The 109106-nt window shown below is 35.3% G+C and overlaps 8 protein-coding genes and 1 long non-coding RNA gene across 15 annotated transcripts; 5 read left to right on the forward strand and 4 right to left on the reverse strand.

Annotated features, from left to right (window-relative positions):
• Positions 1–529: 529 nt before the first annotated feature.
• On the reverse strand, positions 530–7017 carry LOC106642888 (uncharacterized). 3 transcript variants are annotated; one of them, XM_014357808.2, is made up of 7 exons: positions 6470–7017; positions 5257–5410; positions 4383–4655; positions 3623–3631; positions 3322–3405; positions 2295–2871; positions 530–2080 (listed from the first exon to the last, which is right to left on the reverse strand). In XM_014357808.2, the coding sequence occupies exons 1-7, from the start codon at positions 6768–6770 to the stop codon at positions 2003–2005; spliced, it is 1476 nt and encodes a 491-aa protein (XP_014213294.1). In that variant the 5' UTR covers positions 6771–7017; the 3' UTR covers positions 530–2002. The 3 variants fall into 3 exon arrangements, with proteins under 3 accessions (XP_014213294.1, XP_014213297.1, XP_014213295.1); XM_014357811.2 differs by lacking the exon at positions 3623–3631 and having other exon boundaries at positions 3322–3393; XM_014357809.2 differs by lacking the exon at positions 3623–3631.
• A 1317-nt stretch (positions 7018–8334) lies between these two features.
• LOC106642893 (uncharacterized) lies at positions 8335–15878 on the forward strand. The gene is made up of 2 exons (XM_014357818.3): positions 8335–9708; positions 12841–15878. The coding sequence occupies exons 1-2, from the start codon at positions 8715–8717 to the stop codon at positions 14451–14453; spliced, it is 2607 nt and encodes an 868-aa protein (XP_014213304.2). The 5' UTR covers positions 8335–8714; the 3' UTR covers positions 14454–15878.
• Positions 15879–17029: 1151 nt separating this feature from the next.
• Positions 17030–19763, reverse strand: Set (NAP domain-containing protein SET). Of its 2 annotated transcripts, none has more exons than XM_023391465.2 (5): positions 19320–19763; positions 18087–18271; positions 17776–17989; positions 17326–17620; positions 17030–17252 (listed from the first exon to the last, which is right to left on the reverse strand). In XM_023391465.2, the coding sequence occupies exons 1-5, from the start codon at positions 19581–19583 to the stop codon at positions 17233–17235; spliced, it is 978 nt and encodes a 325-aa protein (XP_023247233.1). In that variant the 5' UTR covers positions 19584–19763; the 3' UTR covers positions 17030–17232. The 2 variants fall into 2 exon arrangements, with proteins under 2 accessions (XP_023247233.1, XP_014213305.1); XM_014357819.2 differs by having other exon boundaries at positions 17776–17984; positions 18091–18271; positions 19320–19760.
• Positions 19764–21981: 2218 nt separating this feature from the next.
• On the forward strand, positions 21982–29860 carry LOC106642890 (proteasome activator complex subunit 4-like). 2 transcript variants are annotated; one of them, XM_089589491.1, is made up of 15 exons: positions 21982–22559; positions 22638–22997; positions 23113–23253; positions 23336–23516; positions 23604–23999; positions 24061–24209; positions 24282–24604; positions 24691–25681; positions 25814–26084; positions 26162–26545; positions 26622–27182; positions 27267–28176; positions 28265–28797; positions 29261–29470; positions 29560–29860. In XM_089589491.1, the coding sequence occupies exons 2-15, from the start codon at positions 22711–22713 to the stop codon at positions 29701–29703; spliced, it is 5481 nt and encodes a 1826-aa protein (XP_089445617.1). In that variant the 5' UTR covers positions 21982–22559; positions 22638–22710; the 3' UTR covers positions 29704–29860. The 2 variants fall into 2 exon arrangements, with proteins under 2 accessions (XP_089445617.1, XP_089445618.1); XM_089589492.1 differs by having other exon boundaries at positions 22645–22997.
• Positions 29861–35578: 5718 nt separating this feature from the next.
• LOC106642886 (uncharacterized) lies at positions 35579–47253 on the forward strand. Its single transcript, XM_089589719.1, has 18 exons — positions 35579–35588; positions 36484–36801; positions 37247–37462; positions 37795–38142; positions 38870–39052; positions 39490–39627; positions 40833–41006; positions 41257–41540; positions 41635–41835; positions 42192–42624; positions 44135–44312; positions 44545–44994; positions 45081–45326; positions 45421–45549; positions 45641–45798; positions 45890–46303; positions 46502–46631; positions 46698–47253. The coding sequence occupies exons 1-18, from the start codon at positions 35579–35581 to the stop codon at positions 47113–47115; spliced, it is 4428 nt and encodes a 1475-aa protein (XP_089445845.1). The 3' UTR covers positions 47116–47253.
• A 1182-nt stretch (positions 47254–48435) lies between these two features.
• LOC106642892 (lipase 3-like) lies at positions 48436–52039 on the forward strand. The gene is made up of 8 exons (XM_014357816.2): positions 48436–48679; positions 48772–48906; positions 49779–49959; positions 50745–50859; positions 50933–51176; positions 51262–51420; positions 51498–51725; positions 51812–52039. The coding sequence occupies exons 1-8, from the start codon at positions 48668–48670 to the stop codon at positions 51998–52000; spliced, it is 1263 nt and encodes a 420-aa protein (XP_014213302.2). The 5' UTR covers positions 48436–48667; the 3' UTR covers positions 52001–52039.
• A 66-nt stretch (positions 52040–52105) lies between these two features.
• ND-SGDH (NADH dehydrogenase (ubiquinone) SGDH subunit) lies at positions 52106–53648 on the reverse strand. Its single transcript, XM_014357815.2, has 3 exons — positions 53528–53648; positions 52725–52942; positions 52106–52628 (listed from the first exon to the last, which is right to left on the reverse strand). Exons 1-3 carry the CDS (start codon positions 53613–53615, stop codon positions 52374–52376), a joined length of 561 nt encoding a protein of 186 aa, XP_014213301.1. The 5' UTR covers positions 53616–53648; the 3' UTR covers positions 52106–52373.
• Positions 53649–54558: 910 nt separating this feature from the next.
• LOC106643560 (facilitated trehalose transporter Tret1) lies at positions 54559–76269 on the forward strand. 3 transcript variants are annotated; one of them, XM_089589405.1, is made up of 7 exons: positions 54559–54688; positions 73513–73642; positions 73723–73858; positions 74090–74546; positions 74627–75110; positions 75210–75402; positions 75669–76269. In XM_089589405.1, exons 1-7 carry the CDS (start codon positions 54675–54677, stop codon positions 75914–75916), a joined length of 1662 nt encoding a protein of 553 aa, XP_089445531.1. In that variant the 5' UTR covers positions 54559–54674; the 3' UTR covers positions 75917–76269. The 3 variants fall into 3 exon arrangements, with proteins under 3 accessions (XP_089445531.1, XP_089445530.1, XP_089445532.1); XM_089589404.1 differs by lacking the exon at positions 54559–54688 and adding an exon at positions 68717–68943; XM_089589406.1 differs by lacking the exon at positions 54559–54688 and adding an exon at positions 68717–68943 and having other exon boundaries at positions 74627–75083.
• Positions 76270–102682: 26413 nt separating this feature from the next.
• On the reverse strand, positions 102683–103409 carry LOC149375236 (uncharacterized). Its single transcript, XR_016292877.1, has 3 exons — positions 103289–103409; positions 102809–103139; positions 102683–102730 (listed from the first exon to the last, which is right to left on the reverse strand). It is a non-coding gene; the product is annotated as an uncharacterized LOC149375236 (long non-coding RNA).
• Positions 103410–109106: the final 5697 nt, after the last annotated feature.

A 109106-nucleotide genomic window follows, 5' to 3' on the forward strand; every position in this document is an offset into this window, starting at 1 on the left:
CCTTTTGCTCGTATTTTCGATATTTTCTGATTTCATTTTCTTCTCATTACCTCTTTATTCCAAGGGCACTGTGTAAAAAATAATCGCCATTCCATGCGAAATAACTGCTAATTTCTCTGCTCTCCTTGATATTTATCCGCGCAGAACATTTCTCACCAGCCAGTGTTGTTTGGCAGCCACGAAAGAGTTCATTAAAACACGAGAACGTGCAGTCGTTAATTATTTTTTTTTTTCTCCATTTTTATTAACTTCCTTTTATACACGATTTTTTTTGCTTTCCTCCATTTTCGCTTCCTTCGTCTTATTTATCGATATTTTTCATCAGGTACGCACAGCTACCACTACGCTCTTCCTTTTCTCTTTTCGTAGCACTGCTAGTGCGAGGAGAAAAGGACGAGAAAAATTCGCGACTTGCATATTAAGTACGGCAAATGTAAGAAAAAAGAAACTTTTAAGTCTTAATTCAAGACCATTTATCCCAAAATTTCTAACGTTTTAGAGTACTTTTTTCTTTAATTACAAGTTTCAATTGATTGTAAATATTTTTATTTACACATTTACCTATATTTTAATACAATATAACATCATCTATCTCGATGAAGGAGATTAGGGTTTGCATTGAAAGTGTTTAAACTCATTTTTTAAATGTTTTTTTAGATTTTTTTTTTATCTTTACTCTTTAAAGTAATAATATAACAAACGTCGTGGGTTACTAATATAGAGCTTTTCGAAGTATGTATATGACAAACGGTCGATGTAAGAAGTATAACGTATTGTAAATCGATGACTGTTTTTCAATTTTTTTTTTCTTTATTTTTTTTTTTCTTACCTAAAATGTTTAGTTATCATATGTTCCTTTATTCTGTAAATTACACTTCCATCTTTCATTATTCTCTTAACGGTAGTATAATGTGTTCTTTGTCTTAATTTCGAGATCCAGACCTCGTATCGCACTGACTAAAAACGCACGGGAAGGAATTAGTCCACAAACACGAAATTTTTTCTTTTGTTTTTACTGTCAGAGAAAAAAATACATCGCAAACCTACTCGCAATACGACTCGATCATTGTGAAAAGAAAGAGTACATTTTTGTAGACCTCTAGATTTTTTAAATTACACGTTGAAGGGCAAGAGTCTAAAGTACATCTACGTCTACACGAAACCCCTCTTCCGTTCAACTTTTATCCGCTTTACTTCGGTCGGTTTTTTTTCTTTTCTTTTTTTTTTTTTTTGTTTTTTTTTCATCTTTTCATTCTTTTATCGCACAAGCACGTGAGCGCTAACCGTGCTGTATAAAAATTATAAAACAAAGTTTTAAAAATTTATCACCTAGAGGAAAAAGTATATTAATCATTGAAATCGCACGAAGTATTTCGGTCACAGCTTATGATAAGTCGTCGATGTTAAATTGTGGGCCTCCTCTAGGCCGTCTCGATCATTATTATGAATCGCGTGTTGACAAGGAAAAAAAATTAAAACAAGAGGACGACGCACGGTGTCTCTCTTGAAACTGCTTTTTTGGTTTACATCGCTTATAATTAAACAATAATTATTTAATACAAACAAACAACTCTTTGTTTAAGAAAAAAAAACCAAAAGCAGCCAAGAGTTACATTTGTTTTCGATTTCCTCTCCCTATTCTTAACTTGATACATAAATAACTTTAACTGCGAGTTTATTTGCAAACAGCAAAGAGTGTGTATGTGTGAGTGTGTCTGCAGTTTTTTCCCTAATTTTTTTTTCTTTCAAGTATGTTATACGAATTAGTGTCTTATTGCATAATAAATGTTTCAACAACATGATGTTTTGAAAGACGAAACCGTCGATAGCAGCAACGGGAGTAGCAGTAGCAGCAACTGTAGCAAGGTTAGAGGTGACTGAAGAATTGAGGTGGCGGTCGTGGTTGAAATATTTCTTCTTTTTATTTTTAATTCCATCTCTTTGTTCTATTATTTAGCGGTGGTCGATATTTTAGGTGGTCATGTAATCGCTTGAGACTCGTTTATCCCAGCGAAGGGAAGTCATGCTCATCATCGACCTTAGGAGCGTTTTGGCGTTCACGTGGTGATCTTTGCTCCTGCTGTTAATGAGTGAAAAAAAAAACACAAAACAAAACAGTTTAAAAATTAAGTTACGTAATTGTGATTGATGATAGAACTTTAACTTGATTACAGCATCGAGTAACATATTTCGTTTACGTAACGTTTATATTCACCGAATTATGATCAGTTAAATCAGATCTCACTACGACGGTGTCGACGGTGTAATTAATTGTAAGTTTAGAAGATACTTACGTTGCGGAAGCCGCCTTCGCCGCTATCACGGTTATCGCGGCCTTCGCGAGGTGGCCCACCACCGCGTCCGCCAAAGCCACGTCCGTTCATGCGGTTGCCTCCGCGTCCGCCACGTCCACCACGTCCACCGCCACTGCGTCTCGAATCATTAAAATTAATCTCGATATCAAGCACGTGTTTCTGGCGCCCAACGCGTTGCGGGTACTCAGCAGCATCGTACTCCTCTTCCTCCTCATCCTCGTCATCAGCTCCTTCCTTCTTACGCTCAAGAGCGTACATCTTCTTCCAGCGCGACAGATCCTCGCCCTCACCTGCCTTGCGCAGGTTGTAAGTAGGCTTGACGCGGTTGGTTTGGCGAAGAGCCTTCCATTCATCAAGGGTTAGCTCGCGCGCCTCTTCCTCGGCAGGTTTCTCTTCGGCTACCGGGGCAATGCCATCGCCAGCCGGAGCTTCAATGCCGCTCACATTGGGACTCCCAGAGTTCTCTTTGTTTTCATTGACAATGCTGTTGTCGACAGTAGCATCCACTACTGCGAGCGTGGGGGTGCCCCAGTCGTCGGATTGATTCATGGCATCTCTGAAAATACAATGAATAATAGTCTTTGAGTTGGGGATTCTGAAATGTACGGTGTTGAAATTAACTTTGATTTCAATGACAATGTAAATAGTAACTTGAGCAGCCGTAGCACGAGACGGCTGTACTAATTTTTATTTACTTATAAAACACTAACAAACTTGGATCACACTATCAACTATTGCATTAAATTATCAAAATTTACTCAACATTAATGGATAAAACAACATTTTTAAGAGCATCATGAAGTAATGAAAAATTAATATTCAACGCGTGTGCCAGAATATGAATCAGAGTGGGATTTTACATTAAATTATCATTTACATGAACTGCATTATGAAAAAAGCAAGCCATCTTGATTAGAATATGTGACACAACAGTTAGAAGCTTAGTTACTAGATAAAAAAAAAAAAAAAAAAAAAAAAAAAAAAATTAAAAGGCGTAAAATCTTACTCAATATCATCATTATGATTTCCCCAGTTGTGGCTGCCAGCGCCATCCTTCTTATCAATGGGTTTGACTCCGCTGTAACCATACCTACTTACATTATTACATGCAGTGCACTAAATTGCTCGCGTTTAAAGAGCTTTAGCAAAAAAAAAAAAAAAAAAAAAAGATTTTTGTGCTTCTTCCTTGTGAGTTGAAAAAAAATAAAAAACTAATCAAAGCGCGAATGACTGAAAGAAAAGTAAGCCACTATATCAAATCACAAATCATGCAATCAATTTTTTTTAATCAAGGCTAAAGTTCTTACCTTGGTTGCCTGATTTCGTATGCAAGAAAAGGAAAGCACAACATTGAGTCAATTAACTTATTTGTATTTATGTCAGCAAAGCATTTCCATTACCATTGATAATAATCAAAATACTCAAGTATTTCCAATAGATTCGTAGCGAGATAAGTTTAAGCTGATAATAAGCTGTATGATTCTAATTAAAAAAAAAAAACGATTTTGATAGTTTAGTGTGGAAAAGATAATTTGCCTTATCTAGTAATGACGTGATAAATAATTTATTTCTCATTCTACCATTTGAAAGGTGTAACAAGAAAGTGTTATTGTGGTGAGCCGTTTATGCAGGTTAAGTATTAGACATATACAAAGCTAACATGATCAATACCTTTATCAACTAAAAACGGATATGACATTCGTTACTGTACCGATAAAAAATGTTGGAAAATATTATATGCAGAATCGTTGAATGTAGTTGAAAGACATAAGATATCTTAGTGGAATCTTAACATTGCAGTCAAGGTAAATAACCCGAAAATAAATGCAACTTATCTCTTTTCGCATTGTGCGCGTGTAACGCAATTAAAAATACGACAAATCAAAGCGAAAAGATTGATTGAAAATAATTGAAATAGAATGTACTTTTCAATGGTAAAAACATGATTTTTACATGGGATTAAAATGTATGATTAAGAAACTCAAAAATCCAAAAGAAGCTCTTCAAAATTAAATTGAGACGAAAAATAAAAATATATATAAACTAGTTATTAAGCGGAATACGTACGTTTTATCAGAGCCTGATTGGCGGTCGTACTCGCGTTTGCCGCGACTATCAAAGCCACCACCACGACCACCACGGAAACCTCCTCCGCGTCCACCGCGGTAGCCGCCACGTTCTCCACCTCCACCCCCACGTTCTCCGCCACCGCGACCACCACCTTCTCGCGGTGGACCTCGCGGACGGCGATCACCATCCATACCACCGGTACCACTAATGTTGGAATTGCGGTACTCTCGTGAACCTTGGTACGGGTAATCACGTTGCTCACGCTGCTCGCTAGAAAAAAAGGTTGTTAGATTTTGTAGAACTCATAATTTAAATGTGTATAATTAATATATTGTACCATCTAACTGATACAACACATTTTTTGGATAAAAAAAAAAGAGCAATGAAAAAAGTAGTAACACAATGTATTTAAATATGTGTTGCTCATGACGAGAGAATCGATATAATCGACCCTTTTTTGTTTATTAAGATATTTCAATTGATATAATGACACTTTAATGATGCACTGTCCTTAGTGCGTTTTGCTCCAAGTTAATTTTGATGGATTAGTAATTTTTGAAGTTTGGTGTGAAATTTCACACATAGGTACTTAAATAAATACAAAAATTTTACAATTTGAGTTAGAGATGATATAATAGTTGAATCTAATAAAAAAATTTATACAAACTCGATGTACTACAACACCGATGTTATGCAGTGCTGACCGAAATAGCACAACTTAGAATTACAAATATCAAGAGTTCAACGTGTGTGAGACAAGTTCAGAGCATGCCTCAGCATATTTGGACTGAAACGCTCGAAACCAGTGTACCATTGATGGAAGCGAGCAACAGCAATGCATGTCGCAACGATCGAGTGTCCCAAAACTTACCCAGGTGGTCCTCGCTTGAAGTCATTCTGAGCACGGGGTGGCCGTTCACCATCCTCGCGATTGCGCCTGTTGGTATGATCCTCTCGGTTCTCGGAAGCAAACTTTACATTGCGCTCACCACCGCCGAACTTTTGTTGGCCAGGCTTCTTGTCGCCTGAAATTAATACTCTTGTTAATTCATGACAAAGTTATTCTCCATCGTGTACATGTATGTACAAGACGCGTTTGCACATACTGCAAGCATCAAAAACGCGGAGCCCAAAACACACATAGATAATAAATAGTCGGGTTGTCTAAAAGTAGACTAATTCCAAAAATGAAACTAGGGGCGAGCCTTGTGCGAGAACACGGGCAAAAGATCGAGACAGTAGAGTAACACGCGCGAGAGAAGGGGGGGAGAAAGAGACAGAGAGGAAGTCCAAAAGTAGCAGCTCTAAAGTGTCTCCAGAGTGTCACACGATTTCTTTGCCTTTTATTTTTCCTCCTCCGCTCATATGTTTGAGACGACGGCTCAGCTTCTTTTATGAATTCCCTAAGCAATATTTTTATCCTGTGCACACGCCGGCGGACCTATTCTTTTTCTCTCTCTCTCTCACTTTTCGCAAAGTGTGTGCGAGCGAGCTTCTATACCAGCGGACATGTTGTCGAGTCCCTAACCCCGGCATGCCAATGTGCACGCACGACTCCAAAACCTCGTGCAATTTACCCGTAACTTAACCCCTTAAGAATAATAATTTGTCAGCTCTTTTGTGACCAGAGAACAGGTACACTAAAACACCTTAGTTGGGCATTGTTACGCTCTTGCGAGGAAAGAGTGGGATCACGGAGCCGGCTTTTTTAGGCCTCGTGGGTAAAATAAGATAGAGAGTAATGTGTTGAAGCGCGCGAGAGAAAAAACACGCGTGTAAATAGGGACGAAGAGCGCGCGCGCGCGCGCACACGCGACTCTTGAAAAATGGCTCAGCCGATGTCGGGGGAGAGAGGGAGAGCACGAGGCCAAAGCGAAATGATGTCCAGGAGGCCGGCCAGGTGACGAGGTCAATCTACACTACGTGGGGGAGGACAAGGGTGGGAAAGCTAACAACCCTGGAGAGGGAAGCGCACGATGGAAACCGAAATTTATATGTTGGCCTTGCGACGGGGTTAATTACGTATAAACTAGAGGACAACAACACAACAACAGTAGTGGCAACGAGATCGTTGTAGGGCTCACCTTGATCCTTCTTGGCATCCTGGTTGCGAGGTTGCTGCTGCTGCTGCTGTGCCGGCGGCTGCTGCTGAGCCTGTTGCTGCAGGTTCTCCTTGTTGGTGCGCGAAGCTTTCTTGTTCGAAGGTTGCTGGGCCGCGGCAGGGGTGGTTTTGGACTCCTTCTCCTGCTTGTTCTTTTCGATGAGTTTTTCTTTGCGCCTGGCCTCTCTCTCCTTCTCGGCTCGATTCAGAATCTCGAGAGGGTCCGCGTCTTCGTCGAGAGTGTCAAGGAGAAACCTTTTCGAGACGGACACGTTGTACTCCATGGCTGCAGGTAGGAGCTAGCCACTGGTGCTGCTGTTGCTGCTACTGCTACTACTGCTTGGTCCAGCAACCTGGGCCGAGGACCGTGAGCGGATTTCTTGGCTACTCTTGAGCCCTTGTGTAATAGAGACATCCAATTCAAGTGTGATCCAATATGGCCGAGTGTGCTCCCCCAGCGCTTTGAGGTATGAACTAAACTCTACGAAGGCTCTCGTTCGACCTGTGTGTATATGTATGCTATATGTGCAATGCGTGCGCTGAAAAGTTAATGCAAACCTGCCGCTGCAGCGAAGCACTCGAAGCGAAGCAGACCGAGCTCAGCTTCGCTCACGAGATGGTGCTGTCTGCCACTCGCCCACAATTTAAAATTGTCGCAGCGTTAGAAGCGTCGAATATTACACATATACCTTAATTATGTAAGAGATGAAATTGATTTCCCGTACATATTATAAGTCATATTTGATCGTTTACATCAAACAAATCATAATGATTATTCCCGATTAATTATTTTTTAATGATAACATTTCTTCATTTTTTATTGGCTTTTCAAGCGCCAAGTATGTGTCACTAGACACAACAGCGCGTTCTCTGTTCAAAGAGACAGAAAACAATAAACATTCTTTGATAAAAAAGCAAAAGAAAATCGGTCAACATTAAATATATTTACATATTCGCGTGTTGTATGTACATATGTACAAGACGCAAGCTTAGTCGATAAACAGGCTGTAAAGCACAATCGGCACAGTGCAAGCACAGATGAGCTTTATTGTGGCCAAGCCGGGGTCTGTAATTATGAAGTGTCTCAACACTTGCAATTACTTGTCGCTAATTTACTTATAATGTTCCAGTAACGCTCTCCGACAACTTACCGACAACTTAATTATGTCTTACGATATCTTGCGTCATTTTTAAGTTGTCGGTAAGTTGTCGGAGAGCGCTACTGGAACACACGGTGTAGTGAAAATAAATTTTTTTTCTCTTTTCGTTTAACAGTGTATTGACCTTGAATGTATAATATGAACTACATACACGGTTGTTTTACATTGGTAGTACAGTACAGGACAACTTTGTGAATTTGGACTTTACACCATAAAATAGCAGCTGCACTTACAGAATATTTGTATTTATGTAGGGATAATGAATAATACATTCAACCGCTTCAACGCAAAAAAAAGGAAACAAAAGGAAATAAGCAAAGAGCCAGAGAACGAAAGATGAGGGAAAAAAGAGCCGAAATAATGCGCAAGCACGTTGTACTTAGTAGTTGCCTCATTGTAGATTAAAATTGCCGGACGCGGACGCCATTGCAGAATCCAGATCCAGATTATCCAGAATTTCAGAATATCCTGCGCCGAGCGTCGCGCCGCCGCAGCGTGTTCGACAAACTATACATATATACTTAGTTTTGCGTTGTAGAAGTAGAGTTAGTAGAGTTGTAGAATAAATGCAGCGCCTGCGCAAACGAGTCCATTCAATAAATCTCGTTTGCCGTTGGTTCGGTCTCGGTGGTTTATACACTTTTTGGCGGTTAAAAACTTACGTCGTCAGTAGCACGCGGCGGCTCACCCTGCTAGTTTGGAAAATCTGTGTACCCATACACAACTCCTATTTTCCGAAGCTTTTCGTTCGATCGCGCGATCGGTAATCAGTATAGCTAAATGAATAGTTAAAGTCCACCGTCGTGCGTGCTTCCATTGTTATTTACGCTAAACACAAGCGTATACTTAAACAACACTAGCTTATTGTTTACATGTTGTTTACATTTGTTCAAACGAAAGTGTTTTTAATGAAGACCCTACCCCGGCAGTTAACAACCTACGGAAAGTGGAAACTCAGTGCTGGTGTTGTTGCTCCAGATTGATCTGTTGATCAGCCGCTCCAATAGGAGACGTTTATATATTGGATTTTAATTGGCTGCAGAGAGCATCAAGATCTCTGCAGGAGTAATGAATCACGACCGATCAACGGTCAACAATCACTTATACGAATACATCAACAATCATTCCAGGCACTCCACCCTCACGCTTGAAAACAGTAGGGGTAGTTTTGATCGTACCCACGACCAGCTACCCTCGTACGAAGAAACATTGCTGATGACGTCGGGCAACGTCGTGTTATCCGCAGGTACGACAGCTTGTGACTCGTTGCTCACTAGCTCGAACAACCAACCGGTCTGCCAGGGTGGCTTCGTCCTCGTTCCGATCGCCATGGCCGGAGGAGCCACGGCACCGCTGATCAGTATGGAATCTAGGATCCCAACGCCAGCGGTCCACTGCTCGCATAAGGTCGCCAACCTCTGGTCCGACAGTGCTGGAGCCAGTTCGGGCAGCGCTTGCTCGTCGCCCGACTACAATAGGTTAATCGTGGCAAATGGCACTGCCGGGGGGGCTGCTGCCTCGCCGACCAACCTCGGAGCTGGGGGTACCGGGATGCTCCTAAACAATAACAATCATCTCCTTTCGATTGGCGGGCTCATCGACAGTCCAATGACCAGCCCCGGCAGTCCCGGACCATCGCCGGAATACTGGAGCACACCTCGGACGGCCAGATCAGACGAGCGTGATCATCATCAAACGGATTTTGAGTTGATCTCGGACAAAAGCGCCAAGCGGCGCAACCGGAGCAGATCGAGTTCGGCAGACCTCGTGGCCGATCGCGGCGTCATAATAACTTCGCCGGAGCGCAAGCAGGTATCTGGGCGCGGAATATCGCCGGCTCATGATCAACTAATCTTGACACCGTCGGCTATCAAGTCCGAGGACGAAGAGCACCAATCGCAGCGAAACAGGAAGAAACACCGGCGTGGCCGGCCAAGGGCAGACGAGCTGCCTGGACTGATGCTCGAAGGAAGCACCTCGCCATCCAGCATCAAGTGCAAGTACTGCGAGCGCGTCTTTCCGCGAGACAAGAGCCTCAAGGCCCACGAAGACCTTCACTTAGGTAAAATCGGGATGATTTTCATTCATTAACCCGAGCGTCTAAAAATCTGCCTACAACCGACAACGGGCCACGCGCGCGCAGAGTCCTAGTTCGCGAGAGAGAACAACATAACCTCTGTTGGTGCTCTGATCCTTTCCCCTTGCCCCCTTGCCCCATTTGTTGTGATTGCTCCGCTTTTGACTTAGCGATTGCATCGCACAATTTCCGACATGATTAGATTATAATTATCAAATCCAATGCAATCATGGCTCATCAATTGTTCGGCACTTTAGTACCAGTCATCGTTTCTCAGCACCCGGCTTTTTCTTTGTTATGTTTTCCGTTTGATAGTGTACCGCGCGCCGCACAACGCGTATTGCGTTTGCGTTTCCCGCCTTTTCACTCGTTCGCGTTTTTTTTTTTTTTACCAGAACAATCGGTTATCTGTATCGTTCACGTGTCCATTGCATAAAACGTCTTGATTGTTGCATCCAAAAAAACGCGACCCAAGAAATAGGTTTAGAGGGTCCACGTGAAATAAAAATATAATGCCAATATCCCACTTTCACGCTCGAGGGAAGAAAGACGGAGCAAGATCCAAGTGTGTGTATATACACACGCACACTCGCATATATAAATAGGTATAGGTACAGCGCGCGAAGAAAAGAAATTCCAACATGTCCGTTTGTCGGGGGCCTGCGAGCGGTTTATCCCTCGGAGCGCGTGTTTGTGCCGCCTCGCGTCCATTCCCTGGACCCCGTGCGCTCAACCCCTGATGTAAAAGTTCGCGCGCTAGCATGTACTGTACAAAAGACACGTGTGCTGCATACTCATACACGAAAAATTCTGCAAAAAATATCACCCCTCTTATGCATGTGATCTCGCACAGATAAATTTTTTTCATCTAATATTTTGTATGCGCTCTTATTATTAAACGAGTTTTAATTTATTGGAAATGTCATGTGATGATTAAATAAAAATTTTGGACCATTACGACTTATGACGTCAATAATAAACTCTTCTCTCTGAATAATGTTGTCTTTCGCCGCATCTTTGGTCAATACCCAATTATATTTCTGTGCAAATAAAGTTTGTTACACTATTTTCCAACTTGACAAGCACCTCTCAAAAGATCCTCGTACTTTTTTTTATGTTTTTGACATCCAATCTACTTGTAAAATGGTATGAAGAGAAAATTGTCAAGCTTATAACTATTTCGGAGTCTGCTGATTATTTTTAAGTAAATTTTTTATGGCATTGCTCCTATATAGACAAATGCATTGTTGGTATAACGTGAGTATTCGAAGGAGAGGAGAGAGAGTCGAGCCATATCCTGCAGCAGGCGCAGCCCCCGATATGTTGTTCTTTTAACTGCACGATCGGGAGAGGGACACAGAGGGGAGAGGTTCCTTTATGAAGGGTCCCGAATTTTCAGCTGGCCTCTCGGCCCCTTTTTTTTCCTTCGTCCTTCTCCCTTTTCCTCTATTCTCTCTCTGTTCCCTTTCCTCCAAGCGTGTTTCTTTTTAAAACTATGTAAGTGTATACTTATACACGTTTCAGGGATTTGTGTTTTGCTGGATTTTTAAAAATTTCCTTTTGTCTCGTTTTTCCTCAGTTCTCTATATTTTGGTCCTAATTCCTAGTTTAATACATGTGTATACATATGGATATTGCTTTTTAAATTTTATCTCTAAAAACAAACAATCCAGACGTATAAATATTTTTGGTACGTTGGATGATCAATATTTTGCAACAGAGACATCATGAACAGTGTAACAAATATGTTTCAAATGGTATAACACGCAAAATATTTCGTTTAATGTTGGTCAACAATGTCAACATTTAAAAACCTTAGCAATGCGTAAGAGAGTCGAAGTACGCACGCGTGACTGACGATGCAACGAATATTATAAATCAACGCAGTACCTATACTAGGTAGAACAATGTCTTTCATCATTAGCATTCACTTGCATGTTTCATTCAAGCCATTGAAGATAAATGCTTGATTAAAAGAGCATATCTCTTACCCCGTATGTCAGCGAAATAAAATTATTGAGAAAGAAAATAAAGTACGGAATTATATTATCGAACGAACAAAAACGTATAATTTAGAGCAACAGTTGAGACCGAGTCCTCAGAAAAGACCGAGCGGGGCGGTGTACAAAGGGGAGAAGGGTAGGTAGTGTGCGTTTGCCGGCTGCAGCGTGACGCGCTTCTTTGTTACCCTTGTGTGCTTTATAATTTACTGATGGCAGAGGGATGTGTAGCAGCCAAACTGCTTTTGCTGCTGTTCTATGACTCCAAGCGCGATTTTATATAGTTACATTTCCTCCCTGCTCCGAAATAATGTCTTGTAAATAGATTTACTATGTATGTATACTGTGCTATACACAAATATATATATATTAGGGTATATTTTCACTGTTACGTGCGACACACGGTTGGTTTTTTAAATTTTGATAATACACGTTTGTTTACGTTCTTATCTTAATAGCACTTCACGTGCGTTATCTAACGTAAATGGTTTCTACGAAACACTTTGTTTTCAGCACGATTCCATCACGACTCCTCAATTAAGATTGACATTTAAGATAGTCTATACTGCGTCAAATGTTTCTTAAGAAGACCAACTTATTTTTTTAGTCATTTTTAAGTTATGGTGTATCGGACTTCAATTTGTACCTATTGCCATTAAATAATATAAGAAAAATAAAAGTTATTAGCATCCCCTCTTTGTAGTGAATTCCTTGTTAAAATGGTGACAAGTAATCTTATCATGCTGTCAGCATTCTTTTGGTCTTTGTTAAAAATTGAAAAACATTTTTATTTTTTCAGACAAGTAACATTTATATAGTCATGATGAAATTCTTCATCATTGCGGGAAAACTGAGCATTTTTTGTAATAACCATTTCAAAGATTGCATGGTATGTTCTTATTATAGTTTTCGTCAACAATATATTGTAGTTGTGTAATTTTTTTAAGGTAACATTGCATTATGCGGGAAATAAGCAAAAAAATTCGCGCTAAATATTTTCATTACCACATCAACTAATACTAACCGCATGGTAATTAAAAAATTAACTTTCAAGCTACTTTAAACCAAAGAAACATTCACACGTATATAATCGATATCTATTTCTTGCGTGTTGCAGGCAAGAAGCCCCACCTGTGCGACTTTCCCGGGTGCACGAGGAGCTTTGCCCAAACCGGTCAGCTGAACACCCATCAGCGCCTCCACACTGGCGAGCGGCCGTTCCTGTGCACCGAGCCCGGCTGCGGGGCTCGCTTTACCCACGCCAATCGGCACTGCACGAAGCACCCAAACCGATCTCTGGTGCGCTCGCCCCAACCAGTTCTTCGGCCCATCGGTAACAACGTGTCCTTGGAGGAGAAGGCCTGGCTGGAGCGATACTACGGAGAAAAAGCGCGCAAGACCCTCTACAAGAGCAGCAAGCGCGCCAAGAGTAGGTCCGAAGAGACGAGCCTCGAGCAGGAAAACGTTTGCGAGGAAAACCAGGACCACGATGACGACGATGACGACGACGAGCATGCCAAGAGAAACAAACGCCCCAAGAAAGCCAAAAGAAGCCGAGACGAGTGCACTCCTCGTAGTCGCCAGTTCTGCGAGAGTCCAGTGCCAGAGGACGAAGTTGCCCATCGGCTACCGATGACCCCGGCCTACAGTCCCCCCGACTCTGCGTATTTGAGCAATCTCGTCGCGTCGGAGGACGAGGACTCGGCAAAGAGGGAAGAACTCTCGCGCATCCTGCACCTGAGTTTCCAAGTCCAGGAGTCGCTGGGCACCAACGTAACGGTGGACGCTTGTCAACTGCCGGTGACCCCGATTCGCAGGTCGAGCGAGGATGGCAATGGCAAGGATCTCGTGTCGGAGGACGATGAGCCAGCGGTCGAGGCGAGCGATCTCGAAACGTCGCTCGTCTTGCCTTGCCTTGGCTTTCACAGTGCGGAACTGCTGTGCCCGACTCCGCAGTCGGAGGATGAAGAGCGAACCACCATTGCGGGGGCTTACCAGCTGCCCGACACCCCGGTTCGCAAACCGCAGGATAGGCACGGGAGTGGTAGGCTAAACGAGTCTCGATTAATTTTGATGTCGGAGGAGGACGAGGAGCTGGTGGGTGCTGATGCTCGTCAGTTGCCCGTGACTCCCGTATGGGATTACCAGGATGAGCTCGACGACGGCAGTCCGATTCCGAGGTTGGAGGACCACGAGCCGGCCAGAACGAGCCCCTCCCAGTTGTTCAGCACTCCGGTAAGCAGGTCCGTTGGATACGAGAGATCGCTGCCCTTTAAAAAACGACAACTACTCAAGTTCGAGTCCGAGGCCTTGGCTCAGCCCATCAGCTGGGAGACAAATACGGACAGTGGCTCCGGCCATGTGTCCGAGGACTTGTACAGCTCGGCTCAGTGGAGCTTGAGTAGTTCCCGCTGGACGAGCCCGATCACCGAGACAGAGGAGAGCCAAAGAGAGGATGTTCTTCCAATGCCTCAGCCTTTTGCTGTTCTTTCGGTTCCCGCCGAGCCTTGCGTGAACATTCATTCAACGGGAAACGAGCTGAGAGCTTCGGTACTTCGGCACGTGGGCAGGAGTAGCTACGATGTCCCAAGCTTGGCCGTTCCGACTGATCAAGAATGCCAGATCGAGCAAGTTGTTGTGCATGAATGCACGGTGGAAGACGATGAAACCCAACGGCTGGCCGCTTTAGCTTTGCTTAACTTGGCCCAAAAATCGACTCTTCGACTGTGATTGTATTTTTTAGACTTCTTTAAGCATTTTTGTGAAGGTTTTGCTCGTCAGTGTAATCAATCATAAATCATGGCGCCGTCTGGTTAATGCGAGAAGAAATGATAGAGGTAAAGCAGACGAAAATTTATTGTCTTTTCGTGTGCATGGGGCGATCAACAGAGAAACGGACTTGTAACGAAGATTAGAGGCCCTGGGCTCAAGCTTTGGATTTTCTGTTGAGGCACGTTTTGCTATCTGTAAAAAGGGCTTCAAGCTCGTACACTACAATAACCATGCATTTAAGTTAATTTTTAGGAAGTAAAACGGTATGCATATTCAGTGATCCCTTACCCATTATGTTTTTACTTTTTTCATGGCAATAGATTTTTGTCTGTAAAACCTTTTTTTTTTGCATTAACCAAACTGTATGATCGAGTCGTAGGGTAAACAAAACTTTACATAGGTTCGTTGTATTTTTTACTCACTGTATTTCAAATGGTACCGAACATGATTCTAGCAAATTTTTTTAAAATTCTGATTACACAACTTTTTTTTTGTTTAAATTGTACAACTTAATTTTTAAATTACATATTATATTCAGGCTTAAGGGCAAAAAATTTTACGATTAAGTGTCATCTTCATGTATGTCATAATGATGTACGATAAATTTCTTTTTTTTTTCTTTTTTTTTTACATGTATATTTACAAACTTTTTTTATGACGGAGAGATATATGCTGTTTTGTGATTGTTTAATTTTAAGTATAGTGACCAAATAACAATTTTTGATACATTTTATAAGAAAATCTTATTTTCATGACGTGCATCTCAGCTTATTACATTTAACGTAAGTCCGTGAAATAATCAAACACTAACACTAACTAATATTTTTAAATTCGGTGTGTTAAGCGTTGTCTGGGGGCTTAATTCATAATTACATCTTGTCATGTGTCAATGAACTTTTCATAGAATGTCATTTCAAATTGATAAATATGTAAGAAATTAAGAACAAAGTTTTCTTAATAAAATTTATTTGCGATAGTTGTAAATACCCTCATCTCCAAAACATATGAAAGAAAAATCATAATTTGTTAAAAAAATCAGACTTTGATGCTGACAAAAAAGGCGGAAAGTCGATTTTAGTGGCTCATTTGTTGTTTACCATAATCTCAACCAGTTTGTTAAGTGTCTGTTAAGTGCATGTCTTCTGTAAAATTGATAAACGTTTAGGACAAAAACGCGAGATGTTAATAATCGAGCTTGTAAAGTATTGAAGAGGAACAACTAATTAAGGATAGAAACTTGTGATATGTACAGAATCAAAAAGTTTATAGAGAATTGTAAGAAAAATTTTATCTTTAACTATCAGAACTCATTGCCTTATCTCTCATAATTTTTTTATACTTACAGTATAAGTGTTTATTTTAATAAAAAAATCATTACAACTATTTAATTTTTCTTTTTTTTTTCATTTGAACAAATTACCGCACGAAAATTATTTTTCAATCTAGAGTAAGTACTTCCAGTAAAATGAAATTACAATTAAAATAAGTAAGTAATAATTTTTTCCATAATTAAAAAAATTTCTTGAAATGAACTGCACAATATTACGTGATATGTCTTAACTACAGAATTGTACCTAAAAATTTACCATCATCTGACGAAGTATAACTGGAACATTAATTTTTTTTGAAACGAATATTACTACTCATTACATTAAAAAATCAAGACGTTTTTTATGAATGTTTAAATTAATATTTCTCATTATGTATACCTTCAATCGGGACATGGCGCGAATATTCGACCGATCAATGTACTTCAGTACCGCTAATTAAGCGATGCTTTACTACTTTTGTACTTGGTTACGTTCGTAAAATTTTTCAAAATTTTGTTTAGTATTAAAAAAAAATTTTTTTTCAATAAAATGTATCTTGGTATGATTCTTAAATACAAGAATATCAAATTTTTTTATAAATAATTTGCAATGTTTAAACATTTTTTGCAGATATGTATTTAAATTTTAAGTGCTTTTTGGGTAAAATAAAGACTAAGATTTGAAAATGATAATTTATTTGTGAATACACTTGAAACACTTGAAGTAAAAACATCGACCAGTTAAAATGTTGTACAGTATGAAATTTCATTAAATCTACGTGGGATCGATGATACTTTTAACTATTAAGGTCTCACTGAAGGAAAAACTGTTCGAAACCTGTTTCACAAGTAACATTCACTAAAGATCCTTCAGTTTACCTGAAAAGAAATTCTTTGTCGCACAGTTAGTGGTTCGGATTTTATGATTTACAATTATTGTAAACTGAAATAGATGATATACTCAAAATCTCGCAAGAAATGTGATATCGTGCGCTGTCACTATTTACAATGTCGACGACAATATCGACTTATAATAAAGGAATATAAAATAAAACGACAGTTCGGAACTTCATAAAAGGAAGCTCTCGGCGCTCTCTTAAGTCTACGCTTAATGTATATTATTCAAGTTTAGATTTATTTTTTTTAAACAACCAACATTATACGTCGCACAGAAGTAATTCATACTGTTGTCAAATTGTAGACATAGTCAAAGTTTTTTTTATTATTATTTTTTTTTTTGTACGAAATTCAAGAGTTGCGTCTTTTTGCGAGCTGTGAGCATTTACAACTAAACTAACTTAATTGTAAATAGTGTTGAAAACTCTGGACGACTCTGTAGAGTTTTAAGCTGTAGCTGGAAAAAATTTTGATGAGAGATTGTCATTTCAAGTTTATGTGTCAATGAAAAAATAATCGGAAAAGAAATTTTTATTCTGGTTCCTCGCCATCTGAAAAAATAACAGTTCCATTGAAGAACATGAATGTCTTCACTAAAGACACATTTTTAATTTGACATCTTACCCAAGGCTTCACCATCTCGTTCGTTTTCTTCTTCATTCAAAAAATCTTCTTCCTCATGCGCATTTTCATTCGTACCCGCATCCTCGTCATCTTCGTCTGCTCCATCTTCCTCGTCTTCTCCAGCATCTTCCATAATTTCTACACTATCATCGCACTCAGCATCATCGCCATCTCCAATCTCATCTCCTTCTTCATCTGCACCATCTTCATCTTCTTCCTCTTCTTCGTCACTATCCATTTCCTCACCATCTCCGTCAATACCATTCTCATTTTCCATGTCTGGTGCCAAATAATACTATAAAAACATCAAAATTGAATGTATGTTAGTTACTATTAAATTTGCACTCTCAATAGTTGACAAATTTATTAAATTACTCATTTAATAAATACGACAGAATAAACTACTCAATTGGCAATCATCTAAGTAGCATTCAATGTAATTTAAATTACCTGCAAGGGATTAGGCCAGAGATCATCTTTGATAAGTTCAGCAATTTCATCTGAACTGGGATCTGCAAGGTCCGTAAACCAGTCAAAGAACGATCTAATACCAAGTGGCCTTTTTCTCGATTTGCCCATGGTTGTCTTTGCTTTTAGTCGTTTTAACAAGTCTGCGCCGTCCTTCCAACGAATTTCTGTATTTATAGATGCTGGATCGCCTGAAATAAAAAATTTATAATGAAAATGTTGTAAAGCGAATTTTAACATTTTTACTCTAAGTCATTAAAAACGAAAAAAAAGCTAATAGGTACTAAGTAAACGTACCGAGATGGAATTCCTTGGTGAGAACGTCATTTTCAAAGTAAGGGTTTTCACTGAAATAAAACTTGATTCTGTATCCAGATTTGATGTCTTCAAATTCTTCAACTTCAAGCTTAGTCAAGTAGCGTAGAGCATCTTCTTCCTCCTCTTCCAGTATTTCAGCAATTTTTTTATTATTGACAAACTGTACAATTTCATTAAGGAAAATAATATTTAAACAGATTTGTCAGTTAAACCTTAAGTTTTAAGCTGCTACCACCGATTGATTCTTCGATCGATTCCCTTTTACTGCTGTTTCGCTTGACTACGTGTTCTATAAAAATAATAGAAATCAAATGTCATTATCGACATCGGTTTGAATTTTGCATTACTTATTCTATTGGAGCTATGATGATGACGATTCTATTACAATCGAGGTTATGTCAATTATATTTTCGATTGATTACGTTTCGGCATAACAGAGGACACAGGTACTGATATAAGCATAAATAAATAAAAGTAATAAAAATGTAACTATGTAACGTCAATTAGAGCCAGGATTGATTCCCACTCAATCTATAGAGCCATGAACAAGTATACCGGGCAAAAGATGCCAGCGAAAGCTATAAAAAAAAAAATTTTTTTTAAAAAGCAGACAACAATTTTTTTATATGAACACGCTGCGAGAGCTGATTCGCACATGAACTATACTCTGGTAGTTTTTTAACAATCAATAGTTAGAGTGATCGATAACATGAATAAATACATAAATGTGTGAAAAAAAGGTAAGGTGGTGCAAAAAAGCGAAAGGACCAAAAAGACATAGTCCCGGTCACGAGTCGAGTTGTATTAGCTGGTAAAGGAACATGGACGTGCAAGAGATTCGAGCTTCGGAGATCGATGTGATCTCGGAAGAAAGGGAGCAGTCCGGGGTTAAGTAGAGCGTTTGGAGGAAAAATTAAGGAACATTAATTAGAGCATCAGCATCTCCTTGTGTGCGGGGACTTTGTCAAAAATGGCGTCAGCGGGGGCGATGCAGAGATTGAGAGAGAGAGAGCAGGTATCTGAATTGGGACGTGTGCGAGAAGGAGAGGAGAAGAAAAGAGAGACCGGCGGGCGCGTATAATCGGAAGGTGAGGAATAGGTATAACTATATATACCTAAACCTTTGCCGGCAGCGCGTACAGGAGAGTAACCATCATGATCATTATTTTTTCAACGAATAAACAAAAGTAATGGAATAAAAAGGATACGGCGGTGATCCAGAAGTTTGGTATCCTCTTGATGATGTCGTTGCGCTTCTGGAAGTAGGGCTTGCGTAGCTTGTTGTATTTTTTTTCGACTTCGAGTATCTCATCGCTGGCCTTCTCGTTGAGTCCATCAATCTGGTTCTGACAGCCGTCTATCTCCTCTAGGGCCTTCTGTATCTCCACGTCGTACTCACGGCTAACCTCAGGGCCGCCGTCACCGTCGCTCGACTCCTCGAGTTTCTTCGGCTTTTTGCTCGGCGTCGACATGCCTGCTGCCGCCTCCGCTAGCTGTTAATATGCTGGACGATAACGTCTATACTCTACACTCTACACTATACGTCTGCCGTTAAAATACGGAAGCCCGGTCACGACATCTATACATAAAAACGCAGAAGAGTGCACAAAAAAACACGTATACTTATGTTGTACGAACTATAGTTAAGTGCACGAAAGCGCGCACACAACAAGTTGTAAAGCAGACGGTTTCTATTTCATTTACTTCAGTGCAGCTTGGAATAATTGTTACATCGTTACATGGGAAAGAGATTTGTTATATATATGTATACTTTATACGTATATTTACTTTTAATTTTATCATTCTGGTAGAGAGAGCACGGTGTAAGGCATACGTAGTAATCACTACTAAGTCTAAGTAGTGCAATATGGTCCATTTTATTAAACCATTTAAGTAGAATATCTATACTTTTCGAGGAAGATTTTCTGGTAAAAGATAATTATAAACTTGCCGCAAACAGCAACGATATCGTCAACTTTTTATTTTGTATTTATAGCATTAGTTGCGGCTGGTTTATAATTGATTATATGGCTCTACTATAAGTTGTAATAATTATTTGGATCAGCGCCATCTTGCGGTCGAAACTTTTTTGGCCAAGAATTGCTTCTGAAATTCTGAAGGAGAGCTTTAGGCAGTTTAGCCCTAGAGCCATTTAATCAATTATAAACCAGCCGCAACTATTGTTAGAGATATAAAATCAAAATTAAACATTGTTTGGGCTGTTTGCGGCAAGTTTACCATTCATCTTTTATTTTAAAGTACAAATATATAAAATATCAACATTGAGGTAGAAAATAAATTGCACACTTGCCGCAAACAGCACAAACGACGTTATATTTTTATTTTACATCTGTGAGAGTAGTGGCGGCTGGTTTATAACTAACTAAATGACTCTAGAAAATCTATTGGAGCCGATCTGTTAGACTCTTCGCTCTCTTCCTATAGATTCACTAGTGTCCGCAGCGGAGGGTCTATTGGAGCCGATCTGTTAGACCCTCCGTTCACTTAGTAGAAATGCACTAGGACTAGTGTCCGCAGCGAAGGGTCTATTGGAGCCGATATTTTAGACCCTCTACTCACTTTTTCAAAATTCACTAGTATCCGCAGCGGAGGGTCTATTGGAGCCGATTTGTTAGACCCTCTACTCACTTTTTTGAAATTCACTAGTATCCGCAGCAGAGGGTATATTGGAGCCGATTTGTTAGACTCTTCGCTCTCTTCCTATAGATTCACTAGTGTCCGCAGCGGAGGGTCTATTGGAGCCGATCTGTTAGACCCTCCGTTCACTTAGTAGAAATGCACTAGGACTAGTGTCCGCAGCGAAGGGTCTATTGGAGCCGATATTTTAGACCCTCTACTCACTTTTTTGAAATTCACTAGTATCCGCAGCGAAGGGTCTATTGGAGCTGATTTGTTAGACCCACACTTACTTTGAAGAAATTCACTACGAAAATGCACTATAACAACTAGTGTCCGGAGCGGAGGGTCTATTGAAGCCGACATGTTAGATCCTACACTCTACGTTTTGCTTTCTAGCGTTATGATTTTTCGATTGTATCTAACTAGGGAAAATCATATTTAAAAAACCCTAGATTTTGAGCTCTATCCTTTCGACCTATAGGGTCCTTCCCTAGAAAGAATGATGGTTTATCGGTATCGATGAAGAAATAGGTCCCTGTCGTACCGAAAGTCAACTCACTTACCCGTTGAAAAGGACTGCCCAGTAACAACTGTCGGCAAGACAGATTGCTAGCTAACCCACATATGTCACGACCTGCCATACCGACGGTCGATATTATTCCTACTTTTCAATGGGTTGACTGTCAGTATGGAAGGGACCGTATTTCTGAATTGATACCGACAAACCGTGATTAGTATAGTGAATCTATATAGAAAGAGTGCGGAAGGTCTAACAAGTCGGCTCCAATAGACCCTCAGCTGCGGACACTACTTAGTGCTAGCGCATTTTTATAGTGAATTTCTTCAAAGTGAGCGGAGGGTCTAACAAATCGGCTCCAATAGACCTTCCGCTGCGGACACTAGCCTAGTGCATTTTCGTAGTGAATTTCCAATAACTGAGTCAGAGATGAAGATGACTGAGGGTAGAGTCTACTGGAGCCACTTGGGCTTGAGACAATACCATCAATTTTTTCTGGCAGAATTAAGTAATTAAAAATGTACCACAAGATGTACGTGTCATACTGTCATGCATGTACGCTTTGTATAATTAACCCTCTTTCATAAGAATTATACTTAAGTATATTTATAAGTAGGTATATACCTAATGACCCAATTATATTTGTATACCTATACAAGGAAATGCAGATTGTAAACTGCTGAGTGTATAAGCGCTTCCATAAACTATGTAATAATTAATTGTCATTTTAAATTGTTAACAAAACTTATGTGTGTTTGGAAAATTTGAAGTTGCTCATAAAAAGTATAAAATTTAAATAAAAAATACGACATAAATTATCAACAAATAAATGAAAAAAAAAAAAATAATCGAAAAAGAATAGTATCTAATGATGCAGATTGTTAAATAGTTTTGATGGACAGAAATGCTAAAACAAACGTGATAAGGAAATAAGTTATTAACTTAACTTGCCGTGTAGTCTTTAGTAATTTTTACGAACCAAAAGATATGTGATTCATTTGTTAATCTATTACAATTTAAAGTAGTTTCACAAAATAAGATGGGAAAAACGTGTGCAGTGACTGCCGTGCCCAAAATAAAAATTCTATAAGGTGTTGGTTTTGTTTTGTCATTGCCGTTAGCCGTTATTGGAAATATTGGTAGCTGCCTGCGCAAGACTGTCAACGTCTCCTTTGCAAAACAAAGGGTTATGGGTGGCATGAGATCGTAATATTTTTGAAAAACATGACTCTGCTAAAAATTACGTAGTAGCCACGGATTACGGATAGTGCACACTTAGGTAATAAAAGAGGTAGAGTGCATTGCCAATCTTACCATTAAGTGTGTTGTCATCCTAGGGAAGACAAGTTGTGGTAATACTTTTTTCAAGTGTGCAGACATCAAAAAGGGTTGTAGCGTCGACATTCTGGTATTATTTCTTATCAAGGTTCACCAGTTTCGAGATGAATCAATTAAAGATCCTGGTCGGCGAGATACTTAACAGTATGAACATGCCCGGCTGCCCAAAATCTCCTAGCCTCGAGCTTAGCATTTCCACAGAGAGCCTCGACCAGCTGGACCTGTCACCTTACCAGGCTGAAATTAAGTGCAACAAACTGCTACCTTATGCCGACAAGCTTGACGAGGAGGCCGACAAACTCTTCGCTGACATCAAAGCCAAGCTGGGCAAGTGCGTGATCTATGGAGATGTTTATCCAGGCCTCTATCGATGGTCATCGTTTGTTCACATGTTAGTATATATTTTTCTTTTTGAAGTCAAAGCAATTATGTATCAATTGAATGTTGACTTAACACCTGCTGATATCACGATGAACTTTAAAAAAATTTTTTTTTTAAACTTACAGCTACATTCGTTTGTATGGCTTGAGATTCACAAAGGAAGATCATATTGCTCTTGTTAAGCTGTTTTACGAGTTAATAACCATCCCTGGGCTTCAGCCCACATCACTGGAAAAGTTTGCAACTGTACTAATGTTACTGCTTATGTAAGTTGTTTAAACATTGCTCAAGTATTGTTGAGATCATTATATCATGAAACTCCTAAAATATTGATCTTACTCTTTAAAGGAAAGAAGAACTTCTCTCACCAAATGACTTGGAATTGCCTTGGAGGCCTCTTTACAAATTATGCTGGACAGTATACAATTGTACATCAACCGACAAAATGGATAAGACTATGTACAAGTACTCCATGAGCTCCAAAAATATATTAAATAATGTAGTTCAAGTATCAAAGCTGTATTTTCCCGTATGAAAATTGAATTTCAATTATTTACACATGTGTATACATCGATATAAATATATTGTTAATTTTGTTTGAATTTCATTATTTCAGTTAAGTGCAACTCAAGAAATATTAGATGAAATAAGGCCTCACCTGTATCCTTATAATGAGCATGTTGACATGTATTTGAGCCTTTTACGACGATTTCTACCAGTACACTTACCTGTTGATCATCACAGCATAGGCCATGAATTGTGGTTTCATGAATTTATGGAATATTGGGAAATTCAGCTTACAGATAGTACATATGAAAATAAAATGATGCATATTATGGCTAAATTAGCATCTGAAAATATTGGCTACATTGATTGGAATCCATACATTCCCATTATGTTTTCTAGATTTCTTTCTAGTATGAGCATGCCAGTGAAATATAAAAAATTGGGTCGTGATTTTAATCCTGAACTTGATGGGTCTCTCATAGCTGAGTGGATAGCATCAGTTCTGGTAAGATTTTTCATAGTTTTGGTAATTATTAATATTTCATAACAGCAGCTTTCATTTCCAGGGTGATAAAAGTGATGCTCAAATTTATTTGGAAAAGTTTTTGAAAACAGTTGAAACATACTTTCACCCTGCTAATGTTGGTATGTGGTCTTACAAACTTTATTGTTTGTGGAACGATCTTCCTCGCTTCGTTTCTACAAGATTGTACAGGTATACCAAAACATATGGAAGAATTTATAATGGGATTCTTCTATTTTATTCAAACAAGTTTTTAATTTCCAGAGAGCGTTATAAGAAGGAATCGTGGAAAATACCAATACCTGATAGTTACAAACTTACAGATGCAAATATTGATGATTTTGTTGCTAGCATGATGCCAATAACCACGATTGCCATTTTCAATAAAATGTCTAGATTGAGTTCATCCAGTGCAATACAAGATTTGGCTGCAATGCGACCTAAAGTTGTTATTCCAATGGTGCTTGAAAAACTATATCCCCTCCTAGAAGACAATACCACGGAACGTAATAAATTGGTTTCCGTATTTTCTTGTCTATCTTCGATGCTCCGACCATTAGTTTTAGGTCCCCGTCACTTTGATAAAGGTACTTGTGGTTGTTTGTTTTTTTTTTCAATTTAAAAATTGTACTTAAAAATTTGTTGAGCTTATAAAAAATTAATTTGTTTTTAGCTTATGCATATTCTGAGGGACCTACCCACGTACTAAATCTTCTGTACGCGGCCTTGTCTGGGATAGATATGAATGAACCTGATAACTGTTTTAAAGCAATTAATTTAATTAAAACGTGCCTTTCGTTGGTTCCTGTAGTTAACTGTTCCAAGTCCAAGTTGGAACGAAACGAAGAAGATAATTTAATATGCGAGCAAACAGCCCGTTTCGAGGACTTTTTCCTACAATTCATGGAAAAAATTTTCGCTCTAATAAAATCAGGGTCTCACATATCGGTTAGAATTGATAATACAAAGGCGGTACAAATGGACATGTTCGAGACCATGGCCAACCGGGCGTTAAGCGATACTTTTTACGTGCTTTTGCAACAAATGAACGATGATTTATTTTCTACTGCCTTAGAAAAGCTTTACTCGTTTGTTAGAGAAGAAACTTTTGAAGTTAAAGTGGCTGGCCAAATGGTTGCAATGATTTGCAATGTCTTCAGTATGAAAAATGGCAAACTAGTTCTTCGCGCTTTTGTGCCTTACCTTACAGAAAGGATTTTGAGTTACTTTGAGGAGGACCATGACACTGTCGGAGAGCATCTCGAAGATCAGTTACTTTATCCATTACTAATACTGAAAAGCATACTTGATACTCAAGGAAGTGCCATCCTGCCACACTTAAATACCCTTTTACCAGTCATCGACAAAGTCGTAATGCTGGAGAACCATGAAATAAATAAATTAGGCTGCGATTTGTTGCAAAGTTTGTTCATATCACTTTGTAACTTTCAAATTATATGTTGTGAAAATAATACCGTCGATGGCGAGGAATATCCATACTGGGAAGACTGGGGAAACAGTATGGATGTCGACTCAGCTCAATTAAGGTGGTACATACCTGGAGAACAAGAGCTAGCTGCGACTGAGAAACTATTTCACCGATACTTCTTTCCTGCTATAGATAAGATCCAGAATTATATCAACGGAACGATTTCCTTATCTAGGTAATTTTATTTTTACGCTTAATTGCCGTAGTTGGTCCGTTTATCCAATATTCGTGGAGATGTTTATAGATAACATTGAGGAAAATATTTTTAGTAATCAAGAAATAAACTATAACGATGTTTGATTTACAGAAATGAACTTCAAGTAAGGTTGAGAATTATTTTAAAATGTTTAAATGGATGCGATGTGATATTACCTCGTTGGAAAGAAGAGTTTATACTCAGCAAGGGATCCGAAAATTGTAAATATGAGTTTAGACCTTACATGGGAATTGACTATAAAATAACTATGCCCAATGGTGACAATGTCAAACGTTTTGTCGCCCAAGTTATGGGTAATATTCAAGAAGTTATGTTGAAGAATATTGAAGATAATACAGATTGCTTCAACCTTTTGTTAGAGGTACCAACCACTTTAATACGATGCATAATTTTTTTTTTTCTTTTTAATATATCTAATTTATTAACACGATTTTATAGATTTGGAAAAACTTGAGCTGCAATCCAATGAGTTTAATGATAAATGCTATCCAAAATCGTAATATCATGCATGCGCGAAAGGAAATAGTCAGCATGAGAATAAATGGTGATAAGGGTCTTTTGCCAAGTATTTTACAAAAATGGGTGCATCTTCAGCACGAGTGGCGGGAAGCAAATGTCATATGCCCATTAACTAAAACGTCAAAGGATATCATGTTGAACTTGTTCAAGTTGAGCATAAATAAATATAAAGAAATTCGTGAAACAGCTATGCATGTCCTTGTAGTAAACATGGAATGGTTTCAATGCTCCCGTGAAGAATTCGTTCCCTATGTTGTGGAAATCCTTCAAAGTGATACAGAAGCTAACGAAGATGCCTATGTTGTAAGTAATATGCTCATTTTTTATGTAATTTTTACGCATCATTTGTAATGATCTTACAATTTTTTTGTTATCTTAGGGAGTTTTGAGTTTGATTGGAAATTTAAATGTAAATTTGCTGAAAAACAATTGGCAACTGTTACTGAAGCTGGTACCAGCTGTGGTATTGGCCAAGCCAACCGAAAAACTAGAAGCTATTAAAAAACTTGAAGAAATTGCCATGCACATCAAACTTGGATACTCAACGACAAACATTAACTTAAAGGTATCGGATAATTGCGTGAAGGCAGCTTTCGAACTGTGGAGCGTTGGTCTAGCCCCATCGGAGTCGCAGCCAGACAAAGAGACTATTAAAAGTAGACTAGCTTTCGCCGAAGATTTGGGACGTGAAAATTTACAAGCATATAACGATTTATTGGAAAAACTGATCAGTGCTGTCTTAAGCGGGAACCTCCACTGGCGACATCATCACATGGCCACAGATTTCATTGCCATAATTGCCCATCCTGAGTACTTACTGCCGACTAAAGTAGTGCGATATTTCCTTGGTGCTTTGATTCACGATTCCATTGACGAGAGGCGCTTGGCTTTAAACATGATGGTGCAAATATTGTACCAGCTCAAAAGAAAGCATCCAAAAGTGAATATTATGATCAATTTTTTGTTTACAATTGAAAACTTGAAATATCAAAAATTCACGCTTAATGATTGAACAAATTTTTAGATAACAATTGACGTTCCCAATCGAGATAGAACACTGACACCGGGAATCAGAGCTGACAACGAGTGGTTACTCTATGATGCCTCCAACTGGCCAAGAACGGCGGAAAAATGGGACAGTCCGTGCTATTTGCACAACGAAAGCATAGGTTTTTATGTGTGGCCAAGAACTCTCGAGGTTTACGCGCCGTACGCTAAGCAGCCAAATCTCGATCGTAAAGTTCGTCAAATGTGCGAGCAGGAAAAAGAGGTCGACGCGTTTTTCTCCGACGCGCAAAATATCTCCCAGCTCATTAAATTCCTGAGCATGGAAGATAAAAAGGACAAGGACGTGTTCAGCCATCAACGCTCCCGGATGTTCGAGGGACTGTTTCGTAACCACGGTGACGATCACTTGGCTCATTTTTTGCCGCATCTGCACAACTTGGTACAAGACACCAGCGAGAGTTCGCAACGTTGTGCGGCCGAAATAATCTGTGGTCTGATCCGCGGTTCTAAGCACTGGCCCTTCGACAAGACAAAATCAATGTGGGACGAACTCTTGCCGATCATCCGGCTTGTTCTTGACAACACCAGCATGGAAAGTATGACCGACTGGTTGACTTGCTTTACGCATGCTATGAAGAATCGCGATCCCAATAGGTTGTTTTGGATGATCGAGTTCATTAGAGATGAGGCTTTGAAGAGCGATCGCGGCAAAAATACCATTAACGAGCAAACGAAACTAGGAATTTTAAAGCAAATCACTGAACACCAATACTGGCGCATGAGTCTCTGGCTCGGTCGACTACTGCCGGACGTCAGATCCTACTTGTACGAAAATCCTCTTAAAGGCGTAAGGGACAATTTGGCTCCAATATTAGTCAAGATATATACCTCGCACTTGTTTTATCAGAGAAATGAGAATCGTCCAGGTGGGTAATCGTGCGGCGCACTATTATATGCAATGTTGTCTATGATCTTGGTTTCATTAATACACTGATTAATCGAATTACTCACCAGAATGTCCAAAAGTAAGCGAATTCATTAATCCCAATCAACCGCTTCTGCAAAACTTGTTGGATGAGAGTTCTGAGAATGGCCGAAAATTTCTGCATACATTGTGTTCAATAACTACCGAATGGATAGTCTCGGTTACCTTTGAGGGGGGAAGCTTTTTTGATCTCTATCCTTTACTCGTTCAAATGGAGAACAGTGAAACGCAGTATCCAGAGCTCGCTGAAATCTGTAGGAAAACGATAGCATATCTAGCCACGTCGTATCTTGCAGACAGCATTCCAGTTGCTCTCAAAGCTATTAATGAAACCTCAAAGAGCAAATCATGGTCCGAGCGAGTCAGTACCATACATTTTATTGAAGTCGTACTATTTTACAACATGAGCATATTGTGGAGCAATGAGGACTGGATGGAAAAGATTCGCTCGATAGTTTTGAGACTGATCGAAGATGAACGAGTTGAAGTTCGAGAAAAGGCTGCCGAAGTTCTCAGTGGAATGCTGCATTGCACTTTAATCACCAATGAAAAAGCTCTCTTGGTAAGATTTAAAAAAATTTTTTTTTTGTTCATTTTATTGAAAGATTTTGCTCATAATAATGGTACATTACGTACCTAGGCCAGACCATTATACAAAATTTGGTCAATCATTAGTATGTTACTTTTTTTAAAGATCGCTAATTTTTCAAACCTACTTTATACAGAAATACCGGGGACCATTTTTCCATTTCATTGTTCAGCTCTTAGAGTCTCATATTTATTGTTTTCTAATCCCAAGCAATTTATTTTCTTTTCCCTGTTTTAAAAAATTTTTATACAATCATATACGCACCATTTCATTTCTTTTTTTTTTTTTTTTTTTTCTTTCATACAACCCTATAAGTACATCTTAGTCTAGACTATATCAATCCTTCATAGACATGTGATTCGACAAATCGGTTGAAATTGAAAATATAGTCTCTTGTCAGTTCGAATCGTTAATTGAGATTTGTGCACGATGGCAGGACAAATTTATGAAAATGGCAAAAAAGAAGGGGCGGAGTAAGAAAAACGAGTCCAAAATTGCCGATTCAAGTGAAACCATACGTCTGCGGCACGTCGGTGTACTTGGCATGTGTGCTTTTATCCAAGCTCATCCCTACGACATTCCTCAAGACATTCCCCCGATATTTGAACACTTGAGCGCACACCTCAACGAACCAGATCCTATTTTAGTAAGAAAATTATTTTTTCTTGTTCACATAACTGTGAATGATTGTACATTTTTTTTTTTTTTTCAACCAACAAATATTGTCTCTTTCAGACGACAATACGCAAAACGTTGAGCGATTTCAAGCGCACTCATTGTGATACCACGGCTGGACTTCAAGGTCTCGCGGAAAAGTTGACTCCGGAGCAGTTTGAAATTCTACAAGATTTAAACGTACCTCCTTCGTATTTTTCATAGAGTAAAGTGTATATACATTTTTAATTGACGGTAAGGAAAAGTGATGCATGTTTTTTCCTTCAATCGATCGTTAAATATTTTTCTACCGGTTTGTTTGTTGAATTGGAGTTATAGTACAATTATATTTTATAATAAAGTTAGATTGTTTCAAAACTTATCATAATTGATTCATTAATTTTAAACACGCTCATCAACTGAATCTTGCATATTTACTCCCAAATGACATAAAAAATTATTTCCTTCCTGATTATTGTTTTCATGAATAATACAAGTATATGATGTACATTCGTGAACGTGGCGTTTAAAATATGCCATTCGTAAATTTGGAGGGAAATGCAACGTAAGTTAAAGTTAAAGAGCGCAACAAAATACAATCGTTTTTTTATTATTATTAGTTTTCAACCAAATGGTCCAGAAAACCGACTCGATACAGTGATCATTGTCTTATACCAAATAGTAATAGGAGCATATATAAATCTCCATAAAATTTTTCTCTTTTTTACATTGCTTTACCTTACTCTATTAGCGACGCGATTCGCATTCCAAAAATACTGAACAATTTTCATCTTACAATTCAAATGTTAATAAAAAAAAGGTAATATATTATAAAAAAAGAAGAAAAAAAACATGGAGTACTTTTGTCATACTTCAAAGCAAGTATTTCAACTCACGAAGATGGTGGTCTCGGAAAGGAAGTTTTAGTTTAACGGTCGTTATAAAAATGCCTGCTTCCCTTTTCTTATTACTCGACACCCACGCTACACGTATACATACGTATTTAAGGGTCCAGCAACCATACTTTTTTTCTCTCGTTTTTTTGCCAACTTGCTCATATGTATGCTTCTCGTAACTTCTGCGGGATCTCATTCCGCCAAAAAAATACCAAACGAATGATGTATGCCGAGGCCGCGCGTATATATAGATACCATGGCAGGGGAGTAAAGCTGATCTTCACGTGATTTCCTGAGAGCGCGCGATCGCATCATTGTCAAATAAAAATATAATTACAAGGCGGATGGCTTTTTGGCTCTTATACGTGTATTTACATCGCATATTATTGATCCCCCGATATTTTTATCATTTTAAATGGAAATGTGATTGAGGACTTTTTTCAATCTATTTGGTAAATTCTTGTTTTTTTAGACAAAATTTTAGGAAAAACAAATTTAGGCACCCTAATTTGAAACAATTGAATGTTGCACATTTATTGTTTTAGTACTTGATTGATGAAATCTAATCTATCTGAAAATAACAAAAATTTTTTATTTATTTTTTATTTGGTGGACCCATTCGCGAGAACCTCGTCACTGGCCCTTTTGATTAACGTTTGTCCGTATCACTGACGAAAATCGGCACACTGACGTTATTCCTGGAATACTTTTCAGGTCACTTTTTCTACCATCTCGGAGACTAAAGGGTCTTTTTATAATTATCATATTCGCCGTTGCGTCCGAAAAGGGAAAGACGAAACAGCAAACGGAGATGCACATGTTACCAAGAGTAAGATAAAAAAAAACAATTTAGGGTAAGGGAACATAAACGGTGTCTCATGTACAACTTATGCTCATAATATAGAGACACATGTCAGATTTAGCTCTATGGGGCTAAAATTTATCATTTTGTCCATCACTTGTGTTAAATAATCTAATAATTAATAATACAATCCGTGTACTATCGGAGCAGAGGACTTAGCAGAGTTAGTTCCCGAGTCGCAAACGATTTTTTCTTGTTAAAATATTGGTTTAACTTTTATTACATATTTTTCATTCTGTTTTTTTCTCCATCCCTTATCATTATTGTAAGCTATTTTAATTTATTATTAGATTTATTAACAACGTACTAATAAATTATTAAATTTTTTTCGCCGACTTATACCTGGTCGAAAATTATTGAAAAAAAATAATAATAATAATAATAATAATTATAATAATAATAATTGAAATAAAAAAGAATCATTTAAAAAAAAACGATGAATGGTGACTGATTGATCAGTACGTCAGAACGTAATGGAATTGAAATCCATTCAATTTATTTTACTGCCAGCTAGCTGATGAACACAAATCGCTAATAATTACAACATCGCGACTCTTTTCGTCTGTTACTCAAACAAGCGTCCTCTTCACAATCGTAAAATCGAAAAAAATAAAATAAAATAAAATAAAGTGAAATAACTGAAAAAATTTCGCCGAATCGCGCGTGCGGGCGACACAAGGGCGCGCAACATTAACCAGTAGCCTTTTACCGGATAAAACTGTTATAGTGTGCACATGGGCATATTGTATTTGGGGGGACGAAAAAAAAAAAAAATTAAACAGACAGCACGTGGCTGTCAGCATGTGACAGGCTGTCGTAAAAAAAGAAAAAAAATAAAAAAAAAACCATTAAGAGACGAAGAAAGTAATTAAGAAGGGCCAAACAGTGAGAAGCATGTACCACCACACACGTTCGCCGGATGAAGAAAGAGGACTCTCTTCTCCCTGATCCCATGATATACTCTCTCTTTTTCTTTAAAGTCTCTCTATTTTTCCCTTAACGTGCACATACACACACCGGCGGGTTATACCGAGGGTGTTCCATAAAAAAAAAATCATCAGCTGATTCTATGTGGTTAAAACTAATTGAAATTTGATGTATTTAATATGTGCCTTTGAAACTGTTTTATTCAAAAAATATCAAGTCACGAGAAATGATCTTGGCTATCTTGGAAAGTTAAAGTAGTAATTTGTTTTTCAATGCATTCAGATTCTACAAACAAATGTGTACAATTTTTTAAAATAGTAAAAAATGGCATTTCAAGAAAAAGTATATATTCTTTGTCAAATAAAATATCGTCACAACAACTCAAAAAGAAATAGTAAAAACAATAGTTTTTTACACTAATGTGTTGAGCACTATTTTCCCTAATTAACGAGAGCACAGCATACGATACATGAAGATATATGTAGACCAATTTTTTTTGCCGTATTACGGCAGAAAATAGAGAAATCTCAAAAGATATAATATTGTAATCTTACATTCTTTTGTGCTTCTTTTTTTTTTTTTTTTTTTTCCCCACAACGCCCCAAATGATGAAAATTTTATTGAATCGATCAAACAATCGTGTTGTGGATGAAAAAAAGAAAACGAAAAGAAAAATTCAACTCTTTCTGCGATGTAAAATATGAAAAAAATCGTAAAGTCAATAGCCATCACTTGCGTTATTTCGTTGCATTACCCATGTACCTATGTACCCACATATGAAAACACAAGAAGCTACAAAACATATCGCACGCATATTTCCACACTTTGCGGGCTCACACCATATATTATGCTCGCACAAGCTACAGTTCATAATATGTGTATACACACACATTCGATTTCTCTCTCTCTTTTAAAACAGAGGCAAAGACGTCGGGGCGCGCGCGGAAGATCTCGCGTTCAGTCAGTCTTGAGCCGCGCAGCCTCCCGGCCTCGTTCCTCTTTGAAAACCCGACCGTAAACCCTCGGCTCCGCCGGCACGCAACTTCATATACGACTCGATGAGATGTAGCATTTATTTCCCCCGTTTGACCAAAGTTCACGCCGCTGCATCCAAAAATTGTCAAAAAGTTTTGTTCCTTGAAACAAAAAAAAAAGTGCTTCAACTAATTGAATAATAATAAGTAATCCCAGGCGGCTCTTTGATTGTCACGGATTCCGGAGCTTCGGAGTGGAAGAAGATAAAAAAAAAAAAAAAAAAAAAGGCAGGACCGCGAGGGATGACGCGGACGGTCGTGCGACTGCTCCCGGTCTTGGCGCTGCTACTCCTCGAAGGCAATTATTCAATGGCTTTGATAATAATTACACGCTTCGTTTGGTATACGCTTCTTGTACATATATACAAACATACACATAGAGACGCTCTGCTCGGGCTTTAACGAGCCCCATACAGTGTCGGCTCTTTTCTTTTTTTTTTTTTTTTTTTTTTTCTCGGAGGGAGGGAGGTAGGGAGCTTTTTCGATGAGTATATTCGACAGCTGCACTTTTTGTTTAGCTTTTTCTCCTCTTCACCGCTCCCTTCGATTGACTCTATATGGTAAACGGATGCCCGTTACTTGAAACCTTCTTGTTTTTCCTCCCACGTGTGCGTTTTTTTATTTAATAATCATCCCTGGATACAATAATCTAGTTTTTAGGGGATGATTTTTTTTTTTTTTTTTTTTCAATAAATAAAGATAAAAGTCTTGATACGTAATTTTTAGAGGCAGAAAAAAAAAAGTCACTGTTTCTTCAACCACGTCAGCTTTTGAGTGATTGATTAAGCATGCGGTGTTATGGTACTCCTGAACCGATGGGAAGGCTAATAATTTAAATACCAGTTGTGTCGTTAGAAATCTCTTCATTTGCATGAAATTCACGGTTGCACGAAATTTTATGTTCGAAAAACGCCGAGAAGTATCCGCGATAATCAATTTCTGAAGAATTTAATATTAATGAATAATAAAACAAGAAAAAAAAAAGAAATCTACTAATAGGGTTCACACGAGATTCGATAATTGGCTGTGTTTTCTTGCAAAACGTGTGGGCACAAGCCGCTGTGAGGTCACGCGATAAAAATTTTGTCATCACCCAAACAATCCGAGTCTTCAATTTTAACCCGATGAAAAGCAACGAGCACATTAAATGCCGAGACGCCGGGTGTCGCGCGAAATCACATCGGAATCCATCTCGATCCCAAAAAGCTCGTTTTTTTTTTTTTTAAATTTCGCATTTTCATACAAAATCGTAGTAAAAATGACGCCTCCACGAAGATGTTACGGATGTTTTACGGAAGAAAAAAAAAAAAAAAAAAAAAAAACAGCTCGCGAATCGGCGTACCATTGAAAATGTAATAATAAAAACTAATGAGCAAAAAACGCGGGCACGGTATATATCTATGTATGCACGGAGAAAGCGCAGCATCGCGGCCAGCAGCCCCAGGATATAAATATAAACCCAAAGAAAGAGAGTTTGAGCCACGCGTGGTTCTTCTTTGTTCAATCGGAGCATCGCAGTTCGGAGCCGTCGAGCCGGTGCTTTTCGAGCGATTTATTACGGCGACGAGCAACAAGTTGCGCGAATGAACAAAGAAAAGAAAATGCTTCAAAAGCCAAACAAACGAAATAGTAAATCAAGAGGGAAACATATATGTATATATACTATATATCAATAGTGCGGATAAATTTTTACGTAACACGTGCGGTCTCTGTTATACTTATATGAATGTATTATGAGCGCAAGCTCGAGCGAATGACGGGTGCTTAGCGTTGCATTCGCGCGTGAGAAATTTACTACGAGGTGGTAAATTTTTCGGTTTTCGGGCGCGTCCTTGCCCTGTATTTCTCGTCGAATTTACGAGGCTGCGCGTCGACACCTCCGAGAGGCGTCGCGAAATCAATCATTTACGTACAACGCGCGAGAACTTGTAATTGGTATTATAGCGTTTGACACTTTGTACAGAGCGGGGGGGAATCCCCGATTGCGCTGACGCGCTAATGCTGGTAATTTTTTTTTTTTTTTTTTTTTTTATTCCCACCCCAAATATAGCTACTTATCAGCTAGATTGACTCTCGGTTACGCAGTCGGCATGCTGTGATAAGAGCGTTATTTTAGCTCCGCGGAAGATATAATTTTTTCGTAAAAACAGCTTTATCGAGGGTGGCTGAGCGTGTCGTTTGGGTACACGTTGTTGAAAATGGATTAGTCATCGAAGCACTTGAGCTCGGCCGGTTGATGCTGCGTATTAAATCGCCTGTTTTTTTTATTTTTTTATTTTTTTATTTCAATGATGGAATCGCCAGTTTTGTGCACGTACTGCTTTCAAATGTATCTCTTTTATCTAGCCGAATCTCTTGCAATCATTTGATACATTGACTCGATGACGGTACGTAATTTGTTGACGTAACGATGTTTCATTCATTATTTTTATATCCCCGTGTGTTTGACACATCTTTGGGAGAAGTACCTAACTTTATGTAAAATGTAAGAAAGTCCAACATACTCGCTACAAGGGATAGGCTGGGATATTTAAATGATTTTAATACTGACATTTTTCTTTTCTCCGAAGAAAAGTTAAGATTATTGACCTTAAAAATGTTCTTTGTAGTATACATTGTGTGTTCCAGTGATGAATGTAACAGTTATAGTGTGTGAATAGTATATGCGAAATCGTAGTCTCTTACACATAAATTTAGCCACAGTTGCCGATATTGGTCGAGGGAATAAAGAATGATTTATGATATTTTTGAGGCAAACGAAATTCCGTCACTTACATCATACGATCATTCGAAGGCCGTTTAACCGATTCATCGATGAAATATATTAGCATATCTCACTACTCGAAATTTTGTGATTTCTTCCGTCTTTCAAATATTTTCGATCTCCAGGTTTGCTAAGTCTATTTGAAAAACAAAAGTTTGGTCGTTAGACTTATTCAACAAAAGTATTGATTGAACGAAAAAACAAAACCACCGAAAACGTGATTTATTACACCAGTGACCGTGTGGCTGTAATATGCTTCGCGGAGAATCAAAATAACAAATATTATTTGTGGTATTATTACATGCGATACCATATAATATACCGCTGTGAAAAAAAAAAGTTTCAAACAATACTACGGAAACTATACGTAACATCAGAGTAACATCACAAAAGTTTCGCTTTCCTTTTGATTTGACAAAACATTGCAACAACACACCACGTAGGAAGCACACATGAAAAAAAAAAAAAAAAAAAAAAGTATATATATATATTTTTCCAAACCCCACCACCATTACCCACTAGGAGTAGAGAACAGCTCAGCCGAAGAGGACTACCTGGAGCAATGCTGCGAGCAGGGAACCCGATGGGCCGAGCAAAAGTTGCGGTGCGAAAAATTCGCCGGAGCCATGCCGGGTGTGCCCCGCGACCAGCAGCCATCGTGCTTCGAAGCCGTGGACATTTGTTGCCGCAAGGCTTTTCAGGATATGGAGTGCGAGCTGGGAAAGCAGGACGCCAGAGCCGGTAGAGTTTGCCAAGGGGCGGACGGCGAGATCAGAACCAGGCGCTCGGCTCTGGGAGTCGGTGATTTTCGCCACGACTGCTGCGAGGGGTGCAAGCTCGGTAGGTTTTTTTTTTCCCCATCTAGTATCCGTTTATACATTATTAACCCAATCGTCATTGGTCTGCGTTGGATTTTTTTTTTTTTTTCCTCTAAGTATTTTGTTGTTTCAAGTTTTTACTGGGCACTGCGTTGCTAGAAGTAATAGAAAAAAAAACAACAACATTTTTGGCACCAATAATGTACTACATTTTTAGTGAAAACATTACAGTGCAAATAAAAATTAAAACTGCGATTATAAGATGTTACTTGGAAGCGGGGGTGTATGTATAAATATGTAACACATGTAAATCACTTTGTAATCCTGTTCCTTGACTTTGTCGGTGATTTTAACGAGCTTTTATTATCGTCAATTTTTTTTCACGTGATGTACTAGATGGGCAAAAACCACAGAGGTCAAAACTTACTCTACTCGAAGAAATTGTTTTATTTTTTAACTCGTAATAGGCATAGCAAGCGCCTCGAGCGGCAAGGCATGCGCTCGCAAAAAATTCAGCCTAGGCCCCGCGTGGGACCCGTCGTTCATGGAGTGCTGCAACGACGCCAAGACCAGCAGCTCTGCTGGCACCACCACCATTTCGACAAGTACCTCCGTGGCTACGGAGTTCGACTACTACGACGACGGCAGCGACAACTCGACCTCGACATCTACCTTTGATTCTGGTAAGGATGCACAGAAAAGCTCCCGAGACTTTGCATTCGTGCTAAATGGCACTTGGCTCGTGTTTTAAAAATGTTGAGAGCAAAATGTTTTGAAAAACGTAACAGGTATCATCCGCTTTATTTTTTTGTTTTATTTTTATTATTATTCCCGAGAGTTGAAACGAAATTGCTCGGTGGGTGGCCACTTTATTGAAGAAATATATACGCAACAGGGAAAATCGGTATACACACCATTCTTGAACTGCCAATGAATAAACAGTAATAACTGCTATATTGGAAAAAAAAAAAAAAAAAAAAAAAAAAAAATCACTGTCTACGATTTCGCGAATCAGATGACCTGTGCAAGCTCCTGAAGGGCCTGCTGTGCTCGGAGATTTGCGTACCCACCCGGGGCTCGTACTACTGCAAATGCCACGAGGGCTCGATCCTGCAACAAGACGGGCGCACGTGCGTGTCCAACACGACGACGATCCGACCTACGACCAAGACGACGAAGAAACTCGCCCGAGTATCCAGTTATGAGAAAAAAACGACACTGACCATCGGGAAAAAATCGACCTTGCCGGGCGGTGGCCCAGCGAAACCAAGGACGACCCGATCGCTGCCCATCGAGGACAACGAACTCAATCTGCCCTGCCCGTCCGGGTACCGATTCAACGCAACCGACGACTCGTGCAACGGTAATTAAACCAAAACATACGTACAATGTGTCGTATACCATGTGTGTGCCTGTGTGTACATTATCCCTGTGTTATATTAACACGCTTGCCTCCTCGAGAGGAGAAACGTCGTTGTCTTTCGACGCCCCCATCAGCTTGCCTACGAATGCGCGTTTCTACGCACGTAACACATACGTCAAATGCAGCGACGATTTACTTGATGCTTGCACGGTTCGAGTCTCGAACCACCAGACGGTCATATGAAGCTAACACCTCGCGAATGTGAATGGGTTTTTTTTTTTTTTTTTTTTTTTTTTTTTTTTTTTTCGACCACTTTGCTAGCTACGATCGGTATTTTCTTGCTTACCGATCTCCTACGCCGACTAACGCTCTGTTTGCTTGTAAACTACTAATATACCAAAATGAATTCGCTAAACTCGCGGCCATTGAGGTGATTTTTCAGTGACATAGCTCTGTCAAACTAACCAAAGGAGAGAAGCAAAAAAACAATTACATCGCAAAACTCGGTTCCTCAAGCATGGCTTTGATGAAAAAAAAAAAAAAAAAAAAAAAAAAAAAAAAAAAAAAAAAGAAAAAAGAAAGAAAAAATGTACTGTGTGACGGCTCTCTGCGCCACTGCCTTTGTATACACTTTCCGCCGCGCTCTTTTCTCTCCATCTCCGGTATCATTGTCCTGACATCACTGCTGGTGTTGCTGATGCCCCGCCACACGTACACCGGGGAGCAGACGTCGACGAGTGCCTCGAGAGCACCAGGCCGGGTGCCCCGTGTCCCGCGGCGAGCGAGTGCCTCAACACCAACGGCTCGTACAGGTGCCTCGGGAGCGGATCGCCAGCCCCGTCGGTGCGGGGCGAGGCCGGCGGCTGCGACCTCGGCTACAGCTGGAACGCAACCCTGGAACGGTGCGTCGGTGAGTTTTTGGGCATACATCTGTTTCGAGCTTTCGGGACTTTTCTCCCGTACGATTGACGTGCAAGACAATAATACAATACATTTTATATAATATACTTGTCGACCTGTGCGCTTTCGTACTTTTTACTCATCACATTGGGATCTGCAATTTCAAGATTTGTTCGGTGTAATGTTGAACGCGTAGCCACACCATTTGTTTTGGTACTTGTTGATGGCTGGGGTGAACAATAATTGCTAAAACTTTACTACCAATGAATTCTCATGAAATATCATCATAACGATAACGATCTCAAGCTTTGTTTGTCGTTAATTTTTACCAAACTTATGGCCAACTTTGGATCAATTTTCGAGTGTACGGAAAATATTCAATTATGGTTTTGAAAAAAAGGAAGAAAAAAAAAAAAAAAAAAAAAATACGTTTGATTGTTGGTTAAGATGTGGACGAGTGCTTGGAAAACAGTCACAAATGCCTGACAGAGTCGGAAACGTGCATAAATTTGGAGGGATCTTACGAATGCGAGATTAAATGTGAACGGGGATTCGTTTTCAACGGCATTTTCGGAGCTTGTCTCGGTAAGCCAAACATTATTGCGCTTGTCTTATGCACGACAAAATAACAATGCTGAAGTTATGATCATTACAATATCTAACGATACATATATGGAACATGCATGAATAAATTTTATAGATTGAAAATGTTTGACGCAACGGCACTGGTGAATCCGTGTCTTTCGGGGACTCTTGCGTGGTTTGCTTTCTGAATTCTTAAACGCAAAGTTTGAAAGTATACACCTAATATTAAAACGTTTATAAATTTACACAACAATGTATTTTCGCATAGTGGATATTAGTGTTGATTTTTCCACTAACCAGTAATATTGTCTCACAGCAATGATCATCACTTGATAGAGAATTTGCATGCATCCAGATGAAGTATTTATTAACTAATAATAATAATAGTAATAATACTTTTAATTACTACAGTAACCTTCAGATGAATGCATGTATCAGCTTATTTTCGTTAATTTTTCGAGTATGGATTGAATAAAAAAAAATCTATACTTACTTGTGTTACTTAAGATTTTATGCAAAACCGATTTCATACGATTGTGACGTAAAAAATTTATCATTCGTAATATTTATTTACGCAATGAATTTCAGCCCGAGATAGATTGGTTCGTGTGCGGCGCGTGTGATCCCGCGCGAGTTGCGCACATTTTACGTAATAGCGTGTGGAAAATACCGATTTTTCGAGGAAGTATCCGAGAAATTGGTATTTTCCACACGTTGTTGTAAAGGAGGCATTTAATTTAATATAAATTTTACGTTATTAAATTGTTATTTACCATACGCACTGCAAAGAGTAGTTTACGTTGCTTACTTATTATTTTATTGTGAATACCTATATACGAAATTCGCAATGATGGTGTATCAACATTCGAGAGTCTTGTACTAAAAAAATCGGTTGGGATATTTTCATACATATTTATGAGTTGTATTCCATCTAATGAGTCTATAAAATTTTTGAATGGGAATACGTGATAAAGTAACAAAATAATTAAGATTCGATGACAAATTTTTTTTTTTAGAAGCCCTAGAGTCACAACTTATGTCTGTAAAATTCAAAATGTTGTAAAACAATGATTTAGAAACCAAGCTGGTTCCCTATTTTTTTTTTTTTTTTACCTTGAGCTCATCAAGGAATCTATGTAGTAATTAATCGATCCATATCCGTATAAAGTTAAAAAACAATAACCGCCAACTTGTTCCCGCTTCAGACATCAACGAGTGCGAGGAGCTGATAAACATATGTCCGCAACTCGACACTATTTGCATCAACACACTCGGAGGCTTCGAGTGCCGAAGTCTCCAATTGTACGGTGAGCCCAACTACGTTGGTAACGGCTCTGACGAAAGACGACCAGGCGATTATGAAAGCATCGACGAAGGAGGTTAGCGATACTGTACAATATATAATACGATATATTACACAATACGCTAAAGTGGTCACGAGTTTGATTTAAAATCAGGAAGATTCGACGGTGATTCACGAGTAAGAATCGCCGCACAAAACTTTGTCCCTAATGGCCCTGGCTCCGAAATCCAGGGAATAATCATAGACGCGTTACTTAAAATTTGAAAAGCTCGAGGTATATGTTGTATTGGCCACGGTGAACTACAGTAAAACTGTTAACTCGGCAGACATCGACGAGTGCCAGGTGCACCAGCAGCCTTGCGCATCGGGGGAGATATGTCGCAACACCCCAGGGGGCTACGACTGCATACCAGCTGGTTGTCCCCGTGGCTTCGACCAAGTGGGCGACTTTTGCCAGGACATTGACGAGTGCGAGTTGAACCTGCACGCGTGCGCCCCGTACGAGCGCTGCCAGAACACCAATGGCTCCTTCACGTGCGAGTCCCCGCGGCCTACCCGACCACTCAGCACTACCGAACCCACCAAGATCCTTTGTCGCAAGGGCTTCAAGGTAGATTTTTTTTTTTTTTTTTTTTTCCCTTCGGCAACCAAAAAGTTACGAAGGAAAAGGAAAAAAAAAATCTATTCTCCAAACTTTTCTAAAGCTAGACAACGAAACGGACAACTGCGTCGACGTGGACGAGTGCGTCGAGGGTCCCGGATGCAGGGATCACGAGAGATGCCGGAACACGCTCGGTAGCTACGATTGCTCGCCTCTGTGCGGGCCAGGCTGGTACTTCAATTTGAAGACGAAAACGTGTCAAGATGTCGACGAGTGCCTACTAGGGCATCACAACTGCCGACAGGTGGGTCCTTGAATCAACTACTTTACGAGTACGTTTCGAGGCATTTCGTTTTACGCGTTACCGATCGCTAAAAAAACTCTGCAGTTTATTAAGTGAAAAAAAAATCACGCCAAACTTTATATTAAAATTACATTCGTGCAAACGTCCCTTTTCGGAAAAAAAAAACTGTACATACCATCCTCCCTTTATCAAATAGACACGAATTACTCTTTCCACCCTATTTTAAAATAACAATAATAATAATATTAAATACACATTAATGTGTATCGACCTTGTATGTAGTTTTTAGTCATGATTGTTGGGAGAAAAAAAAAAAAAAAAAAAAAACAACAACTTTTTGCCATCTCCGTACGTAGCGCACCCAATACTGTCGCAACACGAACGGGTCTTACGTGTGCGAGCCCCTGACCGCCTGCGCCTCGGGTTACCGTCGCATTCACGACGGCAGCTGCGTGGACGTCGACGAGTGCCTCGAAGGATCGCACACTTGCTCGCCCTTGTCGCATCGTTATTGCGTGAACCGCGAGGGTGGCTACGAGTGCATAACCCGGCTGCCCTCGTGCTCGCGTGGCTTCGAGTACTCCCTGCTGACCCGCGACTGCGAGGACGTCGACGAGTGCCGCGGGGGCACCGCCACCTGCGATCCGCGGCTCAACGAACAATGCATCAATCTTCCGGGGAGCTACAAGTGCGAGAGACGACTACCGGACATCCCCTCTCGGAGGCTAAAGAAGAGACCTGCTTGTCCGGCCGGGTACACTTACGACGCGGCGCTGAGGAAGTGCTCCGGTAAGGGAGCCGGTGGCGCTGAGCTGCGCGGATGATTGTTGAGACTCATTCTTGTGATTTATTATTTCGATGGACGAGGGGAAAAGATGTACTCAGGAAGATTTTTCAATTTTTTTTTCATCCATCCAAAATTTATCAAATTCGTCTTTGTTTACCAAATTGATATGTCTTTTTTTTCCTCGTTTGTTACATACGCGTTCGGTTTACGTATATGAGTAATCGTTTCAAACATGTGTGAATATACACGTGCTTTTATCCATTATTGGTCCTTCAATCTTTGATTTCATCATCCATTTTCGTATTTGTCAAACAAGTTTTTTTTTTTTTTTTTTTTTTCTCAACTAGCTTACTTCAAAGTACTACTTATAAGTGGATGGTCCTTTTTGTCGTGGGTCTACGCTATAATTATGAAAATGATGGAGTTTTATGTATAAACAATACTATTACCTTCATTATTTTTCTAATTAAACCTTAGACTTTTTACACTTTTATAATCCACATCTATTAAAGAGTTAATAGTTTTTTTTTTAATGCGAATGAATGATAAATTTCATACTTAATTACTTTTTATGCTCAGGTTAAAACATTATTCATCATATAATTTATTTTCTACTTTCATTATACAAAAAAATGTTAAGTATAATTGTTGTAACTATACCATGTATTGGTCGGTATAATGTGTGGTGTAACATTTTACCATTTGTATATTTATTATATATGATGCGATTGAAATATTATTAAGGAAAATTTTCTTGTTTTCGAATATAGTATAGAAAATGTTGAATAAATAAAAACCATCATCAATCCGTTTGATCTTATTTGCCTTAAAGAGGTCTAGAAAATAATTTTCACGAGACTTTACGCAACAGTTTTTTTGTTTCAGAACCAAAAAGAAATTTAGAACAATTTAAAAAGATTTTTCTCGACGCTTTATATTACTTTGACAAAAAATGTCATGGCGTCACGCAGTTTCCTTTGTTCATAAAAAATTAACTTTATTTTTTCCCAATCAGTGTCATAGCTATTAGTAAAATTTCTAGCCGCAACGTAATCATCGAATTCCTCAAAGGTACAAAAATCAAGTTTTTAAATAAATTTTACAGTTTTTCAGATTTAACAAACACAACGATTTACTTTCAGCACAGAGCCCCCTGCCCCTCCCACAAAGAGCTTCGTTTCACGCTTTCGCACAATTAACCGCAACTTTTCCCTGATTTGTTCAAAATATCTGCTTGCGAGTGGTCGCACCCTCGTGTATAAAAATCACTTGCTCACGCTTCCATTAATCAACGCTCTCCCTTATCTCCCTAAAATTCCCTGAAAGCCCACGCTTGATAAATTTCCGCTACATTTCGCACAACCAATGCCATGCGTTTGATGCACACCACTAAGCGCGCACTCTATAACAGACCCGCTTTTTGTGCATACCCTTACCGGTTGCTTTTGTTTTTTCCAACATTATTTGTGGATTTCTTACGTACTTAAATATTCTTTTTGTTCACCACGACAGACATCGACGAATGCGCGGAAGGCAGTCACAACTGCGGTGAACAACAGTGTTACAATCTGCCGGGCAGCTTTCAGTGCGCCAAGGCGCCGCTTCCGGTGACCAGGCGGAGATCGAGTACGACGAAGCAAGAACCATCGAGTCCTCCCGCTGTGCCGGAAAAGTGCAACGTGGGCTATAGGTAAACGTTTTTTTAGTTAATTCATACAACCGTCGTATTACAATGACGACTTTGGGGTAATTTCGACATTTGAATAACCATTGAAACACAACCGATTTTCCAAATAGTTACGTATACGCCCTCGTTTTATATTAAAATTCATGTGGTACTGTTCAGTAAAAATTTAGAATAAAAGTCCCTGGCGATCCACGGCAAAAACTAACACAAAGGCTCCTTGTTGAACCCCCCTCAGGTACGAAAAATCGCGAAACGGTTGCGTGGACACGGACGAGTGCACGGAGTCAACGGACACGTGCAGCAGCAGCAGCGAGGAGTGCGTCAACACCCCGGGGTCGTACAGTTGCGCGTGCAGGCCGGGCTTCCGCCGGGACGAATCGACGGGCGGGTGCGTCGACGTGAATGAGTGCCTACTGCACAACGATTGCCTGATCGGCCAGCGCTGCGACAACACGATCGGCAGCTACGCGTGCGTCAGGTTTCTACCCTGCGGCACCGGTTACACCCTCAACGCCGCGACCGAGATCTGCGAGGACGACAACGAGTGCGTCCTCAACACCCACGACTGCGGCTCGGGTTACCACTGCAGGAACACCCTGGGCAGTTACAGGTGCGACAGGAACAGGCCGGGTGGCGCGACCCCGAGGAGGACCCAAGTACCGATCACCACCACCACCACCCACCGGTAAGACACACATCTCTTGTTCTTGTTGCTGATAGCCCTTGCAAGTGTGTATACATATAATATACCATCGAGTGTGTCGTTCGTAGGGCTATCAATGCGACGTCCGCCACACCGAAGCCGAGCGTCACGACTACCGGTCGCGCCCCGTCCACGACTACGAGTAAGCCCAGCACGAGTACGGTCGGGATGAAGTTTGTGCCCAAGACGTCGACTCAAGCCACAACAACGAGCAAAAAACCCGATCTGGCGCCGACGAGTACTACCGAGGTGGTGCCGACGGTCGGCACTTTGGTCACTTCGGACTCTTGGAAGTCCAAGGTTACCGTCACGAGGTGATACTATATATTCCAGGGTTTTTTTTTTTTCCCGTTGATTGTCGTGTTTTCGCAAATCGTAGTCCATACTATGGTTTTGTTGTACATGCAGACCGAGAACCAATTGTCCGCGAGGCTTCGAGGCCGGCGCCCTTGGACAGTGCATCGACGTAGACGAGTGCCGTCGTAATGTGAAGATGTGCGGCAACCAGCGCTGCATCAATACTCTCGGCTCCTTTAGGTTCGCTTGGCTCCAACTCGATGATTACAAACCAAACACGCATAGTGCAGGTATGAACAAATACATTTTTTTTTTTGTTTTTGTTTTCAAGGTGCGAGTCGAAAACGTTGTGCGGCATCGGTTACGCGCCCGATCGGGTGACCGGCCACTGCGTCGACGTCAACGAGTGCGCCGAGGGCGTGCACAAGTGTGGGCCCGAACAAACGTGCGAAAACCGGCCAGGTGAATACGTCTGCTACTGCCCACCAGGTTTGTTACTCGAAACGAAATGAAAAAACAAAAAACAACCTCCACCTCGTAAATATGTTCCACAATGGGTGGGAAACTAAAATGCCCTCAGGCCACGAAGTGAGCGGCAGCTACAACTGCGTGGACGTAAACGAGTGCAAGCGTCTGCCTGGTCTATGCGGCAACAGCGGCCACTGCGTAAACACCCCGGGCTCGTACACCTGCACCTGCAAGCCGGGCTTCAAAAACGAGCCCGGGCGTCCCGGTTGCGCCGACGTTGACGAGTGCCACTCGACTCCCGGTGTCTGCCAGCAAGAGTGCTACAACACCTTTGGCGGCTACCGGTGCGAGTGTCGCTTTGGCTACAACCTCAGGCCCGACAACCGGACCTGCGAGGACGTCGACGAGTGCACCGAGTTCAAGGACCACAATCTTTGCATCGGCATATGCGACAACACCCCCGGGAGCTATGCGTGCAAGTGCCCCGAGGGATACAGGCTCGGGGACGACGGACGCACGTGCATGGGTAAGTGCTCATTTTTTTTTTTTTCTTCTTCCTTCTATAAAAATACAGCGCGTAGTTTGAGCTGTAACGCTCGCAACATTTTTTACGGGGCTCCCAGATCTGATAATTTTTTAAAGGAGCATAAAATACCCAGTTTCACGCGAAACTCGTGTCTAAATGTCCATCTTACGAATAATCCGATGGTTTCGCTCCTCGTAGATATCGACGAGTGTTCGACCGGTAACGTGTGCCGGCACCCCGACGACATCTGCATGAACCTTAAAGGTGGCTTCAGATGCAACAGGATCGACTGTCCGCCCGGCTACGTCCGCGACCACCAAAGACTCAAGTACGCCCTTTTTTTTCCATTTTTTGCCATTTTGGGTATATTTCAAAGACTTTCATGCCTTTGCAGCCGGTGCATGCGCGAAAATCTCCACTGCCCATTGACCGACCACGCGTGCATCCAGCGCCCGGTGCACTACACCTACAACTACATCGGCATTGTGTCCATGTACCCGATCCCCGTGACAACGGGCCAAGTCGAGCTGTTCACGATGCGGGGCTCGTACAGCGTGCCCAACTCCTCGATTCGTTTCGGCATGGCCCTGATAAACGCCCGAGCGCCACCGAACGTCCTGCTGGCCACCGAGGCGTGCTTCGCCCTGCGCCAGCCGTTCCACTCCCAGGCCGTCCTCGTGATCACCAAGAGCCTGCAGGGACCCCAGGACATCGAGCTCGAGCTGTCCATGGAGATCTACGGGCCCAACAACGCCCTCGCCGGCAGCGCCGTCGCCAAGATCTACATCATCGTCACGCAGTACGAGTACTGAGACTGCGTTTCGGCCGGGGATAACAGTGTCATTGATTTCAGGCGATTTGTACGATTGCGTGTGGAAAATCTATACGAGCTTCGCGTTGTAGGAGGAAAAAAATAAAAAAATAAAAAAATAATAATGTGTTTTGTACAAAAAGCACAAGTTGTACTTTTTTGGAGTTCTGCGAGCTTCGTGCGTCACGTATTTTTTCCTAAAGTAACGAATGTAACGGTTGGACGTTTTTTAATTACCTTTTTGGGACTAAAACCACGCAAATCTGTGTGTACCGATTATCAAGGATTTTATTTATTGATCCAACTCGTCAAGTATAACGTAATTTTCTTCGAAATAGTATTTTATCGAATAAGCTCTTAAAATATACCTAATATATATATTTCAAAAATTTCTTTTAAGAATAAATAATTTCATCTTGTATCCATTGATAACATGTGAGTGTATGTAACATTAAATTAAAACGAAATACAGTATTTAAAAAAAAAAATATTTTTCTTATGTATAATTACTGATATTCAAATAATTTTGTCACTTTAGTTGATAGAAAAAAAGATAGCCCGAATGGAAATAATATCATTAAAATAATTACAAATCTCGTACATTACTTATTCCACACACCCGTCGGTCCTGTACAAACATGTGCGTATATGTAATCACTTGTGATATCTTAATAATAAAATTTGCATTGTACTTATCTAATTCAGAGATTTTTATTTTTCCAATGAACAAAAACAATTTAGCGCCGGAAAAAAAGTTTCCTCACTCAAATGAATTACACATTTTTTGCAGCTGTCATTGGCGTCAGTTAATTTTCCTCGCAGATCTTTTTTTTTTGTGCAGTCCGGTGTGAGATGAAAAACTTCATGTTTTACTTCTATGTGCAAAAGAGTTATCTTTCGCGATTTTTTGTATTCTTCATATTGAATAAAATTCTTATCGGAAATCCGAGCTATAGCTAAATTGAAATATCAACACCTCATAATGCACTTCTCGTCCATAAGATTTGTATATGTTACTCTTTAATATAGGTAATGCTGAATTTTTTATTTTCAGGTCGAAGATTCTTCGTTTTCACCAAATTGAATTTCAACCTTGGATTTTTATTTATTTTTAAATAATATTAATTTTTGACTATACGCATTGCAAAAACCAACAGAAAATCACTCAAGCTTGTACCAATGAAAGACGTGACTCGGTAAAAAAATAACACGCATACACTTGATTTTCCGACTTGTTTATAATTTCTAGTTTGCTGAATAAACGCCAAGTAAGTATTCGAAAGAATTTATAATCAAGACAGTATGTGCGAGGCAGCGGTACGACTACACTCGCTTCGATAAGCTTGTGACTTTTTTAATGCTTTCGAAAAGAATACGCTTTTGAGAGAACACTTGATTGCAATTTTTTTTAACAAGTTAACATTTTGGTAGATATTTTTATCTTGGTATGAAAAAAAATAGTGACAGTGACTTTGTATGAGTAAAATTGTGTTTGATGAACATAAAAAAGGTGAATTTTCAAAATCAAATAAGATATCTTTAACAGCACAACTATGAAAGCTAAGGTATACAGTCACTCAAAACTCACCGATAAGGTTACTACAATTAATTTCTCACAATAATAATTTAAATTGTTTATGGTGCCCGAATCAAAAAGATATTCTCCATTTGCTTGACGTTGCTGTGTGCACAAGGTTTAGCATATGCAGATGACGTTACTGAAAACATGCGAGAAAAATTAGGTAACAGGGTTTTGAAATCAAGTTCGTCCGATTTGGAAAGGAAACAAATTGTAAGTATTTACTGATTAGTAATCGGATTTTTTTTTTACAATTTCAGCGATTGCTGCTTATTTTGTGGTTGAAAATAATTTTACAATTTTATAAAACCTTCTTTGTGCGAAGAAATAATTTTTTAAGTTATTATAACTATTAAATTTTATTTGGCTGGTTTACGAGAATTTTTAAACGATAAGAGACTAAAACGTGATAGTAATAAAAAAATAAACAAAATTACTATCTATACTTTTTAACTCAAGCTTTTATTTTCAATTTGTCAATCGATGTAATTATTTTTTTGTAAAAATAACTTGTATGAATTATTCCTTTCAAATGAATCATATTCTATTGGATACATCTTTTGCAAATCCGCGAATTAAATTAAACGCTAATGCCTACTATGTCAGCGAATACCAACGTGCTATACTTGTATTAAAATTAACTTTGGATACACGTACAATAAGCTTTTAAATAACCACTATTTAACCAGATATTTTGCTGATTTCTAAACTTCTACACAAATTTGTAAGGAAAAAAAAAGCTAAGATAAGTTTTTGTTTATGAAAATGATTTTTAAAAAACATATCATTAGCTCGAATTATCGAAATATGTTTGTACGCAAAGGGAAAAAAACAAATATGCGCATCGTGTGTTTTTACGTGCTTATCTACTAAAAAACATGTCCCCGAAGAGTAAGCGGTCGAGATTTTAGAAAAGCAGTACAATAAAAAAATACACTCGTGTGCACCCTTGAACAAAAACTTGTTTTTTTTTTTTAACCACTGCAAAAAAATTAAAATCTCAACACTAGACTTGTGGATACGTTTACACCAATCAATTTTTTGTCATTCAATGAAAGATTAAAAAATAAAATTATTTGTATCAGGAATCAAGAGTCGAGCTAAATAACAATTTGCTAGAAACTCATACAGTCACTACTGAGGACGGATATATATTAACCCTAAATCGCATGGCAGGACCTCCTGGATCTGTCCCTGTTTTATTGCAACACGGGCTTTTAGGATGTGCTGAGGAGTGGCTGATCGCTGGAGCTGGAAAATCTCTCCGTATGAACGATTATAAATTTTGATACAGCTTACTATTTCACCAATATTGTTTGACATGTACAGTATCCAAGAATATGCATCAAAAATTTACAGCATAAAAACATTGGACATCATGGATAATCATTTTTTCACAACCGATGCTTCGCTTGGAATAAACTTGACTTTTATTTCATAAGTACTCCTTCATATTTAAAAAGTATCAATGGCTTTTTTTACTTGATTACGGGTGTCTTTTACAAACACATCAAAGTTTTAATATTTTAGTGAGTATTTTGAATTCAATGTATGAACAAAAAAAGTCGACTATTTGGTCTCTTGGATGGATTATGGACATCATTTTTTTTTGTACATAAAAAAATTGCAAAAATAAAAGCTTGTTTAACTTACGAATGACGCAACAGAGATTATAAAATGTTTTTGCGCCATATTATACACTCTCATCTTCCGACCTTTTTAATTTTATTATTAGTTTAGTTTATTATTATTTTTATTTTTATTTTAACTGCTTACCTGCAATTGAAAAAGTACTTTAGTTTGTCCAAAGATTGAAAAAACACGAATAATACAGTTAAATTATTTTTTGCTATTATTGCGCTAGTGCAAAAAATCTTCTTTGAAAAATTATTGCGACAGTAAAAAAAGCTAACGGCATAAAATAAAATTAAAAAAAAAAAAACCGTTTTAATAAATTAAGTTCTCGATTATAGGCCTCTTATATATTTCATTATCAATACGTTATAAAAAGTTATTCATTAAAGTTATCAACATATCTATTATAATTTCAGCTCATATTCTCAACGATCAAGGCTACGACGTTTGGCTGGGAAATATCAGAGGCAGCACATTGTCAAGAAAACACCAAACACTATCTACATCTGATCCACAATTTTGGAATTTCACGTAAAAATAATAAAATCGTATCTACTTGAATGTGTACAGTTATTGAAAGCTAAGAAAAATATGTACCACACAGGTGGGTCGAACTTGGACTTTACGATCTTCCAGCAATGATAACGTATATAACGCAACTGAAAAATGATAGCTTATTTTATGTGGGCCATTCTATGGGCGCCACTACTTTTTCTGTAATGTCGATCGAGAAACCGGAAATAGCGAAAAATGTCAAGGCCATGCTGAGTCTTGCCCCCGCAACGTACGTTTATCATATGAAATCTCCCCCCATGAAATTGATGTCTTATTTTTGGAATGCCTTTCTGGTTGGTCAAACGAGTGTGCAATAATTTTATGAAAAATAACCAAAGTGTTACGTGGAACAAATAAATCTTTAAATTAATTTTTCAGAAAGTTTCGCATACGCTTGGTTTCCACGAATTTTTCCCGAGGAATGTTTTCTTTGATAGCTTTTCCTATTACATATGTGAATCTACGCTGCTAAGGGGCATTTTTTGCAGCAACTCTTTGTTTTTGATTAGTGGTTTTAATTCTAAACAGTTGGACTTTGTGAGTATAAAAATATAATTTCAGCACAAGCAGATATTTACTTTTCACGAGTCTTACGTCTCTTTTGTGTGCATTAGGATTTACTTCCGAAAATTTGGTCATTATTTCCAGCTGGTACATCAATAAAGCTATACACTCATTTCCTACAGCAAGTAACGGTAAATGAACTTAGAAAATTTGACTACGGTGCAGAAGATAATCTGCTAATGTACAACAGTTCTGTACCACCAAACTATGATATTTCTCAAATCCGAGTACCCGTTGCTGTATTTTGGTCGGAAAACGACTGGACGGTTGTCAAAGAGGTAATTGCTACTTATTCTGCCTTACACTCATTAAGAAATAATATTGTTAACGTCTGAACAACTCAGGATTTTTTTTTAATTTACAGGATGTATATCATTTTTATGAACAATTGAGTTTCAAACTGGGAATATACAAGGTTGAAGACAGTTTATTCAATCATTTTGACTTTCTGTGGGGGAGGAATGCACCAGAGACTTTGTATGCTAATATGCTCAATGTGATGAATGACTACGAAAAAAAAAAAATTGATTTTGTACACTTAGTTAAATTTTAATAATCACAAGTGTGAAATTTTTATGTACATGTATATAAGTAAATAATCAATAGTTTAGAAAATAATGTTGGTCTAGGTTTTTAAATTATTTTGTGATATAAAAAAGAAAAATACACATAAAGTGAATTTTGCCATCATAAGTTAAAAAATAGATCAATTCATCATTCATTCGAGTTTATTAAACTTGTATCAAGAAGCTGAGAAGTCTATGAAAATGTACAATTATATGTTTGTAGAACCAAAGAAAAATCTAATTTCTTAATATAGGATTTAATTTCTTCAACATCGTTATTTTTATTGAAATTTCAAGCTACATAAAATGAAGTAATTGTATGATTAAATTATACTTTCCAATGATTTCCTTGCGTGGTATTTATTTTTCGTCTTCATGGATACCGTCCATGTGACGTCTCAATGATTCTCTGCGCTCTCTAAGGTCGAAGCTCTCGTATGGAGTGTGGTATCCGTATTGGTAATCCTGTCTTTCTCGCATTCTGCTATAGACCATTTGTTCCAAAATTCTAATTTTTCTTAGCTGATCGGCTTCCCAGACGGCAAAAACCGTTTTTTCATAATCTTTTTGTGGAGTACCGAATATGTAACGAGCAAGGAATCTCGTAATAGGATTCTGAAAGAAACAAGTTTCTCTATTACCTTGAAACGTTATTTTTCAAGAAAAGCCAGTAATAACAGTTGATACAAAAAGGATCTTGAACTAACTTACCCTATAATATTCCCAGAATTCGGGCTCGTAACCTTCTGGGATTGGTGTAAGAGTTGCGGGTCCAACAAACACATTAGCACAAAATGTTATAATACCAAGTGGGATGGCAGCAAGCATGGTATAAAAATGAAAATAGTCTTTTGTTTTGTGCCATTGCCATCTGCTAGCTTGAACGGTAAACGTATGGGACATGCCACGAGTTGGTATCTGTTGAATGGCTGTTGAAAACAAAACATCATACATCATGTGTAGATAAATGTTATAAAAATTGTCTAAAAATATGTTGAGTTTTGAAAAGCGTGACCTAGGATACCGCTTTAATGTGTATACTTATAATTTTGAGCACCATTGTTCTGTCGACAAATGGCAATCCATTCTGCCGGCACTTTGAATACTTTACGTTGCCAAATAGAATAAAAACAGATAATAATCAAAGGATTCACAAGTGAACAGTACCAATGGAATAACGTTATGGTTTAAAAAACATGAAACAATGATTTCAAATGTAAACAAAGGTGTATATCCCCCAATAGAGAGCTGTCAACAACTCTGTATAGAACGTAAACGGTGATAAAGGAAAGATTAAGCAAAGGGTAAATTAAGAAGAGCCTTTTTTTAGAACTATTCTGACAAACTAAACGTCAAACCCTCGCAGATTGAAAGAGATTTTTCTGTAAACGAGCCAAATGACTGCACTGTGGTTACATAACACAAACAACACGGCGTAAAAACGGTATCACAAGTGTCACGGGTAAACAATTGAACGATACACTGCATGAATGTAAAAATTATTACCGACTTACCGGTTTTAAGCGAATATTTGGGCACGAGGAGCCGAGTGTTTTGAATGTTTTGAGCCGAGCATCGCAACAGCGAGCTAAAAGCCGCCATGATTGCTGAGTGACTGACGGACAGACGACAAAGCCGTATTTGTACCATTTGTGTGCAGGAGCCCAAACTTATCGACCGAGTGACGCGCGAACTGAGCGAAAAAAGAGAACGCAATTTTTTAATTTGAATTTTGAAACTACGAATCGAAGAAAAATAATAATAGACGATCAACTGTGTTCGGGACTATATTATTTACTCGTTGAAATTAATAAAGTTGGACGCGAATAATGAGAAGTAAAATAATTTCCCGAAATGACAATGTCAAGTTGTTTGTTTATCCTGTTCTGGATGTATCAATGTAACATGTAACATACAACAAACATTACAGAGATGATAACGAGTATATGATATTAACCCGATTTTTGGTATTTGCAAAACTAAAGTAAAGTATAATGAAGTAGTAATACCTATCTGCAGTAAACAATGAAATTTTCCTCCCTCTCGAATAAATTATACTATAGGTAAAATTTGGCCCTAGACAAAATTAAAAGTCCATGCAAAAACCTCCAACTTGCGCGTGACTCTTTCAACATTTTTTTTTTTTTTTTTTTTTTTTACCACCAATTGAATAACGCCGACAACTCGAAGCTGCGGATGATCGAGTCGTCGACAAATGAAAAAAATACCGCTCATCATCCTACACCGATATACTCCTGATGCAAAAAGCGCACATATATCCCGTGCGCCCGCCTCTTTTGCAATCGCATCTCGCATATCATCGTCACATCAGGGCGGGGTGGGGGAGGTAAATTAAAGAGGTGGATTGCACGTATACACGTGCACGTGCAAAACGTGCCCCCGACCTTAGGGACCGGTGCCAAGAGCCGAGAGATACAGTGGCACGAGGATCGGGACGATCGGCAGTGCGCGTTTGTTATGCACCTCCGACGCGAATCGGTACTCCGTACCTCCGGTGCACGTACCTACCTTCCCACTAGTTGGGTCATGCCGTTTCGATACTTCTTACACTAGCTGTGTATTACACATCGAGGGTGATCGGCTCCGTACAGCTCATCCCGGAAGGAGAGAGCTTTTTTGCAACTTGCGGTTGGCGCTGCTATGGATGTCCACACGTGAGTCAATTGTAGCTTTCTTTGCGTGTATGCGTCCGTATCGATTGTGCATAGCTTTTTTCCCTGCGAGTCTTTTGGGAAGCTTTGTGGGGAGCCAGATTCAATGGTAGTAGGTATACACTCATCGCCCTCCAAGAGCGTATCAACGGGCGTTTACCCTCTACTCGTTCTTCAAGTAGATTAGCAGTGGTTTTTCGTGGGTTGTGCTCTGTCATCGTATTGGGATACTCTTTATTTATTTTTTTATTTTTTTTTTGTTCCGCTGCACGCGCGGATGAGTGGAAATCGGTATCGACCAAACAGGTCACTCTCGCTTCGTCTTGAATCTACGTTCCGTGCATGGTTAGGAAATTTTTTTTTCTTTACCTAACGTAAAAATTGTATGGAAAAAATTTGCCAATACCTGTGACAATACTCTAAATTATCTCATTATATTTAATTGCTAATGTATGATGACAAGAAATAGAAAACGTTGTTTGATATTTTTTAAAAAATTAAGAATTTAAATTAATTTAACCGATTTTTTAGTGATGAAAAAAATTTTAATTTTTAAAATTTATTACATCAGGGAAGGTAATGATTCTCTTACTTTTCAATTGCTAAATAAACACACGAGTTTCTTTTTACATTTCAAAGAAATTCATTTAAATCAAAGTGTTTTGCTTACAATAATTAATTACACATTATTTCAAACAAAGCGTTTGATCCCTTAATATTCAATATCTAACATTCGGTACTTGAAACTTATCTTTAAAATTTTTAAAACGTTTTTCTTTATTTTTAAATTATGTCTATGACGATTCACCAGTTTTAAGAGTCTCGTGGTGCCCCTATGGTATTACTCAATGCCGAGTTACTCTGTTCAATAGTTAACGATACTTTACTGTTACATTTTTTAATTTCGTTGCTTTATTCAGAGAAATTTTATTTAACAATTTATTATAAATAATTTTGTCAAATACATAAATACTGTTTTTTAATTACTTTACTTATGATTGTTGACGAATGACTTGTTGAAAAAATTATGAAACATATTTTTAATGGGTACTTCAACTCTTTTTTAAAATTAAAGTTATGTCAAAGACAAAATTTAAAATCATGCAAAATGAAAGAAAACATTTTTTTTATATTGCTAAATTTACTGTAATGCTTAGTAGACATTGGTAATTATGATACACATTTCTAACAATTTTCACATGTGTCTGGTCAACGTTATTTTTTTTTTTTTCTTCTTTTTTAAATAATTCAACTAAATGGATGTATGGTGATCCATTTATATACATAGATCTTGATTGTGTTAATAACGTCACCACCATATTGCGTTTATTGATCGTCTTCGCGGGTTAAGCGATTAATTGAACTTATTTAACTGCCCGAGCATACGACAATTACATATTTACCCTCATCCTCGTGATAGCGCACACAATATCTCAAGACGTGTGTTCTGATCTCCGTTGGCCGTGAAGGTCATATTTTTTAAATTGCATTCAACTAGTTTGAATCAAACAGCCTCGTTTTTCTTAATTTTGACTATTTATTTTCATCACGAGCAACTAGCTCTCAATTTGAAATGTACAAAATTCGAGGTTTCAAGAAATAACTGAAAAAATAAAATTTTACAATATTATACTTGTGAATTGTATTACTCTGTGTAAAAAATATTTATCATGTTTTAAAATTCATTTCTTCACACGCCAAATTATAAACATTACCATTTCTACCATGTAGATATTAGTGCAAAAGTATACGTGTATTTGAGTTCTACTTGAGTGCCAAGAATGTAAGCATGTCAAATAAATTAAAGTGTTGCGATATAAATAACTGTTTGTGACATCATAATATTAATATAGCGTATTAAAATTTCATAGATAAAAGCTTGTTAAAAATAAGTATGTTTGCATACGAATCTTAGGCTAATAGTTATTAATTTTTTTTTTTTTTTTTTTTTCAATTAAATTAGTCGTTAAGCAATTTTTCCTTATTTAAAAAAATATATATTAACTTTTAATTATTACCTAATTTAAATTTAATTTTAATTAACAGTTAATACTTCACTTTTGGTCTGACAGTAAAATTTTATGAACTGGCTTGCAAAAAATATATCCCCGATGTATCAAGTACATCATCTTATTACACAAATGATAAAAGGACTATATTTTTTAATCGTTAGCCACTAATCTGATTTTAATCGAATTCATTGTGATTCATTCATTCATTTTTCACTTCAAGTATTTTAGATATGTCCAAGCTATTGAGGTTCCACGTTTTTTAATAAGCCATTCACATGTGATACAGTTTAGGTACGTTGGCCAAGATCAATGAACCCGATCTATTGGTGCAAACACCCAACAACCCAGCATAATATTTAATTGACTATGCCAGAAATAAACTTATCCCCTGAACTATTTTTTTTTCTCAGTACATGAGTCAAACTTCTTGATTAAGTGGACCGTTAAAAGCAAGAACAGAAAATTCTTAACGATTACATAATGATTATAACTATAACTTTCGCTATTTGATACTTTAATGAGATAACTACTAATCTTCAATGGTGTATGTATTGTTTCTCTATACAAAGATGTAAAAAAAATGCGTTATAGTATTATTAGTTGAAAAAACAATTTAGCACGTGCTTGAGGATTAAAATTCACGTTGTGTATACAGTTTGGATGAGCTTCTCGGAGTTGTTGACCCCAATGTAGTCAATAAATCGTATATTGCGCAACGGACAACGATGAAATAGTGGAATTCTATCCAACAAAGGAGCATTAAGTTTCAAATTAATATTTATCATCACTATTTCATGAAAAAATTGTCTGTTTGGATTGTAAAATATTACATGTATATTTTCTCTACCGATTCAATGTTTGTGCAAAAAATTATTGAAACACGATACAAAAAAAAAAAAAAGTAAATCTCAAGTAATTCTCACGTACCCGATTTATGGATACCCATATATGTATACGTTCAAGCAATAAAACGTCAATTGCAAGTTTTAAAACATTAAAACTCGTTGGACTTAACCAAGTTCTTAAAAAAAAAAGAAAAAAAAAAAAAAAAAAAAAAAATAGATCACTCTGTAAAGTTAAAAAATCTCTTACAAATACCGAGGCAAAGTATGTAAAATACAATTGCATGAAACACCCGAGCAGTGGATTTCCCAGCTCAGCGGAGAAAAACTGTTAATCTGAATGCGTTTCTCCATCGTTTACTCACAAATATTGTACACAACTCTTTGGTGTTGATTAAGCGCATACAAGCGAGCTGAGCTAAATGTCGCCTCTGCATTATGTACATCTATACAAACATCGGGGCACATAAATGAAGAACATCACCCTCGCTTTCCAACGGTATACTGGGGTTATTAATTACATTTTTTCAGTCCACGATCTACCCTCTTGGTTTCCGAGTCTGTAGAGATAAAAAAAAATTTTTTGACTTTTTTTCGGTCTGAAAAAAGTTTTTTGAACGCCGTCTAATGTGCATTACATCGGTAAGTATTTGCTTCCGGGGTGACTTGCTTGCTCGACTGATTTATGCACAATCTTTTGGTGTACTACGTTAAACCTCCGAGTCTCGTGCCGGTGAAAACTGACGCAATCTGGTGCTGATTTGTGTATACTTCTCGTGCACGATCGAAGCATCGAAATTAAAAAAGAAAGGAAGAAAAAAAATATATATATATTATATTATTGATATAATTAATATAATTGATCTTTCGTCCTGATGCCAATTATGTACCTTTAAATATCAGTTCAGATACAAACACAAAGATTTTGCTTGAAATTAAACAGAATAAATACCCATGTTTTGTAGAAGTAGTGGGTTTGAACAATTTTTTCTTAAAATTTTTCGTTTTAGTATGTCGCGTGACCAAGTGTAAATATTATATCTTGAATTTTTTGCACACAGAACTCCCATTCCGTGTAATTTTTACGTATGATTCATGTTATTAGGTAACTAAGGCGAACTTTCATAAATTTAGACTAAATTATTTTGTTATGTTATATTACTTTTACTTTGAGATGTAACCAATACTATATTAGTGTTTTAATCTTTTGCGACGGTTAAAATATTTCAAAATTTTTCAATAATTCGCAAACGTTTTACGATTTGCAACTAATGTACATTCGTATATTCATTGGACACAAGGATAAAATCGATCAAAAATGAGTATAGTCGACTGAAGATTAGCCAGTTTCAATTTCGAATGTCGAGTCATCGCTTTTTCAACGCTTACAGTTGCGCGATACGCTCCTCGGACGGCTAATAGTTTTCTTTTTTTTTTCCTCCGTTCTCTCTTATTTTTCTCGTGTAATTTCCTTCACTCATCATTTCGTTCATTCATTTACCTTTATAAATTTTTTTTCATTCAGGTTTCACCGTTTTTGGATTACTCTTTGCACATAGATATTTCTAACGTAATTTTTTCTACAATGACCACGATCTGTAGCACTAAAACGTCCACAGTGTAAAGTAATGACGAGGACAACGAGCTTTCTTTCAATTTCATTAGGAAAGCGTCCAAATTGTTGGGCACACCATGGGTAAAAAAAAAAATTTTCCAAGCAGCTGTAAAACACCATTTTCAACTGATATAAACCACTTTGAGTACATATTCTACGATTAATTCGAGCCGTGGATTGAAACGCTTGCTGAGCAAATTTCGAGTAACGACCGTGACCGTCAAGTTGCCTGTATCACATTTCAGACGGAGTTTGAATCATTTATACGCTAATCTACATGGCCATCCATCTCAACGATGCATATGTATATGTTTAAGTGAAAACATGAGGCTATAGATCACTGCTCTGCTTCTTTTTCAATCGTTTTACTTGTTGTTCCAGACGCAATTCGCACCATCTCAATCGTTATTAACAATTGGATAGAACAATTTTTTTTTTTCACTCCAACAGTAATGGTATTTGTAAAATCGTAAATTTAATTAAACTGCAACACTTTTCTAGCGTATTTTTTACCACGCACAAAATTATTTTCGATTTATTTGTAACAATCTAGTGATATAACTTGCATTACAAAGATAAAGTGCTAATATTAACAGAAAAATGCACAATATTTTGCTAAATAATATTTACATGCATATTATATTTGTAACATTCATCGATCATTTTACATTTATGAGTTAATTGGCTCAATAATTCGTCAAGTATAGAAACGAATAGAAAATTTCGTCGACTGCGATTTATCGATTGAAATTGAAGTTATGTCTTACGTAATAGAATGGTGGTTGTAGTAGATGGTTACCGGAAGAAAATCGATAAAGCCTCTGCACACATAAGAATGGGATTCTTGCGCGAAACAATAAAATCATGAGATTTATTACAACTCGTACCACTGTATTATTCGTAATGAATAATACATTCAATATTATTTATCAAGTGATTTCAAAGTCGATGTTCTGCAGTTAAATTTCACGGTTAATTTTATTTGTGGTATTTACATTGCTACCAAATAATATTGCAAGTACACAAATTTCTTCAAGTAAAAATAGTAACATAGCTCTTTTGAATGTCTTTCAGTTTAGTAATTTTAAATTTAATTGCAATTTTAATTAATTTTATCTGTCGATTTTTTTCTCCAATAAAATAACACTAAAACTCAAAAGTCATTTATGTATTTACAAATACTGCATATACTTCAAATAAGTTTACCGATAACAAATATTTTTAAATCTCAATAAATTAATTGTCCATACGCAAAATCGAACAAAGCCAAGATAAAAAATTTTCATGTAAATCTCACTCGTGTATACTGAACTTCTACATCTAATTTGATTTACTTGCCTTAATATTAATGTATACAACATGTATATACGTTAAACATCAATGCATCAGATGTAGCTCTCTTCACAGTTAAGATAAAATCTCAAGTATGAATGTTTCCATTTAACATTCGCACTTGAGAGATAAAATATTGACTCATAAGCTTTTCCGATCAACTTGAAAGAAATGTGGAGGAAGCCTTTGATGGTAACATTGATATTGCATATAGTATATATTATGTTATTACGCGCAGTAACTAAATTACTTTGAACTTGTTTGTTTGATATTTATCTTGAATTTTCAAAGTCGATTTCGCACTCATAATTACCCTCACGCTTGTACTTCTTCATCCACTTAAAAAAAAATCAGCTCATCGAATGAATCAAGTAGGACGGCATACTGCCCTGGAAAGGCTCATAAATAAATATTTATGCCAACGATAAATGCCCAAATATGTACATGTGAGACGCGTGACGAAAAAATGCCGAATTTTCACTCGTCCAAACTATTAAATTTCTTTTCCAACAAACCACCCTCGACGTGTAGATCCGGAGAGTGAGTAACACACACACATACACACAATTCGTCGAGCCCCTCTGCTGGACGCTCTGGCAATATTCAACACCCGCACGAAGGGCAACGGGTTTTCCTGCACTCCCCCGCACCACGAAAACCGACCATCATCCGTCGTATATAGATGCAGGGGAGCCCCTCGCTGCGCAACCATTGCATGCCCACTATTTCGGTACACCACCCGCACGATATACATATATGCCCGGTGTTCCGATTGTTCCGAAGCATGGTCCACAATGCCGAGAGTATACATATATTATATTATATGCATGCACATTGCACACACAAAGTGGACAAGGGCACACACTTGTGTATGTATCGGGCGCACGGCTCGGTCTCGCAGAGCATCACCAGCCGCATGTGCCTGCAGTCGTGGTCGAGCTAGCGCACGGCACGCACCATCCGAAGCAAAAATCGTCCTCTCCCTTGCGGGTGCGCGATCGCTCGTTCGGCTCGTCCTGTAGCCGCAGTCGACGAACTCCCTTTTACGCGAAGGGAAAAAAAAAAAAAGAGTCCTTCCTTCGACCTATTGCGTGTGCGCACGTTTTTCTCCATCAGCGAGTAGGCTTTTTTTTTTTTTTTTTTTTTTTTTTTTTTTTTTTTCCCAACCGATCGGAGGTATAATTCCTGGATACGGGAACAGTGTACGACCGAAGAATCACAGAAATCGTCCTTAAATCTTTTACTTGACACGCTTCACAGGTAAGTCGTTTGATGGCTTATTTTATTTTATTTTATTTATTATTTTTTGGAAATTGAATGCTTTGGTCAAAGAACAATACTTTGCTTCGGATCGGATTTTGTCGGGTGCTTTGTTTTTTTTTTTTTTTTTTTTTTATACAACTGCCACGGGTTTGCGACGATTATCGGAAAAGCGTCTGTGTTTGAAGTGAATCACTCAGTTGCAAAGTCGAGGATTTTCTTCCACTTTTATACCTTTGGAAAAAAATAGCAATTTAGAGTAGAGTGACGATTTTGTGTTAAGAACCAATAGAAACGACTATTGCGAAAATTTCGCTAAAACTCGACCCTTCGTTTAGTATTAGAGATTACATTTTTCTTAATTTAGATTTTTCTTAAAAGGAATGTAAAAAAAAAAAAAAAATGTATTTAGTCATATAAATGTAACATAGCTATACATACCACCTCTACGCGTAATTGTCGCGGTGTCATGATAATTCGTCACCAAGACAATCGTGTCAAGTGCAAATTTATTAATTAACTTACTCGAGTTAAAAAATAACTAACAGTTAACGGCAAAAATAACCAACGTATTACACGTTATTCCAGAAAATTTATTCGCTATTCGATAGTGCGCAACAGCACCTATATACAAGTACTTGTACCTCAAAGATCGAAACGAAACAAAAGATCGGGATGGAAGTAACTTGACGCTCTCTCGCACACGCAACATTACACACACAGATATACTTACGCTCTCTATAGTTTGAAAACGTTTATATACTTTAGCACTTTTAGCTTGTCAACGAGGGTATGTGTATATTATTCGTCTGTATTTATATGAACATTGCCAACGACGATTCGTTAAATTTTTTATAGACATACAAATAAGCGTGTCATTCAATACTAATCTTTTTTTTTTTTTAATTATAACCAATGCACTTTCACGTAATATACACGTACGATACCACTTTGATTAGTTTACAGTAACTCAGGGATATTTACTTGGGGGCTACCACAGTACACACATACACATATCAGCGATTCTATTGTGTGTCGTTTCATGTATGTAAATACACGATTTCACGATTGTGGAGATTCCATGGTATTATATATTAGGTAAATTTATTTACGTCGACAATTTCAACTAGACTTATGCTCTGAAGAGTAATGAACATCGTTTCAAAAGTCAAGGTGATTTAAATTCGACAGAATCTTCCAGCCATTGTCACGATACCACAAAATCCCGAAACGTGATGAAAAAAAAAAATTAAATCCCAAAGCTGTGCGACTCGTCACGCGTTATACAGATGGAGCCGGAACACGTCCTGTAATCGAGGGACCATAATTTAGTTTCCCCGAACCGGCTTGGCTGAAAAATCCTCTGACACGCATGCAATAATGTATGTACACACACGCACAAATTATTTTCTTTTTTTTTTCCGTGTGCCCCAAGTATTGCGCCATTGCTTCTAGAAAAGCCTTGGAGAAAACGAGCCGGACCCACGGCCAAGCCAATACCTTACCGATTGTCGACCAGTGGGTTAGTCAGCCGGGATACTCGGGATTTCTGGGTAGAAACTCGGGAGGTTCACACGTACAAAACGCACACGTGTGTGCGCGCAGATGGTCCGAGGAAAATATGCGGAGTGGAAAAATACGTTAACGTCTCTTGCTGCGTTATACATATATAGTTTCACTGAGGAACACATATATGTGCGTGTCGTATCGATGCTCGGAGTACAAAAGATTTCACCGATCTAGGATTTTTCGTCAATATTTACTCCGCTCACATTTTATTAGTACATAAAATCAGGGCTCGATAAACAATGTAATTAATTTATTGCCATCGTGTCCGATTCAACAGAACTAGTGTAGTCGATCAAAATACCGGTTACCTCTCAACTGCTTGTTAACACCGTTGCGTTGGGGTGGATTAATTACTTACGCGTTTTAACAGTGTTCAATTGACACGATTGGATTTACAGTGTACTTTTAAACCGTTAGTTTTCAATAAACTTCGAGCTTGCAGTAAACCGTGTGTGTAGGGTTTGGTTCTGTATTTAGATAAGTGGAACAATTTTTTAATTTCAAAAAATTATTACAAATGCAACTTTTTTTTTTTTTAGCAAAAACTTATCATTTTAGCTTTCCTATGAAATTCATTTGATAGACAATGCACCAAAATAGCCCCAATATGTAGTAAGTCTAGCTGGTACGTTGATTCGTCTTTTTCCACTTTATATTTTAAAACCCGTGGCACCCAAATAAACTGCATATGTGTATACACGACAAACAGATTTAATCACCGGTACTTTTTCAATTTTTTAAAATATGCTTCTTTTTTGCTAATAAATGTATGATGCAACATATATCCTAAAAAAATAATTTTTAATACCACTTGTAACTGAACTATAAAAATTTAACTATTAACTATCTAAAAAAAATTGTCCAGCATAAACAATGCATTGCAATTTGAGAGAACAAACTGTTTAGAAGGAAAATAGTCAAAGAATTTAAATATTTTATTAACATACTGAACAACATACTTGAATACACAAAATGCATTATTGTACTCATATGCTGGGAAAAATATGTTCCCGTAGTGTTTTGTGAATAAATAGCGATGAGTAAAAAAAAATTTCCTGCAAAAAAAGTACTTGTTATTCAGCAAAAAAAAAAAAAAATTTCTTTCAAGGTGTTTGAAAATCCATGTAATAATCGTGTCCAAGTCTAACGATGAAAAAGAAAAACTACACGTCACTCTCGTGACGAACACTGTAATGCAAAATTGTTAAAATTATCATCGAAAACCTAATCTTCAAATCTTCAATTCCGAAATCATAAATCGGTTAACCAATACACTCAGTTATAAATCATCATCAGAATTATTAACGACCTTGCACTCGTTCACCATCGAACAACCCAGAGTTACCCGCGATACTGCAATCGGTTGATCTTATTTGGGAAAAAAAAACATTTTGTCACCTCTTGGTTTCAAACCATTCGAGAAATAGAGTCATCGCAATCTAAATCTGGAAAATGATCGGTAATTCGTCGTTAAAATATCAAACAAGCACATACAACAATAAGACAAAGCGGGGGGGGGGGGAGAGAAAGGAAAAGAAAAGCAGCTGCATCGAGACAAGGTTGACAAAGCATCTTATTGTATACATCTAGTCGTTAACTACAATTTAATTATACGTGCTTATGTGTGTACATGTGTGTACTACAGGTATGACTGTTTCCAGGCCTCATTTGTTACACGAGCGAGTAAAAAAGCAGCCTGCAGATTCAGCTTTTCAAAGCATCGAAATTGCACGCTTCCACGTTGTGAATGCAACGTATTTTCAAACTTTTTTTTTTCCCCCTACCGTCGCTGATTGTGCAACTGCACGTACTTACAAACACGTCACGCACTCGAACGCTTTTTTTTTTTTTTTTTTTTTTGCATATGCGCGTTTAAAAATATTTTTGATTCACAGACGAGCTTGTGGTCACTTGGTTAGCTCGGTACTGTACTTGTGTGGTTATTTTTAAAACCGAGGAAAAAAAAGTGCGAGGTAAAAAGATCAGTAGATTTAAAAATAAAATAAACTGCAGTTATCATCGCTAGAAAAACGTATGTTCGCGGACATGCACCGGAATTCATACAAAATGAAAAATTTACGGCATCTGGTGATGCAACGAGCGACCAATTCGTGTCCTCTGAAATCGTGCGTGCGCGCTCGCACAGCTTCAATCACGTGTGAATTAAAAAAATTCTTGAAAACTACATGGGTGAATCGAAAAATAATGCACCGTAAGCTTCTATAAAAATGATAAAATAGTGATTGTGGCCTTTGTTTTTGAGCCATCCATTTAGATTTTAAAGAAATTTTTTCATGAAATAAAAGTAAGTTTATTGGCATTCGTAGTTTAAACTATACAATGACTATTTATTTTTGGGATTAACACGTAGTTTTTAATTGTGTACACATCACGAATACGCTGGGAGCGTATTGTTTATTTTTACAGTATATAATAAAGTTCATAATTGTAGTAAAATATCGTGACTTTACTTGCCAATTAAAACGGTTAAGTACAAATAATCGTGTTACTGTTTCCTCTTTCATACGCAGTTTTTCTCTATAGTTTATAACTGCCTGGTTTACGAATTTTTTTTGCTCTTTTAGTACGTTAAATTGAGACGTACTTCAAGTAAACATGTCATTGTCACAAATTAAATTATTCCAGGATTTCTAATTCTTTAAAAAAAAAAAAAAAATTTATCTATGCTTTGATATTTTCCATGTAACAGTGAATAAATATTTCTTATTTTTTTATGGACTTTAATGTATGATTTAATAAATATTTTTAAAAATAAAAAAAACGTCCTCTAAAAATTTATACTCTTTTTTTTGGATAATAATGCATTCTTAAAGTGTCTCGAACGTGTCTCAAAAAATTTTTCCAAGGTTTAAGGAATAAGAGTTCAGATTTTTCGTAGAATTTCTTACTACACGTATTTCGTATACTTAGACATACCTGTTGATTGTACGTTTAATTTTTATAATTTTAACAATTTATGTTGGAAGAGCTCACCAAGTTCTTTATTAAACATCCATACTATTTATAAAAAAAAAAAAAAAACTATTTAAAAAGTGATTAAAAACAGCACAATCCCAAAAATCTTTACGTCTAGATCTTTTGATGAAAACTTAATTCTACATACATAATACTTATTTTTTTAATTCCTTAATTACGTTATTTTAATCTTTTTATCCTGGAAGTATTAAAAATGATTTAAAACAAACAGACTTACGTGTCATTATTTTATAGATTTTTAAAAAATAAAGAAGAAAATTTTTTTCCTGAAGAAAGTTCATTTTTTTGCTGTGAAAATTTTTTTCTGACAGATAAGTGCAGTACATTTCATTAATTAGGTATAGCTGGTAAAGTATTTAAAGTAAAATATTTAAGTACTTTTTAAAATACTTTGACTATTTTTTTTTTATATTTAGTAATGCGTTGTTTACGCTGAAAACAGTTTTGTTAAATTAGTGTTATAAGTAATACTTTTCTAAGTAATAAGTAAAATTTTTTTTCAGTGAAAAAAATTATATTAAAAAAAAAAAAAAAAAAAAAGAGTATATATCTATTTAAGCTTGAACTTTGAAACTATTAAGCTTAAGACTTTCTAAGAGTACTTTCGCTTTTAAAATGTACCAAAAGTCACCAATTAGGCTCGTGCGTGACGAAAACAAAAGAGTTCTTCCGAGACTTCTTATAACCGAAAACTGTTTAGTGCCATCCAGGGACTTGAGTGCATTCAAAATTCTGGTCGTCTCGAGATCGTAAGCTAATCCTGCAAAGGTTGATGGCCAAAGATTTTACGATGGAAAATTTTCATGACATGGTCTAATACTTTTTGAAATCGCCGAAAAAAAAAAAAAAAAAAAAAAAACTTCAAGTGTCGAATTCTAATTTGCTCTAAGAATCATATGGATTTCAAAAAAATAACTTAATCGTAATTGAAACATTGAATTGTTAATAGAGTAAATTAATGCGTAACCTGCAGTTGTATATTATATATGGTTTGGCCATCATTAAAAGTATGAGGCTATCTCAACAGTAGGTACGTAATTCAAAAAAAGTTTTTCTTGTAGAAATCATTGATCCGTCTTTCCACGAGAGAAAATTATTGCCAATTTTATTTATAGCCACGAAGCAGGATGTAACTAAAGCTTTAGCCTTCATAAGATCTATTTTTAAGAACGATAAAATTCTTAATTGGTAACTGAACAACCTTTAGGAAATCTTATTGTTTGCGTGATTCCAAATTATTTATTCATCAAGGAATAAGGTAAAAAAAATGATCTGACCCTTACACTAACTTTTAATGAACAGGTGATTTAAGATGCGTCCAAATAAAAATTACGAATTTTATCATTGCGTTTTATCATTCAATCAGTAAGTTTAATAAATTATCTGTAGACATGACGAGTTCACATCACTGCATTGTAAAAATACCGATGTGTATTCGAGAGTCATAGGCGCGAAACGTTTGTCAATAAAAGATTGTTTGACGCTAAAAGAAACGTCTGAATCTTGTCTACAAATAAAATTTAATAACAATTTTCCCTGAATCATACACTAACAATTATCTTAACATTAGTGTCCTCGTTTTATTGCGTGTCATTTTTGTTGTGTTAATAAAACCTTGAAATTTTCATACCGAGATAGTAATCCGAGAAAAAATAATGGTAAATGTTTCATTTCACGGATGAAATTCCGTATGTTAAAAATATTACGCAACTCTCAATATTTCGCACATGACCGCGATCCAAAGTCAAATCACTATAAACCGGCTGTCGATCGCAAATACCACTTACGGAATATTCAACCAATGTATGGCTTTGATTTCTATTTCTCTTCCTCTTGTGCTTTTTTTTTTTTTTTTTTTTTTTTCTTCTTCTGTTCGAAAAACAAAGCATTTACGTTTATTCTACTTTCTCGCGGACGAAAAATGTCTGACTAGCGCATATAAACATTAAAAAAAAAAATTACATGCATGTGTAAGTTGTCACGTTTGCGAGAGCACGATATGTCTCAAAAGATCACGTGATCGCACAACGAACAAAATGAGGCCAACCGATGACTTTAGTTTATATGAAATGTAATTACTGGTGAATCATTTTTTTCATTCCAAAAATCCAGCAAGAAAATAGTACGAACTAAGATAAATAAGCATCGACCGAAATTTAACAATTTGTTTCTCCAAAATTTTTCTTTTTAAAGACATAATGCATTGTTTAAGTTAAGAAAAATTTCTACTGTTAAATACAGTTAACTACTATGATATACGTAGTAATAAAAAAAAAAATTTCTAGTCCGAAAAAAGGCATATTTTGAGCAAAATGTTACCTCGCAATGAAGTATTTGAAAAATTCAATTGTTATTTTATCCACAAAAATTATACGACTGTACTCCATCCGAAGCAATACTTACTTTGACCAAAACTAGCCTTTATGCGCTTTGTAAAACACTCGCTCTATTTCAGGCTAAAAAAAAAAAAAAAAAAAAAAAAATAATAATAATGCATGCGGAATCGAAGCTCTTGCAAAGCTGGTGACGAAGAGGCGCCGCACGTACGGTACACAGTTCAATTTAACGCAAGAAAAAATAAATTTGTTTCTGGAACTTGTATCTTACGATAATGGACCCCTACTCGTTGAGGTAAGTTATGTTCATAAATAGAAAAATATTTGTTTTTCGTAGGTTAGTGTCGAAATTTGGTGTGCATTTCAAACAATAATAAATTATCGGTTTACCGTCACTACGTTTTCTTCGATTAGGGCAGATTGTCTTATTATTTGGGATGCTGGAAACTCATACAGAAAAAAAAGTAGGTTTATGTTTACATGTTACACGTTGTAACAAAAACAATAACTATACTTACAGCAATTTATCGGCTGATGTGAAGAGACCCCCTTGTAATTGATTTGATGGGCCATTTTTAATTTATAAGGAAAGATCCAGTAATGTGAAAAGAAAATAATATTAGGCTTATATAAAACATGTGCGATGTCTTGATAAAAAAAAAAAAAAAAAAAAAAAATGACTAGAATTATTTAAAAAAAAACTATTTATCTTAAATACATGTAAAATCAAGTTTGTTGTTGATTTGTATTAAAAACATTGAATATTGGTAAATTATTACAGTATTGAGTGACATTCATTGCATTTTCTTTGCCTTTTTTTGCATCATTTTTTGCAGATTTCATTGTACTTCCTCTTGCGTATAAATTGCAAAATACATTTATTTTTAATTATTTATTTCAAAAATGGCATAAGTTTCAAGTATTCCACTTTAGTTACGTTTCTTGCAAAATTACCTTAAAATAAAAGTCAAATATGAAAACCACCTTGAATTTAAAAATTAACGTTAGGTTTGTAATACGATTTTTAGAGCTTGGGATAAGTGAACAATGAACGCATGGCTGCAAATACATGATTAAATATTTAAATAATACAGTAGTAAAAAAAAATCATTAAACAATTTCAATTTGTCAATTAAAATGCCAGTCCCATAAATACTGTATCAAAACTGTACTCGATTTAAAAGCGGTCTTCGTGAAAGTTACCCACGTGCTCCTCTATAGAATAATCACATTTTCATCACATAAAGGATTTACGTTACGTAATAATGATTGATTAAATTCATACATCGATATAAAAATTGGTGCTGCAATTTACTCGAAAGCTTTTACCGAACAATAAATATTGACATTCCGTCAAGTGGCTTACCTAATCAAGGTCAACTGATATCTAAATAGAAGCGAAAAGATAATGAGCAATCATTATATAGTAATTTTGTCTCCGTTGCCTGGATTGAATATGCGCAACAGTTACGTACGAATTTTATTTTGACTTGGAATTTTTATGACTGAAAATCAATAGTTTTTTTATGTCTAATAAGCAAAAAAGCCTCATTTTAAAATAATCAACGTAAAACACTAAAAAAATCAATGCCTACCACAATCATGTTAAGTTTCATGTTAACAATTAACTATGGAATATTGAGAAACTTGTGAGATTATTTGTATAATTTAAAAACGATTTATAATAAATATGTGCATTTTACAAGGCTACATTTAAATACATAAATGTACAATTTAATTTGCGTCTCATCCAGTACAATAGCAAACCATGCGTGAAAGCACTTTGTAATTTTATTAATATTTTCCATAATAATTATACTTTAAAATCTGTAATAATAAAATAAATAAATCATCAATCTATGAATAAATGATTAATCCTATAAATCTTCTTAAATAGTCTTTAGTATCTCACAATTATTTGCAATGCCGATTCTTTTCATCATCTGCTCAACTTCAAAAGTATCTCATAATAAAACACGTTGTATATACGTAATAAATAAATTTTAAAAATGTTGATCGTCAGAGCGTTTGTTTTATTTTAATAGATAAAAAATAGAATCCCACAAAAAGAAAGCTGCAATTTCCCATAACTTTGACATACGCGCATTTTCTAAATTTCTACAGCATAAAAAACACACATTCTCCAACTCCCTCAACTCTTTTAGTCGCAAATACTTCAACTGGTCACCCGAGACTCCGTGAATCACATATATTTTCGATTGGGAAATAGCAGTGGTATGTAACTGTACTCGCGTGTACATAAAACACAATACAAGCTATACCATATACTTTTCACTTGTTCGCTCATGTTTAACAAGCCAAATGCATTTACTACTACAGAATAAAAACTGTATGATAAATATTTTTTTTTTTTTTTAATCGCTAATTTTTTTACGTCATTCGAACAAACGAAAGCTATTTTTCTAACGATTATCAATCAACACACGTGCCTCTTATCGTGCACTGTCATAAATATCGTGTACAAAAATTTTATCGACACAACTGAGGTAGATTAAGTACACCTTGATCGGCAATTTCTCAAAATCAATGTATGTACAACGTAAAAGGGAAAAAAGTACCTAATTCGAAAGATCATTTACTTGACACTTTAAGATAAGAGTCACTTCTGTGGGATAGACTACACATTACGTCGATTCATATTTATACCACTATTTCATTGCCTTGATACTTACAATATTTCTGTTATGTGATTTTATCCAACTGCAGGATTAGGGAAGTATAATTTTTTTTTTTCCATTTTAATTTTGATCACACTTTTCCCGGTCAAACATAATAATAACATGAATAATTAACGGAGGGTATTGTTGAGCCCCAGACTAGACTTACTGATTGATCAGTAGTAGGTTATTAGTCACAAGTAATTCCCGCTCAACCTTATCGTTGATGTGTATCTTCAGGTAATCTCGTGATAGATGTAAATATTTTTAAAGAATTTTTAGCGACATTATTTATAAAATTACGTAGATAGAGCGATTCATAAGGCTTTGGGTTAAGCTCTTTAAAATTCTTTCGTGGATTACAGTAGAGATTGATCAAGAGGGTAAATATTTGTGTTTTTGCTTACATGCGGATAGAATTTTCTTGTGTGAAATTAAGTGCATGGCAGTGAGTAGCATATTATTGACAGCTACTTCTCAAAATACAATTCGTTTCAATGTAAAGTTTAAATGGGATTTACGAAAAAAAAACAAGAACCCATTGTCTTTCGATTATCTAATAGATTAATTCAAAGATGGAATGATTAATAATTTCTCTAATTTTTTGAAGTTTTAAGAAAATTTGAAGAGAAATAAATATTTTCAAGGCATTAAATAATAATTCATGAATTATTTATGTTACTTACCAGTTTATGGGATCTAACAACAAAACATTATACATTTTAATTTAAATTTCTTGTAAGTATTGTACATTAAAAAAATGGGAAATCTCCGAATGATTATTTTTAGCACGAATAACGAAGATTTAACGTTCACGTTTTTTTGTTGTGGCTTATGGTGTCTAGTAAATAGTAATCGTGACCATAATTTTTCGGAATTTCCTTGGGACGTTCGTTGAATTTTTAAGTGACATCACTTACTCTTGCATCACTTATGGTATATATACTTACCTTGACACAAATATGGAAAACATGAAAATTAAATTTCTGCTTTTTGTAGATTTTTAATAAACGAAAAATTAACGTTTTTTAAAATACGTTTGAAACACTTTTTGCCCCATAGTATAATGATATGTATCGTTTTTAAAATCTTGTTATTAAAAAAATGTTCAAAGTTTGATATTGTTCTTCATCGCCAATTTATTTTGAACATAAAACAAAAAATATAAAATTTATTTACGAATTTCACGCGTCGTACGCTTAAATCTTGGCTAAGTAATGGCAACTGAGAATTTTCACATGATTCCAACAGTGTGCACACGTGAGGTAAAGTAAATAACCATCATAAACAGCTAGCTGATATACCAGGGTTCATTTAGGTAAGTATATCGCGTTACGGCACTTGTGTTGTAGCTACGTATATGTGTCGTCTACCTAGTTACATATTCCGTTTTAAAACATATTCGTGCCAAATGATTAAATATAATGACCAAGTGCTGGAAAACCACCGTGTTTTAATAAAAATGATGATGACAATCGTGGCACAGTTAAAAACAAATGAATAAGTATTTTTTAATGAAGATGAACGGTCTACGGTCAAATGCATTGTTAATGAATTATGATGACAACGATTTATCGTGTACTTGGAGAATACCACAATACAATATATACATATATTCAAGATCCCTCGAACCATAAATAATTTTTTCAATTTATATATTTTCGAGATGAAAACTTTTCTCCTTTTCGTGTCTCTATATATTTTTGAAGGAATTCGTGCAGATGCAATACATGTAAGTTAGATGTTATGCACGATTTTTTCTTTTTAATTTAACGGCTCGCTTGGGTTAAAAATTGTTAATTTTTCGTAATAAAATAATTTTTTGCATATTTTCGGCCAAAACGATATTCCATCGCCGGTTTTACGTGAAATTTTCTTCAGTTTCTACATTATATTTAATAAAATACCATTGGATTTCTAGTAACGGAAAAATCTAGAATTTTGAAAAAAATTGAAAACTTTAAGGGTGAAAAACCTCCAAAAAGAATGTTACACGCATTTAATTGCATCGCTCGAAGCGTGGGTAACCGATAAATCTTGGTGTGCCTCTAAACAAATTTTCCCAAGCCCCAAGGGCTCCCAAGTGATACACTCGTGATACATAATCATAAAAAAAAAAAAGAGAAAACCTTAAACGGTGCAAATGCTGATGAACCATTGTTTTTTTTTTTTTTGTTCACAAACAGTGTCGAGCGCGAGGCATCAAAGAACATAGAAGAAAACGAGCGAGAGTGCTTCAAGGATGCAATCGTGTCGAGCCGGAGTCTCAACAAGGGATACGTCGAGCCAACGCGAATCAGGAACGCCATACCAGAAGTGAGGGCGGAAAAAAAAGAAAAAAAACGTTTACTCGCTGCGCCCAAAGAGGTGGTTAACATTGTTTGCGATGATTACAGATTGTTAGCTGCATCATCGCCGCGACGTTCCACATCGGGGTCGGTCTCAGCATGGCGTATTCGGCGATTCTGGTGCCCAACTTGGAAAAAGATTCCTCGGAAATCCATGCCACGGAAGAGGAGACGTCGTACATTGGTAGGTTGAACGACTGGGCAAAAAAACAACAGCGAAAATGACAAAATTGAGCCAGCATTTCAATTTCATATTTTTTGTTTCTTTTTTTTTTCATCCTCCACTTGTGCGCCGTGATTTTCAGTACTCATGTACGTGCTTGTTGCAAACACCGCGCACAATTGGAGTAAAGTAAAGTAAAGTAAAACAAAAAAAAAAGTACTTAAAATTGAAAATCCCCCTGTTGTTCCACAGCCAGCTTGGTGGTGATAGTCGCCCCGGTGGGTGCCTTCGTCAACAACTACCTGATGGAATCGTTTGGGCGTACGCGGGCCCTCCAGTTCGGGGTGCTGCCCTTCGTCGCCGGCTGGGTGATGATTGCCACGGCGCCCAACGTCCACACTATCATGGCCGGCCGTATGCTGGCCGGGTTGTCGACGGCCCTGGCCACCTCGCCGGCCATCGTCTACATAACCGAGGTCGCCCGGCCCGAGCTCCGCGGCTCGCTCATCTCGTTCGGCCCGACCCTCGCCTCCCTCGGCATGGTCCTGGCTTACCTCGAGGGCTTTCTCCTCCACTGGCGGATCGTCGCCTGGCTCAGCCTCGTTTTCGGCATCCTGCCCGTCTTCCTCGTCCAATTCTTCGTCCCCGAATCCCCGGTTTGGCTCGTGTCCAAGGGACGCTTCGAACAGGCCCGCAAATCCCTCGAAAGGTATACACACACATAACTCCACAATACGCGGTGTCCACCCATTCGTTGGTTATTTATTATTATTATTTTTTTTTTTCCAGGCTGTACCAGTCCAAGCCGTGCGCGGGCAAGGTGTCGGCGGCCGAGGCGGCGTACACGACGATCGTCAAGGAGAACGAGATAAAACTGAGCGAGCAGCGTCGCAGCAAGCACGGCGCAGGCAACGCGTCCAAGCTGCGTGCCCTGTTGCGCCCGACCGGCTGGAAGCCCATGCTCATCCTCTTCCTCCTATTCTCGTTCCAACAGTTCTCCGGGATCTACGTGACCCTGTTCTACGCGGTCACCTGGTTCGAGAGCGTGGATCCCCACCACAAGTTCTCCTACGTGGCCTCCGTCCTCGTCGGGCTCACCCGGTTCTTTTGCTCCATGGTCAACACCGTCCTCATGCGCCGGTTTCCCAGGCGCGTCCTTTGCATCGTCTCCTCGATCGGCATGGCCGTTTGCATGGCGGTGTCCGGCTACTTCACCATGATCATTGGCCCCCTCAAGGACCGGAATGTCCCGATTCCCGCGTGGATGGGCTACGTCAGTCTATTTTCTCTCTCTTAAATTTACCTCGTTTGTACCACATACCTACTTACCTTTTATACGAATAAACAATAATGCTATACGTTTTATGTGTAGATTGTCGTCGCGTGTCTCCTGCTCTACGTGTGCACGTCCATGATCGGTATGCTCACGATACCTTGGACCATGACGGCCGAGCTCTTTCCCACGGAAATCCGGGGAATGGCCCACTCCATCAGCTTCTCCATGGCCAACATACTCATGTTCATTGCCGTTCAAAATTACAGAAATTTGAAGAACTTCCTGGGAGGTAGGTATTTTTATTTAATATGTTTTTTTTTTTTTTTTCCTTATCTTGGGCCCTCGATGCGAAAAGTAATTATATACGCGACGCAAATGTACAACTTTGGTCGTTCAAATGGTATATATACTTTGTGCATCCATAACATACTTACGTATATATACATATATAAAAAGTGCGCTCTGACACTGGTACGATTGTAATATTCGATAAAGGGCGTGGAAAAAAAAAAAAAAAAAAAAAAAAATCGTTTCCTCTGCTTCGATCGGCAACAGGTGCGCACATGCTCCAGTGGTTCTTCGCGGCGGTGGCTTTGGGAGCGGCAGGCTTCGTCTGGCTGATGCTGCCAGAGACCCACGGTAAGAAACTCTCCGAGATCGAGGAGTACTTCCACAACAACCTGCTGGCCTGCGGGGCCGAGGCGAAGGCACGGAAGCGCCGGGCCAAGCGCCGCGCCCAGCAGAACATCCAGGCGGCCGCTCTCCAGCCGCTCAATCCCCCTAAAATCGTACAAGTCGCTTGAAGCTCCGTACCTCTCTTATACGTATTTGTTTGCCCGCTTTCGAAAGAGAGAGAGAGAGAAAGATCTGCTTTCGTAAACCCCAGCTTTGCAATTCGAGATCTTGTGTCACTTCACCGCACGCTTCGACAATTTTTGTCTTTTTTTACACTTTTTTCACTTTGTATAATGATACACTTTTCACGTAGTACCTACTTCGAGCTTACCTACAAGTGTTTTTGTCTTTGAAAATCACAACCAACGCGAGAGAAAAAGTGGGTACGTGGTGCAGCATTACATCCTTTTTTTGGTTATAACAAAAAAATATTATTTTATTACTATAGATACTTAAATGTTATAATTTTTTTTTTGTGTGACTATTATTATTTTTTTTTTTTTTGTTGCCCCCAGCACGAGATTTTTCTTAGATCTTAAGTTTTTTTTTTTTTTTTATTGTAAAAGAAAGTTCCTATAATGTATATAAAAAGTAGCTGTATTATATTGAATACAGTAAAACTCGATTGTAACAGCTTTCAAAGAATGAAGAATTTTACTCGCTGAAAATTAACGTGATGCAATTTATCGCAAATAAATGTGTGTCAATGTTATACAAAATGATAAGTATAAGACTTTACATGTACCGTCAATTTTCTTTTTTTCCTTTTCAATACTTTATTTGTGTCGCACTGATAACATTTCCATTTTCAACTATTCGTACCAACTTAAATTTAAAAATCAATTGATAAAAGAGCTGGTACAAAGTATTGATTGATTGTTATTTAAACAGATATAGCTTAAAAAAAAAACTACATCTTAACTAAACCGCAATTGAGTTTTTATTAATTTTTTTCAGTGATCGGAACGAATATTTATCATCTCTTCGAAAACGTTCCCAACAGAATAATTATCACGAGGCTGAATATTTCATATAACAACAAATGATGGAAAAAAAAAGAAAAAAAAACAGCTAGTACTTTTTATTGTGAAAATTCACTCACTGTCCGTAAAATACCCAAAATTGTTTATTTAAACATATTATTCAGTTCCTCGCACTCTATATCACTGCTTCACAAACCACATGACCATTACATTTTCTAATTTTAACCAACTTTCGTTACAGTCGAATTTTATTGTATTCCGCTCCGATCGCGGTCATAGTAACTTTTATGGCAAACATATGATCTTTGTATTGTACATTTTTGCGAGCATACCCATATATGTATTAGAGTTTTTGAGGTTTTAAACAACAGAAAAATAAACCTTAGCTAATGCGACAGAACTATTAGAGTATGTATACATTTATATTTTTACGATCATCATTATTACTCTGTTAAATACTTTGGAATGTAGTTTTTTTTTTTCAGAAAATAGAATGTATTATTATTTGCACAAGAAATTTCATATTACTTCTCATAATACAGCACTCAAAACACATTTATGCCAGCAAAATTGGAGGGTAGATCAAAAATCAGAAAGTGTTATGTTTAGAAATAATTTATTTAGAAACAAAAAGCAATGAAAATTAAATTGATGATGAAAAGTGTTCAGATTATCGATTAACTGAAGTATAAAAAAACGAAATTCTGACAGCCGAAAGTGAGAAGCACGGAAAGTCAATGAAAGGAAAAAAAAAGTTATGAAAAAAATTAAACCGTCACGCAGAATTCCGAAATTAAAAAGTTACGAAATTGAAACTTCAGAAACTGTACTTAGTTATGTAAATGGTTGCGAAATAGTATTTTTACGATGAAAATGGCTTAGAAACCTCTTATTGCTTGTGGTACAAGTTGAAAATGACTCCTAAAATCATCCACAGCATTATATTAAGATGAGAAATTAATTAGCATGAGCCAAAATAATTATAATTGTTTTTTCAGCTTCTACAGAATAAAATGAAGGTAAGACTGGCTTGCGTAGAAGTCACAACTGACCCCCTCACAAAATAACTATACCTATGTATACTGATATACTTTAAGTTAACTATACAAGATACATGATCATACATGTATTCATTCAGATCGGATTAGACACTGTGAAAAAAACTGATCTCATACCGATCTGAATAGCCTGACCGGAGCCTGATGATGAATCTAGTCTTGCCGAGAGTAATTTTAATTCGGGTCGCATATTTGGGAAAAAAAGGGGGAATCAAAAAATCAAACAGATAAGGTAACAGATGAAGGTGCAAATTTGTACATGAAAAAATTCTACAATACGTACACGTGAAATCTTATGTAAAACAAAAGTAATATACTCCTGGACAATGAAAAAAATTTTTATCAAGCTTACCGCGAGATACAATTGCTTACACGTTGATAAATTTAACTAATTGAAATGTTGTTTGCATTTTTAAAAACATTTAATTTCAAACTTATAGCTTTTGTCATTTAAAAAATGTATAAACATCGTTTTTCGCTTGCTTTAATTTTATTACTTTTTTCCTACATTACACCTTTATACTTGTGATGATACTTTTTTAGGTCGACAGTTTCTATGCTGCATATGTGTCAATGATTCTCCATGTATTAACTAAAAAAAAGTCAGAAATATTGAATGAGAATAATAAATCGTATTAGATACTATTACACGTTATAAACTACTGTAATGCAGCGGTTACTTTTCTGATTATGGTATCATTGATACAAGACTTACTCACCAATTATTAATGAAAATTCATCATCATGAGAGCATAAGTATTCTAAAAGAGTCTTACTACAAAATTATTTATTCTTATACTTTGTTTAGTACTAGTCTCGTGGAAAATTTTTTGGCACAACGGTATTTATTGTGGCATACTTTGTGAAAGAACTTTATATAGCTTTATTTTTCTATAAAACTTTATTTATTTTACAAAATACGTTTATTGATTTACAGTACATTTTTTACAAATGGTATATTCAATCGCTGTATTAGATGTAGGCAGCATCGAAACTCCTTGAACTGAGGCTTCAAATACCTAAAAACTGTGAAAATCATTAGTATGCAAATATTAAACGTCTACCATTATTATTAAATTAACATTAAAAATCTAGAAAAACGAAAATTAATTCTATTAGTACAGGAAAAACTCTCTTTAGTTACAAATCACAATATCTTGTCATACTTATATAGTCTGTATATTCAATACATATTTAGAATTCATTACAATATTTTAGTTGGTGGATAAACCGAGTATTAAGTATGTTAAGAATAAATATATATGCGAGCGGCTCGTTCCAAAATTAGTGTCTACAGAAATTATTTACTTTCATTAACTAGACATCTTTTGGTTTTACCGTTAAACAATTCTTTGGTGTATGTAATAAACAGTAATAAAAATATTAATTTATTTACTTGTACTTAAGCGATGGATTGCGTTGTTTGGTTTAAAAGGACGTATTATGTTGATCTAAACTTTTTTTACGACTATTTGTGTATTGTTCTGAAGAAAAATTAAGAAAAAGAAAGTGCAGTGCCTGAAAAACACTTATATTTTTAGTAATATTATTGATTTCTAATTTATCTGTTTATAGCTCTTAAAAGATATACGCTGAGATTTAATTCTTATAAGATATTATTGTTATCAAACGTAATGGTAACAGTATTATATAAAGCATTAAACACCTTAAGTTTAAATTCTAGTTGCGAAATATAAGATATTATTATTATTTTATTACTCGTCTTTTGATTATTCTAAGTATTGAGTACGATGGACAATTAGTTTGATGTGTTCATAATTATTCGTCACAGTCTGATATTTAAGGCTTCCCATAGTTAAACGAGTCTTTGTCTTGCAGCATTACTTATTACAATTTTTTTCCCAAAGTTTCGTAGAAAAATCATCAATTTATCCTATTGTAACGTACGGTAGTATAGGTGAAACTCTACGCTCCCTCTCCTCAAATCTCATAACGAGGGGCCTTAGGGCCAAGGGAAGGGAAGTGCGAGCGAGGAGAGAGTCTATTCGGGGAGAACACGACGAGCCTTTGTAGGGAACACACGCGCTATCTTGCCTATGATTACGGTATCACGAATAAAGATCCTTGAAGTAATAATCGTTGATCATTCTCGCGAAGCACCTCCTTACCAATATCTTCCCTACGTAACACTATAATATATCCTCTAAATCCAAAACATAAGTTATTTCATCCAATATAATTCGAAATATTAAGTATTACATTTTTTACTAAAATTTAAGAATGCTTTATCAATCATCAAAATTTTGAAGTATCATAGTTTCTATCTTTACAAATGAGAATTATATATCCAACATTTATACATGAGATGTTTTCAAATCCAACCAGCTACATACTATTATTCTCAATTTGCACTGGAGATATGTTTTTGAAATGTACGAATTTTTGAATACATTTTTACATTAATTCAACACAGAATAGAAAACTTGCATGCTACAAGAATCACTTTGTTAATACTTGCTATTGATATAGTGATCGCAATAGAATATATATATATATATATATATATATATACTAGGGGGGTTTCGCCCTCCTACGCGCTCCACGCGCCAACCCCCTACTGTTCTAACTTAAAAGGAGAGTCTTTACATTTCATCTGTTAGTGGGGAGAGGTTGGTGCCCAGAATTTCGTGAGAAAAAAGAGTTTTTGATTTACATCGTTAAGCATTAGCTATATATTTATCAGTAAATTTCTACACCACTTAGAAGGTATTATAGTGGTACGTTGAGTTTCTTTTAGAACTCTTCGTTCTACTTAGAGAAAAAAGGTATACATTATGTTTTTAATGATTAAATTCTAAAGAACGAAAAGTTTTAATCACTTTAATGACATTATTTAAATTTTATATAACATATACTTTATATAGAGAGGAGATTAAAAAATAAAACCATTTTCTAAGTGCGTTATTCAAGGTGTCAGTCAAATCGATATCACGTGACTATGCCGTTAGTTTTTCCAAATTTTATAAGTGTGTTCCACTCTATTGCATCATGACGTAAATTTTCGATAGAATACGTCATTTCACCCAATCAGATCCGATCCATAACAAACTGCCTGATTTTTTATCATTTTTATTATATTATTTGTAATTATGGATTCAGGTTTTACCAAAGTGACTTAAAAAAATTGTAATAGTTTACTTTGAAACTTTTGGTAATCATTAAACTAGTCTGGTAGTTAAAGCACAAAAAAAAGAATAAAGACATTTCTGCCACCTGTAAGGAAATCGTTTTAATCGTTAACAAATATCGTATTTTAAAAAGAAAAAATAGTTTTGTTCTGTCAAGGCGTCATCTTCAATTGTTATTAGAAAAATACAATTAATTTTTAGAGTTCACTTTGACTTGTAACTTCTTTCCTATAAGTGTGATTGAAAAAAGTATGGAAGCAAAATTGTTCGAAATGAAATTTCCTATCGATTACAGCTGTTTTGATAATTTAAAAATTTATTTTTTGCAATGTTATATTGCAAAAAAGTGCTAAATTTCCTGTTCTTAAAATCAATCTTTGTGTATTTGTACTTTTTTTATTTGTTCATAAAAATCATTGACAATTTGGGATGAAGTACGTAATATAAGAATCTTCAACCATGGAAAACCTTCCCCGTTTATTTCGGAAAATGAGGTCACTATTCGATTGTTAATTTAACAATTCCTTTGCCTGCACAAAGCGTAAAAAAACGTTAGACCAAAATTTCTAATGGCTTTTGGTCTAGAATACAAAGAACTTTAGAGCTGTAGAAAATTTTTTTTTTTAATTTTAACCCACTTTTTAACAATAATAGATTCCAGGTGGCAGAAATTTTCTGATTGTGTGCTAAAACTACCCAACTTAACGTTAACAAGCAGAAGAAATGATGCTTACGAATATCACATTTACTGATATATATATGTGAGTTCGTGCTATATATATATATGGCTGAATATATGGTAGTGTGTTCGCTATCGAAGACGTATATCGGACTCGAACACACCCTCCCCCATTGGGAAAAGCTCACGTGATATCGATTTGAGTAGTACTTTGAAACTACATCAATAATAACTAATTTATTTTAGCATTAAAAAAAAATATTGTTGATCAGATGTACTAGAAATTTAATATACTATTTAAAAAATTGCTTCAAAAAACAATGCAAGCTCTCTATTGCGCATTTTGATCTTGGTGCATGGTATGCATTTGATCTGTATTATTTTTCGTCTACGAAACCGCACAAATTTTTACTGAGAACGTTAAATTAACAGTTAAAGCTCACTATTTAGTCAAATAGAAAATAACTTTTTCAGTAAGCGTCAATTTTTGTAACTAATATGTGACACTGAACACGTAATTACAATATTACAATGCAATAATATTTCTAACTATTAAATTTTTTTGTATACATTCTACATTAACTTTTTTCTGGTATCAACATTAGATATTTAGCCTAAGTGTTCATAATTAAAAGTGTTTGCAGTTTTAAATTTTAAACAATCACTGCTATATACGTTGGAACTCAATAAACCAGCCGATGTACGAGACTTTTTTCACCTAGCTTTATATAACTAATCATACCAAATTTTGGAAACCTCTATTATTTTAATATTATTATAGAACTGAATTGTCACATTATCAATTACACGCAAGCCAGAAATTTCACTGTTCAGACATATTACAACTATCTTTGTTAAAACTTCTCTCCATAACACAAAACTGCAAAAAAAAATTAGTACTTTTTGATTGCAAGCACAGCAACTCAATTTTCTCTTACATTGCTTCATGATCGACATGAATTGTCATAACTAACAATAATCCTGAACCACAAAAGCATGCGTGGATTCCAAAAACAAATTTAATTACAGTTCTCTCCACTACTATCTATTCAGGTATTAGTGAGTAACGTTACAAGTATCAAACAAAACATATTAAGTTGAATTCGTTATAGTATTATCACGATCAAGCAAAGAACTATAATGTCAGCAGTTTAGGTCACACAATATTCTACTTCAGAATGTCTATTAGAAAATCAATTAAGATTAATCAATTAAGTCTATTAGAAAACTGTCATCGATTTTGCGAGACACTTTGATTCACTGGCGAGCCACCTTAAGATACGACCATCATGACCAGCCTGTTGGCAGTCAATAGGTCATGCAACAAGCATGGTGTAAGAAAAATAATCCATACCTTTTATCGACAAAGATTTTATTTCCATCATGGTTAATCAGAAAATAAACGAAAATGTTATTGTCATGACCAACTTTTCAGCAGTCAATCAGTGATGCAAAACCGCTACATGAGAAAAAAGAGCAAGAATCGCTGTAGTGCCATCATGCCCAGCTTTTGGCGGTCAATCAGACGAACAATGAATACACCACCATCATGACCAGCTTTTCAGCAGTCAATCAGTGACGCACAACCGTACCATAAGAAATACGAACAAGAATTGCTGTAGTGTCATCATGCCCAGCTTTCGGCGGTCAATCAGACAAACAACGAATACACCGCCATCATGACCAGCTTTTCAGCGGTCAATCAGTGACGCAAAACCGTACCATGAGAAATACGAACGAGAATTGCTGTAGTGTCATCATGCCCAGCTTTCGGCGGTCAATCAGACAAACAACGAATACACCACCATCATGACCAGCTTTTCAGCGGTCAATCAGTGACGCAAAACCGTACCATGAGAAATACGAACGAGAATTGCTGTAGTGTCATCATGCCCAGCTTTCGGCGGTCAATCAGACAAACAACGAATACACCACCATCATGACCAGCTTTTCAGCGGTCAATCAGTGACGCAAAACCTTAACATGAGAAATACGAGCGGGAATTGCTGTAGTGTCATCATGCCCAGCTTTCGGCGGTCAATCAGACAAACAACGAATACACCACCATCATGACCAGCTTTTCAGCAGTCAATCAGTGACGAAAAACCTTAACATGAGAAATACGAGCGGGAATTGCTGTAGTGCTATCATGCTCAGCTTTTGGCGGTCAATTAGAAAATATACGAAAATGTTACCATTATCACCAGCTTTTACCAAAAGCTGCAAACTGCCACTATAGCTTTGAAAATCTTTAAATCTTTTCTAATAATCATTGAAAATCCTAAACAGTTATAAAATTTATCCGTGACAGTATTATCAATAAATTTTAGAAACACAGCTCAATACAACATTCAGCACATTATCATTACAACTAAATTATATTTGTCTTATAGTAAAAAACACATTATAATCAAAAATCAACGGAAAAATGTGCATCGGTACGTGTACACTAAATTTCTAATTTTTGATGTTGTCAAAATCATCATCCTCATCATAATCCTCATTGTTGTTATTATAATTTACATCGTGTATACTGATAACACATTAGGTTGATATCCTACGGTATCATAAAAATGTGGTAAAATTTATTCTGAATAATGGTAGACTCCTACACTGTTACTGCATTGTTTTAAATTAAGGGAACTATTAAATTTCTTCATATACGACAATGTGATGTAAGAAAATAGTTCTTCATAACTTATTGTTTATTTACATGAACTCTTTGAAAATCACATAAGCAAGTAATTTTTTATTTTAAGAAATTTTTAATAGACGAAACCAGCAATACATGTAGATATATCTATAAGCCACCCATCTATGTATTTAGAAATAATAAAACCATTTTTATGTGCATCTTAGGAATTATTGCGATGTCAAACAGATTTTTAAATAGTTATTGTAATTAATAATATTATACTAAAAATAAACTAATACATTTGTTAAAATAGCATATTGAAACCGATATTGAATTACTTTGGATTAGTAATAGAAAATTTTCATATCACAATTACGATAAATAATACTTAACATTCTTAGAGTTACCTCATATCAATGCACATCAATATTATCAATCGCTTAAGTTTGATTCATAAAAAAGTATTTTATAGTCAATTTGATCCAATTTTAATTGAAACTAACATCCCGTGATTGTTACGTGCCAAGTTCTAAATTTATAATTTTTCACAACTAGTATTGTTTCGCAGAATTTGCTGTTGAGACATCGTTTTTATATACTCGATTAGGGTAAAATTTAAATTTGCATTTTCTACTACGGGTTTATATGATTATATATATATATGTATAAGAGTACTAGCTCGAATTTCGCACATAAAAAGAAAAGTTATGACCTACATAAAAAAATGTATAAAAATATGTTCAAATAATTATTCTTTACAGTCAAACATTGAAAAAGTTTGAGATATTAATAAGAAATAGATTCCTAAAGATCTACCCTTTTTCCATTTTTTAGACCCACATTGTTTTGAAAAGCCTAGTCATTTTGAATAAAAAATACTATAAAATTCTTTTCTCTGAAGAAATGTTGATATACCAAAAAATAGCTACAAATAATTATCGTAAGTATTCAATAAATATTTTGGTAGATTATAAATTAATGAATCGATTACAAAAAAACCGCAATGTAGATAGCTCTTTGTTTCACTATGCTCGTTTTTCACCGGTTTTTAAAGGTTTATCACTCGGTATATGACCGTCACGACACAAGGGTTGCTTTAAATATTTTTTAGAGAAATTTATTTATTTTGCGAGGTTATTTAAAACTGTTTCTACATAAAATTAAATTTTGTTTTAGATATTTCAATTTTTTTTCAACCATACTACATTATCTGCATGTTTTATATCAAAAAAGCACTTCCTCAAGAAGTATGAAATTTATGAAACAGGCATTTATTTTTAATGATCAAAATTTTTTTGACAATTTATTCTTTAACAATTTGAATATACGAAATTAAGTACCCCATCTTTATAAGAATTGTTTGATAAAGTTTTGAATGTTTGTAAAGTATTGTGATTTAATAATACATATACGTTTTAGGTGTTAGTTTTTGTTTTATATATAAATATAATCAAATTAATCAATTATGCTCGTTTATTATTCGCACAATTTTCATATCATTGCTTAAGTATTTAACAGAAAATAGTTTCCATTATTCTACCATTTATTCCACAGTTATAAACAACAATTTCAAACAGTTAAAATAAACAGTTGACTTAATATACATGACGTACGAACCTACAATTGTAGACAAACGTTTTTTAGGAAAAAATTGCAGATGATTACTTAATAACCATTACGATAGGAGGATGAACTAAAATACATTAATTTTGATCAATAAAATTTCTGGAAACTTAGCCTGCAACTTCATGTTAAACTATACTCTTAGTAACTTTTACCTAAAGTATTTTACTTACGAAAATTCAAGTTATACATGATTATTCATTTACGGAAAAAAAACAATATGTTACGTGGGGGATGAATAAATAATTTTTTTGTTTACAATTCAGTGTTTTTAAAACAAAAAACTTAATAATTGGAGCTAAGCAGGTACATAATTCGTATACTTTACTCTGCGAGCAGTAATAAAAGATTAACGTGTTTTGTTTACTAAAATTAAACAAGTACAACAAGATCATTATGATTTTCAACTGATTTAACTGTTGTAACTGATTCAACGCACTATTATTGAGTAACTTCATACGCTAGAGTCTAATATTTGTATACTAAGTAAAACTTTTACCTGAATAGAATTGCACACCTGATGGCTGGTATAATTAGTATTACTTGTGCTCCTGCTGTAGGTTCTTCTTTTCAAGAGCTCGCTTTAGTCTCCTTTTGTTATTTAATCTTTTTTTCATCGGGTTCCTAGGTGTCTCATGATCTAATTGTATATACATATGTATTAATTAAATAAGTCATTTATACACTAAGCCTACTTGCAATTATAGAATTACCTTTCTTAGAAGATTTTTCTGTTGAAATGTTGATACTATTCTCCAGATCATGACTATTATTGTCATAGAGGTTTGTAGGAATATCAACTACATCAGTAAACATGGAAAAATCGAAATCTATCAAAACATTTATAAAATTTTCAGAATTAATCACATCTATTAAGAACTATAAAATCAACACTTTTGTTTACATTATTGTTATACTGTATTGGTTATATTTTATTTAACATAAGTACCAACCTTCTTGATGTATATCATCCTCCTGTTCGGTTAATAATCTTTCTGGATTAGAGTTGTTAGCATTGGGAGTTGCGTTTGTAATCTGATTCAAATTAGTTGTAGTACTGGAATCTAAATTAAATGTATGATTTACATTTATTTTTCAATACGATACAGTAAAATATAATTGATTTACCATTTATACGCCTATTCTTAGAAAGTGAAGATTCATCCTGTTTATCTACAATATAATTAAAATAATTTTATACGATTTATTACAATTTAATAAAATTCTACGACATACGTTTAGTACAAATAATAAAATTTTTAAATAAATGTTGCTTAGCTATAAGAAAACTCTTTTGGCTACAGTAAAGAATAATGTGAATAACAAGAACTTTGTACATATGTGTCATTTAGAGTATCCTACACATGTTGATGAAATGAAAATATTACACATTTTTAAGACAACTTCGTGCGAGATATTACAAAGAGGGGATAACACGTGTGGCAATAACACCCTCACACATACGAGGTAAGTGTGTGGCCTTCGTGACTAGACCCAGGGAAGGCTGTCGCAGAATTCCGAGAAAAAGTAACAATAAATAATTTAAAAAAAGTTTGAGACCTCTACGACTAAATTATTTGGAAATTATAAATTACCTCATAATAAATTTTAGTAAAATACGACCAGCTGACGTATGTTAAACAGATTAAAGCTCGTAAATAAGGAATGCCGTAAGTTACAAAGATTCTAAATATTGAAACCTTCGTGACATTGAGTACAAATTTAACATAAAAATTCATGAACGTAAGTATAGAATGTTTGTACAAAATCTACCTGCCACACCTGTTACTTAATTTGCAATAAAACAAAAATTTTCAACGATATAAGAAAACTTTTAATAAGTATAAACCAAATTGAAATAATTATATAAAATATGGATTGAGTTTTAATACAGTTGAATATTTTGGGTTTTTTTTTAACAAAAACGTAATTATAAACTTAAGTTGAGAGCTTAGATAGGATGTGGTTTAGACTCTGTAGGTTTGTAAACATACTTTCAAAGACGTACGAAACAATATTATTCAAAAAATGGACGCTATATTCAAACTTAAACATCTCAATTTTTTAGCAATCTCCGTGAATATTATATGGATGAGAAAAATAGTTAATACCATGAAAGTTATACCTTCGAGTCGTTTTTGACGTTTTTTTAGGATTTTCTCCCTTTGCTTGTTCAAGCGCCTTTCAGCAGGTTTCATTAATACTGCCTGGTCGAAGTCTACATCATCAACTGTACAACATATATTTATAAAAGAGAGAAAAAATGGAAACCAAAAAATCATTATATTGACTGTAAAACAGATTTTTGTTATAATATGAAATACAATTCAGTGATAGTATATAGTCATCTACTACATATGCTACATGAGAGATCCTAAATAACAATTTTGTCTCTACTTAACAATTTTGTACTACTTTACACTATTTAGTAGTTCATTGAAGTTGCTAAAAATTTATAATATATAAAGACCGTCTGTAGACAGCGCTATGGTGGGCTCAAGTTTTTATTTCTCTTGTGCTATGTATGTGAGCTATAGCATGAGTACGCACAAAGCCCAAAGTATATAAGTTTCAGAAATGTTACTGTTAATTAAAATTAAATTTTATGCAGAGTTTTTATTACAATCGTTTTTATTATTCCATAAATGTAAAGATCCATTATGTATGACACAATAGTATTTTGTTTTTAAAAAAATTGTCTTAAATTTTTTATTCACCTTACTATACAAAATTCTTTAAATTTATGCAATACGAATAGGGAATTCATGTGTACTGAAGAACAATGTGTCTTAAACGGTTATTAATTGGGCATGGATAGATTATCATGAAATAATGGAAAGGTAGAAGCAATCATTTATACTAAAAAATATATGGAAATGTGTGAGTTTTTACATTTATTAGGAAAATATTATATTTAGTTTCTGTCACACTTATCGTTTTATTAAATTTTAGAATCATCTGAAACTGTTTAACGAAAATTAAAAAAAAAAAAAAATTTTACAACTTACTTTATTAATCACAATGCATCTACATGTAGTATGACAGCTTACAGAGCAATTACAAATAAAAAATACGAAGAACTTTATTACGATTCTATGATGCGATATGTGCAACCTGATTGAACTATGGAATATAAATTGAAAAATTTTTAAGTATTATTTATTTTTTACTAACAAAAAGTGGATTAAATAAATAGAGGTATACAGAGCTCTACATAAAAATATCAATTATTATTTGGTATAAGATGCAAGTGATCTTCCAATCAGTTCATTACTCCTTTCAAAACTTTAATGTGTAATGTGTGTTATGAACAAGACATAAATCTAAATGCACCTTTTTTTAGGAGCTTGTGCATAATATACAAAGCATATTGTACTATTTTCGGAAAATAAAAAGATAAGAAAAAATGTTTTAATAAATAGTTACAAATACTAGGTTTCATAATTATTTCTCTTGTGAATATGGTATTCCGTAATTTTTTTATCATACCTGGTGTTCTTAATCGTGGAAATGTAGGTAATTGTTGGGACGGCTGAGATTCTCGACCATCAGATTCTGTACAGGGCTCTGACTCTTCGCCAGATTCTGATACGTCTATATCTTCAAGATTGTTAGGAAAAACTCCATCCTCATTTTCGTCAGCATCGTTCGCACTTACGTCATCATTAAAATAATGTTGTAAAGCATGGCTTACACATCCTTTCAGCCGTGCTATAGCTTCTAAAAACTCTTCAATTGTAAATTCCTTTGTGTGCACAAGTTTATCCCAAGCTTGTAAAAAAATTCATCTTAAATATCACTTTACTTATAGATATTAATCGATAAGATAGCTTTAGCTCGTACATGATACCATGTGATACGTGGGACATACTACTCGACAGTAAAATGTAATATTCATTTTGATAAAAATATAATGAGGATGACAAAAAATATTTAATAAGAAATTATTTAATAATGTGTCAGTCATAAATATATATTATAAAAATATTTGTAATAAACTGTGCAATAATAATACTAATAATAATAATAATAATAATAATAATAATAATAATAATAATAACAAAAATAATAAGAATACTACAATTGCTATTTAAAAAATACATTGACAAGATATTGCAAAATGTAGAAATTTTGTAATACTTATACACTGGAATAGAGGTAGCTTTTTTAAATACTCCGTGCTCTTTAAAATGAATTTTTTACTTGTTAAAAAAATTTAAGCAAAGTGAACATTCATGTGTCTTATGAAGTAGTACATCCTCTACTTTATTCTGGTACTGTGGGCAAAACTAAATCTAGAAGATTGTATTATTTTACTCCGATATAACTGAGTTGTATACATATAAAAAGTTTAAATGACATTTAGATTTATAATTCGAAAATTGAGTAACCCTAGAGATGGTATAATAAAATTATTTAACGGAACATTTGTCATGTTTGAGTTAGGCTTTAGATATTGAAGGTAATATATGCTTTGCTGCATTAATTGTGTTTACGTTGGCAGCCGCTTCTTGCGCTGGCGTCATTTCGTGTATCATCACCTTTTAGTAGCACATAGCTGTTATTGCTAATGATATCGAACGTTTTCTACTAAAGTATTGAAACTATTAACAATTTAAATATTTTATATGTTCACTGCCTCAGTTAAGGAGTTTAAAATATTCATATTGTAAATGATCAATTACCTTCTTCTATCTTTACGCTTTTGAATTGGGTCTCATACTTTGGTAATGAGCTTACTTTGCATAAATTAAGTCTTTGCTCAATCTGGCATTGAGCCATGTCAATGATATCTCGTATTTTAACTGGAAAAAATATTTTCATTACTGTCAATCACATTTATTGAGATCATGATTTGAACGAGTAATTAAATATAGCACATTTTTTAAAAGATACTTTATTGCTACATAAAACACAATATGTAATTTCAATCTACCTTTAATAATTCGTTAATGCAACAGAGTTTGTTTAATACAGACTGGGTCATCATTACAATAATGAAATGTGATTTGGTCATGATAATTGAAAAATTTCTTAATTTTGCTGGTTTATTACTATTAGGGGCAATACAAAAAATATGTTACTAGGTGTAAGGAAAAGGAGAGTTACAAATAAAAACTGTGACTTGTAATTAAGTGATGCATAGAGATAGTAAAGACTTGTCTACATATGACCATTAATACTAATTTCAAAATGAATACCAAAAATCAAAACAAGATCGTATTTTCAAACGAACGCTGTTCACTCTGGCCATATAACGTAGAAACACTAGAAATAAAAATTAAGTTAGTCACTTTGCAACATCTGAAATTACTATGCCGATAATTACAAACATTAATTTTTGGATAGAAAAAGGGAGTGCATTTGTTAATAATATATATATATATATATATATATATATATATATATATATATATATAAATATTGCATTCCATTTATTATTGTTAAAATATTAAACTAGGCGTAAAAAAATTTTACCTAATTGTTAGTCCCCAAAATATTATATAATTAAATTTTTATGATAAAATTATTTTGTGAAACACAGCTTTTAAAAAATAGTAATATATGATTAAGTTAATGTAAAAATAACAATCTACGTTAGTTTTCCAAGGGCTAGGGGATAGAACATATGTCTAAGGTTGTCAACGGGAGGTGGAACATGGTCTAAGAATGGGTTCGTGTCTGAATATTGATGGTCTTGTTTGCTAATCGTAGATAAAAATTTCATTTTAAAAGAAAGAAAATTGAAGTTTAATAAGCGTTTCAAGTTATTAGAATTTAGGGAGTCATCAAAATATTCTTTCCATCTTAGATCCATTTTCATAGTATTTAGTGTAAATTATTACATGTGATTGTATATTGTAGACATTGGAAGTTTATCAATGTTTTGCATAATTATATATAGGAAATTCTCAGTCAAGTGTTTTCAAGGAGGTACCACAAAAACCAAAAAAAATGTGAAATAACGATAAAAAAATTACGTTCTTTTTGATATCGTAATTGATGCATGCGTATGAATTTTTCCAATATAATTAGCTAGACGTATTTTTGAGTAAAAAATGTTTAATTCTTCAAATTAACATGCACTCTTATAGGGGTAAATAATTGATTTGTATTCCAAACATTTCTTCTATTTGCAATGCACGTAATTAAAAATATGCTGTGTTATCAAAACAAAAAAAAAATAAATAACAAAATCACATGAAAAATCTTAATGCGTTACATTTAATAACGTTTTATTAGTGACTATGTTAAATTGTGGAATGAAATAATTTTTTTTCTAGAATGTACGTACATCTACATAAAAATATTGAAAAATTAATAAGCATGTACAACATATTTATTCAACATTTCTTAGTTTTTGCCAGAACCTCCTTAAAATAGTAGAATGTGACAATTTTCCAGCTCACAATATTCTAATAAATATTAGACAATAATGCGTTCGAGTTCAAAGCAGAAGTGATCACAAGTGCTCATTAAATGGTATAAAAGGTACTTACGTAAAAATTTATAAGGCAAAGGACTTACTCCCATATCTTCGATTAATTGGCTGTTAAAGTTTTCATTTATGTTGTTAGTACGCTTTAGAAGTCCATACACACTATAACCTTCGGGAGTAGTTATTTTGATCCACTGTTTAGTGTAGTATTTGAAGAATCCAATGCTTCTGAGTCTACGTTTGTAATTCTCTGGCATTGCTGTTTTTATGAACTGAAACCCCTCTTTTATTCTTTCAGATGGTAAAAATGCAAGAGCAAGAATTCGATAAATCCATTTACGAAATTTTGGATCACTGTCCATCAACTTTTTTAACGGTTTTAATTTTTTAAAAATACACTGCAAAATATATGAATATAAATGAATAAATATGTAAAAAATTTTAAAAATATAAAAAAATGATTCAGTAACACGTACACATTAATCTTAGTATATTCATATTTTAATAAAAAATATGCTCGGAAACATCCTACATGGCAAACATTTTTTTAATATTGTTGCAAAATCTTGCTTTAAATCAACTTAATTAAAAAATTAGGTGACTTTTGTGATCATTCAGTTACCGATAAAATCAAGAACTCTGTACGAAAAGTGTTTTAATACCCTTATGATAGCGGAAAAGCTCAGATATATGATGACTTTGCACTCTTATATAATTGTAATTGTTAGAGGAAAGATTAATAGATATTGATGCTTACTTGGGTAACTTAAGACGTTGTAATTCTTAGAACATCATTAGAAAAATAATTAGATTTTCAATAGTGCACACTACAGTTACCACGACAATGATATTTTACTACTTGGGAATACTTAAAAAACCGATATGTTTTGTAATGAGCGTGCCTTTGTTCGTGATTTTAATCATTAAAAAAAAAAAACAGCCTTAGAGTGGTCAAAAGAAAGTTATGTTATATTATTTAATGGATTTTGATTACCTGATCATAGTGAAAAATACACCCCGTGAGTTGAACGTGTTCTGGAAAACAGGAATTAATGGCGTTCCTGAGCGCTAGCTCAAAATCAGACATAATTACTTTCAATTTGTTGACAGGTAATATTTTCACAATTTCTTGAAATACAGATACGTATGATTCTGTGGTTTTTCTTTCCATAATAATAAAAAAGATTGGAGCAGCCTACAAATTTAAGACCTGGTTCAGGGTGAGCAGTTATTGTTTGATAACAATGTAAAAACTAAAATCCACGCTTTTAACTTCTATTAAACAAAAAGGTAATGCAAGTAATTTCTAATATTAGAATAACTTTGTTTTTTTTTTAATAAACTTACTACTGCAATTTGTTTTCATAATATTTAATAATTTTATTCATGTTTTGTAATACTAACAATAATATATTTGGCAGACGAAAAATAAGAGTCTAAAACTTAAGTTAATTGTAACTTATAATGGTTTAAAAAGAGTTTTTATAAAAAACTTCGGACTCAAAGGACATACTCATTTTATTTGGCAAAGAAGAACTAACTGTTTTGATATATTTTATTTTAATAGAGTATAAACAATTTTTTTAAATAATTTTTTGGATACATAGTCCTTCTCTATTTAAAATTAGAAAGTTTAAGGCTATATTTTTTTCAGCACACAGTACTTTATATACTGAGGAGCTCGCGCTGGTCTATAAGACTTCCAATAGGTTATTTTTCAAGGACTCACAACAGCTATAATACCAAGATAAACAATATGTCCTCGGTAGATCTCCTAATAAGTAAGACTTAACACGACTGGAAAAATCTTTTGGTAGTATCAAAACTTTATTGTAGAGTGGTTAGTGCGGCGTAGATTTTAGTTGTTACTTTTTGAGTTATATATATATACATACGTGTCCAGATTTTGTTGCCATAACATTTAAGAGTTGGCATACGTCCAATTTGGGTCTGCACTGAAATGTCCCATCAATAAAAAGATGTTCAACTTCTTTGAAATTTTTTAAAATAAATTCGTGGTCGTAAAATATTATTGATTTATTGCCATTTACATCAGTGACAGTTAGTGCCGTTATAACTGAGTGATTAGACAACAAGATTGTCGAATACTTTTGTTCAGATAGCTGTTTGGCAAACAGATCGATTGTCTTAGGACAAGAAGGAAAATGTTCTAGTCTCCAACGTTTCATTGACGGTCTCAAAGTGGCAAGCGAGACCTTAGTACCTGCGTTTGGATATCTAGAAAAAAATATTTTCAAGTGTGCGTGGAATACAATTGATATGAAACTTAGATTATATAGTGTAGTTCCGCTTAGTGAATGTCCAGTTACAAGCAAAAAGCAAATTCATTAACTAACTCTTAACACAATTGAAGGTATTAGCAATAAAAGTAAGTAAAAGTTAATAAAATTCTCATTAGTTGAAAATAGAACAAGAAAACATTCCAAGCAATCGCTCAATTTTGATGAAATTGGTGGTACAAATAATGCGCGAGTGGGGGGGGGCAGAGCAGCCACTCACGTTTATCAGCAGGACAAAAACAGAGCGAGGACGCGAAATGCGATTTCTCTCCAACCTTTTGATATTATCACTTGTATAGACAAACTCAAAAGTCACATACTCTTTAGTATATATCTATGGTGACGTAATCTTTCCTACAAATTATAATTTTTTCTTAAGTTTAACTTACCTTTTACACGCATCTTTGTATAACTCTTTGAAACTCCAATACTTTTGACTTAATTGTTCACGTATATATTTTCGCATTTCAATGCATTCTTCGAGATTATCTGGCTTGCAAAATTGTGAATGGTTGACTGATAAATGTAAGATACTATCTGTGTCCAATTTTTCTGCCTTACCAATACACTTTTTGTTCCTGCATCTGTAATACCTACAAAAAATATTAAATTCATTAAATTTTATTACTGTTATTTCGATGGTACACAATAAGTTTTCGTCGTTGTGATGTATAAAATACTATGAACATCGATTTATGGTATTAAAAAATTAAAGAGACTTTAAAAAATTAAAAATACTTTATTACCATTATATGTGTTCGGCTTAAAAATAATTTAATAAATTCATCGAGAAACTTTACAAAAATTACCAAGAAAATCATAGCGCAAATTACCTTGCTGCATAGTGCACAGGATGTTTAATGTTGAAATAGGAACAATTAATGTTAATTTAGTGAAAATGAATGTTGAAATAGTGAAAATTTTAATTAAAAAAGTCAAAGCTTCAGTGATAGTACATTAACAATGTCTAATCTTAGCACGATTACGAACTAAGATTAATAATTTCTTTTATTAGACTTAAATTATTCACTCAACCAAAAAAATCCTTGGTTCGTTAAGTACCATGAGCCATACCAGCACTGTGATTTTTACTGAATTTTCTCGATAATTTTTATTAATTTTGTTCATTTCGTGTAATTTTTGGAAAATCACGATAAAAAAAATCTACTTGAATTTTTCTTACGATATAACACCCACAGTCTTGTTATAGTGAAAGGTTCTTCCGTTTAATCGGCGCTCTTCTAAAGAGTGATACTGTCGATTAGGTTTAGATGTAATAGTTACATCATGATCTGGATCATTTTCTTCAAACTGTAATACGTAAATTAATGAGCTTATGTTTTAATTTGCATCTAATAACAATTCTTTATTACGAAATTCAGTGATAAATTATTGTCGATGAATAAGAGTGCTTTACTTTACTAATTTAGCTATATTATCACACACTGATCTTTAAATTAAATCTATATTCGATTGACATAATACATCTGTTGAAATTTGATGCTTGCAGCAATCCAAAAGATCCAAGCACTCAAATTTTTGTCTCAAATACGCATTTTTTATCTAAACTCTTTAAACGCTTTTTACTCAGATAATTCGGAAATAACTGGGAAGGTAAGGGACCTCTCATAGCTGTTTTTGGGTTACCTGAGTAATGAACGTTTGGAACGCTCAGAATTCTTGGATAAATAACGCATGTTCTGGACAAGACACCCACATGTTTTTAATACAAATTACGCATCTATTAATAAACTACTTGTAGAAAGAGTAACATTTTTCAAAAGTAAAAATGAGGTAAATATAAGAATATGAGGACACTGGATATAATGACAGTTTATTTTCAGTTTCTAAAAAATTATATCATAATACAGAAGGGTTGTAAAATAAATATGTAAACAACTTGAGGGAGGGGAAGTACGTTGTTTGCTTACCATTGATGAAGTGGTGGTAGAACATTCTAATATTATATAATATTCATAAATCATAAGATAATACTAATTAATTACTTATTGATAAGCAGCCTCTAACGATCAGACAAACTTTACTGCCTGCACGTTTTCATAACGATTTACTAATGCAAATTATAGGCAGTCAATGACCAGTAAAACGTTACCTACATTTTGTTTATTAATTTTGTTCTTTATACTTTTAATAATCCAATCCTCTTGAACCTAATACACTCAACTGTAAGTACTTTACACACGAAATAAGTTTGTATGAATAAACTGCCGATTATCAGATGCATATGGTCAATGTATGGTATTATATTACATAACTGTTGTATAATGCGTTCCGTGTGTAGTATGTCCACGTACGTACGTACGCGTGTATTTGTGTGAAGCTTGTATATGAGCATATATGTAAGTATGTATACTATATACGTGGGTGCAAATGTATTTTAAGATAGTTGTAACGTTTTGGATGATTTTCTATTTCCAAGTTATTTGTAAGTGCGTATACATCTCGTCTAAACTATGTTTGATTTTTAGGTGATATAGGATATATGTTATTGTTATATCGTTATCGTATTCTAGTGTAAAATTTATTTAAATATTTTTTTATAGTTTATTGTGTTAACATAAACTGACTTTGAATCATATTCACCGTAGTAATTTTAATTTATTACTTTTTAATGCCTTACCACATTATTATTGCCAATACACGTAAATTATTGTTTGAACTCTTATATCTCCAGATAATTACAATTTTATAATTTTATAATTTGTTAAAGCTTTTTTAATAAGTTGTTAAAGCGTTAAAAGCCTTTTGTTACAAAAAAAAAACAAATGTTAGTTGCAGCGATAATCACTTCAAAGGCCTATCATATTTACTTCTATAGATCCAAGTTTTAAGGTGTTTATTAAAATTGTTGTCATAATTTATGAATAAAAAAAAAAAAAAAAAAAAAAAAAAAAAAAAAAAAAAAAAAAATGTAAGTTGCAACGATGCACACCATAAAATACATTTATTTTGATAGATCCAAATTTAAAAATGGTTATAAAAATTGTTGCCATTATTTAGTTAAGAAAAAAAAACAAAAAAAAAATGTAAGTTGCAACGATGCACACTTCAAAGTCCTATCATATTTTACTTCTATATATCCAAGTTTTAAAGTATTGATTAAAATTGTCGTCATAATTTATAAACGGAAAAAAAAAAAAAAAATTAAAAGTCACAATGCTGCACGATTTTGAGAGTGCTATCATATTAGCTTTTAGGGATTAGTATTTTTTAATGTTTACAGAAGTTGTTGTTTTAGCGTTTAAAATAATCTATCAACGAAAAAAAAAAAAAAAAAAAAAAAAAAAAAAAAAAAAAAAAAAAAAAAAAAAAAAATGTAAGTTGCAACGATGCACACCATAAAATACATTTATTTTGATAGATCCAAATTTAAAAATGGTTATAAAAATTGTTGCCATTATTTAGTTAAGAAAAAAAAACAAAAAAAAAATGTAAGTTGCAACGATGCACACTTCAAAGTCCTATCACATTTTACTTCTATATATCCAAGTTTTAAAGTATTGATTAAAATTGTCGTCATAATTTATAAACGGAAAAAAAAAAAAAAATTTTAAAGTCACAATGCTGCACGATTTTGAGAGTGCTATAATATTAGCTTTTAGTGATTAGTATTTTTTAACGTTTACAGAAGTTGTTGTTTTAGCGTTTAAAATAATCTATCAACGAAAAAAAAAAAAAAAAAAAAAAAAAAAAAAAGTAAGTTGCAACGATGCACACCATTAAGTTCTATTACATTTATTTCCATGGATTCAAATTTCATTATAAAAATTGTTGCCATTATTTGGTTAAGAAAAAAAAAAAAAAAAAAAAAAAAAAATGTAAGTTGCAACGATGCACACCATAAAGTACATTTATTTTGATAGATCTAAATTTAAAAATAGTTATAAAAATTGTTGCCATTATTTAGTTAAGAAAAAAAAAAAAAAAAAAAAAAAAAAATGTAAGTTGCAACGATGCACACCATAAAGTTCTATTACATTTATTTTTATAGATCCAAATTTCAAAATGGTTATAAAAATTGTTGCCATTATTTAATTAAGAAAAAAAAAAAAAAAAAAAAAAAAAAAAAAAAAAAAAAAAAAAAAAATGTAAGTTGCAACGATGCACACCATAAAGTTCTATTAAATTTATTTCTATGGATCCAAATTTCATTATAAAAATTGTTGCCATTATTAAGTTAGGAAAAAAAAAAAAAAAAAAAAAAAAAATGTAAGTTGCAACGATGCACACCATAAAATACATTTATTTTGATAGATCCAAATTTAAAAATGGTTATAAAAATTGTTGCCATTATTTAGTTAAGAAAAAAAAAACAAAAAAAAAATGTAAGTTGCAACGATGCACACTTCAAAGTCCTATTATATTTACTTATATAGATCCAAGTTTTAAAATGTTTATTATAATTGTTGTCATAATTTTTTAACGAAAAAAAAAAAAAAAAATTCAAAGTCACAACGCTGCACGCTTTTTAGAGTGCTATCATATTGACGTTTTAACGCTGCACGCTTCAAAGTCCTATTATCGTTTTTTTATAGGTTAAAGTTTTAAAACGTGTTAAAAAAGTTGTCACAATTTTGCTAAGGAAATCTCAAAACATTGGTTCCATTATGTACTATATGTAAAGATGAAAGTCATACTATGCAAAATTCTGTTCAAAACAATACTATTATTTTTTTCATGTCCAGAACGGTTGTATAACTTTGGAATGTGTGGGATTCTTTTTTATAAGTTGTTAGAGCGTTAAAAGTAATTTATCAAAAACAAAAAAAATTGTTTCATCATAATTTTGCTAAGAAAATGTGAAAACATTGGTTTCACTGTGTTATATATATATAAAATGAAAGGTAAACTACGCAAACTCCTATGAAAAATAATACGTGTATCCTAATAGCCATGTTTGTTTACAGTAAATTCGTACGTGCACTGATACAGATGCATACGATATTATCATTTTTACGAAATTAAATTTGTCAAAGACAGGACTATTATTTTAAAAGACATATTTCTTCACGAGCAAACTAATTTTATGGTAATAAGTGTAACTTATTTGTTTATTTTTTAATATTCATTAATATACGTATTTATGGGTATGTATTAGTAGTGTTCATGTATTTGTACACATACGTTTGTAATGGTTAGTTAATAAAATTCATTATTAACTAAAAAAATTGGTTAACTCCTATGAGATATTAATATTGAAAATTTTTTTTTTTATAAATAAGCTTTATTAAGCCCTGAGGCTTTTATAGCTAATATATTTTAATATAAAATTATTCAGCAGTATAGTTCAAGAAACAAAAACACCATATAAAACGATAATTGTAGTCAACGAAGAACCAACAACAATAGATACGCTGCAACTTGAGTTTAAAGTCGTAACAGCAGCAGGCAAAAAATTAGCTTTTAGTAACTTTGCATCCGAGTTTGCATCATCGAATATTATAAAAAATATAGATTTTATTTGAACGCTCTACGTGGATGTAATTATATTGAGCATCCAAACAAAACTCGAGTTATATGTGTGCATATAAAGTGTAGGTAAGCATACAGGGAATTACATAACTTGATAGTAATGTTCTAAGTAAAATAAGTCTACTAAAATTATTATAGACCGGCAGCTTTAAAAATCGAGGAAAGCACTATTTAAATGGTTTTCTTCGTTTGCTACCATTGTTTGACTGCCAATAATGTGGGAGCAATAAAAATACAGCAGATCCCTTACTACAATAGTCAATACCTCCCTGCATTTTACCATACATTAATGTGTAAGGTATAGATATAGCCATGGTGGTGCACTTCTGAGCGGGGACGCACTAAACTGCTCATTTTTGAAACCTTCTAATTTTTACCGGTTTTTAGGAGGACAACAAATTTATGCGCACACTTTAATCAAAATCCTATCTTATTTAAAACGTTATTGTAAATATTACTTAGCCATAATAAAAATTAGTTTACGTCCAAAATACTGGCAAAAAAAGCTTGTTTTGGGATAAACATTGAGAAGCTGTTAACACTCTTAAACTTTATCTGTTACGTTTACTACATGAATGCGGGCGTGTGCACTTTGTATATTTTAAATAAACAGTCACAATATTCACTTTTTTATTAATTTTTCAATCACTATTCACTATCGCTACTGGAACTATAGCTACGAAGGTGCTTGTGAGCAGGGGCACGATACACTGATTTTTTGAAACCTCCTACTTTTTACCGGTTTTTAGGATGACAACGGCTGTAAGCGCACACACTTCAATAAAAATTCTTCTACGATCGAAATACTTATGCTACTTACACTTTATTTTATGTGATTAACACTCATAATTATGAAATAAAGAATTATGAAAAAACCGTCACAATACTTATGTGATGAGTGCTAAAATAAGTGAAAAATAATTTTTATGCTATTTAAAAAAAAAATCCAGAAGAGTTACACCCTCCGAAAAAGCACGTACATCGTAATTTTGAATTGGATGAATGTAGTGATTAAGCTGTCTACTTAGATTCAGTTTAAAATAAATCGAACAAACAATTGAATAATCGTAATGTATGCAGTTGCGGTGAAAATATAAATAAATATTACTTACACGAGGAGCTTCTGGAGACTGTCCTGCAGCCTCATCATCAGCCTGATGTTGCACTAGAGGTTCAGTTTCATCACCAGCTTGATAATCTATGGCAGGTGAAACCACGCGTGGATGCATCATGCTGTGTGGTGGTGCACGTATGTCAATGTCAAGGCCTAGTGATGCAGACGAGACGGCATCTCCATTTAAGCAGAGGTCAGTACTCTATGGAGATTTGTAGGCTATAGGCTGGCGTTACTAGAGTGCAGCTCGAAAGAGTATTTACCCCAGTTTCCCTACTCCTACTCTCCCTCTCCATGTGATGTACATGGTTACCCCAAGCCCGCTCAAACAGCTTAAGAGAGTGTTTGGCCCCAAGCTCTGCCGCCTGCAGCGCTGTCGTAAAAGAGCCATCAGTGGTCGTGGTGGCGCAACGGTAGAGTTGCAGTTCCGTCGATCTACGAGGTTAAGCTGCATTCGGCGCGGTTAGTACTTGGATGGGTGACCGCTTGGTCACCATTCGGGTCTCGCCGTTTCGCCTGTGCTCTTGATTTCTCGAAGGTCGATTAACTGTGTCTCTGACGCTTCGTCAACGTGATCAATAGGTGTGACTGAGTTACATCTGGTCATAACTCAGGTGCACCAGTGGCTAATTAACACTATGCTTGTGTAAAAGAATGCCATGTCTGAGCTTACTGTCGATGATGAATAAAAAAAAAAAAAAAAAAAAAAAAAAAAAGAGATATCATGACGTCTAAAATATATATAGATATATTGTTGACCGTCTTTAGACTCAATGATGACTGTCACGTTATTGTTTACATGCACATAAGTGGAGGCTACTCTGCATACAGTCATAAGGCTTATGACTGTATCTATACACATATATTTTAAACACAAGAATGGTAGATATGCATTTGTATATCTATATATACATTTGTGACGCCATGATGGCTCTTCAGCAGCAGCACTGCAGGTGGTAGAGTTTGGGGCCAAACATTATCATTCAAGCTGTTTGGGCGGGGGCTTGGGGTAATCGCATGCACATCACATGGAGAGGGAAAGTAGGAGTAGGGGAACTGGGGTAGAGACTTTCGAGCTGTACTCTAGTAGCGCCAGCCTATTGGCGTCGAACCTACCGTGTGTGACGTCATCAGTAATGACGTCACTACCGACTCGTTGTAGGGAAAGTACGTTAGCAGCATAGGGGCGGAGTAAGGTTTTATTTATTTTCTCGACAACAAAGGTAAGAATCAATGTGATTTTTATTGTGATTTGTAAAGTGATGAAAATCCCTTAACATAAAATTTTGAAAGTTTAATAATTATAGTGACAAGAGTAATATCTATGTAAAAGTCCCTCATAACCTCTCCCAATATTTGTTTGTATTTCCAGTAACGTGCAAAGTCCATCAATTATCAATGCATCTGCCTATGTCTGCATACTTCAGATTTATCTGCAGACCAGCGTCAACGAATCATGGAGATATTGGCTAATATTCATAAAATAATAATTCAATTAGGAAATTATTATTCATTGAAATGACAAAAAAAAATTAATTGAATTTTACCTGCAGCAGTATAGCAAAACAGCCAGCACGTATTTGCATTTTTGACTTAATCCAGCCTTGCAGGAACACAAAAAAGATTTTATACTGCCATCTAACAATATTTCTCCTCTGATTTTATGTGGTTTTCCATTTATATCAGTCGTTTGAAGGCAATAAGCTGTAATGCGAATGACATTTCCCATCTCTGACATTTTCCCGCACTTTAAAATATGATTAGCGTTCAGCAACTTTTCTCCTTCAACATAATTCCGACTGGAAATGGTGCACTTTCCAAATTGACAAATTGCAGACATAGGCAGATGCATTGATAATTGATGGACTTTGCACGTTACTGGAAATACAAACAAATATTGGGAGAGGTTATGAGGGACTTTTACATAGATATTACTCTTGTCACTATAATTATTAAACTTTCAAAATTTTATGTTAAGGGATTTTCATCACTTTACAAATCACAATAAAAATCACATTGATTCTTACCTTTGTTGTCGAGAAAATAAATAAAACCTTACTCCGCCCCTATGCTGCTAACGTATTTTCCCTACAACGAGTCGGTAGTGACGTCATTACTGATGACGTCACACACGGTAGGTTCGACGCCAATAGTGTGCGAGTCTCTAGAGTACTGAACTCTGCTTTGAGGGGGGGATGCCAACGTGTATTCAGTATCAACACTAAAGTTGGAGTCGCACAAAAACGGGACAAGGTAACTCGGCAACGTACGATGCACAATATCGGCGGGAGCTCATCAGCTCATATATTAACACATCCATAAACCAGAACCGAGAGGCTCTGGTGCCCTCTGAGCTAAGCTTTCACCAGTAGAGATGTATGAGGTCTCTACGATCAGAAAACTCAGCATAGGTGGCGTTTTGTAGCTGAGTGAAAAATGAGATGGCGTCATTGACACACTTTTACTATAAGTGACAACAGTATCCAGTAATGTGGACGTACTGTTGTGACAGCATCTCCGTCACAATAACGTCAGAATATCATGGATAGAATATTTTTGTCGATGTAACGTCATTTTTATCTTGGCTACAGTAATAATAATAATAATAATAATAATAATAATAATAATAATAGTAATAATAATAATAATAATAATTATAATAATAATGATAACATTAGTCATGATGATAATGTTAATCATGATGATAATAATAATTATAAGTAGTAATGATAATTAAAAATACTTTATAAAATGATAATAATAATCAAAAGTGGTCAGTCAAAATATCTTGACTCTGATGTCAATGTTATTTTTTTAATGAATTTTTATTATTATTGTGATGTTTTATATTATTATATCGTTATATGATACTCTTAAAAATAACGGTTTTAAATATTTAAAATAAGTTGAAAACTTACCGTATTAACGGAGATCTACCAAATACGATTATTCTATAACAGAATTATAAAATTCTAACACTGTTCTTCGTCGGTTCTTCAGCTGTCTTTTAGTAAGTGAAGAATTGTTTTATAAAGTTTTGACAGCTTTAATACGACAGAAACTTATACAACATACTAATGATAAAACGGGTTATGATGAAGTTTCATTTTTATGAGATGTACAATTTTTGTATTCAACATTTTGATGTACAATTTACATTTATTTCCGTAACAGGCAAAAAAACACGTTTTTTCGCTGTTTTCGCGTGTATTTTGCTATTATGGAGCGTTACATTGCGGTCTAAAGCACAGTGTATGATACACAAAAAAGTTGCATTTCAACGAGTTCTTCAAGTTTGCCTTCAAACGCGAACGTGTAAAATGTACGCAAGAAAAATTATCGCTGAAAAATAAAATTTCAGGCCATTTGGACCATAATTACTTGGGTTGGTCGAAAAACTTGATAGCGTGCACACATACTTTCACATCTCATACACCATGTGACTAACTCAGATCACCCTCATACAAGGTTGAAAATATGTTTTAGCCGAAAAATAGGTGATTGACAAGTGGTTACACTTTTTGCTCTGACAAAATTATAAGGAACTCCCATACACTGGTCGTACCTAAAAATTCAGACAATAATTTAATTAGTTAAATTTATCAACGTGTAAGCAATTGTATCTCGCGGTAAGCTTGATAAAAATTTTTTTCATTGTCCAGGAGTATATTACTTTTGTTTTACATAAGATTTCACGTGTACGTATTGTAGAATTTTTTCATGTACAAATTTGCACCTTCATCTGTTACCTTATCTGTTTGATTTTTTGATTCCCCCTTTTTTTCCCAAATATGCGACCCGAATTAAAATTACTCTCGGCAAGACTAGATTCATCATCAGGCTCCGGTCAGGCTATTCAGATCGGTATGAGATCAGTTTTTTTCACAGTGTCTAATCCGATCTGAATGAATACATGTATGATCATGTATCTTGTATAGTTAACTTAAAGTATATCAGTATACATAGGTATAGTTATTTTGTGAGGGGGTCAGTTGTGACTTCTACGCAAGCCAGTCTTACCTTCATTTTATTCTGTAGAAGCTGAAAAAACAATTATAATTATTTTGGCTCATGCTAATTAATTTCTCATCTTAATATAATGCTGTGGATGATTTTAGGAGTCATTTTCAACTTGTACCACAAGCAATAAGAGGTTTCTAAGCCATTTTCATCGTAAAAATACTATTTCGCAACCATTTACATAACTAAGTACAGTTTCTGAAGTTTCAATTTCGTAACTTTTTAATTTCGGAATTCTGCGTGACGGTTTAATTTTTTTCATAACTTTTTTTTTCCTTTCATTGACTTTCCGTGCTTCTCACTTTCGGCTGTCAGAATTTCGTTTTTTTATACTTCAGTTAATCGATAATCTGAACACTTTTCATCATCAATTTAATTTTCATTGCTTTTTGTTTCTAAATAAATTATTTCTAAACATAACACTTTCTGATTTTTGATCTACCCTCCAAAATTGGTAACATATTGCGCCATTTCTGCAATAAAAATTTTGTTGAGTATTATTTTACAAGTATATTTTATACTAAACATAAAAAAAAAATAAACAAAAAAACGAATAATAATGCATCGTATTTGAAAAAAAAATTTTTCTTAAAAGTAAAAATCTACAAAATAACCGGTCCCATCCCTGCGTACGATACAATTTTATCCCTTGCCGATCACTGATGTACTTATTGCCAAAAGAGGGAATCCCATGCGCGAATGACAATATTTCGAATTGCAAAGTTGGTTTATTTAATCACGTAATTTTTCATATATATTATTATCCGTTGATCAAGTTACCCCCTGGCGATATACTTATTGCTTGTTACAAATGTACAAAATGAATTATATATTTGGCGATCGTTTGCCGACTATGCAGTATCATTCACGTATACGTAAGTTTCTTAATCCACATGGTGGCTACTTAAAATAATTAAGCTACGTATATGATTACTAAGATTGAAAAAAAGGCGATTACAAAAAAGTATACTTACCTTGTTGGTGTGATTTTCACCGTAATTTATAGTAAGAATTTTCGTTTCTCTTTTTTTTTTTTTTTTTTTTTTTTTTAATGTAATACTGCGACGCTTATTGCCACTATATGTGGACAATTTTATCAAAAGTGGCGTTGGATTTTTATTTTTTAATATCTCTTTTTCCCCTTTCTTTTACGATAAAGACGAGAGTAAAATAATGTATAGGTAGATACAAATAATGAACTGTGATGCTTCTAAGAGCGAGCTGTTATACCGAGGACTTGTGTCATCCGTGCAATGGATATTTTGTTCGTTTAATGGATGTCCGTGAATCATATGGATATTGTTCCCATCGATAGATTAAGATGCTGGTGATGATGTTCGATTTTTATACTTTGTTTCACGATGATGTATTGTCTCTTTTTCTATGTATAATTTTTTAGGATTTTGTATCATGCAAAAGTGATCGTAGTTTTGACGCGAGGCTATAATTATGTACACACGTGGCACATGTAAAAACTCAAACCTCGTCGAGTAAAAATAAAGGAAAAAATGTGTGCAAACTCTTGTTTATGGTAATATTTTTTTTTAAACAATTTTTTACGCTTGTGGTATAATTAATTCAAGTATATATATATATATATATATATATATATATATGTATAGCAAGTTAGGGTGTATTTTAGTACAAAGATTCTGATGCGATAAGTATTTTTGTCGATTGATAATGTAAGCGATAAATATCATCTAAAAGTGAACAAAAAGATAAAATCCATAAAAAAAAATTTTTTTTAATATAAAATAAACAGAAAAAAGTTTAGATTGCGAGCGAGCAAGTATGTTGTATGGATGTGTTGTCCAGATTAACATAATAAATTTTAGAAAAAAATTACAATGCACGAAACGTCTGGAGAGATTTATGAGCATGAAATGATTTCAAGTATTTTGGTGACATATCCGATTATTATAGATATTAGTAATTCATAAGTTTCGATTCTTAGAGTATAAAGAACACATTTTATATGGATTATTTTCCATAAGTTACCGAACGATGAACAAAGAATTATTGTTTAATCTTTAAGAAAAAGGCAAAATTATCGTTAGAACACTTACTTTACTTTAGTATTTTATCTGTAATTAAAAGAACAATCGATAATTATTAGGTTTTTAATAAAAGTATTTAGGTATCTAATTTTTTACTCGACAGAGCCGAAAGCCTATTGTGTAACAGTACGTTAAAATTGAATTTTAGAAATAAAATTCATCATTTATTGTTTAGTAGATAAATAACAATTTTTAATTCAGATTTTTTAGACAATTTTTCTTACCTGATTGTTTGAATCCACCTTTCTGCTGCCGGAATGTGAAGTGTGAATTTATTTTTAATTGTCCATTTGATGCATACTTAAATGAGTCACAAACAAGTTTGAAAAATTTTTTTATCTTTTACAACAATCTCGTTCCCATATCTGTTGACACAAGGTTGGTATGACTATTTCCACGAGATTTGGTCAGCTCTTTTATAATTAACAGCAACCTTCCACCTTTTATAAAACGTAATGGTTCTAGGAAATATTTTTATTGTTTAAAACGACTTTCAAAAGATTTTTTTTTCAACACTACGTCTTGTTCTGTTTTTTTCAAAGTGAAAGGTAAAAAATGTGTCAACAATATCGGCTACTTCATCGCAGTACTTTAATTTATTATTTCAAGTTGGCAATTACAATAACAATACAGTTATACATTATTATTTGTCGTCGGGATGAAAAAAAATTGCAAATTTCACTTTCTTACGCGAAATTTAGCATTCTCTCTTTTTGTCTTACTTTGACAAAAATTTCATTTATTGCATCGGTCATCCCACGGCAAATCATACATTTCCTTCATACGTGGAATTTTTTTTCTTCTTTTTTTTTCAAGAGACGTCGCTCTTTTTGCTTCGATTAATTTTTTCTCATTCGCTTGGGTCATCCCCTATTTGATACGAAGAAAAGAGGCAGTCACAGAGTCTCACCATCTCCGCGAAATTCGAGTACTACAAAATATTTTTGTTTTAGACATTGTAAGACAACTTTTTGTCGAAAGATGCGGATCATTTTTCACATGGCGTTTTCAAGCAAGCGAATATTTAATAAAATCGCATAAATAATTTCATGTACAATTTGAAGAAGAGAAGATTCACGAGTAAAATTGTCTTGTCCTTATACAAAATTATTATAATTTTTTTTTTCTCAAATCACCAGCTTTTTGGGGACTTTCTATCCCTTACTCATAAAATTTCATATATAATATTATTTTTCAACTAAAACAACCTCGTATCACAAGCTTACATATTATTATTATTTTTTTTACATAACTAGAAGCATTTACGTGAGGCATTAATTTAATTAATGATTGTTCTTATTCAAATAATTTCTTAGCTACATTATCAATTGTAGGAGCTTAGAAGCAATAAATAATAACAATGTATCGAATTTCCCATGTAAAAACGATTTTCATACATCAACAGTAGCAAATTTTTAGCTTTTTTTATTATAATTAGTATTATAATAAAGCGTTGAACAATTAGGTATTAAGGCAAAACATCAATTACAATAACGCATAGTAGTTAAAAATGTTTTTATTCAGCGTTTATAATATTTTATAATTTTTTATAAGGACGAGTTAAAGTTGAATTGTTTCATTAAAAATAGTTTACAAAGCCGCGATACACAAATATCGCTCGGAAATCGAAATAAATTGTCGCAGTGTTAAATTTAATGGGGAATTGCAGGGATCGGTAACTCGGAAGAAGCAAACGAAATTTTTGCAAATACATTTTTTTTTACTATTATTGCAATAGTTCGTATATTTATATCAAATTTTCCGA

This window comes from Copidosoma floridanum, unplaced genomic scaffold (genome assembly GCF_036245765.1).
Source record: "Copidosoma floridanum isolate Cflo_tuat_1 unplaced genomic scaffold, Cflo_Japanese_pri ptg000009l, whole genome shotgun sequence".
NCBI classification, from domain to species: domain Eukaryota; kingdom Metazoa; phylum Arthropoda; class Insecta; order Hymenoptera; family Encyrtidae; genus Copidosoma; species Copidosoma floridanum.

Excerpts from the sequence above, each read along its gene's own strand:
- Set (XM_023391465.2), bottom strand. The coding sequence starts at position 19,583 with ATGTCGACGCCGAGCAAAAAGCCGAAGAAACTCGAGGAGTCGAGCGAC. Across the intron at positions 17,990-18,086 it reads AAGGAATTCCATCTCGGTAC|TTCAGGCGATCCAGCATCTA; the intron begins GTTTACTTAGTA and ends TAAATTTTTTAT. Across the intron at positions 17,253-17,325 it reads ACGAGATGGTGAAGCCTTGG|ATGGCGAGGAACCAGAATAA; the intron begins GTAAGATGTCAA and ends TTATTTTTTCAG.
- ND-SGDH (XM_014357815.2), bottom strand. The coding sequence starts at position 53,615 with ATGGCGGCTTTTAGCTCGCTGTTGCGATGCTCGGCTCAAAACATTCAA. Across the intron at positions 52,943-53,527 it reads CAAATATTCGCTTAAAACCG|CCATTCAACAGATACCAACT; the intron begins GTAAGTCGGTAA and ends TGTTTTCAACAG. Across the intron at positions 52,629-52,724 it reads AATTCTGGGAATATTATAGG|AATCCTATTACGAGATTCCT; the intron begins GTAAGTTAGTTC and ends TGTTTCTTTCAG.
- LOC106642893 (XM_014357818.3), top strand. The coding sequence starts at position 8,715 with ATGAATCACGACCGATCAACGGTCAACAATCACTTATACGAATACATC. Across the intron at positions 9,709-12,840 it reads CCACGAAGACCTTCACTTAG|GCAAGAAGCCCCACCTGTGC; the intron begins GTAAAATCGGGA and ends TGCGTGTTGCAG.
- LOC106643560 (XM_089589404.1), top strand. The coding sequence starts at position 68,924 with ATGGACCCCTACTCGTTGAG. Across the intron at positions 73,643-73,722 it reads TCAGGAACGCCATACCAGAA|ATTGTTAGCTGCATCATCGC; the intron begins GTGAGGGCGGAA and ends CGATGATTACAG. Across the intron at positions 75,403-75,668 it reads TTTGAAGAACTTCCTGGGAG|GTGCGCACATGCTCCAGTGG; the intron begins GTAGGTATTTTT and ends GATCGGCAACAG.
- LOC106642890 (XM_089589491.1), top strand. The coding sequence starts at position 22,711 with ATGAATCAATTAAAGATCCTGGTCGGCGAGATACTTAACAGTATGAAC. Across the intron at positions 26,546-26,621 it reads CTAACGAAGATGCCTATGTT|GGAGTTTTGAGTTTGATTGG; the intron begins GTAAGTAATATG and ends TTGTTATCTTAG. Across the intron at positions 29,471-29,559 it reads ACGAACCAGATCCTATTTTA|ACGACAATACGCAAAACGTT; the intron begins GTAAGAAAATTA and ends TGTCTCTTTCAG.
- LOC106642888 (XM_014357808.2), bottom strand. The coding sequence starts at position 6,770 with ATGGAGTACAACGTGTCCGTCTCGAAAAGGTTTCTCCTTGACACTCTC. Across the intron at positions 4,656-5,256 it reads TTCAAGCGAGGACCACCTGG|CGAGCAGCGTGAGCAACGTG; the intron begins GTAAGTTTTGGG and ends CTTTTTTTCTAG. Across the intron at positions 2,872-3,321 it reads AATCATAATGATGATATTGA|AGATGCCATGAATCAATCCG; the intron begins GTAAGATTTTAC and ends TTGTATTTTCAG.
- LOC106642886 (XM_089589719.1), top strand. Across the intron at positions 37,463-37,794 it reads GACATCTACCTTTGATTCTG|ATGACCTGTGCAAGCTCCTG; the intron begins GTAAGGATGCAC and ends TTCGCGAATCAG. Across the intron at positions 45,799-45,889 it reads CGTCTGCTACTGCCCACCAG|GCCACGAAGTGAGCGGCAGC; the intron begins GTTTGTTACTCG and ends AAATGCCCTCAG.
- LOC106642892 (XM_014357816.2), top strand. Across the intron at positions 48,907-49,778 it reads ATTTGGAAAGGAAACAAATT|GAATCAAGAGTCGAGCTAAA; the intron begins GTAAGTATTTAC and ends TATTTGTATCAG. Across the intron at positions 51,421-51,497 it reads ATTCTAAACAGTTGGACTTT|GATTTACTTCCGAAAATTTG; the intron begins GTGAGTATAAAA and ends TGTGTGCATTAG.